Consider the following 131,443-nt stretch of genomic DNA (forward strand, 5'->3'; position numbering starts at 1 on the left):
GTCGCTACCCAATGCGGAGTTTGCAACCCACGTCAAAATTTTCATGAAATTTTTGTTCGCGACCCGATTTGGTCGTGAACCAAGGTGTTTGTGAGCCAAGGTACCACTGTACATTCTTTTAAACATGAACAATGCAAACAGTGAACTTGGTCCACCAAAGGGCATTGGGGAACAGTTTCTTCCTCACAGTTTCTTTCTATCATTTCCACAAATATATTCCACTTTGGAATAGAAATCAAACTACTCTGTAGAACAGCCTTCCCCAACTTGTGCTTTCCAGCTGTTTCAGACTTTGGTACCCATCAACCCCAGTCAGTGTAGACAATAGTCAAGACACCTAGGAATTGTAGTCCAAAACTTCTGGAGGAAATCAGACTGTCTGAGTGAATATCAGCGCTGCATTGCGAAAAAGTGGCCATAGAAAAGGATCTCTATGAAATCAGCAGTTCAGTACCATTCAGGAAATCATTTTCAAAAGCTTGACTCTAGTCCATTTTAGCTATATTAATACATACTGTTGATCTAACTCCAACAGCCTGGGGAAATCAGCACCTCTGGAAAGAATGTCACATTATTAAAACTGCATGCTGGTACAGAACCTCTTAAAACCTAGCAGGCCTGAAGTGGTAATAGATTTTCCTTTTATAAAGCTCCTAAATAATGGAGACACCTTAGTTTCATTTTTCAATAGGTAATGAAGCACCATCACAAACATAATGGACCTGTGTCACTACTGCATCTGGTCAATCAGGCATGGTCAGAAGGTAGGCTGGGACCTACTGACAGACCTCCGGGTGATTTCTAGTGGAACTCCAGCTCCCAGTGCTTAACCAAAGCAGATCCACAGGTATCTACTGAAGCTTTTTTAAACTCAAACACACAAATGGGGCTGACCCTCCTGTTCAGCAGGATAAAGTCCCTTGGCTGAGCAGGAAGGAGGTGTGGGATTCATGATGCAGCCATGGGTGCTGCATGATGAAGACTTTACTCATTTTAGAAACAGAAACAGAGTGAGTCAGGAGGGGCTTCCTGGCCCATTTAGTCTGACCCCTGGCTCCATTCGGCTCTGCTCATGACATGCCTTCCACTTTGCTCTGCTTCAGACAGTCGAACATCTTGGTTTGGTACTGTGAAAATAGGAAACTGCCCGTGGTACATCTATGGTACATCTGCTTATGGGGGCTCCTCTTTCTTTCTTTCTTTCTTTCTTTCTTTCTTTCTTTCTTTCTTTCTTATTTACTATCCTATTTTGTTCTTTCTATCCTATTTCCACATATATTCCAATGAAATTCCAATTAAATAACAATAAAACAATAATATACATAATATAACAATAAAAGAATAATATAACAGACACAATCTACAATAATATACAGTTCACAACAATATACAGCTGAAAGTTAGATGGTAACATGAGAAGTTAAAACAATATAAGTTAAAATTCTGTGACTCAATAAAATTTAATTCCATTAAAATTTATAAAAAGCTAAATCATTAAAATGTCTGAAGAATAATGTTGTTTTTGCCTGGCACCAAAAAGATTCTAAATCAGGTGCCAGGCAAACAGCTCTTGGGAGGCTGTTCCATGTTTACTTGGATACATCTGCATGAATGCAGCTCATGCAATTGTCACTGAGCTATCAGTTGAGCCATATTATCGAAACATTGAACCCATCAGAATCCAAGCAATATTTTTCATTAATAGGTCAGACTGAGAGTCAGTGTTACTGGCCTGAAGTCATTATGGGAGCTGCAGGGTTGACTGGAGCATGGAACCAGCATTTCCTGAATGCCATACAATCACAATACCACACTGGCTTTAATATTTACTGGTCATGAAACAATTCCTTCACCACCCTTTTGGACTCTCACCCAGCTATAACAACAGCAGCAGCATAAGTCACATCATGGGGTCATTTCTGACCCCAGAAAAAAGTGCCTCATGCCAGAAAAACGTTGAATCCGAAAAACCTTTGTTCTGGATGAAATTATTTCCCCCCAGGTGTTGCAATCAACTTAAGCGGCTTTCAGCTATCAGCAAGTACAGGCAATTTAAGATTTAATCTTTCCTGAGGATATGCGAAATGAGAAAATCTGCATAACAATGTCTGGTGCATTTACTTTTTCTCTGCACACCAGTGGTTTGGCCTAATGACTAAAATAAATAGCACAGTTTTCCCTGAAATATTGTTATTACTGCTTGCTAGAGATCTTAGCTAAGAAACTTAGCTTTAAAGTGAGACCAAGATGAAGTGTACTGAACCTTGCTTTTGTTTCAGATATAAAAGTACCCTGCGCAGCCATTTCTTGAGATTCTGATATGTTTTTGCACCCCAAGCATGCTTGCTTTATTAAAAACAAAGCATAAAATGGAGGAAGCTGAAATTAGGAGATATTTTAGAGTAGGTTCTTTGTGACAATGTCCTACAAGAGCAACCCAGTGGAACTACTTATGTGTACATTACCGTATAGAATATAATCAAAGGGGATTCCATTTATCCCATGTCATGGGCTATTAGGGCTAAATACAGTACATGTTTAGAAAATTCAATGTCTTGTTAATATCTTTTTTACCGCTGACTTTGCCACTTTTACTTAGCATTTTTCTTTTTCAGATCCCACTCGCTGAGTTTCTCAACTGACTCTAATGCCACCTTTCTTTCCATTCTAGCCCATTGTAATTATTTCTCCACTCATCCTCCTGATTTACAGGGTAGGAATTGCCCATTTGTATACCTGACTGCAGGGTGGGGTCTAAACCTAGAATCCCCCAAACTGGAACACATTTATGTACTAAAGTCTAAAAGTGTAATTATTGATGGAAAATAAAAGAATGATAAATAATCTATTATCCTAACCCTCTTTATCACCTGCCCTGATCATGATCGTTTTACTTTATCCTTCCCCTTACAAAATTCTCTAATTCCTCTAGGTTTCTCAGTTGATCTCCCCACCTGTTACTCTTTGTCCTGCATTCTCCCTTCTGTCTTCCGTAGGAGATGACTTCAAATGTTTGGATGAAATCTAACCAGCTTCCATGCTGACAGCAATATCAGAGAATATATATTCTCCCAGACTAGCCCCTTAATTTATAACAAAGCAGAAGGTGATTCTTACTGACTTCACCATAGTATGGAAGGGAATGGGCAAAGTCCAGTCCACACCTTCCTTAGTTACTCAAAGCTATTTCCAAAATTACACTTCACCACACCTTAGTATCAGTTATTTAGTTAATCCCCTCCCACAAACATTTGTATGCCAGTTTTGAATTCTAGAGTTCCCAAAGTGGCATATAACAAAATTAAACTGATAAATAGTGATCAGTTATATTATAAATAGAAGCAACATTAATGCATATGGGACTGTAATCGATTGGCTAAAAGGCTAAAGATTAAGCAGGCAGCATATCACCAGACAGAATATTTTAAAATATATCTTAATATAGGGCAGAAGAAGAAAAGGAAGACCAAATAAGAGACAGAATGACTCCATAAATAAAGTCACAGTCTGGAATTTAGATCAGCCAAGCAGGGATGTTCTGAACAGGGCATTCTGGATGGCTTTCATTCATAGATTCACCATAAATTGGAGTTGCCTTGATGACACACAAGAATAAATACATTTAAAACTGTAGAGAACAAACAGCATCTTAAAGGACTCATTCTGCCTTATTATTCATGCAGGAAAAATACCTGCTCCAAGCTGATGTCTGTCCAGTGCATGTGTATCCAGCATCTTAAAAAGTACACCTTTTCCTTCAGAACTTTTGCTTTAACAAGATACATGCTGGTAAAACAGAAAACCATGTGGGGAGGGTGAAAACCCACAGAGAAAGAACCCAACAGGGTGAGTGTTGAGAATGTCCTTCCCTTCCCTTTCATTGCTGCAAAGCTCTCTCTCCCAAATGTACATTCAAATGGAGAGGCTGCTGTTGGTAGATGACCATAGCATCTACTTTACAAAAAACAGTTCTGTGTTCCAAGGCATCTTCTATTGAAAGGGCTGTCTGCTCCAATCCTTTTTAAAAGTAAAGGACCATAAGCAGGAGGGGCCTTGAAGTTCCCCATCAACTTCAAAAAGAAACTGGACAGCCATCTGAGTGGGATGGTGCAAATGGGTGCCCTGCAATAGCAGAGGTTGGACTCGTTGGCCTTCATGGCTCCTTCCAACTCTACTATTCTATGATTCTGTGATTTAGATCCAGACAGCAAAATGAACAGACTCATAGATCACCAGGTCACAGCCTTGCCTTCTATGATGAAATGTATTTCTATTAAACTTACAATAATTTATTATAAATGTGCATTTCTACATATACTTCAATACATGCGTGTGTTATGCAAATCTGTGTCTTCTTTATTTTTGTGATGCATTTCTTCCTTTTTGGTGATGTCTGAGTGGCCATCCTAACACTGGATGAATTGCTATTACTGGATGTACACTTGAGAGTCTAGGGTCTGTCACAAAAAAGCAGGCAGTAGAAATGAGCAGCTGAAAATGTATACTCACCTCCAAGAACAGACATGCCCAGTGTTCTAAAAAGTACCTACAGCAGCCATAAAAAAATGTATCCCTGATATGAAAACAGCAATTACATCTTTCCCAGCCACATTAGAAAAAATAATGAAATTCAAGGGATGTTTTATAATTATATTGATTATTATCGTCTTAACATACTACCTTTCATGTAAGGATCATGAAGAATCTTGCAAGGCAGGGAAGTATTATCAGAACAATAATAAGAAATAGACAAGAATTAGAAGGGGGAAATCAGAAAACAAAGACCCCTTTGACTTGCTACAAGTTGGGGGGAAAAGAGTGGTTACATACCATGACTTGCGGAAGTTCTATATTCTTTCTCCTTTGGAATGATATACACTGAATCCTGTTTAAGTAAAATTCAGTATCATTGCATTGCACTAAAAGTTTAGTGCGATCCAAACAACAAACCAATATCAGAAAAGAAAAATGCAAAATTGTTACTTTTTATTATTAAAATATGAGCTTGTTTAATGGCATAGATCCAACTGTGTAGTTGCAGGAGGGCTATTGACATTCTGAAAGCAGAATCATAGAATAGTAGAGTTGGAAGGGGCCAAGAAGGCCATCAGGTCCAACCTGCTGCTGTTGCAGGACATTAATTTACACCATCCCACTCAGATGGCTGTCAAGTTTCTTTTTGAACGTCTCTAGTGTGGAGGAAGAAGAACCCATAGCCTCTCTAGGCAACTGGTCCACTGTTGTATTGCTCTAACAGTGAGGAAATGTTTCCTGATATCCAGTCTGAATCTGGGTTGTTGCAGCTTGACTTGATCATTCCATGTCCTGCACTCTGGTATCAGGGAAAAGAGATCTTAACCTTCTTGTGTGACATCCTTTGAGGTATCATGTCCTCCCTCAGTCTTCTCTTTTAAGGCCAAACATACCCAATTCTCTCAGTCTCTCCTCATAGGGCAGTTTTTCCAAACCTTGGATCATTTCTGTTGCTCTCTTGTAGACCCTTTCTAAATTTCCTGCATCTTTCTTAAATCTTGCTGCCCAGAACTGGACACAATATTCCAGATGATGACTAGTGAAGAGTATAGGGCAACTTTAGTCTGCATTCAAAGCATTCAGCTTCAATAATGCTACTGCATGGAGACGGTGTATCCTTCCCCTAACCCTTTATATATTTTATTTAAGAATGTCACATTTTTATGGAATACATATAACTAGAGGCCATAGCATTGCTCCATACTGCATGACTGGCTGGGCCTTGCTGGGAATTCTGAGCGTTTCTTCACTTAAACATTCATACGACTGCATCATTAGTGGAGTTGCTTCAATGATGGGAATGGAAGAAAAGTATTGTGGAGAAAGGTTGTTGAAGAAATGGCAGTTCAGATCCAGTTGTATTCAGAAAAAAAAATATTTTGGACTCATGCATTTTCAATTTTAGACTAGGCTGACAGAATGGATAATTTTAATAAGTTTGGTCACCCACATTTTATTTTTTCTACCTTAATGGAATTTTATGTATGCCCATTTTATGTATGCCCATTCATTACCACCTTCAAACTTTTGAGGTTGGGCAGGCTGTATGGTTAAATAATTTATAAACTGGTAATAATGAAAAGATCAGTTGAAACGAACACTGACTAATAGATACCTGTGTTGTGAATTTACTGTGTAAGGATGGGAGTCACAGAACTTTCATTACAAAGTGACTGGCTCTCCATAAAACTCATGGAAAATGTCCAACAGTTGTTTTGATTTCAGGCCAAAATTACTCTGAGAAAACTTGAAGAATAAGTTAACCTAGATCCATGTTGACACAGGATTTGAGGGCATGTTACTATCCATTCTGGTTATACATGGAACTCAGCATGAGGCAAATGTGAAAAAGTTGCTCTTGATGAGCAGGTCATGCCAGTATTTCATTTTGCTCTTTCCCCCCTGAAAACCACTTATTTTGTGGGTGAATTTTCTACTTCACACTAATGGCCACTTAATGCTTTCTTTCCACAGATTCTATCAAACAGGTTTAACAGTTACCTCTGCTAGTTCTTTTCCTGGGTTACCCTGTAAAGAATTTCCTCTTGCGGAGGTGGTGTCTTCCATCACCAGAACAGCACTATAACACTCACTGAACTATAGCTCTTGGATCGGGTCTTGCAGTTATCTACTCAGAAGATTTTCAAGAGATGCTACAGTGATGGGATAACCCCAGTATAACTTATTAAAAAGACACCTTTCATCAAAATGCCAAGAGCCAGTACTTCAAAGTGATCTGGAAAGATCAAACATACTCTAGTGTGAAATAATTATAATTAACTATGCGCTTGAGAGGAGTGTTTGAAAAATACAGGTTTGGATTCAGTATTCATGAAAGAAAGAGATTAATAGAGTTCTAACTTTTGCCAGCAGTAGCTGTACCGGGCTTCCCCACCCAGGTTGCCCAGAGTTCTTAAGTTTCAGTCTGCTCCAGTTACAGAACCCCAGAGCACTCTTCTGCCTTTGTTTTGTCAAGCTCTTTGCCTCAAATATTTCAAAGGTTCCTGCGGAGTATGGATGTTTCATGGAACCTTTCTCATTTTGGCTCAAAGGTAAATGCTGAGCAGTCATCACACAAGTATGAACAACACAGAGGTGCTTCTGATACATCCAAGCAGATGCAATTAAGGTTGAAAATGTCAGCCCTCAAAGGAGAAGGGGTATAGACATTCAACCCCACTCAGAAAACTGGAGTCTGACTGGAGGTGTGATTGTTATGTCTTTACAAGCTTTCTGAGACTACAAAGTGTTGGGCAGAATGTAGGCTGCCAGGTGTTTTGAACTTGAACTCCCATTATTTTTGACCATTGGCCATGCTGACAGGGACTTCTAAGAATCCAAAACATCTGGAGCTTTACCTCTTCTCCACTTCTGGACGACAGACATTCTATTCAAGTGGGATGACAGTGGGGCACCATAGAGCATGACAGAGGTTCCTATGGCACAGAAAGAATTTCATGGAGGTAGAATATTTGAAAACAATATACTAGCCTGAAAGCCAGGGGAGGAAATCTGTCCAACACTAGGCACAAATAGGAGGAACAGAGGTTGAGGCTATAATAGTGCCATTTTTTTGTGTTCCAAACATTTTGAAAGAGTAAAAGGCACCTAATAGAAACTGTTTATTTTCTTAGTGTGGTCACCTGTTTAGAGCCCTTGAAATAGGGCAGATTAGAAACCTAAACTCAATGCAATGTACAACCAGTCTTATGCAATGCCCTCTACTGTTAGCTCTTTCTATACATTGAAAGTTGATGTGAGGACCATGCAATGGTTCTACAAGATCTATGACTGCAGGGAACGTGTAAGTTTTCCAGGGGGGCAAGTAGCACTTGGAGAAGTGGGTGCAGGGAATCCAATTTAGCAAAGTGGCCTAAAACCATTAACCCTCTCACTCCCCCAGCACTTCAGTCTTCATCCAATTTGAGGAGAGATGTTCTTCCTATTTTTATTTTTTTTTAACTGCTCCACAAGGTTTATGAATCCTGATTCAGTGATACTATCTTCACCATGTACTGTTATAATGCAAAATTGAGAGATTTGACTATTGGGTAGAATAAAATCAAAACTAAGCATCATCATAGTGTACTGAATATTTTGGGAAATGCTACATTATTTTGGTGTGTGCACTGAGTAAATCACTCCTTTTTTGTCCAAAGGTAAAATTGCAGGTCATGTAATTAATAATAAAAATAATAATAATTTTAAAAGACACACACCAGTAAATCTGCTTGGAATAATATTACTAAAAGAAGGCAGTCACCTATTGCTCTCTAAGGTCTACCTTCTAGATAATCGATGCAAATCCCACAGTAAATGAATTCTTTTATCATAGTGCTCAAGGTTGCCAAGACCTAGTTTGCTTGAAAGCATTTCTCTGTGAAGGCTGCTCCATCTGCTGGCCAAAGAGAATTGCCAAGAATAAATATCCTTTCTAAGAACACGGACATCATGCTCTCATATAAGGCTAGTCAAATCTCTTTCTCCAAAACTATACCTCAACTTTCCATAGCATCCATTAGGAGGCAAAGTCCTTTGAGTATCACTATGATAATCCTAGTAGTCCAAATAGAATTTCAGGGATGAGTAGGATGGCACAGATTAAACAGCAACTGTGATACAACCTCCAGTGTGTTCTACTCACTTCCAGTTTGATAGTGCAGTTCTTAACTCTGCTGTGGGGAAGCTGCTGTCTGGAGCAGGCATGGACCATTTGTGATCCTCTAGATGTTCAGGCCAACAACTCCCACCATCCCTCACCATTGGCTGCCGAGGCTCATGGGAGTAGTAGGTCAAAACATCTGGAAGGCCACACATTGGCCACACCTGATCTAGGGAAATCCTTACTTGAGTTTCCTTAATTGTTTTACTATGAGCTAAGCAAGAAGGGATGAAGGCAGCTGTATTTATTTCCTTAGATTTATACCCCACCTTTTCTTTTAAATAACTTAAGGTAGCTTACATCATTCTTCCCCTCCTGCTCACAATCTTATCCCCACAACAACAACCCTGTGCGGAAGGTTGGTCTGTGACTGACCCAAAGTCACCCCTTTGGCTCCATAGCTGTGTGGGGACCACAACTGAGATCACCCACATCCCAATTCTGCACTCTTAACCACTACACCACACTTTTTTTAATTCATAAGAATGCCTTCTTCATGCCCGAAACAGGGATGGGGGTCTAATTTTTATTTGAAAAGGGTCTGCTGGTGAGGACCAACCAACTTCCGATGGTCCAATATTGCAGTTCCATTGGAAGGTAGTGATCAGAAAAACGACCTTGCATGGAGTAAATGCAACTTCCCTCTGCATTTAGGTTTATTCTGGAAAATAGGTAAATGAAGCATGCACACCTGCAGTTGCAGGAGAGAGGATTGCCTGACCGAATGTCCCGGCCATACAAAGTCCCTTGCTTATACAACATCCCTTGGCCATACGGAGAGAAATCAAAGCCTATCTCATTATCATTACAACACTTGCAGATGCCCTCATTTGCACACACTTACCTCATCTGCTTGCTTTGCTGTTGATTTACACCACGCACACACTCCATTGTGGAAACAGACTGTGAGATACAGCTGACACAGACAACATCCTGGGTTATCACAGAGAGGTGTGATTTACTATATCCTGAGCCTTCTCAAGAGTGAGCACTAGTTGCCTTCTCAGCACATGCGCGTGATCTGCTTTCCGAGCAGGCTTAGTGGACCAGGAAAATATTCAGGGCCTGAACACCCTCATTTTGACACAGATTTGATTGGAACAGCACAACTAGTGGGAAATGACAGTTTTCCCATCTCGGTAGTGAATCTAGAGGGGGAATGTGAAATAGCAAGCTTTGTCTTAATAGATGGTTGATGATAGGGATGAAAGGGTGATTTGAAACAAGGAAACAGGAAGAGTAAAAAGGTAACAAAGAAAATTCCTTAGCCAAAAGGAGGATGGGGCTGAGATCAGATAGCAGGAGGGAATTATCAAGTAGACAAGATAGCAGGAAACTTGCTCAATGAACTCATGACTATTAACAAACACCTCCTGCATAGGAAATAAGCTCTTTATAATTCACCTGTGAGGGACAAAGTGGGAGGGAAGAAAAGGTATTAGAGTGGCACAGGATAGGCGGACAGAAAAGGATTGTAACCTCCCAGTACCCCGGCCAATGAGGGAAAAGAGAGGGAAGAAGGGGAAAGGGCATAAAAATGGGACGTGAACATGTGCTTGGTGAGCTGGCAAGGGGAAGGAAACTCTCCCACTCCCTTTATTGCAATTAAGTTTCAAAAAGAACTCTCTGCTGCTTGGAATATTTTTCTCTTCCTAAGGAAAGGAAAGAGTGTTTATAACAGTTGAGAAGTGGAAGCTTTGTCTTCAGGGATAGTCAAGAAGCATATGCTCCCAATATGCTTATTTTAAGACAAACTTTACTGTATGTGACAGCTGAAGTAGTGTTTGCAGTGTGCAGATTAAGAGCATTGGACTGGGACTCGGGACATCTGGGTTCTAGTCCCCACTCAGCCATGGAGCTCACCGGGTGACTTTGGGCCAATCATAGACTCTCAGCTCAACCCACCTCACAGGGCTGTTGTTGATTGAGAGGAGACTTACGTAAGCCACCTTGAGTACCTTGAAAGGAAAAACGTCACAATATAAATATAATAAAGAAACGGATATGGCTTCATCCTCTCTGGCCAGAAGTTAGGTAAAAGTGTTAGCCTGTCAATTTCAGCAGCTCCAATTTCTACAAGCTTCCCTCCTGGTTTTTGTAAATTTTTATTACTTTTTTTCAAGAGTTGTAGAAAATGGCTTGGCACTGATCAGGACTGGAGAGGTACAAATACTCATAATCCCTATTAATGCCTTCCACCTTCAGTGAGTTATGATCAGATCATGCTTGAAAAGATTGCACTGCATCGTGGTGGAAGGAGCTTAAAAATAGTGATAATTTATTATGCTTTAAAAATGGACTGGCAATGTGGAGAATAAAGGCATGCAGCAGCAGGAAACTGCACTGAATTGTGCAAGGAAGGGGTTAATCCAGGTAAGACAGCACCTGTGCAGAACTGGAATTGTTTAGATGCTGACTGTGTGTACACAGAAGATCACAATTTGTTCTGAACTTAATATCAAATTCAAAAATGGATGGGCTGAGCTACTTAAAAAGTGAGCATTATGAATTGGCAATGTTCAACTGGTGAGCAGACTAATTATGAAATTTGGCAGCATCGTTAGACAAAACATTGCCACATAATGGCTGCTACACTCGGCCATAATGATTCCTTGGGGACTATTCTTAGCCGTGGAATGATAACACCAATGCAAAAGAACCTTAATTTTCATATGAACAGACAGCACAATCTGAATGTATTCTTTGCCTGTACAAATGTTCAAACAACCACATTGCTGCAAAAGGACAGATAGAGAAATAAGAATTTAGAACATTTAGCAACATCATAACTGCTGCACATTATGCTTGGGACCGAAGGAAGAAAAGTGCACTTTTCTGAATGGTTATGCAGAAAGAACTTCTCTGTAATGTACTTGTCCAAAGTCATGTAGAGAATTTCCAGTACTGCTTTGAAGTCTTCCTGATGAAAAGAATGAGAAGAAGTAGAAGTAAACAATGCTGGTCAGGAGAAAGTAGTTCAGAAATGATGAGATAACTGGAAACTGCTTATGTTTGTCTGATCTAGGAGGCGATGAAACCTCTCGCTTTTATGAGCCTGTCTTCACATAACTGAAAACCACAGGAACCGATAAAGTCTGGAGAGATGTTATTGATTTATAATACCTTGTTGTGTGTTCTGGCTAGGGGCAATTTCCCCTTCTCTCTTTTCCTTTGTCTGGAACTAGGCTTCTCCCTATCCAAACAGCAGGCCATTTTTGGCAAAAGCTCTTTATTCTCCAGTGTACATTCAGTAAAGAATAATCAGCAAAGAAAGTGTCTCTGCACATGCACAGAATGGTATGTTGAAGTCACACTAGAAACGACTTCGGAGAACCCTCCTTCTGAGTAATCCTGGGTCCCACCCCCTGGGAGGGCCCTTCTGGAGGTGGGGGCAGCCTCTCGTATGCCAGCCCTCTTGTTGGCTAGGCCTTCTCTCCTGATGCCACATCACGGGTTCAAGGATTGTACCATGCCCCTCCAGGCATTGCAGACTGGCTCTTTTCAGGGTCCACCTGAACCCCTGGAGGGGGTGGCCTTGAGACAACTCTCCCTCCTCTCCATCCCAGTACTGGGAGGTCCCATTTCCCAGAGCTGCTCCCCTTCCCATTCTGAAGAGTCGGAGGCTCCCTTGCCTGGCTGCACCCAAAGCACAGCTGCCTCTCTCACTCCCAACAGCCTCTCTGGTTTGCACAAAAGCAAACACACTGGCTGTGTGTACATGACAGCAGTGTTGAGCAATGCACAGCACAGCTGGGGTCGAAGGGGTGTGTGTGAGTGTTAGCCAAGTCCTAAGTGCTGTTGCTTAATGTATTTACAAGGGTGGAAATAGTACCATGATGGAACTCAATTCCTTCTGGATTGGAAGGATCACCCTCTGTTTTGAAGCATTCCCCTTGTCCCTATTGTGCGTGAGCTTCCTGTGTGACTCAGTCATAAGGGAAGTGCATTTTGCACATGCTCTGGAAACTAAATCCATGATAAGTGAAGTTCTGCTCAGCATATCTTCTTATACCCACCAGTGGCAGTAGCCCTAAATAAATGTGCGAGGAAAGGGACCTTTAGGTTTTATCATTCTGTTCCACAACTTTGTACTACTTAAACTGTGAAAAGCACATTTGTATACTTTGTTTTCAAGGTCTTCATGGATTCAGCGAAAAGCTGCCATTGACACTCTGCTTCAAAACTGTATGGAAGTATTTTGGTTCAGATTTTAAAATAACAACCGATTGAATTTGTCAATAGCTTAATTACTAAAGCAACCCATTTGTTGTACTTCTGGTTGTAATAAAACATCTGCAGTTGAACAGACATTATTAATTAGTCAATGAATTATAGCTGGAGTCAGATGATAATTTCCCTGACTTCAGGATGAGCTGAACCTGATCCAATTTTGCAAATTAAAAACTGGTGTCCAGATGTTTGGAAATTACCAAATAAAGTAGATATGTGTATACTCTTTGGCCTTCCCCCAGCATTAACGTCTCTTGCCAGAATTCGTTATTGACATGAAAGATGTAAAGTCAAAAATTTGGCTCATGTTAAATTGCATTACAATTAAGACTAAATTTGTTCAGGATTACATTTCATTGGTTAAAATTAAAACAGGCTTTTAGCAATTAATAAATCTTCCACTTTAAGGAGTGTACATTCACATGGAATAATTACTTCTGTTTTGATGGAGCTGCTTTTTCTAAAGTGGCAATTAACCAGCAACCATTGCACTTATTTTTTAAAATTACACAGAGTCCTGGTTATAGGTTAACAGATATAAGGCACAATCCTGAGACTCCTCTTTTCCCACTATCCCTGTTGAATTGACTGCTGTAGCAAATTCCATACCAATAGCATCAGCAAGCCACAGTGACTTTGCATGGAAATGTGGCCTGCAGGGACTTCACAAGTGGAATCACACTCCAAGGAGCCTTAGTGTGCAAACAGGGCACATGCTCCCTGTGCAACTCACCTACTTGTGCTTTTTGCTGCCACTGCAGTGACGAATTCAGCAGCAATTGCAGTGAAGGCAATTTCAACAGCTGTAATTAGTCCTCAAGCAACTTGGAGAACTTCAGAGGGACAATGGTTCAAGTCATTTAAGGCATCAGCCCAGGTATGATTAGATGACCTCCCACAGCTCCTGCCACTCCCCAGCCAAGCCTAGTTGTGAGACTTCTGGTATCTAAACAGGTGTAGAATTTTTCTGTAAGAGCATCTCTCCAATTGGAATGACAGTTGTAGGGCAAAGGGTTCCAATTGCAGAGCGCTCCATCCATCCAAGGCCTGCTAGAGAGGCCTGCTGGAGAGAGGCATTTCTGCCTCCCATTACTCCTAAACTTCATTTAATATTGGAGTTCCAGAGCTCCACAAACCTTGCTGGAGGTGGGGCCAAGCATGGGGACAGAGCAAGTTCAAGGCCTGTCCTCTCCCCACAAACTGGCTTATCACAACACACCCAGGATCTCTCCTCCTGAGTCCAGCTTCCATGGAGGGAGCTATCACAGAGGCTTCCACTGGGGCTGGGAGGTGTGGCACCAACTTGAACTGCAAGGTCTTTGGAAGGGAACATCTCCAGCATCCCATAAAAGTCCCTTCTGGCCATGTCTAGGAGCCACAGGTCTGCTCTTTTTCCAGCCTAGCTTGCTGAAGACTGCACATTCAGCAGAACTCAGCTGGGCTCCCCTTCAGCTTGGCACCATGGGCAAATTTATTTAAATACCTTGTTCGCCCACCCCAGCCCTGCTGCCACGCACTTACCTGTGAATGAGTCCTTTTGAGCTCACGGTGGCTTGCCTCTGAGGAGACTTGTACAGAACTGTATTGTTATTACTGCATACGTGTTTGTGGACTAGAGCCCATTTCATCCTTTGCATGAGACACATACTTCGTTAGCCAATATACAGATTGGTATGGATTCCAAAATTGCACAGACTGGGTAGACAAAGGACCATGAAATGCAAGAGGTACAGTGCGAGGCATTTTTACATATAGCTGAAAGGTATAGGTAATGTAAACATTTACAACAGCGCAATAGCAGAATCTTTTCAGATTTTCTATGCTACTTTTCTAAGTATAACTGAAATCTCTGTGTGAGATTTCAAGTGATTTGACTCCCTTATCTTGCAAAACATTTTATAGGAAGCCTGAAATATGTTGAAAAAATTCTTAAGCCATTTATGGGGCTGGCTCTCTGCTATGCCTTCAAAGGGATAGAATTACAGCTTTCCCATCAATGGAAATTTGGATTCCTGCCAGTGCAATAGAAATCAAAGAGTTCTGTATTGCAGCATATGTTATAGCTTGTTCATTCAATCCCTGTCAGGTCACAGGGTACGTGGTCACTCCAGAGCGGCACTCTTCAAAGTGGTGCCCTTTACATGTTTCGGACCACGACTCCCATCAGCCATAGACAGCATGTGAAATGGTCAGGGATCCAACTCTCTGGAAGGCACCATATTGAGTATGGCTGCTCTCAAGGTTATTTCAGTATAAATTATTAATTGATTAATTAAATAATTTTCATTTCTATACCAGCCGAACAGCCAATGCTCTCTGGGAAGTTTACAACAGTTCATAAAACAATACAATAAAATGTCATAAAATGTTTCCAGTGGGGACCAACATGGTAAATTAGTAAATTCCATCTAAAGCTAAATACTGCCACAAGACAACAAATACTGCAAGGGAAAACTGAAAGGAACTTTGGAGAGGATTTATGTGTCTACCCCGATAACCAAAAGAAAGAGGAAAGGTGAGATGTAGAGTATAGGCCGGTACATATTTCTCGTCTGATATTAGTGATCTCTTCCTTGCTGCTGGACCTGTGTTGGCAACAATCACTATTGCCAGATGTGGAGCCAACTGGATGACTTTGGGCCAGTCTCAGACTCTTAGCCCAACCTACCTCACAGGGTTGATTTTGTGGGGTTAAGATTGAGAGCAGTTTGATGTTGTGGGATAAGAAAAGAAAAGGTGGGATATAAATCTATTAAATAAATTGAGAGATGCTCCTTGTGTGGCGCTAAAGGAATTGTCTTATTGGATCAGATCAGCCAGCCAAGCCAACACAGCCACTTTCAAACAGTGGCTAGCTTGATGGCCACTGGGAAACACACTAGCGAGCTCTTGAGTGCCATTTTGGACAGAAAGGTGTAATACGAATTCATGCAAAATGTAGATATCCAACCAGTGGTCCCTGGCATCTGGAAATCAGATCCATCATCTCTTAAAATGATGCATATAGAAAGAGGGCCTGGTAAACATGATATACTTGGTCTTTCAAGGAGCTTTAGACAGAGTCCCTGAATAGATATGGCGGTCAAAGGATACAGGGCTGGTTGTACCATTAAGCCAAGTGAGGTAGCTGCTTCAGGCAGCAAGCGCTGGGAGGTATTGGAGGAGAATGTAATAGATGTGGGTCAGTTTTCCCTGTGCCTCCTAAACTATTTTGCTCTCCTCCAGTGTTGTGTTGGAAGATATTGTCCCATTGCCAGTAACGGGGCAAGAGGCAGCTATCACTGGGGTTTATCCCATATGTGAAATGGGAGGGCTGCCATTTTCTCCTTTGTCTCGTGGGCCAGGGTGCAAATTCTCATAATGGAGGATAGTATGCAGGAAGTCTTCTCATCATGTATTGGTCCCAGTGTTGCTTAATTAATTAACAAATTCCCAAGAGAAGCTGGTGTCTTCTTTGTAAAGGGGCTCTTCACCCATTGCAGCTTCCCTTTCCATTTTTACATGGGGCAGCACGGATAGCTCCTATAAAAGCTCAAAAGAAAACCTGCAATATCTGAGGGGCCCCACTAAAGTTGAAAGTTCAGAGTTAAGAACTTTAACAACTAGCTTGATTTTTCAGAGGCACTTTCATTGAATTAGCTGAAAAGTGATTGCTTTCAAGTACATTTGAAATTTAGGCCTATGTCTAAATAGGAATGGTGGAACTTGTCTTTATTGCCAGTTTTTATAATTATTCTTAAATTTATACTTAAGAATAATTTTTGGCAGCCATACTGAGAAATAATTAATTGACAAATACTGCAGGATCTTTCCAGACCGGAAATTATTTCTATATATGAGCCTGCCACAAAAGCTGTCAGCCTATTTAAGCTGGCCATTCTACCTGAGGATCATGGGAGCTGCAGACCCACATATCTGGTGAGCACCGGGCTAGGGGTGGCTGATTTAAAGGTTTACATATAGCTGCTGAAGCTTTTGGATTTATTTGGCATTATGAGTTCTCCAATGAAGACTTTTATGTTGAATTGAATTTGGCTTAATTTTTTATGATTTTGAACTCTAAAATTTAGAGAAACTGGGTTGTTATCATTTGTATATGATTTACATTATCGTTAGATTTTGTAATTAAAGACCTTGCAAAGCTCCCTTTCTTAACTTTGGATGCAGAAAGAAGGGCTCCTCTCTGCTTGTGAGTTTCCCATAAGCAGATAGTTGCCTACTGCAGCCAATCACAGGCCTTGCATGATCCAGCACGGCTTTTCTTATGTAACCTGTTTATTTCTGCAAGGTATATCCAATGCTGCTCCCAGGCTGAATAGCCAAAATAATTTTGATCTTCCTTTAATCATTACAAACTTGTTTTCATGTGTTCTTTCTCCACAGGAAAGCCTTTTCTGCTTGCCTGTGAAGTTACTTTTACTTCTAGTTTTAAAATAATAGGGTTGCATTTCTTGCTTGCTTGCTTGCTTGCTTGCTTGCTTGCTTGCTTGCTTGCTTTCATGGCTGATCTGTGCAGGACAAAGGTATTCTTAAGAAGAAATGTTAGTCAAAATATTATATTACCATTGCAGTATGTGGAGCAGTTTTCCAAAACAGCAGTGTGCTGGCACTCAGAAACATTTATAGCTGAAATAACATCTTGCCCTCTTCATTCTGGACTTTATGATTTCCTCTAGAGTTATGCTTTCCTGTTCAACAAGTAATAGGTTTAGAGTAATGGCTACAAGCCTGTAATTTACATGCTTTGTTTTAGTTTGCATCTTCAGTCTGCAAAATGCATTTCTTCATTCTGTAATGATAGGTTAACATTTTCTTCTTCTCATCAGCAGCCAAAAAAGTGACTCCTTATTTTCCCTGAGGCTACCACATTGGCTTGTCAAAGTCACTTTGTGCTGCAAGCCAATCCTGCACTGTGCATTATACTTTGCATATTACAGTATATTACCAAAGTGTATTAGCTCATTCAGCAATTTGATTTGATGAAAATCCTTCTGTTGGAGGAGCCCAGAGCTCAAACTTCTCCTCTATCACAACAATAATTATTTCAATGATCAAAGTCAAAAGCAGTAGGATCTAAATTCCACAGTGCCAGGCTTGGAGTTCAGTCCATCCATCCGATACCACCCAATAGCTTTGGATATTTTACAGAACAAGACTTCAAACCATAAAATACATTAACACAATAAAACATAACATATAAATAAAATGTTTCAAACAGAATCAAACAAGAGTAAAAATGGAAATAAGCATCACCAATAGTGGAAAGTTCTTAAAATAACACAAGAAGGCAGTCCTATTCACATGGATGGTAGGCATGTCATGAGCGGAGCTGGTTGGAGTTGGGGTCAGACTAGATGGCCCTTCGGACATGCTCAGTTTCTATGTTCCTATTCTTCATTAATTCCTCTGTCTGTGCAGGACAGGGCAGCAGAAGTGACAGAAGCACTACAGTAATCTCATCCAGAGCTGAATGAGTAAACTCATTCTTCCTGGGCTGATAGAAGTGTTGCTTTGGGGATGGATGAAAGTCAAGAGGTTTGTAGATTCAGCAGATCCAGGCCCTCTCAGTCCCAGTCCCAAATACCCATTCCTCCCTTCCCAGATCACATTGATTCCAGATTTATTTATTGATTTATGGCTGTGGCACTTTCTGCAGCGATGGGGTGGTAGGTGCTTTTCCATCCATGCCAAGAGCCAAGGAGACAACTGGAGCTTAATGTGGAACATTTTTACTCTGACTGTCAAAAAAGTTTAACAGCATCGATAGGGAATCAAAACTTTTGCTGTGCTGTTATGAGAACCATTGCTTTTGGCAGAATCCAGTGGGCACTTGCCCCCGTACCGATGAGTCCTGTCTGAAAATGGCAGGTCCCACCCACCAGTTGCATTGTGCAATCGAGGGGAAGTGCTGAAATAAGTGAATGCGCTTATTTCTGGAAGGAGGCGGGTCGCTGCAGTTCCCTTATGTGTTCCTGCTTGCTTTTGGTTGCCTCAGAAATGCTAAATTGCATTGTGCTAACAGCAGGGGCTGTTGTGCAATGCAATCAGTGGGGTGGAAAAGCATCTGCAGGGGCATAAGCACTTCACTGAATCCTGTCATTGATGTACTTTCTCCCTCAGCGGTCTATGCTACAAGCTCAGTATGACTCTTGGTTCACACATTCCCCACAAAAAGAGACAAACTAGCTTTACACATAGAATGTAGCCTCAAGAACCTAAGAGCCCTCCAGAATCCAATCCCACATCTGTCTAGTGTAACACTTGGTCCCCACAGAAGCCCCAAACCATCACAGATGAGTATTTGCCATCACGATTAGCCACCTTGGGCCCCTTGAAAAAGGAAGAAAGGCTGGGAATAAATGGAGTAGTCGTCGTCGTCATTGTCATCATCATCAGCAGCAGCATCTATTGTTTACACCTTGCTAAACAAGGAAAGAAGGTATGTTGACTTATGTTGACACTACCAACAGGCAAATTTACAGAAAATATAATCTGTATTATGATGGTGACTTGAGGCAGTCTGTTTCTGCTTTGGTAGTGTTAATTAAACTCTGGTTTAAATGTTTGTGTCAGGATTGTCCAGAGCCTTGAATAAGGTTATATACATGACTGCAACATTCAGAATTCCCAGTCAATGGCCCTGCTGGATAGGAATTCTGGGAGTTGCAGTCCAAATGCCTTCAAAGGCCACCAGGTTGAGGAAGGCTGGTATAACATAATCTTTACATTCTTTGCTGTCCTGAGCCTTTGAGAGTAAGGTGCATAAATTTCAAAGATACATATGTTAGTATTCTACCTTACTTTGAAAACACACATAGAATACAAATATGTCGATTGCAATGTTCATTTCTTAGATGCTCAATGATAAGCTCAAAATAAATGCAAAATTGGAGGGGGAAAGGATTACCCTTGGCAGAACACGATCATCTCAGGGCCAAACTACATAGAAACAGTTTTTCATGCATTGGGTTCTGGACTCATACTTGGAAGATATACTGGTTTGGGGTGCTGGGGAGAAGAAAACCACACTGGGAGGGGAAAAGTTTCCTAGGAAAAGCAGCCTGTAGCCAGTACGAAGCAAGAAGTGTTCCATTCACCTCTCTGTCTCTACTACAAAGGTTACGTGGAAATGGAGAAGCAGGAGCCATATATCCTACTTAGACAGAGGACTGTCCTCTATCTAAGGAGCTGTCCAGTCCAAGGTAATCAAGGGAGAGCAAAGGTGTCCATGTTTCCCATCCATACTTAGTACTTGGATGGCCGACTGAGCAGGCACAAGGGTTATGGTGAGTTATTCTAACTGTGCTCCTGCACATAAAAATTACCACATGCACATTTTAGCAAATCTGTGTCCTCTTTTGCCTTCTTTGGGAGGAAGCACTTTCTTCTTCTTGGCAATGTGCAAGTGGTCACCCTAGCTATTGAGCTAATGGTACATGTGGCTTCAGTGTAACAGGTAGTCTGGCCATCAGGCCGTCAGGCTTTATTGGCTCCCCAGCACTGTGGAACAGCTGTTGACAAACACCTCTTTATGTCCCTTTGTTATTTCAACAGGGAAACATGGTAGGTACCATCAAGCCAAGTAAGACTCACCACTCACAATGGGGCAATGAAAAATAACCTGGTTTTATGATAAGTTTGTATGCATAGCCATGGTGATGTGCAGGTAAAGAAAGGTAAAGGTAAAGGTTTCCCCTTGATGTTAAGTCCAGTCATGCCTGACTCTAGGAGGCGGTACTCATCTCTGTTTCCTAGCAAAGGGACCAAGCGTTTGTGTACAGACAGTCTCCGTGGTCATGTGGCCGGCATGACTAAACACCAAAGTGCACAGAACGCTGTTACCTGCCCAACAAAGTGGTACCTTTTTATCTACTTGCATTTGCATGCTTTCAAACTGCAAGGTTGGCAGGAGCTGGGGCGGAGCAATGGGAACTCACCCCGTTGTGCAGATTCGAACCAGTGACCATTCCATGATTTAGCATATATAACCGTGTAAAACAAGCTGGGATTACGGTGCTTAGTAGAGATGAACAATCCAGTGCAACTCCAATTCAGTCTCCCAAATAGCTGATTGGTACAGTTCACAATCAGCAAGGTAGTGGCAAATTTTGAAGGGCTGGTACTTGTCATGGAAGGCCTTCTACTGCAGGCCAAGGAGAGACCAAAATTGTGGGCATCTGTGTCCATCAGTCTCTGTGTGTAAAATATAGGGGTGTATGGACCAGCTCACCACACAGAACTGCATTGTTGGTGAAGAAATTGAACCCGTTCTCTGTTACTATAAGCGTTACTGGTGAGTCTGTGAGGGTGGCAGATTATGTCATTGTTCCTGCTAATCAAAGTGTCCTGGTGCTTCGACCCCAGTCATGGCGTCACAGGGCTATGTGGCTGTGCAGACATATCTAATGGATCTGACTGGGGAATTGAAGACGAGGCGGCTCGCTTAATGTGCATCTAAAGATACGGTGCAGAATCCAGTCCTCAGTATCTTCTAAGTTTACTTCTAATTCAGCGCAGACATAAGCATATATTTCCCTCATGGTCACTATTGTTTTATATAGCATGTAACATTTTGTGTAACATCTAAACAATCGAAAATGCATTTCTCAATGACTGTGTTGGAAACCTGATGGCATAATATTGACAGGTTGCTCAGTACAGATTTGCTTTTTTGTTTGTTTGTTTGGCATGTGGCCAGAATGCAATCAAATGTCTGACAGAGGGCAGAATCCAATGTCATATGAGCAGAAAGAAGCCTGATTACACAGGGGGACATTCTTTTCTGCCTCATGCAGCCCCCCTCGTACCCCCTCGTACTCTGGAGGTCTCCCAGACCTCCAGAGCAGATTTTGAGGGCATGCAGAGGGCTGAAGGAGGCAGCTGGGATTCTTTTGTCCCAATTACTCTGCCCAAAGGAGTTCCATCAGCAGAAAAACTGGACTGGACTTCACCCTTACATTTGTAGCATGGTCAGTCACTATCTAGAAATGAAAATGCATCACTGTCAATTTGCCTGTGAAGATTCTTTGAGGTAAAAATGTTTTAAAAGGAATAATGAAGTTTATTTTCTGGTGAAAACCACAGTGATTTAGAATTGGAAAAGATTAATATTCAAAATTATGCTGATCATGGAAGAATATTTACAGAATAAAAATATGATGCATTCTGTTTATGCATTTTTGGCAAATATGTCTTAGTCTTATTTTAATAAAATAACATCCTGCAGGGTTTCTCATGATTTTGCTATAACCCAGTCCAGCAAATGCAGATTATTTTTTGTAATCTTACAATGCCCTCTTGTGCCCAAAATCTATATAGCAGGTGCATTTGTTTTTTGATATCTGCTGCAGCAAGGTTAGTATTACAAGGGCATTTGTGTAATAAAATGTACAAGATAAAAAGAATGGTATTTTTCCATTATGTTGCAGATAATAGAAAATAAAAGGACAACTACATTAGTGGTAAAGATGAATCTCTTTCCTAAAAATTGCAGAACACGTGCTTTTTAAAGTAACTGTTCAGGAGAACTGAAGATCATGCATCATTTTAATGGCTAAAACAAGCATGAGATGCCTTTCTATTGTTATATCTTGGCCCCAAAGCATTAAAAAAGATCATGCTTTTTGTCTGGATGATTAGGATATTGGCTTTAAATCATAGATTTATAGCAACTTTAACTTCAGTGTATGTGAATTCAGGTTTCCAAGATGTTACTGTTGCTGCTATAAAAACAACAAAGACATCTTTTAGATGTCAGAAATCTTGGACACCTAAAAGAGTAACTGATTTATTATTAGCTAAGTCAAACATGGAAACAGGGGAAACACATGCCTTGTCTGGAAACAGAATTGGACCCCTAGAGTCCTTCTAGGATAATGAGTTTTCTCCTGAGGAAAGTGTGAACCTTGATTTAAAAGAAAATTGCTGTCTTTTTTCCTGCCAGCAGGCCACTGAATTTTGGCAGCAAATTTGGCAGGATGGGAGCATCGTGTGGAGGGGAGGCAGTGTGGCTCCCTAAACCCCACAAGTTTCCAACCTAGGTATAAACTTTGGTAAGGGCTGGGAACCACAATGCTTATTCAAGGTTTCTCCCAAGCACAATCTCCATATGCCAACTGTGACAAAGACCTGGAGGGTGACAACCAGGGGGAGGTTGTTGGGGCCCATCTATGGACAACCTCTCCATTGCAGGCTGGCCTGGTGCCAACCTTGTCATCTTTTCAGCACCAGGTTAAGACAGCCCTTCATGCCAAGGCTTTAAAAGAAATACTTGGCTACCAGGGGCTTGGAGGGGCTGCCCATACTGTATGGTCAATCATTTCTTGGCCTCTGGAGGCAAGCTATGAACAAATCTTGTGTTCTTGCATGCAGCCCTTTGCCCTTCTCTTCTTAGTATGCCACAGTTAACCTTGTAAGTATTCAGTTAACTGCAATGGTGTTTCCTATTGCATTAAAATCATAGGAATCTCTGGTTACCAGGTTCAGAACATGCCGGGATCTTAAAGCAATTCTGGACTGTAGTTTAAGATTTTGGCTTTTTTCAAAGCTGGAAAGCACATTTTCTCCATTTGGGGATAACAGGAAGCTATGATTACTTGGAAACTTCATGACTTTCTCATGCTGAGAAAGTTGAGACATTGCCAGGGTATATCAAATCATAGTCAGGTGCTCATCATCCAGAAAGGAGGGCAGCTGAAAGATGCAGGGAGGAGGGCAGCCCAACTTAAGAGCTTTCCATTCTGTGAGCGTTATCTTTCAGGAGAGTTTCCTAACATCCTGGATTGCCTGGCCTTCCAATAATGGGAGATCCATAGAGAATGTGGTTTGGGTTTTCCTAAACACAGGCCTATGAGAGCAATCCAGTTACAGTGGTCATAAGCCCTGAATGCAAAGACTTATGGCCATCCTATGCAAAAGAGGAGAAGCAGTGGAGGTGATCTTCACCAGTTCACCCTCCCCACATGCATTCTCAGCTAGATGGACTTTTTTGCCTGCCTGGCATTTTGGAGCATGGGAAAGGAGTCCAGAGAAGCATCAGGATGGCTCCTTTCCTCCCTGTCCCACCAGAATGCTCCCTTTTCTCCCTCTCCAAGGTTGATTTCCTGATCTTGGAGAGCAGCCATCATGGTTCTTTCCAAGTTAGCTGTGAAAGGAGGGGGCTGGAACAGAGCTGCAGTTCCGATCTCTTGGAGCACAGCCTGTTTCCAGGGAACATACTTCTTGTTTGTTTTACCTCTGCCTCCTCTGCATACAAGGAGGCAACTCGGTGCAAGACCTTTGCCATGCTGTTAAAACTCAACCGTGTATTTAGGGTTAAATTTTTATGTGTTGATTTTGTTTTGTTATATCACTTGGGTGCCCAACTCATCCCCCACAAATCCTTGTTTTGAGTTCCATCTTCTGGAGCTGAGGCAGGCGAAGTGGTGTTCACCAGTTGTTTTGGACTTCAGTTCCCAGCATCCCTGACTGTTGGCCAGGTTGACTGTGGCTTATGCAAACTGCAGTTCAGAACATCTGCACGACAACTGGTTGCCTTCTCTGATCTGAAGTCTCTGGATCCCAAAACTGTATATCTCTAATAGCCGAAACCTATAAATATCTGTTTGGAAGTAAGGCCAATGAGTTGAATGGGATATAGGATTGTGCATATAGGATTGTGGCCATGTTCAATGGGCTTATACTGCTCATAAGTAAGCCCCATTGTGTTTAATAGGACTGGCTCCTCGGGTGGTGCATACTGCAGGACTTCCACCTAAAGAAAGCTAAACAGTCCCTGTTGTTTGCTCATCCATGTTGACAGAGATGACACCAAAGAAGACAAATAAAAAAGCACAACTGTTGCAAACTAGTTTTCACTTGCCATTTTCTCCCTTTCAGTTCAAATAATCCATTAATAAATTTATTAATACATACATTATGGTTATTAATACATTTGTTTTCATTCTTTAAAGCTGTCATTTTGATAAGCTGTTGCCCTTGCATGTTTTCAAGGAATCCAACTTCCAGTTGATCGTGGTCTGTATGGATGCACGATCAGTGATACTGTAGCCCTTTCAGAGACAAAGGAGAGGAGGAAGGAAGCAAGGAAGGGAGGAACGAAGGGGGAGCTGTCGTCTTTGCAGCCCGGCTTGGCTTGAGATAGGCTGGGGCTGCAGCGGCTCTCCACAACTGCTGAGCTTGCAAAAGGCAGACACGCCTGTGAAGTCGCAGGGGTGGTCAAGCAGAAACCACCAATGGACAGAACGGTATGACATTTCGGCCAGTCCGCAGAGGCTGCTGGTGGAGAAACAGTCAGCGCGCCCGGGCTGTGTTCATCTGCTGATGTAAGTACCGGCTGGGTAGAAAACTGCTCAGTCACTGCAGCTCCTTGCGTGAGCTTTTGTAGGATGCACCACGCTGTCAGCCTTCATTGTCTGTCCTTAAGGCCCTGCTGCTCGCTTTGTCGTTCAGGCAAGCTGCCTGCAAAGCCCCCGAGGCTTAAAAAAATCAAATGCGACTGGTAAGGGGAGCAGGTTGGGTTCAGGGGTGGATGAAATGCAGGGTTTGTTGGCTGGCTTCTGTCTTTACTGCATTCTGAAATGGAAAATGTTACTGCAGGCTTACATACAGGTTTGGTGTGTAGCTATGGGGTGCAACCCATTGGGCGCTGCTAAGCGCTACTAATTTTAGTGGGATTTAAATGGGAAAACAGCAAGAGTGTCTGAAGGATTGTGTCCTTGAATGCTGATTTCATGATGTAGCCTTTGTTTGAAATTACAGCTGCTGACTTCATTGGAGACTAAAAATACTCCTTATGCAGCTGGTTCTAATTATGGACATTTCTTCCCTTGCTTTTGGTAACAAGTATTTTCTCGTTATGCAGTGATGCTATGAACTATTTTATTCTTCCCTCTGCCCCCTTCTGGGCAGATTTTCTCCAAGTCTTCACAAAGTAAGGCAGATGTGAAATATGACTGGTGTGATAAGAGATCCCAAGTCTTGAGGGCTTTGAAAAATACCATTTGAAAGCTTGGCATTATGTTTTTGGAAACCTCATGCCAGGTATTTTTCAGGTGCTTTTCAGCCAACATGTTAATTCTATCTGGATAAAGGCATGGAATTATGCACTCTAGGAACAGGTGAAAAAAGATACGTTTTCTGTTGCATATGGAGACAATTGGTCAGTTACAAATATTTCAATTTCAGCTGTCCTATTTATTTCCATACTGTCAGACTGATTGCTAAGGGATATCAGTGGGTCAGTAGAAAAGTTATTTCATAAGCAATGAAACCATGAGTAGCATCTTTTGTTTCTGTGTAAGAATTTTTAAAGCCTTATTAAATATCAGGAGCCCTGTCTGGTCCTTGCTGAAAATCACTGCTAGTTCAAGAGGAAGCCAGAGGGGGATGGAATCGATATTGCTATGTGCTCTGTTAATAGATGCTCTAAGTCTTTATGCAGATTCCTGTGATGCTCTCATGCCCACTAGCCGGTCTAACATATTCACGTATCTCCAGGACACCACAGCCCCAGAAACCTGACTTAAAAGGCTGCATCCCCAAGAATTCTGTGGAGCATCAAACCCTTGTGATTTTATTTTGATGATAATTTGGCTGCTGGTCATGGCTCTGCATTCTTTTTCAAGAAAAATGAGTGAATATTCAGAGGAAACTGGATTCCAGAACAGGGTGCAGGGCTACAGATTGAGGTGTCTTTGTGTTTTCTGGAAGGCTTTGAACAAGCATCTGGTCAAAGAAGCTGTATGGGCAAAAGCAGAAGCCTGGATTCCTGTCCTGTAAAGATGCCCTGGGAAGGGCTCCACTATGGTTACCGAACTGGCCTGAGATTAGATCAGCTAATCTAATCTACCAAATCTACTAATCTCCCAAACTGTGTCTGCCACTGTATCTCAGCCTACCTTACCTCACCTGGTTGGTATGAAGAGATGCAATTTATTTATTTTCTTACATTTTAATTCTTGGAGCTCCCAAGTAGCCTAGGGTTTAAAAACAGAAATAGCATCAAGTATAATTTAAAGGCTGCATCAGCACCACATCGGGGGATAAAATGCATACTAAAATAGAATGATAAACTGCCTTTTAAAAGCTTTTTGTTTTACTTGTGCTCTTCCCATGAAAAATAGCTGAAATGGCCATTTTAAAAAAGGATGCAATTAGTATGAAAGTATGATCAATATTTCTTAAAATATTTATAACAAAAACAGCTGTGTTTTTTAATAAATGAAAATAGAAATAAAATTTGAAATATGATATTTAGAGGGATGTGGGATGATGCTTGGGTGAATAGGAAAGTCTTTACATGATGCATGAATACAACAAAGTTTGCATCAGAGGAGCTATCTTGGAAGATCATTCTGTAAGTGGGACATCACAACAGTAAAGGTGAGTTTTCCAGTTATCACCCAGGCAGATCCATGTGGGAGAAGATGCTATGTTAACTACTAGTGACCTAAGTCGTTTAGGGATAGCAATCATGTGCATTGCCCTGAGAACCTCAGAGGAAGGATGCATACTTAACATGTAAAAATAATTGAATTGTTTGTTGATGTGTCTTGTGTTTTGCTCTCAGGAGCACTTCAGTTCCCAGCATCCCTGTTTGCATGATGCCCATTTTCAAAGCTTCCAGTCAAAAACTATAGACAAATATTGAACACAAAACTCTAGAACTCTACAGCTGGAGGAGATGGATAGTCGCTCAACAAGTCTCTGTACTGAAGCTTGGCCACACTTAAACTCTCCTTGCTGGGGCTGCTAGTAGCATAATCCATGCCGTATTGCCAAGCAAGGCTTTATTCCTTTTAATGCAAAAATCTGTTCTAGATCTTCTGGCCCATCTTGGATTGGATCCATATTTAAGCTGGAGCAACTGGGCTGGTGGAAATTGACTTCTCCACCTCTTTATCCTCTGTAAGCTGTTCTGTCCTCTGTAAGCTGTCCAGAAACTTTTAGCAATGGAATGGCATAGAAAATCTTTAAATAAAATAAATAAAATTCTTTGGTAAAGCAGCCCTTAGGAATGTTATACTGAGATTTAGGAGACCCTGTTGCATTGGAAGATGCCCCCGGAGAGTCCCTATTTTAAGTGAAGCCCTTCCTCTGGCAGAAGGCAAGACATGGATCCAAGCCCATTCCACATATGGCAGTGCTATCTTTTACACTGCAGTTTTCCTTCCACCGATCCTTCTTCTATCCCTGCCACTGAAATGCTGAAGTCCTGGCAGCTGTCCAGCCCCTAACTGTTTAGCTCTCACTGTTCTGAATTGTTATACAAAAAAGAGCCCTGCGGCATCTTAAAGACTTAACAGATTTATTGTGGAACAATAAATAAATCTGTTGCTCTTCAAAATTCAGTGGAATGCTTCTTAGTGTTTCCTGTAGCAAATGAACATGGTTTTGCCTCTGAACCATTCAGAAGTGCCAGAGGGCTGTCCAAGGTCAGGTAAGGAATAAATCTAGTTGTTTGTATGAGTGGCAGTCCCTGGAAATCATGCAGAAAGCCAAGAAAGCTGTGTTTTGGCCCTAAGGAAAACTCCAAAATCATTGTGGCACAGAGTATTGGAAAATGTTGGGAGATCCAGGTTCTATTCCCTACTCTGCTGTGATGATGCCTGAGTGGCTTTGGGTGACTCACTTATTTTCAGGCAAAACTACACACAGGGCTGTTTTGAGGATAAAATCGAGAGGGGGACCATTGAGCTGCCTTTGGTTCCTTGCAAAGGAAGGCAAGCTGTAAATGTGAGACAATTTTATTCAGCTAACCAAAAGGCCAGCAAATAGCCTGCAAGCTTTCAATTTCCTCTGAACTTTATTTGGCTAGATGGCAACCAAAGCAAAAGAGGGAGAATTGAAAAAAGTTGATGGTGTCCAAGTTATGAAGTCTGCATTCAGTCACAGTCTGAAGATGGAGTGTGAGAAGAGGTTCCAGATGTTCAAAGGAGGCTCTGCTAGATGCATCTGGTTGTGGTTAGGCCCAGTGTGTATGTGTGGCAAGCAGTGGTTGATCCCTTCTCCTCACCTTCCAGGGCTTGTTCATCTTTGCTATCACTGCATCACTGTTAGATTTTGGGAGCCATCCAACAAGGTCAGCATTTATCCACCTCTTAGTTCCCAGCTTCCAAAATGTGTGTTCACAGAGTTCCATGACTTCAATGTGGAGTGTTTGATTGGATCACATGGGTGGTTTCCATTGGAGTTTTCCTACTGTTGCTACTCAGAAGTCTTTGCACAGCAAGTTCTCCTTTTCTTTCTTAACAGCTTGACTATTTATTTATTTATTTATTAAAACATTTCTATGCCGCCCCTTGCCGAGGCCTCGGGGCGGCTTACAACATCAAATAAAATACAAAATACATTAAAACAATAACAATTAAAATATATACAGTAAAATAAAATAAGCCACCCTGGCCAAATAAAATTCAATGATATTAACATTTAAAATGCTGCTTAAATAAAAAGGTCTTCGCCTGGCGCCGAAAAACAAATAACGACGGCGCCAGGCGGACCTCTCTGGGGAGCACATTCCATAACTTAGGCGCCACCACTGAGAAAGCCCTCCTCCGAGTAACCACCCTCCTAATTTCCTTCACTGAGGGCTCCCGGAGGAGGGCCTCTCCCGCTGATCTCAAGGGGCGGCCGGGCATATATGGACGTAAGCGCTCCTTCAGGTAACCAGGACCCAAGCCGTTTAGGGCTTTATAGGTCATCACCAACACCTTGAATTGGGCCCGGACTTCAATGGGAAGCCAATGAAGCTGCCGGAGAACTGGAGTCATGTGAGTATAACGTCCAGTTCCCGTCAGCAGCCTGGCAGCTCTATTTTGAACCAATTGAAGTATCCGGACCGTCTTCAAGGGTAGCTCCACGTAGAGCGCGTTACAGAAGTCAAGACGGGAAGTCACCAGTGCATGAGTCACTGTTGCGAGGCTGTCGTACTCCAGATAGGGGCGCAGCTGATGAATCAGCCGAAGCTGGAGGAAAGCGCTCCTCGCCGCTGCTGTTACCTGAGCTTCGAGTGAAAGCTCCAGGTCGAGGAGCACTCCCAAGCTGCGGACCTTGTCCCTAAGAGGGAATGCAACCCCGTTCAGGACAAGGTTCAATTCACCTTCTCCGAAGCCGGAACTGCCTACCAACAGGACCTCCGTCTTGTCTGGATTGAGCTTCAGTTTATTGGCCCTCATCCAGCCCATTACCTCGGCCAGGCACCGGTTCAGTACAGCCACTGCCTCACCTGGATTGGTGGAAAACGAGAGGTAGAGCTGGGTATCATCAGCGTACTATGGGAGGAAAAAGAGCAAAAGAAGCATCAGGAAAACATGGGAGGGTTAGGAGTTGGACTTGCCACCACCAACCCCCCTCCTGCCCCTGGGTAAAATCCTGGGAGTGAGGCAGCATCATCTAGAAAGACTTTGTGCAAGAAGAGCAAGCCCAGCAGTGTGTTTATCTCAGAGGACCACACTTGTACACAGGCCTTATCATGTACGCCCAGGTCTGAATTCTGTTAAGCAGTCAAATAGTTACACACAGCATTTTCAATCTCTACCATGCATGACTAAAGTTCTTTACAGGGATGAAATATAGAAACATAGAAACAGAGCAAGTCAGAAGGGGTCTCCTGGGTCATCTAGTCTGACCCCCCGGCTCCAGCCAGCTCTGCTCACGACATGCCCACCATGTGCATGTCCAGCCTGCCTTTGAACACCCTCACCGATGGAGCCCCAACGACCTCCCATGGAAGCCCATTCCATACCCTCGGGGTCCTAACTGTCAGGAAGTGCTTCCTGGTATCTAAATGGAACCTTGGCTCCCTGAGCTTTGCTTTGTTGGAGTGCATCCTGCCTTCCTCTGCAGGGGAGAACAGGTCTCTACCCATCTCCATGTGACATCCCCTCACATACTATGTCGCCAACATATCCCCTCTGAGTCCCCTCTTCTCCAGGCTGAAGAGACCCAGTTCCCTCAGTCTCGCCTCATACGGCATCCCATGCAAACCGGCCACCAACCTTGTGGCCCTACGCTGCACTGACTCTAACCTGGCTTCATGTAATGAGGGGCCCAAAACTGAGCATAATACTCTAATTGCAGGCGCATCAGAGTCGTATAGAGTGGTAGTAATACCTCTCTTGATCTAGAAGCCACACTTCTGGCTATGCAACCAAGGGTGGCGTTCGCCCTCTTGACCACCGCATCACACTGCTGACTCATGTTTAGCCTGCAGTCAACCAGCACCCCGAGGTCCCTTTAGCAATATGATTTTGCCTTTCCTTCCAGTTGCAGACTATGTCCACCCCAATGGTGTCCTTTCATTCTTTGGAATTGTTGTTGGGTTTGTAATCATTTGCTCCTGTTTAGCTGCAAGCATCGGACACTGATTCTGTGCACCTGTTGCTCACAAAAGGGATTGTGCTCCCTCCCCTCCCCTCCCCTCCCAGAAACTTTTAAGGATTATTCTTAATCCTTAAAAATAAATGCATATATATTTAATGCAAGCATTCATGAAAAGTGCAGATGACAAGGGCCATGTTTGATGAGCTCTTCTCTCCCATGTGTGGAAGAAGGGAGAGAATGGGGGGCTTATAGAACCCAAACCAGAATTATGCTAATTCATGGCGCAGAGGCAGTATTAGGGTGTGTGTGTGGGGGGGAGAATATGGCCACTTTCACTGCTCTCTGCCCCAGGCAAGGTCAAGCATAAAATGGCGGAGCAGAGCAAAGAGAAATGCTGCTGTTGACAATAGTCACTCTGTCCCCTACTAAGAACAAAGAAGGAAAGAAAGAAGCTGGAGATGGCAACAAAGACAGTGAAATTGCTCCCCCTGAACAATGTCTGAAATGGTTCTGTAATTTTTGTCACCAGTGACCGAGTGCAAAGCACTAGCTGTGCCAAGGTCCCTCACCCTCTTTTGTGGGAAAGGGGGCACTTGAGCCATCTAACGTGTGATTCCCATGCCCAGTTAGAACATTTCCCACACAAGAGACTGCACTGCACAGATACGAAGCGCTCTGGGTTGCGGCCAACGTGTTCCAGCACCAAAACAGTGGATTCACAATCGCACACGCTTTGTGGTTACATGTGCAGGTATGCTCCAAGTTTGTTAGCTATGAGGAAATTAAATGCCCGATACAGAGATAAGGGTCAAATTCTGGGCCTTGTTTTATTTAAACAGACCCTTTTTTAGAACTCTGAGGTAATGACTTGGAAGAATGTGAACATATTCATAGACACAATTATCAGTCAATTATTCGTTAGCTGAGGAACAAAAGGACATATGCACACTAATTTGTTCAGTGGCCATTCTCTGCTAGAGATTTGTCTACAGATTCTTCCCACCAGTTTATTTTTAGTGCTCCAATAACACTGGTGCCCGGCTGGCCTTCCCAAAGGGAGAAGAATGGAGTTTAGTTCCTTTGCTTTTAAGCACGAAAGGTTGACTCGCAATGTTGTAAATCATGGCCAGAAAACCAGTGTTCTATAGCTGTGTTAAAGTTATAACCACATTCTCAAAGTCTGGCCATGCTTGGAATGTGGGTTTGGATAGACAGGTGGTGGGAACATCAGAGAAATAATGCAGAGGTAACCTGGGGGTCTCATTCTCCTTTACTGAGGTGACCTGTTGGAAGGTTGGGTCTGTATTGTCCATCAGATAAGGTCCTGTGCATCATGAAACAGATGGCTAACTTTTTTTCTAACTTGCATGTTTGTAACAGCTCGGATGATTGGGGTATTTCTTAAATGGAATAAATTGGATTTTTGTTATTCTACATGTTAGCCAAAATAGCTCATGTGACTTTAATAAAGACTGATTAATTCATGCTTCTCTGTGCCCTAAAGATGCTAGTTTATGATGAGTCTATTCAGCATGTGAACACCTGAAGCTGAAGTACCTAATAAACCTACAGTCAATGACTCACACATTGACGATCTTTCCCAACCTGGTGCATTTCAGATGAGTTGGACTACAATTCCCAGCATTCCTGACCCATTGTCCCTGTTGACTGGGTTACAGTCCAACACATCTGGTTAACACCAGGTTGGGGAAGTCTGATATAGATTTCTTATTCATTGTCTCTTAGCACCACTGGCTTCTGGACTAAAGGTAAAATACTATAATGAAATAGAAAAAGCTAGAGACACTTGAACAGCTTAAATTAAGAACCTGGGAAACAGTGATGCTTCTGGTTATCAGACTGTATCATTGTGTAAATCAGCACTCCCCAACCAGGTGCCCTCGAGCTGTTTGGGGTTAAAATAGGCAAAACTAGGAAAGAAGAAATGTTTAATTAACTTGGAAAGGGCCTTTGCTGAATGCAGCTTTTTTTGTGAGTAGCATTAGAGAATGAAGTTGGCCACAGGGAAAGGCATTACAGGATAACGTAGCACTTAGCAAATATGAATTGTGGTGTGGAATCTCTGATTTATAGGTGTTGCTGTTGCCCCCCCCCCCCCCCCGGATAAAGCCCTTATGTGCACCTGTCATTCTTCACTCATGCTTCTTTATGGGTACTTCAGATGATGGTGTCACTATCCAATGTCACTTCTAGTTTTTAACAGCAATTTCTTAGGGTAAATTGGAGTGGGAAAATGCAGTATTTTTTGCCAAGGCAAAACAAAGAGCTAGTCCCCACCAGTGTTGTGTTGTTCTGCAATGGCACACCATCCCAAGGTTATATAGGGAAAAGTGCAGAAAGAATGCAAATGTAGAATGCCAATCTTAAATTTGCATCAAAACTAGAAGTAGAAACAGCAGATTAAACAGTCCTGTCTAGAACATCTCTTAATTCCTTTCCTAGACAATTAGGAAAAATCAGTGCCTCAGCAGCATTCCAGAGCTTTAATGTTCAGACAACCCAGAAAAAAATCTGTTTATTACAGCCTTAACTTTTGAAAACCATTTCAGTTGCTGCCAGCAAACCCAAATTTTGCTGCATTTAACTCTACATGCAAAATTAATGTTCACCATTTTGAACTTCATTTTACCATGATTTATTCATATTTGCATCATCAAAGTATGGATACATGGAACCAGTCCAGTGAACTACAAATATATATGATGTAACCAGGTTCCTCTTTCTTATATCCAGAAATCTTCTAGGTTATTTCCTATCTTGTTCGGAATGTCCAGTCAGCTATCTTCTGATTATTTTGTCTGAGGTAGGTTTGCACCTTTGCAAACATCTAGTGTGTCCAATAAAAGGTGTATAACTTGTTCGCCACCACTACCTCCAAATATAGTTTGAATGGTAAGCTGGAGTTCATGGAAAGGTGAGGGAAGAAGCAGTGAACTAGAAACCTTGGGAGGGAACAGCTGGCGGAAGCAACCCCAGTGAGACGCCAGATACCTCCTCTGCCAACTCTGACAGTCGGAGGGTCTGGAAGCAGAGCAGACCACAGGGCCAGATTTTAAGCAGGTTGATTTTCTCTGGTTCAGCCTTTCCCAACCTTGTGCTATTCATATGAATTCCCATAATCCAAATTTCCCTGGTGAAGAGCAGGACTAGGGTATAATAAGGATTTTGATGGTCTTATTAGTTAAATATTCTTGAATATGTCCATATGCTAGAATGGGAGACATCTCAGGTTTTGGAGTGAAAGGCCCATGTTTGCTGGCATCTTTGAGTATCCACAATATTTTCCAAGATATTTTAAAATGGTGAAGACCAATGGGGAGTATTGCTCTTGCGATGGAGAGTGCCAAATTTTGTATATTTTTTGTAAGATGGTTTTGTATATGTTATTTGTAAGCTGTGTGTTTGGATGGTAACTTACATGGCTAGGTGAACAATGGGTGTATTTCTCTCTTGCCCTCAAATGAAAAGGGTATAAAGGAAGTGATCTCTGAATTCACTGATTTGTTTTTAATACAGTGAAAAATGTACGTGGTGTATGTACTAGTGGTCAGTTTGCAGTTTGGGGGAGGGAGAAATACTCCCTATTTAAATTCAAAACAGTGCTTTTCCCAACACTTAAAAAATACACAAATGTTTACTTGTATTTTACAGAAAATCCTTTCTTGTACACACTACTGCTTCTAATAAAAATAGTTATCTGAACACCCCTCAGTGCATGGGTTCAATACCCCATACAGTTACTCATGCATGCCCACGGTCCCAAATGCTTGCTTTTATTGATAATTTCCACCAAAAAAGGTCTACTTATCTATGGGCCTGCTAAGTCATTATGCTCTCTAATTATCAATTGTGCATTGAAAGTTTGGAGAAATCCTCACAGTACTTTTGCTGGAACTGGTCTATAGCAAGGCCTTTCTGGATGGAGGGATAGGTGCCATTAAAAACACACATTTGTGTGCTGAACTTTGCCAATATATATCCCACCCAAAAAAAGGAACGGGAGTCAATCCCATGCAAACCTATTGGTTTGGAATATGAAAATTCCTGGTGAAAAAAATTGGTAACATCTGAAAGGACATTGTAAGGGGGAAATATAGTACCCATTGTAATTCAGGTTATCATGCATCTTAACTTCAGTGTTACCTAGTAAGAATAATTTCTGTTGGGAAGTAGACAAAAAGATGTGTTTTCTTGGAAGCAAGAAAATTAAACATGGCTGTGTTTAATTCTGTCCTTCTAGCAGTTTCTTCAATCTTACAGTAGAATGGCTGTGTGTCCTCTGTGAAAAATTGTCTGATTGATGAGCTGTTGAAGGATTGTCAATTTTTGCCTTGTAAAAGAAAAGCCACACTTTACCATAAGGTTGCTGCAGATATGGGACACAAGGAGGTCTTCTACGGATTTATTTATTTTAATTTATTAATGATATTTATACCCCGTCCTTTACAAAACATCCCAGGATGGCTACCAAAAGTAAGAATTAGATTCTTCTTCCAATGTAGTCTTTGGGAGGAGTAAGGTAGCCATGTGTCCTATTTTACAGAGAACATACCTCTTTCTGAAATGTTGTCAGAAGATGGCCCTTCATTTGAAGAGCTTCCCAGTCCATGTCTGATTTAAGGACAATGAACTGTGAGTGGGGAGAGACCTTGGCATTGCCCAGCAGCTGTGAGTGACAGAGCAACGGTCCGAGTGGGCACACAGCTTGATTGCTCATAAACTTTCCCATCATAGTGAGATGTGTTATATTATATTTTTATCTGATTCATAGCCATGGTTTCTAAATGAAACCCCATGTGGCGTAATGGTGAGAGAGTTGGACCAGGACTTGGAGGTCTAGTTCCCACTTGGCCATGAAGCTCACTGGGCTAGTTGCTGACTCTCCGAGTGGTTGTTGTGAGGAAGAAATGGAGAGGGGGAGTAGTGCTGATTAAGCTGCCTTGGGTTCCTTGCAAGAGGAAGAAAGGAAGGTGTAAATGCAAGAATAATGGACATGCAACTCTCTGTACGTGAGAGATGTGAACATTGTGCTTAACTTCGTTTGGTCCTCTCTTTTGGCCCTGCATTAGGTAACCATCTTGATGAGAAGCTGAACTTGAGGCTGTTTATGAATGCTCTAATAGTAGAATCTTGGAAACACCTAACAACTGGACAAGCCTCATGACTTTACTTCTGTGACACCAGCATATGGACAAATAAAAGCATTTTAGGAAAAACAAAGAAAGCAAAACTCTGAATGAGGCCCTGTTGCACAGTTCAAGTTCCTTTAAGACTTCTTAAAGGATTCAGTTGTGGTCATTCATGCCATCTGTTACATGCTGATATTCTTGGGATACTTGGGATGAGGCTTAATAATACAAAGAAATAAATTTAACAGTCTTATCTTTTAGGGGGCATCACTCTTTCAGAGGAATGATTCTCAGGCATAAAGCAAAATCATCATTCCAATCTTCATTCTTCTGTAATATTACTAGGGATACATTTTCAGCCTTGTGTGTGTTGCAGATGGTGTATGGGATTCAGACATCAAAAGGAGACAGCCACTCAGCTAAATTGCCTGGCTAAATATGTGCAGCCTGTGGTCACATCATGTTTCTTGCATGCCATACTTCTGATGTCGGCAAGTGGAGTACAGCTGGGAATCTCTATGGCCCCACATGGCTTATGGAGAGCGCATAGCTGAGCTACTTTATAGCGTATGTTCCTGAGTCCTCCTTAGATATTTGCAGGCTTGGGGTGATTCTTATGAAATATTTGTTCCTTCTATTTTGCAACATGGCTGGGTTGCTCTTTCCTGAACAATCTCCAATTCCAGGTTCGGACATCACACGAAACAACCCTAAAGAACCTCTCTGGATTGTTTAACACAGCAGAAGCAGCTGGGAGCCAGCACCATTGTTTACTCCCACTACGCCACCAACAGCCTGCTGTTAACAAGCCACGGGTTGTTTTCAATATGGGAACCAGGTTTATTTCCTCACACCAGTTAAGAGCTGATCGTTCAATATACCCCTTTGCAAAGGGGCGCCAAAGTTGTAAATAGGATACATCCGGGCAGACAACTTTGCCTGCCATGGAAAATGTACAAGAGCAGTTGGTCCAGACGGCACAATTTACCCTAACCTGGCACCCACTGAGCTTGCTTCGTTTCCTACTTCCTAGACTTCTACAGTAAAAACTGAGTTCATGACTCAGTAGTCGTGAACATAGCTTTTCAAAAGAGATGGTTCATAATCCTGGCTGTTGTCCCATATCTTTTCCTTTAAGCCTTTCAAAAAATATTTTTAATAGTGCAGGTGTGTCATTGCCACACAGCCACCAACACTGTCCTCTGCAAACATATTTTATAGCAGAAGATAAAGTCAGCCATGTTTTATGGCCCTGGCTCAATTCCCTTCTCAGGCTTTCCTACCGCACTGAACAAAATCATTGATCTGTGCATAACTGCAGCTGCAGACTTATATATAGGCTATAAATTTATTGTGTAGGAGGGACCCCTACTTTGCCTGCACAAGGTCCCAGACTCTGTCCTTGGCAGCATCTTTAATTTAAAGGAGCAGGAAGCCAGCAATGTGAAAGAGCCTGGAGAGACTCTGCTAGCCCCCTGGGCCTAAGTGTGCTGCCTCTTTCAGCCCAAACGTTCAATTCAATTTCAGAGTAGCTTTGGAGGCTGCAGTCCAGGGATGGGTAGAGCTGAAGGCACAATGGGCAAGGCAGATTGCCCCCAGTGCCAGCATATTTCAGCTTAATGCCCTTGTTGCTGGTGACTAAGCCTTGGGAGAAGCATTTTGATTTTATACAGTTGGGGGTGGAAGTGCAAAAGCAAGGGGACTGCAGAGTGGTTGACAGGGGAGATGGAAGGAGGGAGTGTGGAGATCTGGGGACTGCTGGGGGTTTGGCCCGAGGACACCACCAGCATCATCGATCACATTTATGTCCCACCCTTTTTCCTCTGGGAAGACCCCAAGGGAGCTTGCATAGCTTCTCACAACCAGGGTTGGGAGGAACTCTTCTGGAACCCAAACACAGCAGATGGGCCCTGCCTGCACAGTGCCTGCGCACGATCACCAGGACCTCAGGCTCTGGGCCACTACAAATCAGACTGGAATCCAGGGAGCCGAGCCCGGGAAGCGGATGGATCCCTACCCCCACACATCCCTCCTCACAACAACAGCCCTGTGAGGTAGCCCTATGAGAATCTGTAACTGACCCAAAGTCACCCGGTAACCTTCAATGAGGACTAGAACTGGGATTTCCCAGCTCCCCAGCCTAACCCCTCCCCGCGCTGGCCCTCACCCTGCATGGTATAATGCACATTGCGATGTGTGATCATTTACAGTTCTTGGAAAGTGACAAACTTTGTTATTTTTAGGAGTGAATGCTCCATGGAACCATCCAACTTCTGAGTCTCATACAGTCTTCGTACTGAACTGAATTCTGTAGAACAATGGCTGGTCTTTGTCTTCTGTGGACAGGAAGACAATTTGATCCCTTGGCCAGACTTCTCCAGCCTTGTTTGTCTTCAGCATGGCTCATTCTTGATTACTTGAATTTTAAATAGAGGGCTCCAGAGAAAAATTATGACGAAACAAATACATTTCCTACCCGTTACAGAAACCTCACCTTTGCCTTGTCATTACTGGGTCAGCTCCCTTACGTGCATGCAGTGATACGGAACAGGGTTTCAGTTGCTAAAGGCTTCTTGGTTGGTGGCCAGATCATTATGAGGGAGAGAAGCATGGAGAGGTGACTCACCAGGCCATGAATGGATGGTATACTCATTACTGCTGGCAACTCTGAGAGTCCCTCATTTCTTTGGTCAGACCCAGGGGTTCTGGCACAAGTTTTAATGAGCAGTGTAGTTTCATCCAAAGTTTCAGATAAAGTACAAATTCTTAGAATAATGATAAAGATAATTCTCTTCGAAGATAAAAACACCTTTCAAAGACCCACAATTATCTCCTTTCAGAATAATCCAGTAGACTCTGAGTTTTGTGAAGGCAGTATGGCCTATCAAGGCTTTGGCCAAAGCTTTCTCCAGGCAGCTGACCTCTCCTCGGTCTATCTAGGCTTGGGCAAATGCATATTAGAACACTGTCAACCAGTGTTTTCTCTGATCTATAGTGCGTACTTTCTTTTCAGCTAGCACTCTTTCTTTCTCCAAGGAAATTGGAGTGGCGCATACGGTCCAGCATTTTCTCCACAGAGCAGCCATGCACGGCACGTTAAACTGGGAGGCAGACTTCCTTATGTGAAATACTAGATTGCAATTCAGACAAAAGGCAAGGGGGGATGAAGGCCCACCCAGAATTAGCTCTTTTCCAGGCCTTTCTTTTTTATTCATCTATTTATTATTAAACTTTTAAGGGCTCTCTAAGCAGATTGCAATAAACTAAAAACACAAGATATCAATAAAAATCAAATAAAACACAAAACAATATCCAGGAGGAAAGAACAATGTACAGCTGATGGATAATATTTTAAAACAGTGTAGATTAAAACAGCAATACTATAGAACTACCAGTATATTTATTTTTATTAGATTTATACCCCACCTTTTTCTTTTAAAGAATTCAGAGCAGCTTACATCATTCTCCTCCTCCTGCTCCTAATCTTACCTCCACAACAACCCTGTGGGGTAGGTTGGGCTGAGAGTCTGAAACTGTCATCTAGTTGGTTCCATGGCTGAGTGGGGACTAGAACCCAGATCGCCTGAGTCCCAGTTCCACACTCTTAACCACTGCACCACTACAAACTTTTTAAGGAAAGAGATTGCAAACTTTAATACACACCTTCTCCCAGCCACACACAGAGATGCGATGGGAGAGTTGGAAGTCTGTGTCCTACCAGCCTTTCTTTGAGTGGACTTCATTATTACAATATTTTCTGATAGTGATATTTAGGTTTTTACCTGGGGCAAACTTGTCCTGTCCAGCAAACAAAATGCCATAATGGGAAGCCTTAAGGCTGAAGTAGATATAATTATTCCCCAGTGCTTTAAAAAGGTGTTAATTGTTCCTACATTCCTAATAACATTGTATTATTCTAATACAATGACCTCCTTATTAGGGATGTGTGAGAGATCCATTCTGGGTGTGAAAATCCATTGGATTCCCTGGGCTTGGCTCCCTGGACTCCGACCTGCTCTGCTGTGGTCCTGTGCCGGAGATCCTGGTGAGGGTGCCCAGTGTTCCCATAGTGATTGCCAGGAACTGCACCCCACATGCTGCACGAGAAGCTTCTTTCTTCTGCAGCACATGCAGCAGCCTTCGCTTGCGCTGCTGCAGATGATGCAGAGGTAGGTGAGCAGCTGTGCGACCTTCATTCTGCAGGCCTTTGTGGACTGCCTCTGGGCTCGGCTCTGCTCACTTCCTAAGACTGGGTCAAGCATGAGAGGAAGTCCACAGATGCTAGAGGAATGGATTGCACAGAGTTTCATCCTGAGCCTACTCCAGGAAAGGAAGAGCGGATAGCTGCAGAAATTGGCTTGTGCATTTAGAAGCAAAAACAAACTAAGAATGGTGTTCTAGATGACAGCATCCACTGATTTGTGTAGCGATATTTCACAGAGATACAGAAATAAGGCCTGGTTCACTGTGGGGATTGGGGTTGTTCTTCCTATAAAAGCCTCCAAGGTGGTGGCTATGGAATGTGACTCTGATGAAGAGTTAGATTCTGCAGCTGAAGAGCCAAGGCCAGTGTGGTGTAGTGGTTAGGAGCATGGGACTGGGACTCAGAGGATCTGGGTTCTAGTCCCTGCTCAGCCATGGAGCCCACTGGGTGACTTTGGGCCAGTCACAGACTCTCAGCCCAACCTACCTCACAGGGTTGTTGTTGTGGGGATAAGATGGAGGAGGAGATGTAAGCTGCCTCGAGCCTTTGTACGAAAAGGCAGGATATAAATTGATAAATAAATAAATGAATGGCTGGTGGGCCCAGAGATAAGTCAGGCCTTTGCTGAGAATCCATTTCAAATACTGTGGGAAAGTTTAACAAGCAGGCAAGTGTGGTGCAGGGGTAGGTCAACATAATTAATCCCAGGTTATGACATTGGGTAAAAAGGGCAGACCAGCTGAGAAGAGACAATTGCTCCAAGCAAGTGGCCCTTAAGCAATTTAAATCCACCTTGGATGTGTGATTTGCTCTTTTCAGTCTAGAAAGGAGGAGAGGTATTCAGTTTGGCATCAACTTCTTATCAGTTTGCCTCCAAACAAGAAAGGATGGAATTGCCACACCTAAGGGAAACAGGGACGGGAAAGATGTGGGTCAGCTGTGTGTGTGTATATTATACCAGACTATGGAGAACCAGTTATCAAACCCTTGGCTGTTCTGATGATATTGAACTGCCTACAAGTGACAGCACTGAATAACAGAATCGAAATGTTTTGAGGTAGAATGCACTGAAAAAGTAACTGGGAAGGTAAAAGTACATGGTTTGCCTGTATGGTTGTGTAGCACCTCTCAGCCCTAGCTCACAGCGTTTATGCTGCTTTTTATCTTGTCCTCTGCTATTGCACTTGCAGAAAACCCCATGTTTGTCCAGTCCTGTGTAATCTTGTCAAAAAGACTGTCTGCACGCTTGTGTTTGTAGATGTGGGTTGGTGGCTGGCTGGCTGGCTGGCTGGATATGGGGGCAATGAGTTTTTACCCCTAAAGGTATAATGCACAACATTATCTTATGAGGTGCTGATTGTCAGAGAGCTACCCAAATAAAAATGTTCTGAATTCACACTTAGCAAACATTTAGAAGTTGTGTATGGCTCTGTTTCATTCCTTTAAAGCAAATGTGTTAAACAAATTGCATTTTTCTTGTTTAAGACTATAGTTCTAAGGCCACTTACTTTGAGCTTACTTATGAGTGAGTCTACAATCAGTTTTCCATTCGGTAAGTAAAAAAATATTCCTGCCCAAGAGCTATGCTACTCAACACATCTTTTATCCAGATAGCAGAACTTTAGCAAGAGTCTAAGAGCTGATCATCTCTGGCTTTTAACTAGTACAGATAAATCACTACAGAAAGCAGGTGCTTATTTTGTCTTGTAATTACCCCACAGAAGGAAAAGAAAAGTTCTTAACCCTTTCCTTGCTCTCCCTGTGCTCAAAGCCACAGCAACACACAGAGGAATTTATAATTAGAAACATGAGTCATAATAGCCAGCAAACAGCGATGTCTTCAGAGGAAATTACTTTTCCATACCCTTCCGTGCCGTTTGTTGCTAGCCAGATCCAAGGAAATTCATGTCTGATCTTCTGGCTTACTCATTTTCTTTTCTACCCTGTAGGTGCACAGATGTGATGAAATGGCGCGGCTATTCAGTTTAAGGGAAGAAAACTAGTTGAACTGGAGCTTGAGCATCACCTTTTGTATCCCAGGAAACAAGAAAATAACAACTTCTGCATCCGCAGTTACACTCAGCAAGGGACAGCCTACATCTACATGACAGAGAAACCGATGCCACTTCGTTGAAGCTATGATGCTAATCCCTGTAATGCTGCTCTCACGGTATGACTCTATTAATTGGTAGCTGGAGCCAAGAAAATCCGACCCCTCTGAAGAGCTCCTTACAGTTACAGAGAAAAACGTGAAAAACGTGGATAAAGAACCAGCAGTGAGGAATACGGCATTCTTTTGAGAAACTGGTGAGGTGTTCCATGTGATCGATTAGAGCTGGATTTTTAAGATGACATGCTGATGCACAACTGTGGAAGTTTTTAAACGTTGCTGCTTCTATGCCTGCTTTGTGTTCCTAGCAAGAAGAAATCATCACTACAAAAAGGATGGAGACCAAAGAGGAACCCAGGTAAATGAGTTAAGCAGCGGAAACATCAAGATAAAAGCTATTTTAGGAGAATTATCTCATTTCTAGTGCTCCCCTGATTTTGTTCGGAAAGATGTCAAGAAGCCTCAAAAATATTGGTTTGCGCATGTTGGGGGTAGTGGTAACTTTTGAAGTGTAAGTGGCTATCATGACTAGTTATGTGTGAGGAATCTGGTTTGGGGCTGGAGATCCATTGGATTTCCTTGGCTTGGCGCCTCCGACTCTGGCCCACCTTCTCTCTGCCTGAAGTCTGCATTGCACAGAGAGTTCGCATGGGCATCTGGTAGGAAGCTGGTCCAATGAGTCCACAAGGCTGTGCAAGTGGAATTCTGCTTCCACACACGTGACTTGAAGTCTTCAAGTACTTTGCATATTTTGTGCAAAGACGGTTGATGTTCCAGAGTGTGCACAGACTTGATCTCAGCTTGGCTCATTTCCTGCCCAGGTCTGAGCAGGGAAGGAAGCCCATTGAGGGTAAGAGTGCTGGATTTGGGCCATATTTATGCATCTCTAAGATCAGGCCCCATAGCAACATCCCCAAGGAGACCCACAAGTTCAGCCACCAACTGGATCCATATCTACCAACCTACTCTAGTGATTTTCATTTCCTTCATAAAGCTAACAGGTCATTATTGCCTATCAAAGACCAAACTTACCCCTAATACTTTCCAGGATAACATGGACTATATAGTGTTGCTGGAAAATCAATTTCCCCCCAGTTACTGTCAGCGCTGCACTCGGGATCCAAAGCAGCAGTCTGTATGTGGCAGATAAGACCAGAGTCCCTCTTGAAAGAAAAGTGCTGGTGCTGTGTCCTTGTGAACCTTGGCTCGGCTGTTTGCACACACAGTGAACATGGTTTTGTGCAGTGAGAACAAGCCCTGAGCGTGTGTGCTCACTCTTTGCTTCCACTTGATCATGCACTTCCCCTCTTACAGCCCACATAATGAGTTACTGCCTTGGTTGTGGTGATCTGAACTGACAAGTGATGGTTTGCACTTTGGTAGCATCCCATAGTTTAGCATTGCACATGAACCAACCCAGTGAACAACACATAAGCCCTCAATTCTCCAGAAATGTCTAGAATGCAGACCTAAATTGGTTTATTTTATTTGTTTTTTTTTATTTTTGGATTTATATCCTGCCTTTTTCCTACAAAGGGCTCAAGGCAGCTTACATCTCCTCCTCCATCATATCCCCACAACAACAACCCTGTGAGGTAGGTTTTGCTGAGAGTCTGTGACTGGCCCAAAGTCACCCAGTTGGCTCCATGGCTGAGCGGGGACTAGAACCCAGGTTGTCTGAGTCCCAGTCCCATGCTCTTAACCACTACGCCACACTGGTTTAGTCATCCATCTGCCTTTCCTAGATATCTAAGGAATGTAGTTCTGTGAGGGGAGCTAGAGATCCCTAAGAAAGTCTCAGCACCTTTCCCCCCAGTTGTTTGGTCTATGATAATGGATGCATGAGAACTGCATAGCTTGGGTAGCAGAACTTTACTTCCACCTTGCTGAACCGTGACAATTAAATATGTAAAACCAGCATACAGTTCTCATTTAGGGTGGAATCCAAAGGGATGTTTATGCCTGTGCCAATTCCCTTATGCTTGGCCAGTTCCTGTCTTCCAAAGGAACGTTCAGTGCTTCCAGACCAAACAGAAATGAGTGCAGAAGCTCATTTCTGGAATGGGGCAGGTTGGGGTGCTTACTTAAGGGAGCTCTGTTGAGCTGTCCAAATCAAAAAGCAAGCATTTCTTGTTTCAGGACTTCTTCCAGGAACTGCTAAATCTCTGCTGTGCAAGTGGTGCTCACAGAATGGAACTGGAATATTGCAAAATATTATATTTATATTGTATATTTTACAGTACAAAATATTAGACTACAATATAAATATGCAATAGAGTAAACATTTAAAGCAATTGTAATTATTAGCACAAATACCATGTTCTTAGAGGTAGTGTGTTATTTTTTGCTTGCTAAAATTATTTAAAAAGTATTTTTAGAGAAAAATTGGCTGGATCATATCCCAGCTGTTGAAGCGATTTAGGGGAAATGTGAGCTGTGAGCTGACCTCGACCAAGGCTCTTTGTGCACAGGATTCTCCTGTTCTTTTCTCTGAGCTTCAGTGACAAATATTCACACCTACGCAGAATGATTCTTTCATAGAAGAAATCCCAAAGCAGGCATCTGTGTAAAGCGCTGGGAAATCACACATGTGGCCATCCTGGATGACCAGCTGTATCGTGCTGCCCAGTGGCCCACATATCCGCATCACTGTATTACACTGTGTGAGTGTCAGATTCTGGTGTCTTTCCAGGTCATGGCTGCATTAGGAAGTCTTCCTTCTCAATGCTCTCAGATTTCCAGCTCTAGCTTTCCTATCCTACTTGGCTCCTGTGTAACCCGAAGTGATTCCATAACGCTAATGGTATGACAATGAGTTTGTTACGACTGGCAGAGAAATCTTTGTAGGACTGTGGTGTTAGAAATTTAACAAATGGCAAAACATTGATCATATACATCATGTATGTACATATTATGCCTTATCTCATGCTATCGTTTCCCTGTCCCTTTCCTTCCACTTTCCTCTCATCCTTGCTTTCTGTTTCTTCCCCCTTGTTGAACTTTAGATTATATCCAAACTTCTGATGGATTGACTCCATAAAGGAAGCCACAGCCTTGCATTTACAGGAGCTGAGCAGGGTTGTCAAGATTTGGAGGGCTCTCCTTCACAGGGTTGCCACAAGTCAGAGATAACTTGATAGCACAGAACAACAGTAAGCTACCTGAGACAGGGAAGTTTCAGCTTATGATGGTCTGCCTCGAGACGTGCTGATCAGTGCTCCTATATGTTGGGGGTCAGGGTTCCTCCTCCATGCATTCAAAAGCCACAAACCTTTTCCTAGAAAGTCTTCTTTATTGACCAGAAAACACAAAACACCCAGAATGAATTGCTGAGCATCCACAGAGCAGTTTGTTGAACCCAGCCCATTCACCTCCGTTTACTCTCCCTGTGAACAAGCCTGGGCCCCGTTCCTTTGAGAAGGGCTTTCTGAAAGTGAGCACAACTCCTCTCTACACACGGATCCTCTTTCTGGGTTGCCTTCCTCTGCTGGTGATGCACCACGGGACCAAGAGCCATGCTCACCTTGCCTGACTCTGAGAAACTCCCCTGCTGCAGGTCCCCTCCCAGCAACTGTTGTGCCCAGAGACTGCCTGCCCACCTGTGGAGTGTGGCCTTGAGATAAGCATCTCCACTTCTCTCATCTCAGTGTCTTGGCTTGGCCCACATTCACCGGCTCAGCCCAGTTCTCTTTCACATTCTGATTTCTTTGAAGTCCAGCCAGATGTTCTTGAGAATGAGTGCCCAAAGCAGCTATCTTTCTCATTCCCAACACTATATCAGTACTAGCTAATACCATCAGTTTAGCGTTTTCCATAAAAATGTAGGATGTAAGGCAAATCTGGTATTCTGTCCATAGAGTTCTTTGCAAGATCTCTGGTCCTAGGACAATCTTCAGGTTGTATCCCGCTAGCACCCCTCTGCCCACAGAAGTCATGTGTCAGTGAAACACAGGAGCCTCTGTGCCGCATTCCTCCAATCTGTTCTGGAGAGTCCTCTGGAGCAGATGAGAGGGAAACTAAGGATTTCTGGAGACTTTGGAGTGCAAGCAGAGGGACAGTAGTTAGATTCCTCCTGTAGTTACTTAAACTCATTAAAGACACAGTCTTCTGCTTTTTTAGAATGAGAAAAGTGGTACAAAGTTCAGCATACCCCAGGTAGCCATGCTGAGAATTGTAGGGTTTTGTCTAAACCTGTACAGAATTGCACCCTCATGTTATCTGGGAATAAATTCAACTTTGTAAGCACCTTTCTTCTCTCCACATTATACAAAGCTGCAAACATCACACTGCACAGCATTCCTTGTAAATTTCAGTCATTGCAGCTTTACTGCAATGACTGAAGCTTTATACTGGATTTGAGAGTATCATTGTTTGAATCACTTTTTTGTTTTCTGTGAACAGGAATGATGGATAATCTTATGATAATTAGTTCATTCTGCTAAACTGTGCTCCTAAGGCAGTGACAAGCTGTGACAATATTTGTAATACTTATCCCAGACATCTGTGGAGCTGTGCAAAGGTGTTTAGTGAGATCAGTGTAATTGCAAATATAATGTCCATGTGATATAGGAAACCCCTATTTCCTCACTTTTAGAATATATATTATTTTTGGAGCCTAAAATGTCTGGTTGGAACGTTTGTTTGAGTTTTTTTTACTACTGTCAGTCATTGACAAGGGCACCCTTCTGGCTCTTTGAGATGGGTCATCATTCCAAGCCAGAGGCCTTGTTGTTTCAGCTGTCAAAGGGAGTAGCAAAGTGAAGAACTCACTGCTGGGGATGCTGCCATTCCAGACAGTTTTCCTTTCAAAAACCTCCAAGAAGGCAGCTGCAGGGGACTGAATGAATGGGGCCCCATGGGAGTGTGAAGTACTGCTGCTATTGGCGCTCCATTTGCTCTGTCCTCTTGTGTAACCTCCAAAAAAGTTTTTTAATGGTCTGGAGAAGGTTTTTGCTTTTTCTGGGCTTGGGAAATATATGCAAATTTAATGAGTAGGAAGTAAATGGACAGGAAATCTGCACACCTGCAGAAACTGAGCAGTTAATGCAAGTGCTCGAATTTCCCCTCCATTTGCTTCCAGGCCCTTAAATTTTCGCAAATTTTGCCTCCAGGTACTGAGAGCATCCAGGGGAGATGTTGATTTGGGTCATGGTACAAATCAGTGAGGAGAAAGGGTTAAATGCCTCCCCCAGTAGGGTGCTCTGATTAAACTGGAAGTGCCCCATGACTACATGTGATTATAAATAAATAAATAATCTAATCACAAATCTCCCACATAATGTATAATTTAGCCCTCAGTCACAGATAAAAGTAGAAGCTGGGTATGGAAACTGAAATCTACAATGTGGGATCAAAGGACAGGAACTGAAAGCTATGGAAATGCCAGTGAAAGTCCATTCCCCTGTTTCTAAGTATGGTCACACACTGAGACATTTGTTTTCAAATGTTTCCTCTATGCCACCAGGACCAGAATTTGTGGTTCTGCCCCTTGCTTCCTGCTGTTCCTCCACCTTCTGGAGGAAATGAAAGACGAGATTTTTAGGAGTCTGTTGGAACTTTCAAATGTGTTAACCACAGTCATATAGATTTCTCATGCTAGACATGGATGACCTGTATAGACATGGCATTTGTGGAGTCAGTAAAAATTTAACAACATGTACCCATTCCCTGCCATGGACTGAATACTCAAAATTTGAGGCAACATTTTAAAAAGGGATTATCCTGACTACTGGCTGTATCCAATGCTGGTACTACTTACTTGTTTTGGACTGTTTAGGATTTAGTATAATTTAGTTTGTGTTCTAGTAGCATGTTCCTTTGTGTACATATTTAAAAATAGGTTATTTTCAGCAATTTGACATCTATTAGGAATTGGTGGTCACCATATGACAATTATAATTAAAATTTGCCTCACCTCCTGGGAATTTCACATATACAGTGTAATACCAATTTTCTCCAACCTTCTTGAAAATCTAGAGCATAATGTACCTTCCCTTTTTGGAATACCTAATTTAAATCAGGAGTGGACAACTTCTGTATTCTTGAGGAAGTTTTTATTTTTCAGTAAGTGGTTTGTGCTATATTGCTGCACAAACCCTCATGAGTACTGATGCTCCATAATAAAGTTGAAATTATCTAGCAGGAAAGTGTAACTGTAAGAAGCATGTGATTTTTACTCTGCTGTTCAGCCAGAAAGACTCCCAGAGTGGTTTACATCAGATCAATAACAAACAAAAATTCCCTGCCTACAGGCTTACAACTTAAAAGGTGGAACACAAACAGTAAAGGCTTCAGTTCTTAAAGCAACAAAGAACAAGCCAGAAAGGAAACAACCCAGAGAGAAAAAGGTTCTGGTAGAGCTGGTCTCCTAGCAAAGTGGATGGGAAGGCCCCACTTCCCATTTCTTGGCTGTGGCAACATGATGAAATGGCTCCTGCTAGGTGACAGTGAAAGGACGTGGCTTATTATTTATTTCTTACATCCCACCTTTTTCCCTTTCAAGGAACTCAAGGTGGCTTACATCCCCTTCTCAATCTTATTCTCACAGCAACAACCCTGTGAAGTAGGTTGAGCTGAGAATATGTGACTGGCCCAAAGTTAGCTCCATGGCTAAGTGGGGACTAGAACCCAGATCTCCCGAGTCCCAGTCCTGAACTTGTTAACGACTATAGCACACAGGCTGTCTTACAACTTGACATACTGGAGCCATAAAATAAAATATGTTGATGGCATTTTGATTACAGATAAAATTACCAAAAATAGGATTATTAATTAGGCCACCTTAATGTAATTATGCAACAATACTGGGGAGAGACAAACATGTACTTAAGCTCATTTTATTCAGACAAAAAGTGTTTTGCAAGTCTTTTGGAACCTCTGCATGCTACTCATTCACTGATATAAAACACATGTTGGGCTGCCCATGTCTGTACATATGATATACACATGACCTATATACACATTTTATTATTTATCTCATGAGAATACTATTCTGAACTGGTTTCCTGGTAGAAAAAATGAAGCACATGAAGCCAGAACCTGGATCTATGTGATTCAATGAGATCTACAGGAAATTATTATAGGAAAACTTGGCACATGAAGTGGTTTGAGTTGGCTCTGGGTCTTCAAAGTGAACTGGTTGAATCTGATTTTGTCCCACACCACTTGACTGAAAATATCACACTGAAAAATGTACTGTGCACAAGGTACCTGGTAAGTGTAAGAACATGACAAGAGCTGCCTGAATCAGACCAATTGTCCCTGCAGTCCAGCATCTTGTTTTCCACAGTCACCAATCAGATGCCTACGGGGAGCAATATTTAGTAGCATAATACTTCTTAAACCTGAAAGTCATGTATAGCCATTTCTGTCTCCTACTGACCAGTAGGTATGTGCTTTGTTATTTAAACAGTGACTGAAGTCATCCTAAAAGTCTTCCACACCTACAAACAGGAAATCTTAAAAATAGTGATATTAAAATTCCATTAGAGTACATAAAGCACTTGGTTTAGATATAAAAGTCTGAAATATATGCATTGCTTTCTGTAGTTCAAAAAGTTCCATAATAGCAGTGTATTGTTTCACATTTAAATGCGGTTGCTGAGTCACTGGCACTTTCCTGCCAGCACTGCAGAATCTTAGCAGCTGCAGTTGTAGGTCTCTTACTGCAGTAGATGTTCTGTTGCATTAGTAAGCTCCAATTATTTGTTCATAATACTCCCCTTTATGCAACCCTTCCCCTGGTTCTTTCTAATCTGTTTATTTGTAGGCATGTCCAGCAACACTTAAGATACAGCCACTGATTACTTCTGTGGGTGGTTGTCCAGAAAAATACAACCCCCACACCCCCTGCCAGTCATTCTGAATCAGAGTTATTACTAACACCAACAAAAGGCCATTGGAGTCTCTGGGTTTTATGATAAAGGGCACAAAATTGCAGAATATTCAATCCCTGCAGTTCTTGGTTGTGGTTCAAGATACTAATTCAAGTATTTTCCCTGAAAATACTTGCCAAACAGAATTTAATTCAAATCATGCCAGTCTCAAAAGAGAAATTCATCAAATGAATGTTAGCTTGATATGTAGGGTTTTGAAAAAGTACTTAGTAAAAATGGCATGAAATGTTGGGGGAAAGGGAAAACTTGTTGCAAGAGTATTTTTGTGGAGTTACATTTCTCCCCTTAAATCCTAAAGTTCTGCAAAATTACAATTGCAGAGTGTTAATCCATCATTCTTTTACACTTTTGAGTGTTAAAACCCCTGAACCTTTTAGCAGTAAATGAGGGCATTTTGGTACATGCTTTTCCCCACATCATGCAGCATCTGCTGAAAGGCTGCTACTTAGCTGTTCAAGAAACAGGAACCTTAAAAGGTGGTTGGCCAACCTTCAACATTGTTTCCATAGTTTTCCACTCACTGGCTGAATTCACACAAAACAATAAGCCATTATGCAGGTAGGGCTGCTTGTTACCTGTGCATTTAACATCCATGGTAAAGCATGGGATGTTTGGTTTTCATGACTCTGTGGAGAATCAATGATCTGTTGTAAGGTTTCCATGCTTCACCATTGTTGTCGTTATGTGTGACCCCAGTTGCAATGCTTTTGCACGATTTCCATATATCCACCAGAGAGTTGAGGGCAAGATCACCTGCAGCAGACATCCCAGGCTCCATGTTTCACAGTCCTGTTCTGCCTAGCAACCACTGAGGCAACTACAGCTATGCTCTGATTGGCCGCCTCATGCTCCCAGTCTTCCCTGTGGATGCATGGCTTTCTAAAGCTCAGCCACAGTGAAGGGATCTTGCCTGGTTGCTGCCCTCAGCTGGAGTGGTGCTTTGAAGTGGCACCGCAGGGCCCAGTGGTCTCTTTAGCCAGAGGCTGCCTAGCCTGCAAGGAACGCACAGGCAGCGTATGGGGCTTTGCCAACAGGGCAAATGTCCCACAGATTCTGTGTCTCCTGCTCTGTCTCCAGCCTTCTGCCCCTCTCCCATCTTGTCCCTGACAATCCCCATGACTCTCCACAAGCCCTGCTGACTGCACTCCACTGTTCTCACAGACTGCTGATAAACTTCCCTGGGAAGATACTCAGAAGGGTGCGTTTGGGCAGTTCTGCCCAGCAGGACGTTCTCCTTCCACCCCTGCATGGGTGCTGTTGCTGATGCCCTCCATGGGGCTGGCTGGGGTGGGGGGAGGGAGGCCATGGCAGCCAGCACACATGGGGGAGGGACAGTGTGGACACATGTGTACGGAGGGGTGTTGAGGTAGGTTTGGGGGTGGGTATGTGGCCGTGGCAGGGAGCCCTGCTGCAGTGCTACTCTAGCAAGCATGTAGTTGTGTTGCTGGGCAGCCAACACACAACAGACAACGTAGAAGGAGCTGCCTGTGGCCATGCCCGGGGGAACACGTAGGACCGTGTGGGAGAGCCAGGCAAAGTAAGCAGGAATGGTGCATGCTGGGACTGATTTTCAGCTGCTGAGGCTGCTGAGGTTCATGCCTCCATTTGGAGGGAAACCATGCGTGCATAGAAACTGCACAAATGTGCAAATGGTCCAGAGAACTTCAGCTGTGGGGCAGTACAGAAAGTTTTTTAAAAATGTGTAAACACTGGGCACAAAGTAAGATACAATGATGCAGAGCAATTGCCCAGCTTTGTTCAGTGTGATGTGTGAGTCCAGCCACTTAGAAGAATGTAGAACACAATCTGTAGAAACTATGTGGACATGCAGGTGCCTGAACAGCTGAAGATTTCCTTGCAGCCGTTCCTACTTCTGAAGTGCAAATTCCTAGGCTAGGCCTAGAGATTAATCAATTTGTTGTGGTCTAAGATTTCGCAGGCAACAACTGATTTCTTGAAAGTTCTTGCCATACTCCATTTAATCTCTAAATAGTATTTTGGAGCTTGCATGTGAAATAATGGAATTTTTAATGCATCTTTTCATATAAGTTGCAGTGGTATAGATCATTATATTTAGTGTGGAGCAGAAGGTTATTATGGTATATGGGAAATAAATTTTCTCCATAGCTAAAACAAACATTTATATGTTCATTTTGTATTGCTCTTTCTAACTCTTTAAGGATGCCAGCATTTGTGAACACAAGCTGCTATTCCATATAGTCTATGTGATGGGCTGTCATATCTTGTAACTTATAAAGTATACTTAAATTTAAATATAAGTTTTTCTCAGTTGCTGGTAACTGCCACATTCTAGCAATAGCGATTTATGTGTGAATACAGGTTGCCTTTTCTGCCTGTATAAAAGCAATGCAGAAGAGTACCACTCCAAATGTAGGTACAGTAGACTCTCAATTAACCGCCACCTATGGGGATTGGCAGAGCTGGATAAATGTGGTTTCTGGTTGCTTGAGAGTTACTATTAAAAAAGGCCTAATACTATGCCCCATACTATACCAAACCATACCATAAACTCTGTATTGACTTAATATTAATATTGAAATACAGTAATTAAAAGCAAATTAAGTCAAATAAAGACAAACTTCTACCTTCTGAGACTGAGCCTTAGTGTCATAGATCACTGATGAACCGACATGACATTCCTCCATGAGCACTGCACAGCTCTCACCTTTCTCAAGCCTCTTGCATATTTCCATCTTTTGTTTGAGGGTAAGCACTATGTGTTCAGGCTTACTTGGGGCCTGTTTTACCATACTTGAGGTTGAGTGAGAACACAAAATTGGAATGATAGATCCCAATGACAGATATGTTTACACACGGTGAATTGGCGGGAATGAGAGACCAACGTGGGCTTACTCATGGTGCAGTGCGCTAAGTTTAAACTTATATTTCCACTGGAAGTTGATTTTATTTTAATTTTTATTTAAAGTATTATTTCTTTGATTTTTGAGTAGGTTGCTTGAGTTTCGGTTAACTGAGAGTCTACTATATTTTACTGATTCATTGTCTGGAGACAACGTGTGCTATCAGCTCTGACAGGCTAATCTGCTAGTTGGTGTGTGTGGAGGGAGGAGATGCCCATGTCAATTCGGATGTCCCTCTCCTACCTCTCCCTTGAATGCCTTGAATCAGCCCCATCGAAGCGGATAAGATCTTGGGTAAGAGGAGGAAGTGGGGCTCTGTAAGACCTGTGCCAGGCAGGCTTACAGTGTGTGGCTATGCCCTCATTCCTACCCTGATCAGGGACTTTGCGCAGGAAGTGATAGTATTTTCATGATGGCACAGGGCATTAGTGGTTACGCTAAGAAGAGAACTTGTCATCACCAACTAATAAATCCCTGAGTGGGTGGATCAGCCTGTGCGGTTTATCCAAATGAGCTTCATGGCTGAGCAAATTTGAAGTTTCATAGGTTGTTCACTACATGAACCTGAACATACAAGATTGTATCCAATGTTATTTTAAGTCCCATTTTGATGGGTCAACTTTAAATTGAAGTAGCACTGGATGTAAGTCACAGAATGAAACATAGAATTCAGCACTGAGCAGTTGTCTCGCTCCACTTTATTTCCTGCCACCCTCGGAGTTTGGAAGCATCAAAATGCCCTCCCCACCACCACCAAATGGCGTTCTAGCTTCTTCCCTTGCTGGCCACCACCCATCCCTGCTGTTTAGGGAACCCACATGCCACCCTAATTGTTACATTGTGATGTGCCACCATGCATTGCCAACCTTCAGCAGAGAGAGCAGACTCTGGGTATCAATTGACAGCTCACTTTTTCTGCCTCATTTGAGCTTCTTCCAGGTCTTTATATCCCTCTCAGTTTCCCACTCTGAGGCTCTCTCTCAGAGCAACAGAATGGCCAGGTGGCTAAGCTCCCTGGATTGCTGGCCAGGCCCATTCTGTGTGACTTGGCAAAGAAGAGTGCCTGGCCTTCCGAAGCACAGGCGATTTCCAGGGCCGCCTTTGACTTTCAGGAAGAACCTCTTGAAGTGCAGGTGGCAGGGAATGAAAGAGGAGGAGTGGGATGGTGGTAGCTGGAGAGGAAGAGGGAGTTGGAGCAGGGGCAGAGGGTGAGGGCAAAAGGGGCCAGCAGTGTTGGCATGTCCACGGGAGTGTCAAAAACCTAGAGACAGGCCTACTTTCAACAACTGCTTATGAATTTATTTTTTACAGCTGTTAATCTTTTTATAGAGAGTTTTGCTTTTATTCAAGGCCACACTGAGATGCCTTATTATTTTTGTTTATGGTAAATTCCATGGCAACCTGTTTCTATTTTAGTCAGTGATCTGGAAGAATTTCAGCTAAGAAAATCATGCTGTTTACTTAAATTCCCTTGAAGGTCCAAAGTAATTTCAATATTATTTATAGTGCAAAGCCACAGATTGTAAATATATACTTTTAATTCTGAAAGCTTTTACATTAATGCACTACTCAGAAAAGAACAGTTTAAGCCTAATTTAAGGAATAACTATGAACATATAAAGTTTTCTTTTCAGAGAACTTACATTTGGAATCCGCAGTGCTTATTAGAGATGTATTTTAATTAAAGAGGCCTAAAGTTTCTCAGATACAACTTTGAATGGATCATGCATTTAACTTTTGCAGTGGCAGTAATGGAATAAATTTGTACATGCTCACCGGTTATGAGTTACGAAATCAAGGGGTATTAATTCAGTGATTAACCACCAAGGGAGCTTTGACTGTGCAGTGGTATAAAAATAAGATAGATCGATAGATAAAAGAACAGCATAATCTTTGGCATGATAGTCTACAGCAGACAGTCTGCCCAACAATGCAATTTTTGTATAGACTGCAATTACTATATTAAGTTATAAGTACTACCAAATAACTTTAGGAATCAATATCTGCATTTGTTACCCCCCCCCCCTTTTCTCTTTTTTGTTTTTACTTGGGGAGTGCAAGACTGCAGACAGAATTTATTCTTATGTAAGCTACTTTTTGAGCTTTTCAGCATGCAGTAAATGCATATAATTAGTAACTTGCTCTATTAAGGATCATTCTTCTCCTTGACATGTTTTGGCATGGAAAACACAAATACATAAGAAAATTTCTCCTTGGAAATAATTTTCAAGGTGCGAAAGACAAGGAAGTGGTTTATAAAGTTCCTGCAGTAGTCATGTCACTGTCCCTTGTGTGAAGATGTATGATTTCTCAGAACTGTGCTGTCTCTAGGGTTGAAGACGTGCAAGTCGACTCGACTATGTGGTACGCATCGCAATACCTGAAGTCAATTGAGGCAGAATTTAGGTCGCAAACCTACTTATTAGGGGAGTAAGCCTAATAAGATAATGCAACACTTAACTGTGTGTTTATGGTTGCTCTGTGACCACACTTAAAATACTAAAGAACAAAGGCATTCTACGTTTACGTGCTCCATTGATACATCACTCCTTTTCACTTTGATGGAAGCTTGCTCCCAAGCAGAAAAAGCGGTATCCCTTAAGAGATGCTGGCAGGCTTGTCTATTTCCATGTGGTCCATGAAACGGAGATTGTGTTAGGGTGCAAGCCCAATTTATGCTTAGGATTTTTATAGGCGAAAAGGCCTACATCTCTCTGGCTGTTTTTCCTTTCTAAACATACGTAAGACGGTGCATTTATTTTCTGTTATTCAGGAGTTCCGGGGGGTGTGCTAGTTTAACGAGTGATAGGCTCGTTTCCTTGGCAGGACCGAGCCGGAATGCACGAGGGGAGCAGCTCTTGGTCGACCGCATCTGGAGAAATGTTCTCGTGTCCATGTGACGCTGAAGCTCGCCGTTCCTGAGCGATGAGTCTATAACGCCAGCAAGCGGTATAACGCCAGAAGACGATCTTACACAGCGTCGGGGCGGCGCTGCAGCGCGCCCGCGCGCAACCAGCGAGGCGAGAGGGACGCGGCGAGGATCCTGCGGCGCCCGCACAGCCCGAGGCGCGCGGCGTCCGCGCTGCAGTCGGTGCTGCAGTCTGGAAGGGGCGAGAGGAGCGCGGCCGCCGCTCGCCCGCCTCGCCGGCCACGCTCCGGCCCCTTGACGCTTGGCGGCGGGAGCCCGGCGGCCGCCAGCTCGCCTCCTTCGTCCCGCCCACCCGCGCTGCGGAGAATCGCCTCGCGCCTGCCTTCCTGCTCCCTCCCTCGCTGCCGGCGCTGCCCGTCCGCTCAAAGCAGCCCCACCCCTTCCCCATGTGCGGAGCCGGCGCCGCGCCGGGAGCTGCTGGGCGGGCGGAGGCGGTGGCGGTGGCGAGGAGGAGAGGCCTGGCGGGCGCTACAGCTAACGGTCTCTTGCGCTCGCCGTGTCTGTGCTTGGGCGAGCGCGCGGCGTCTGCGGCTCGAAGTGCCTGTCACTGAGAAGGGGCTTGGCCTGCGGAGGAGGCCGGCGGGGCTTCGGCAAGGGCATGTGAGTACGACCGGGCGGCGCGGCGGCGGCGGCCGGCATCGGGTGGGAGGGAAAGGGCGGGCTGTCCGCCTCCATGCAAAGGAACGGGGGGAGGGGCGCCGTCCGAGCGCTCTTGATCACGGCTGGCTCCGCTTCCCCTCGGCACCCTCCTCTCCCCTCATTCAGACGAGCCGCGTTGACGTGTCTTGTTAAGCTGTAATTCTCTTGTTCGTAATGACTCGGGAGTAACCGCGCTCTGGATTACGTTACACGCGTCTCTTCCATGTCCTCCCTTCCCTCCCCCCTCCAAGAAAAAGGGGGGGTCTTTCAGGCTGTATCGTCGAGTGAGTTTTCATGGGGGCCAGGTCTGGCTTTTTTGGGGGGGTATAGATGTAATCAAACAGCAGAAGCTGTGTGGAGTGGACAATGAAGATACTGCATCTCCCCCACCCCCTAAATGTGTATTTATCGTGATTGCTGCCTCCTTTCTATATCTGAAGGGTATTGGTTTATTTAAAATATTTTCAACACAGGTTGCACTGCTGTCATATATAATCTAGCCCAAGAACCCTTATCTCACCATACAGGGGACAAACTTGAGGGCACAGAAGGACTTTCTCCTTCTCAGTATGCTGTCTAGCAGTTGTCTGGGGAATGCAGCGTGCTGGTGAGCTTAAGGAAGATGTGTATGTGTCCAAGCACGTACACACGACCATCTGTCATGCACTTTTCCTTGTTCCTTACCTCTGATACTGTTAGGCATCAGCACAGATTGGAACAAATAGTAAGGGAATACTACAGCAGTGATGCCTGAAGCTGCTGTGGAGCTGAAGGTTTGAAAGCAATCAAGGGGCATAAAAGAAACATCTCTACTTTTCAAAGAAGCTGAGATAATTCCTATTGGGATGGAGCAGAAATGCTTTCAGGGCCAGAGTTAGGGAATACATACACCTGATAAATTAAGTTGCTCTGCATGCACCAAGCTGGGATTTACTATGATAACCTGCAGTTGGATTTCCCATGAAAATGAATTACTTCCCTCTGCCCCCCAAATGTATATTTTTTGCTTACAACAGAGCTGCATTAAAATTTTGGTTGATGTCGCTAACATTCCAGTTTGACTAGTTTAGGCACGGTTTGGTGCCCTGCTACAAGTTTTGGGTGAATTCAAACTTGAGGAGGTAGATGCATTCTTAACCTTTGATGGGCAAATGTAATCTCTAAAAGCCCACAATGGTGAATGCTGGTATGATATGATTTGCATTTTCTGCACAATTTACATGCAAATTTTTTCATATTTTTGCTTGATTCATCAGGCGATGCCTGATTGACAAACTAGGGAATCCCACTAGATTGAATCCCAGTAGATTCTGCGTTGCTAGTATTGTACAGATGCAGATGTGCTGTGGTGCAAATTACAGACTTCTATCTCTTAGAGACCACAATTTGCACATTTTAACTGCCAGTGAAATTTGCGCAAATAAGCACCTGTAAACCATGCAACTCTAGCACAATTTGTGTAGAATCGACTGATTTGCACATGTTGTGCTAGAGTCACCTGTTTTTCCCCCTGCTGAAGTCTGTCAGGAATCCTCCTACAATTCGGCCTTTCAGTTACTGGTTTGGAAGCAGTCAGGAAATCTGTCAAGTTTGAATGAACTGGATTACCCAGTTCCGCCAAAGTCCTAGAATTAATAGTACCAGGAAGTGTGAATGAATTCTTGATCATGGCAAATCCACTTGTCCTAACTACAGTCTAAATTTATTTTCAATGTTTGCTTCTACCTCCCACTGTATTATGTTGCTTTCTTCTCAGGACAATGCCCTCTGTCATTTCCATTATCTTGAGGGTTTCTTGCATTTCAGACATTCTGAGATTGGATTGTGGGGTCTGGTGTATGATGGCAAAGGAAGGACAGATAACATTGCTGTGCTGGGTGAGGAAGAGGGAGCTCCCTTCTTTTGGCAGCCCACTTGGTTTCTATGCCCTGTGAGGAGGGATGAATTTTTGTTTCTCCGCTGCCAACCTGCTCCTTTGCTTCCATGGAATTTCTTGTCAGCTGTGGCTTCCAGACTACTTAAATATAAGACTGGCCTGTTCACACATACTACAACAGGACCCCCATATCTGCTGGCTTGGTTGCCCCATTTTCAGTAACCACGATTGACCTCAGCCCAAAAGAGAAGCTGAAAAGTGCCACAAAGTGCCAAAGGACGTTGTAAAGTGCTTCCTATAAGGGACGTTTCTTGTTTGAATAGGGAAATAAAAATCACATGCTGAGGCAAAATGAACAAAATTATGAAAAAATACATGTGTATAGGTTATATAATATATTGTTCACTATTATCTGTGGTTTCAGGCATCTGCTGGGGCGCTTGGAACCGATCCGCCTGGATGCAGGGTCCTGCTGTGTATATTTTTAAGTAGCTAGGAGAGATGTCTTGGGGCTGTAAATGAAATGAGAATGTCAGCATCATGTAGTGCAGCATTGAAATGGCAAAATACAGTGCTGTGCATTACTAAGCAAGAGGCTTAAAATAAAACAAGTGTAATTATATTGTATGGCATGGCAGGTGCACTACAATTATAATACTAGGTAGAGTTCTTGTCATGTTTCAAAAAGGATTTTGGAGAGCATATGAAAAGGGCACCTAAAATGATCAAAGTATTACAGTATCTTTCAACAAATGAAAGCATTTTTTGTTTAGTAGATGAGTCTAAGATTGGATGATTCCGCTTAATTCAATTAAATTGATTTATTTTTTTTCAGGTAAGGTAAAAAGAGCTATGAGAGCTAGTACAATGTAATAGAGCGCTGAACTAGGATTCAGAAGATCTGGGTTCTAGGCCTCACTCATCGGGCCAGTCACTGACTCACAGCCTAACTAATCTTCTCACAGGTTGTTGTAACAATAAAATGGAAAGGACTATGTAAGTTGCTGTGGATTCCTTGTAAGAGGAAAAAAGGTGTGATATAAATGTAATAAATAACACTCTTTACAGTGCATAGTTAATATAAATCTATTGTCACAAAATGTGGTGTATGCAACTTCTAAGAAAGTTTTTAAAAATCATAGGGGATGAATGTATCTATGGTTATTAGCATGAAATGCAGTACACTCTGAGATCCAGGGACTAGGGGCAACAAGGGAAAGCTTTCACAATCCATTTGTGGACATTCCAGAAGTAACTGGTAGCCTAAGTAGTTATAAAGAACTGGACTTTGATCTGATTAAGAAAACAGTTCTTATGTTCTACAAAACCTTTCTGTATTTGAATAACTGTGAGATGTGTAAGGTAATTAGCAAAACTTGGTAGAATAAAAAGGATATCTGCTTGCATACAGTTGTTTATTTTTGTTATTCATTCAAATAATGCTCTATTATTATGTTGTTGGTTTAGGTCAGCCACAGTGACTGTGCTTCATGATTATGTGGGCTGCAGGACGTACGAGGTACCTTCTTTGCTGTCTGTGGGAGCTATAAAAGAGTTAATTTATCCAGATACAGGTTTTCCTGTAGCTGAGCAATGTCTGTACCACCAGGGAAGACAGGTAATCCTTTTCAATCACTTGGAAATTTTCTTTCTGGCCTCCTTAAAAATATGATTATCCTTAAGAATGGTACAGAATTCATATAGATACTGTGGTAGAAAGAAGGACCTTTTCCCTGTGCTTGACATTGTAAGGACAGATCAATACATTTATAGGTTTGTTATGCAATGATAAAGATTGTCCTTCTAAAATGATGCAGAGTGTTGTTTTTGGGATACAGCACCTGAAAAGCACAATCCAGTGGAAGCCAGTCACCATCTAAATGTTGAAGTCCCTGCTGTGACCTCAGGAAAACACTCTGAGGTCAGAGCTGAGGCTCTGACTTTGCAATTCCCTTCCTTCTCTCATAGTTTTCATGGTTCTTTCTCTCCTGGCTGAGGCTTCAGAGTTGGAAAACAGACTTTGGAGCTAGCGCTGGGGACAAGCAGGGAAGGGAGAGGAAAAGTGAAGCACCACAGTCCTATCAGGAATGTTGCTGTTACCTTTGTTTCCTCTCTTAGAAAATGGGTGTAAAACCGTTGGATGACTGATTGGCCATCCAGGTGTTTTGGAGGGTGAGAAGGTGTGGAGGCAACCTATCCATAGGATACCCATAATCCTTTGAGTTTAGAGAGTTGCAAGGAGCCACACTTGGTTACATTGTAAATAACTTGAGTTCATTGTGCTGCTGCTCTTGCTCATTCTGTGTGCTTAGCATACATGCTCCTGGTCAGCAAGACTTTAATCAAGGCTGGTGTGTGCTGCAGCACCCTTGTCTGCTTGGGTTTGGTTTTTTGTCCTTCAGTTGTAATTGACAGGATTTTACATTCAGCAGCAGAGAAATTAGCAGGAAAATCTTAAGGACAGTGGGAAGGTTTTTCAAATCCCAAGCTGTAGTGGATCTGTAAGTGGACTTTTAGAACTGGTGGTTGGGAACTGAGGCCTCTTATAGCAGGAAAATCTAGAATTAATTTAAACAAAGGATAGGTTACTGACATTCTGCCAGAGTCTCCTATATTTAAAATGTACTCCATTCCTTATTAAGAGTTATAAATAGAAAAATTCCTCATTTTATTGAAGCAGTTTATACTGATGTATGAGGAAGTTTTTCTGCAACACACAGCCTTTTTTCAAAGAGACCTGAAATGCTGCGCATTCTTAGCTATGTATTAAAAATTGATTGTATGTACAAATTGGTTTATCACTTTATACAGATAGTTATTTTAAAAATGTTTGTGTCAGACACGCAGAATGCATTGCCATGGTTCATGCATAACATTAAGCCAGGATTTAGTGCTATGTAGTTGAATCTCCTGGGAAGAGCAGTGCTGCTGAATTTAGTTGGACTTTTCCTGCTATCATTTAAAATGAACTCGAACCAGTTGTTAAACACTCCAGCTACATATTTTGGATTGATTAACTGATTTATTTAACAAGCTAGATTTTGTTTTAAACCACAATTACTGGATAATGTGTAGCAGTAAGCCAGGAATTAGGAAAAGTGAAACAAGATAGGAATCCTTTTCTTGGTCATGTAGGAGGAGGAGAGGGAAGGCTTATTGAGTGTAGTGTTGAATCATGGTTTAATGTTATATGTGCATATGGTCATTGCGATTTTCAGCATGCTGGCATAACTTGGTGTTGTATAGCTTTTCAACATATAAAGCAAAGGTCATATTTATGTTTGCTTTGCTACTATTACTTGTCTGTTTCTTCTTGTCAAAACATACATCTTGATGATTTTTTAGCAGCATTTTTTAAGTGTGGAGATTTGTTGACTGGTGTAGTAAAATGTTAACTTTTGACATGTAGCATATTCAGGAATGCACAATATTAAAATAATTTTTCCTTTCAGTTACTAGATGATGTCAAAGTTGGAGATCTTCAGACTTCTCAGAATCATGTATTTCTAAACCTTTTGTCGAGAGGCTTAAAAGGAGGAGGTATTGTAAATGAATCGAATTCTTTCAGCCCTTTATCATTGCATTTCAGTTTCTTACTTTTTCTATTGTATTCAACTTTAAATTAAACAGATTACAGAAGCAAGTTTCTAATGAAGATAAATTTCCATATATGTCTGCACATACTGTAGATGAAGTTACTGTATTTTTCTGTCTATAAGACGCCTCCACATATAGGCCGCCCCCCACTTTTCCTACCCAACTCCAGTGAGCAAGGTGCACCGCGCACACCGCTTCGCCTCCCCCCTGTGTGCCTTGCCACCCACTGCCCCCACACTCCGCTTCGCCCTCCCCGTGTGCACCAGTTCCCTCCCCAGCGTGCCCATGATCCCCTGTAAATAAGACGCACCTTCATTTTTAAGTAAATGTTTTTAAGAAAAAGTAGCATCTTATACATGGAAAAATACAGTAATTTATTTAATACATATGCTAATGTAATAAATCTATTTTTATTTAAAATTCTGTAGGTAAAGTTATCCATTTCATTAATTCCTAGAGCTTCAGTCACCCTTTAAAAAAAAAAAAAAAGTAATGGTGGTTTTGCCCATTTCTAGCCAGAACAGTCTTTAAAGCAACTAGTGTGGCAGTGTTGGGCACACTTTGTAAAGGAGTAAATCAGTGAACCTATTCAAACACAAGCCACCTTGAATTAATTTGTGAGGTTTCACATTGGCAACCTTTCTGAATTTGCAGGCTGCAGCAAATACGCTCCGCGGCTTGTGATGTTATGTGAATTTGGGCAGTGCAACTTATTTGAGGTTTAAATGACATAGTGGTGAAGTCTCAAAATATTGTGACTTGCTTGCTTTGCTTGCTTATTTATTTATTTATTTATTTATTTAGAGTATTTGTATGCCGTCCCATCATATAGCCGTGGGACGCCTTTCAAGAAATACCCTATACATTTTGGTCTTGAGTATGGACTTAGTTTGCAAAGTGGCCTATAACATGAGTCACATGTGTATCATATTGCATGCTCCAGGGACTCTGGATTTAGGAAATCCACATGTGCCACATGTTAAATTACTCTTTGACAGGTATTTTGTGACTCTCCAAGTCTGACACACTGGATGGATTCAGATGACATGACAGGCCACAGTGATTTCTTGTGAATGTTGGTCTGTTGTGTCATCCAAACCCTGTCATAGCCTTTTAGCATGACACATTTAGCTCTAAGAAACCATGGTAAGGCACAATGGATTGTTCTCTGGTTCCGTGTTTCACCATGGTTTCTCTGGAGGTCTGAATCCAAGATCATGGTTTTCACAGTCCAGCTATGTAGCCAACACAGAAAAAAGTGGCAGTTGGAGGAGTTGCTCCAGCTATATTGTGTAAGTTCGAATTTTAGGGTGGTGGCTGATGGGATGTGTGCCAACAGCAGGTGAGCAAAGAAGATGGAAACCATGCTAGTGTAAAAACCACTTGGATATTTCTCAGGCACATTCAGGCAAAATATCAGGTACCATGAATATTTGATGGCAGGGATGTTTGTCATGACATGTGAATCTATCCAAATTGTTGACTGAATCAGGAGAGGGCGTGCAACTTACAGATCAGTGCCTAGACTCAGCGATGGGGCCGGATAAAGAGCAATAAGCTGACGTTGAATCCTGGAGAGAAGGAAATTCTGTGTGTGAGTTGTTTCCAAATCCAAAGATAAACCCATTGTCTCCTCTGCATTGTATTGCACTTCTTTCAGCTTTCTAGTTGGAGTAGAAATACTCCTAGATCCAACATTACCTCTGTAGTCCCCAGCGAGCATGTTGGCTTGAGCCAGTTTGGCAGCTAGGATTGCCACAATATGGCAGTCTCTACGTGTGACTGCCCTTAAGGTTGTTCTAGAAGCTTAGGGGATTGCGCTGGCTTCCTGTTCACTGATGGGGGAAGTTTAAGGCTTTTGTGTTGATGTATGAAGCCCTAAACTACTTGCAGCCAATGTAGTGTAGTGGTTGAGTGTGAGACCAGGGCTCCGGAGATCTCCATCCCCACTCAGTCATGGAATTTACTGGGTGACTTCAGGCCAGTCACAGACTCTGCCCAGCTTATTTCACAGCATTGTTGTTGTGAGGATAAAATCAGGAGGAGAATTATGCAAGTCACCTTGAGTTCTTTGCAAAAGAAAAAAGGCAGGATATAAATATACATAAAAATAATAACCAGGACAGTTGAGAGAGTGCCTTCTCTTTATCAATCTGCCTGGTTACTGAGGTCATCATGCTTCTGGTGGTCCTCCAGGAACATATGGCCTGGAGGACCACCAGAAGGGATTTGATTCAACAGGGAATGGAGCCTTCAGTGCAGTGGCTCAGTTTCTGTGGAATTCCCTGCCTCTGGAAGTCAGGCAAGCACAACATCCTGCTATTTTCAGCACTTCCTGTGAAAGCATTTTTATTCCAAAAGAAATGGTCACCTTTGACCAGCCATGAGTTTTTATTGATACTCTCTTTAATTTAGTGTCTTGTTCTTTTGATTTTTTTTTTTTTTTGGTTAACTGAACCAAAATCTGTTTAGATGTGGGATGGTATATACATCTTACAAACAAAAATTAAAAAGTGTACTAAAGGAAGGTAATTGCATGTGCTTCTTTTGAAGATAAGAGAAAATAAAATGTTGCATCTCTCACATTTCTAGGTCGTTTTGGTCAAACAACTCCTCCACTTGTTGATTTTCTTAAAGATATTCTAAGAAGATACCCCGAAGGAGGACAAATTCTTAAGGTAAAACATAAGATATTGTAAGTATATAGTTTTAATGATTATTACTGAATTGAATGTTAGTTTCCTGTATTGGGTTTGCATGATCTTTCTTCAGGTTGCTGTGAGCTATAGGTTGGAAGTTTTTGCTTCTGTTTTTGTTCCGTATAAACCCAGAAAACTGTGCTTCATCTTAACTAGTTTCTGTAAGTTGACTAAAATCATATCATGGGTTATAAAACTGTCTTTTTTTCACAAGATTCAACATTGCTTACAGTTTAAACATAAAGCTAAATGGTTAATCGGAACAGAAGATGTGCATAAACTGGGGACTCTCTGCAGCTAGTTTTTGCTACAATAAAACATAGTGTGTCATGTCAGAATTGGTTAAGTGCATGAAAAAGAGAACCTGGCAGCAATAAGACTGGAGAAAACCCATTAATGCTTATAAAGGGTTTCCTCCACTACAGAACTAGTAATAAGTTGTCATAACAGTTTTACAATGCACAGCCCATTGGGATACACCTATGTAACATACAAAGGATGTTGCTATTTTATTAATTCATATATACAAACAGAATTATGAATAAAAATAGAGCAGATGTTGAGGCATCACCAGAATCGCTTGGATTATGGCAGTGCTTTACTTCTCACCTTCCCCAGCTGACTTCCCTTGCTCTCTCTGAAGACATATTTCCATGTTGAGAGCACAGCCAGTGTGGAAAGAAGTGCCAGTTGCATTTCCACAATTTACAGATGCAACTGGGATTCCAAACTATCCCATGCCCCACCCCTGCACACCAGGAGACCATAGAATGGCATCCTTAAATTACTAATTATATAACATGTTTGTTCTGTTTCCAGGAATTGATTCAAAATGCAGAAGATGCTGGTGCCACAGAAGTTAGGTTTCTGTATGATGAGACTCAGTATGGGACAGAGTCTCTCTGGTCTAAAGACATGGCTCAATACCAGGGTAAGTTATTGTTATCCTACCTAATTTTTCACCACAATTATTTGTAGGTGGGGGGATACATTGATGGACTGAGGATCACAAAGAGCAATAACATTACACAGTTACATAGCTAGTATTTATCTTATAGGAAAAGTTCTTTGAAGTGTAATCTGGTTATCAAGATGATGTGCTTCAGGCTTGCACTATCAGCTAATCAATCTGTGTTCTTGCTGGCCTAGTTTTACAGTGAAAATGAGTCAGAAAAATATTTGGATCATTCTAACTTCAGATTTAGAAGACCTGAATAGAACTATACAATTAGGGTCAATTTATGTTTATCTGTTTGTTCATTCGTTCAATATTTAGTAATTTCTTCTTACATAAATTAAAACATCTATGTTAGCCATATTAAGTTTGGTTTCTGTGTTTTAATTTCTGTAGGTCCTGCACTTTATGTATACAACAATGCAGTTTTTACCCCTGAGGACTGGAATGGTATTCAGGAGATAGCTAGAAGCAGAAAGAAAGATGACCCTCTTAAAGTTGGAAGATTTGGAATAGGTTTTAATTCAGTTTATCATATTACAGGTATTTGCATTGTGCTTTTTAAAGGATTGAGTAGTGATATTGTTTTCCAAAGGTTCCCATGCAGCATCTGTGCATGAAATTTGCTCTGAGTTTTTAAATAAATAGCTTGCTTTAGATATGAGCAGTTTAATAGGGAAGAAGTTGTCCACCTGTAGTAGCTTCCCTCTGAAACCTCTTTGGGCACTAAGCAGAATTTGATTCTGCAAGACATTGTAGCGGGGATGTGCTTTCTATAATGTTGAATCCTACAGGTTTTATAGTGTTTTAATACCATTTATTTTAGTGTGTATGTTAGTAATGATATAAGTAATGTTGAAGGGCTTTTAAGAACTTTCTTTGACTGCAGACTTCTGTTGTAAACTCAGTTCTAGACCTCTACATATTTTTGCTTTTATTTTACAGATGTTCCTAGTATATTTAGTGGTGACCAAATTGGAATGCTGGACCCTCATCAAACACTTTTTGGACCCCATGAATCAGGTCAGTGTTGGAATCTAAAAGATGACATCAAAGAAATTAATGAGCTGACAGACCAGTTTACACCTTTCATTGGTGTGTTTGGAAGCACTAAGGAAACCTTCAAGAATGGACACTTCCCAGGAACATTCTTTCGTTTTCCTCTTCGCCAACAACCTTCCCAGCTAAGCAGCAATCTGTACAATAAGGAAAAGGTTCTGGAATTATTTGACTCATTCAGAACAGATGCAGACACTGTTCTTCTATTCCTTAAAAGTGTGCAGGATGTCTCCTTACATGTTAGAGAAGCTGATGGGACTGAGCGATTAATTTTTAGAGTTACTGCCAGTGAGAACAAGGCTTCGAAGCATGAAAGACCCAACTCCATCAAGATTCTAGGAAATTCAATTAGTCAGTACTGTAAAGGCATTCCAAGTAATAGCATAACATGTGTGGCATATCATGTCAACATAGTTTTAGAAGATGAAAGTATTAAAGATGCACAGAAGACTTCTTGGTTGGTATGCAACAGTATTGGAGGACGAGGAATATGTAATGAATTGGATTGTTTAGCTGATGACTTGAAATATATCCCAACTATTGGCATAGCTATGTCTTTATCAAGCAATGGAGAAGAAAAAGGAGCAGTGGCACAGTTTTCAGGAAGAGCATTTTGTTTTCTTCCACTACCTCCTGGTGAGGAAAGTAAGACAGGGCTCCCAGTTCATGTTAGTGGGTTCTTTGGACTTACAGATAACAGAAGAAGTATCAAATGGCGGGAACTTGATCAGTGGCGAGATCCAGCAGCCTTGTGGAATGAACTTCTTGTGGCCAACATGGTCCCCAAAGTATATGCAACCCTCATTTTAGAAGCAATTAAACGAATGGAAAAAGAAAAAGATTCAGATTTCCCTTTGTCTGCTGACAGAATTTATGGGCTATGGCCACAAAAGAACAACATAAAAATTCAATGGCAGCCAATTATAGAACCGCTTCTGAAAGAGTTGTTTCAAAATGAAGTTATTTATTCCATGAGTGATAACTGGATAAAGGTGGAGGATGTGTATTTCTCAGAAATGGATGACAGTTTGGAGTATACTCGAGCTGTGGTAAACTACCTCCAGGACTCAGGGAAAGAGGTTGCTAAAGTACCAGACAATATTGCTAATGCAGTTGAACTTATTGTTTCTAGTATGAAACCTGTAAAAAAAGTAACTCCGGGTGCAGTGCGGCAAGTGCTAAGAAAAACTGGGCATAAGGGACCAGTTGATGACAAACTTCATATTTTAGACTTTGTGCTCAGTGATGGAAATTATAACGAGCTTATTGGACTGGAGCTTTTGCCCTTACAAAATGGGAGTTTTATTCCTTTCTCATCATCTGCCTCAGATCAAGATGCAATTTATATAACTTCAGAAAGCTATCCAAGGTATGGCTTGCATTTATAGTATACTTTATAGTGATGATACTTTAAAAAAATTAAATACTGAACTGTAAAGTTTAATTCATTAACGATTAAAGAAAGAGGCCACACTCTAGACCTGGTTTTCTCATCAGGGCAGGATGATGGTGATGGTTCCCCCCCTCCTGCCCATTAAAACAGTCCCCCTTTTAAAATTGATTCATATGGGTTCCTGAGGACTCCGGGGGATTTACCAGTTGATAAGGCTGGTGCTCCTGTCAATGCCTTGCTTGATTTGTGGAACAGGGAAATGGCCAGGGCAATTGACATGATCTCCCATCATGCAGCGCCCGCTTGATGCCATGGTATATGCCTGAGCTGCAGGTGATAAAGCAGGCTGGGAGACGATTAGAGCATAGGTGGGGGAAATCCAGGGATGAATCTGACCAAACACATCTTAGAGCTCATTATCAAGCCTATGCTGTGGCGGTGAGGGCAGCAAAGAAGGAATTATTCTTTGCTTCCATTGCATCCTCACAGTGCCATCCAGCTGAGCTTTTCCAGATGGTGCATGGCCTATTTCGTTCTGGCCCTAAAAAGGATCCTTTTGCACCATCCATAGCTCACTGTGATGACTTATCCCAGTGAGTATCCCAGTACTCCTGGGATAAAATCACTCAGATTCGCCATGAGGTGGTTCTGGAGTAGGTAGCGTCCAGAGTACTGTCTGGTCCACCTTTGTTTCAATTGTTGCAGCCTGAGGATGTGGACACGGTCCTTGGATTGGTCCACCACATGTCTACTTGACCCTTGCACTTCATGGCTGCTCATCAAAGCCAAAAATGGCATAAGCTCCTGGGTCTGGGTGGTCAACAATGCCTCTCTCAGGGAGGGCTGGGTCCCTGCCCCTTTAATGGAGACCACAATAAAAAAATAAGGACTAAAAATACATAAATAACAAACAAATCCAATACACATAGATCGGTCACACTTCAGTGAAAGTATTTATTATGCATGAGCCATTGTAGTGTGGTGTTGGCTGAAGAATTTCTTGATCACTTGCTTAATGGAGAAGGTGGCAGGTGTTAGCATGAAGAGAAAAAGACAGCTTTTTATTGGTTCAAAATAATGAAATAAAATCCTGTTTTACTACACTTAACAGCTCTTGTGCCTTTGAAAAATGACACATTATATAGATGATCGATACTCTGTTTTTAATGACATACTAGGTCCCTCTTCCCAGGTCTTGAAGGAAGATTACTTGCTGATGACTTGAACCCTCAGGTGCTGGCTGCTTTGAAAGAAGCCGCCAAAAGCAGAGGTAAAATATCTGTATATGTCTTTGTATGAGAACAGGAGAATGATTCAATCTGAAGTGCATATTGTATGAACTGAGCAGTACACCAAAAATTATCCTTAGGCATGGGTCTAAATAAAAGAAAAAGGCATAGAATTATTCCAAAGAAATTATTCATCCATGGGACCAGTGAATCCTGGCAATCATGCAGTTTTATCAAGTGTTTCTGTACATATATACCTGCATATTTCATATGTAGAAAATGACAAATGCTCTTTTCTAAAAATGCTAAGAACTTTTTTTAGTTTTTTTTTTTTCCAAATGTCTTGACACACAAATCTTTCCAAATTAAATGTGAATATATACCGAGAACAGGATGGACTAAGTGAAATCTAAACTATTGTTAGAGTAATTTAATTTGTTAATTTGACTTCTTTCTACTTCTGATGCTTCCTTGGCAAAAGTGCTTACTGATTGGTTAAGATCACAATTGACAAACCAGTTTGGACATTCCCTAAGAAAATATTAGGAACAGTCATGGTATCAGTTTCCTGTTCTGTTAGAAGTCTCACATTCCTATCTCCCCTACTTCTGTTGTATGGAAACAAAAATGATTGAGCTGGAAGATCCTTTGCATATTTTAACATGGGAGCTTCTTTGTGGTGGGACTTTAAGCTGTCTATGCCTCTTATGGTGGAGGGAAATCTTGGGCTCAAATAATAGCTCACTATATCCCTATTTGCTTTTTGTTTTTTGTGACTGTCAAAGTGAGACAAAAAGAGGAGGAGATGGGGAGAAAAGAGAAAGGGTGGAAGAGAGAGCACACAGCTTTGAGATTTGCACCTGAATTCCTTCAGGAAAAATTAAATCAAAAAGGAAACAGGATTTTCCTGACTGTGAAGTTAAGAAGGTTGAGTTGTCTGTCAGGATCCATCATGCAAGAAATATGATGCATGTTTATGGGATTGTGTGGTGAAGTATGGTACTTCCTTACAGCATCAACCTTCCTGGAGAGATTGTTTCCACTACCATTTTTTCCACTTCATATGGTTATTTCCAGAATTAAACATAATGGAGAAAAATGAAACTACCCAGTTTTCCTAAATACCTATAATATCACCTTTTATCTTTGCCCACAGTATAGGTCAGATAAACACCAGGTATTTAAAAAATTATAGGCCAACATGTTGGATCAGAGAAGAAACAATGCCACCAGTTTCCCTAGGAAATAAAAAGGCAATCTCAGGTAGTTCTGTTTATTTATTCAAGGCATTTGTGTAATACCCTTCATAGAGCAGTTACGGGATGATTTAAATCTGGGATGATTTATAATTTTGTTTCTGTTTATGCATTGCTTGAAAACGACATAATTCGGAATGCAAATGGAAGTGCGTTCTGTCCAAAAATGTTTGCATAATCCTGAATTTACATTGGTGCTTACAGAATGTGTTTCTGAAAAATGCACAACTTTCTCCAAATGCACTTTGAAATCTCCCATGCTTTAGTTTATTGGGGAAATCTGTACAAATTTGGGATATTTTTGTGCTGCTTCCATGTTCAGTAACTGTTCATTTCACACAATATTCCCATTTGTGGAAAATGAACAGCAATTGCAAGTGCAAGATGAAATCAAGGAAATATAAGCAGCAAGTTGATTGTTGGATAGTCTTGGTGAGCTCCATTACTGGTCATTTGCCCACCCCTAGTTTAAAACAGAATAATAACTAATAATGTACATAGTAAATAAACAATAACATTGGAAAAGAACAATATAGCAGAATGGTGGGACGACAGTTTCCATAGGCAGGAACAAATTTTATTGGACTTTTATCAGTTATGTGTCACACACGATGCTTCAGGTTTTGCCTTTCTTAAAGCAAGATATTTACTATAATTGTGTTTGACAGGAAGATTTTGTCACTGTGTATGTCACCCCTGGTGCTTGAATATCAGGCCAAAGATACGGCAGTAGTGTGAACAAAGAAGGGCTTATCAGAAGCAACATCTTGATGCTTCCTTAAGACATTTCCAGAGATTTGGGTATAGTCATCATTATACCGTGTCCTGGCTATCAGCTTCACCTGCAGGGTGATGACTATGGGGTAGTATGAGCACTTCATGTACTATTCCACCTGTCTTTCCTTGGGTAGGCAACAGAGGGGTTGCATAGTATTCATTGTTCAGCTGCCAGAATATCATGTCTTCACCCCACTTTACTACAAAATATATTGGATGCTGCCTTGATTACAGTAAAGTTGTGACTTTTTTGTATCCTGTTTAGTGTGTATAAGTGAATGTTATTGCATATTTTCTAATACCAGAAGCATTATATGCGCCTTTTAACTAATTTAAATGGCAGTAAACTACATGGACCTTATTAGGAAGAATGATGTATGGAGAAGAGCATTTATAGTTAAAATTTGTTGTTCATAACTCTTACTGAAAAAGTGTTTCAAAACCAGATAAAAGTATTCTAAATCCCTAGCTAATCTTCAGACTTTGCAATCATACATAAATGCCACTTAGAGTTGCTAACCTGTAAACATGGGTGTTGGAAATGGAGCATGGAGAAGCAGACTTCATGCAAGGCAACTCCCCTTGGTTGTAGTTCCATGGCTTCTCAAAGTTTACTTCTCCAAGGCCCTCTTTTCTACCCTGTTTATATGTGCCTCAAGGTAGCCACCAGAAATGCTGATTCCTTTGTGCGGTTTTATATCAGTTGACCTCCTTAGGGGCTCTTCTGCGTTGGTCCATCAACTTGCAACCTTATCAGCTGGATTCATCCTAATCCAGGTATTGCTCAAAAAGTTTTCATCCTATCATTATATAATTTCAGTTATTTGTTCCTACTTTATTAGGGCTTCAGGAATGCATTGTTGTTCCTTAGTGTTTAGTATAGGTGGAGATGGCAGAAAAACCTCGGAGCATTCATGTTGTCCGTGCTTGTAGACCTTGCATCAGTATTTTCTTGTTTACCAGCTTATCTTCTGTCTTCCATCCTTCATGTTTGTCTTTAGCCATTTCACCCTAATCGATCTCATTTGTTCCCTGAAAATAGGAAGCTATGCTGTTTAACTTAATCCAAGCTGCAGCCTTCAGGCCTAACAGGAAGTAGGTTATAAATTAGCTGAGTATCATCAAGCCCAAACCTAGAGATGATGTTTCTCAAATGCTGCATTTAAAAGGCATGTTGAAGAACCTGTAGGCTAAGGCCATGTCATGGAATGGGAATTCCTCCTAAGTTTCCTTTCCAAAACCACTCATCCTGGAAAGACAGAATCACTGTAAAACCATGTGTTTTAAGCCAAATCCAGATAAATGAACCAGATGGGCTGTTGTGGGGGCCAACTGGTCAGTTCATGTGATACCTGTATGGTCCCAGCTAGACTGGTTGCCAGTGTGTTTCTGAGCTTAAATTAAAGTGGTGGTTTAAACCTTTAAAGATGGTAGAACCACTCAAATTACTAGAGGAATTTTTTTTAGCTGATATAGCTTCAATGGAGGTGCTTTTCTCTAAGCTGTATTATCTAAATCCTCCTTAAGAGGATTTTTTCCATAAAGGCACCCTAAAAGTATTTGAAAATAAATAATATTTTACCTATTTCACTAACCCAATCTTGTGTGTTTAACAGTCGTATTATGCGTTATTCATAAAGTAGAATTTAGACACCAGTGATCAGTTAGTCCAAATAAAAATGCTTTTGACAATTGTTACTATACACCAAAGGATTCACTATTCTCTGTAAATAATATATCTTCATATAAGAAGTATCCATTCTGTTTAAACAGACACGTTTAAGGTGTATCTCTGCCATGAGCTGGGTTTCCACCCTTTGCCACAGACCTTTCTTTTCAATAGGTTGTCTATTCACCAAAACATAATCACCCATAATGAATCTCTGAGCAAGCGCAGAGTGGTTTGTTGAACCGATCTAATATTTACTCTGTGCCAGTCTCTCTTGCTCGCTCTCTCTCGCTCGCTTGCTCTCTCTCAGCCTAGCCTACTTCACAAGGTGGTTGTTGTGAGTATACAATGTAGCTATGAAATCTGCCTTGGATTCCTCACAGGAGGAAAAAGATGGAATATAAATGCAAAACAATACTTACTGACATATAAGAGAATAGTCAAAACATTCCATTACAGAAGAAAATGGGGACATTTGAGCTTCACAGCCATTATGTGTTATCCTTACTAAGTAGTAAATGTAGGTTTTCCTCCCCCACTTAAAATATATTTCATTATATTTTAGCCCAACAGCTTCTTTGGGGATTTTCAGGTAGGAGTATTGTCTGCATAATTGCTGAATTGAAGCATTTGTTTGTGTTTGATGATTGATTGTTCTGATTGTCTCATATTTCAGACTGGTAATGCTCTCTGCCCTGGTCTGTTTGTACTTTGTCAATTTTAATTTACTAATACTACTTAAAGCATATTTGGAAAAAAAAACCCACTGTTGACTTCCATACAGGAATCAATGTAAATGTACAGGAATCAAACTAGTGTTACAAAATATGTGGTTTTATTAATAAAATTTGAAATAATTCAAATTATTTAATGAAGAAGCACAACATTCATTATTTAGCTGAGCACAGGAAGTTGCAACCATCGGTAGCATGAAAAGATTGTAAGGCAGATGAGTAGAAATTGAGCTAATGGACTGAAGAACCCTGTCTTAATTTAAAAATTAGATAGCCAATACAGGTTAGATACCACTAAATGGGAAATGTAAATAAAAAGCAAAACACTGCATATCTAGCTTCTGATTCATTTCTATAGAGAACTTAGCTAGCTTAACATGTCAAGAGGAGCAGACTTATTGCTGAAACATGATATTATACAAACTGGTTAGAACTGAAGGCACTGTTTAAACCTCACATAGTTAAGATCTTTGAGAGCCAGTGTGGTGTAGTGGTTAAGAGCATGGGACTGGGACTCAGATGACCTGGGTTCTAGTCCCCGCTTGGCCATGGAGCCAACTGGGTGACTTTGGGCCAGTCACAGACTCTTAGCCCAACCTACCTCACAGGGTTGTTGTTGTTGTGGGGATATGATGGAGGAGGAGAATGATGTAAGCTGCCTTGAGCCCTATGTAGGAAAAAGGCAGGATATAAATCGAAAAATAAATAAAAAAATACAATAAAGATGACATCTAGGATACTTTTATCATAGCCTCTAAGTATCTCTTATAATAACTGTCAGTAATTTTACATGTAAACTTTTCCTAATGGTAGAGCATAGGTGGTTGTGTCAAAATCAATTATTAAAACATCAGTTTACTTTCCTTGTACCTTTTACCCATGTATCAGCATGGAGAAACTAACAAAAATAATGATTGGGAGCAAAGGGAGTGGGAAAAAATGTACCTTGAAAAGGTGATTCATTTCCATTGTTAAAGATTTAGAAGAAATACATCTCCTGTAGAAATATCTTACTTCTGTTCAAGTCTTCCTCTTAAATTTCACAAGGAATGTCAAATGGCATGCAGGTATGTCGTGGTATATTAAGTCCAAGGATCTGTTGAAAAGACGGTGTGTATGTATATATACAAGTGCATGATTGGAGTGGTAGTTGCATGATTGCAGTGGTAGCTTTGTGCTGGCTATTAAAAATGAAAAAAGTCATTAATTTATTAGATGAAAATAGGAAAAGAGATTGCATAGGTCCATGCAGTAGGAATTGTATTCATTGAATGGCCTTTACTAATCGTGACTCATATTATTAATTTCAATCATATACAAGTAGAAATAACTTACTTTGATTCTTATTGTGCTGCCTGCATTTTGCTTGTGGTTTTAATATTGTTCTTGACCATTGGCTTGAATCTCAAGCATCGATTACCCAAGAGAAGTATTTGGAAACTGACTGGATTATAACTTAGATATATATATATTTGCTAGATGAGTGCCAGCCTAGATGTAGTGATGGAGATCCAAGATCAGATTGCCTGTCTCTTTAAATTTTTGGCAGATACCAGTGGGGAACCTAACCCAGACTGAGTCACTAGGTTAGGAAACAGTGATCAAACTAGTTTCCTCTGTACAATTTTTCCATAGAAAATGTCACCTGTAGCAGAGCTGCTAGTTTATTCTGTTGGGGAAAGCATATATGTATAGGCTAAATGCAAATAGCAGTAGTAGTTTAAAAAAAGTCATTAGGAAAAAGTAATGACCGCACTCCTCCAGCAATACACTTCTGATAAAGATTCCTTGCCCCACCCTGCCCACAGCTGTTCCTAACCAAAAGTGAAAGAGACAGACCTTTGCTGTCCACGTGGTATTGCCCCGATACTGTGCTTTTTGTTTGACTGTATTTGTTCAGTGTATTACTAAATTATTATAAGGTACATCTAGTCCTTGATTACTTTGATTCCGGAAAATACAATAATACGCATACATTTTGTTACCAGTTTTAAATGTATGAATTGGCTTTTGTCTTAGATTAAACTTGTATATATTAGGAACTTGTATTCCATGGTGGGAGGAGTAAGTTCATAGGCAAATACTAAGGATGCTTGATGGCATTTCCTGAATCTTGACCAGGAAAATCTAAACTTAATTCTTTTGTTTGCGTACTAGGTCCTGATAGCTTTGTATATTGCTTTGGTAGAGTACATTGTAGATAATAGTTCAACACTGTCACCTGTTTCAGAGTGGCAGGTTTTGTATCAGGTTTAGTTTTGTATTTTTTTTCCCCTGCCAGCTGTACTCACCACTTATTCTAAGGGATTCTCATTCAGATCACACATGTGTGTTTGTATCTGGATGGATGCAGGCATGTTTATGTGTGCATCTATGTGTATATGTGTGCAGACCAGGGTCAGAAAGGTTATGCAGTTCTGGTTTGGTGCCTAGTTTCTTTTAGGCATTTAATGACTAAGAATTGTCATTATTACAATAGCAGACCAAAGTTACTTGAATGATTGTAAGTAATACTCATCATCTCACTCTGTCATTCTAACAAATGATTTAATTTTTCCATCTTACTCATTAGTCTAATGGAATAGTCAAAATCCTATATGTGCCTACTCAGAAGTAAGGCCCATTTATTTCGGTATAACTTATTGTCAGGTAAGTGGATATGGGATTGAACATAACATTAATTTGTTAAATACAATTTAAATTTTCTTAAATTACAGAACTACTCATAAAATACTGTTACAGAACTTCTGTCTAAGGTGATATTCAAATCTCAGGAATTCAATTTCACTTATGAGATTCTCTTGCCTTACAAAAGGAGGGAAAGTGAAATGTAGTTATTCCTACTGTGCCACCTGGGGGTTGGGTTGACAATTTGCAACCAGGAACAAGTTGGCAGAAAATATTTTCCTTCTGCCTGCATGATTGATTGCTGGATTTCAATTCTATTGGTATATACAGGGACCCATCTATTTGACGTTACTTCTGAGCATACATTTATAGTGTTCTAGTGTCTATTCCAAATATTTTCTTCTTAGTTTCACTGTGAGCACAAAGTATCAAATGCAGACTAGTGAAACATTCTGCAAACGGAGAGGAGAGGAGGTTCTCCTATGGCAGGGATGGGGAAATCCTGGATTGTGGAGCCTTCGGTGAGGTCCTAACCCCTGAAGAGCAGGGAAGAGGAAGCTCTTTGTTATCTCATTCTTCTGCACGCAACACCTTCTGCTGGTTGGAATGCAGAGTGGTACTCAGAGTGCTTTGCTTGCTCTGTTTCCTCCCCAGTAAGGGAAGGTGCAGGGGAGGCTGTCCCTCCCTTCAGCTGGGACTAACTTTGATGAGCCCTGGGAATGATGAGATTTCTCCAGCCCTGGAAGTCTGGTCTGCAGAGGGCATGCTTGGGGATCATCCAGACCTCTTGCCCTCACCAACAAACAGTATCCCTACCTTTTGTATTGGTTCCCTTGTTGTGTGCCATGATGGGGATAATAAAATTAATTGAAAATGGCATCTGGGATTTATACATGTCAGCAGCTGCATTCTTCCCTTGCTCCAATAAATGTGTGGCACATAAGGGCCATTAACTTTCTGATCAAAAAGGGTAATAGATTTTTCTTTAGAACCTGTACACTGTCCCATGGCTCTTTATGGATCATATAATCACTAGCCTCTAGTAAGGCAAAAGATTGGGTGGGATTAAAAATGGATCTGCTGTAATACGCAAGAATTAAATTGAAATTCAGCCTAAATGCTGTTTCTGACACTGCAGTGAAAGATGATGCAAAGTGATCAGGCCACCCAAATGCATTTCATCCCTTGCTAGTAAGATGATCCTCTTAATTGACAATCCTAAGACACAAAACAAACCGAGTTCTATTTTTCTTTTGATTTACTATTGTGCAAAGCTCTTTAAAAATTTCTTCAGTTTTCATTACCTTTATTTCAGGAAGACCATGCACTCAGCTTCAGCTTCTGAACCCTGAACGATTTGCACGGCTCATCAAGGAAGTTATGAATAATGTATGGCCTAATAAAGAGATTGTGGTGCAGTGGTTTCCATTATCTGAAGAGAAAAACCAGCCCCCTGTTTCGTGGCTTAAAATGGTATGGAAGAATCTGTATATACATTTTTCTGAAGACTTGTCCATGTTTGATGACATGCCACTTACTCCAAAAACATTATTAGATGGAAATGAAGAAATAGTGGAACTTGTTAGATTAAGAACTCCTTCGCCGATTATTCTAGATGATGGATCTGAAACTCAGCTTCCAGAATTTTTACCTGAGATCATTGAGAAACTTGGTGGAATTGTGCTTAAGAAACTAGATCCTTCTATACAACATCCACTTTTAAAAAAATACATACACGCCCCACTGCCAAGTGTAGTTTTGCAGATAGTGGAAAAACTTCCTGTTCAGAAATTGAAAAGTGTGGTCATGGCATTCCCCACATCATACAAAAATGCCTTTAGAAGCTTCCTTGCTAGTTTTACTGATGTTAATGAAAAAGAAAAAAGAGTAATTAATGAGCTAATAATATTTAAGAGAATTAGACAATCATGTGAGGAAGACATTGCTTTTACTGCATTGAAGGGCTGTAAAGTGCTGCATCACACTGCCAAACTTCCACCTGATATAAAACTCTCTGTTTCCCTAGTTGACAGCAGTGATGAAACTACCATTCGTTTAGTAAATATAATGAAGGCAGAACAGCTAAAGAGCACAGATTGCATGAAGTTTATTCTGAAAGATATTCAGAGTAACTTTTATTGTAATGATGAAGCAACAAAAATTATGCTGTGGATTCTGGAAAATCTGACTTTTCTCAAAAATGAAAATGCAGAAGTGCTGGATTGGCTGACACCATTACAATTTATTGAGATTTCAGAAGGAAAAATGGTGTCAGCCAGTGAACTTTTTGATCCTGAAGTGGAAGTATTACAAAATCTGTTCTATGGAGAAGAACACTGCTTTCCACCTACTATTTTTAGAACTTCTCCAGATATTCTTCATTCTTTGAGATTAATAGGCCTAAAAGGTGAGAGCAACTTGGAAGAGAGAGATATTTTAAGTGTAGCTCATAAAATAGAAAACTTGAAGGACTCTGCTAGCACAAATCATGATGCACTTACAAGAAAAGCCAGAACTTTATTAATGATTTTAAACAAAAATTGTTCATTACTGCATTCATCTGAAACAAAAGCAATGTTGAAAAAAATTAAATGGATTCCAGCATGCAAAGAAAGACCTCCAAACTATCCAAGTTCATTAATCTGGAAAGGTGATAATTGCAATCTGTGTTCACCACCTGAGATGTGTGATGTCTCTCAAGCTACCTTAGTAGGTTCCTCTGTTCCCCTTGTGGAAAGTGTCGATCCAGGTGTTGAAAAAGCATTAGGGATCTCTATCAAACCTAACATAAAATCAGTGTTAAAACACTTTAAAGTAGTAGTAGACTGGCACAGCTCCAAAAAATTTAGTGATGAAGATTACTATCAGTTTCAGCACATCTTGCTTGAAATTTATGGCTTCATGCATGATCATTTAGAGGAAGGAAAAGAAGCTTTTAAAGCCTTGAAATTTCCTTGGGTCTGGACAGGTAAAACATTTTGTTCACTTTCTCAAGCAGTGATAAAACCAGCACATGATCTTGATCTCCAGCCATATCTGCATTTTGTGCCAAAAACCATGGCTAAATTCCACCAGTTGTTTAAATGTTGTGGGTCAATTGAGCAGCTGACTCCAGACCATGTTTCTATGGTAATTCAGAAAATATACCTCAAAAGTGAACAATCACTTACTGAAGAAGAGAGTAAGCAAAATCTTCACATTATGCTAAATATTATAAGGTGGCTATACAGCTGTCAGATCCCAGCCAGTTTAAATACACCTGTTCCGGTATATTGCAGCAAAAAACCTTACAGACTTACAATGAAACCAATCCATGAGTGCTGCTACTGTGATATCAAGGTTGATGACTTAAATGATTTGCTTGAGGATGCTGTGGAGCCAATAATTCTAGTTCATGAAGACATACCTATGAAAACAGCAGAATGGTTGAATGTGCCATGTCTCAGCACTAGGTTAATTAATCCAGAAAATATGGGATTTGAGCAATCAGGTCAAAGAGAACCTCTCACAGTAAGAATTAAAAACATCTTGGAGGAATACCCATCTGTATCTGATATCTTCAAAGAGCTGCTTCAAAATGCTGATGATGCTAATGCAACAGAATGTAATTTTTTGATTGATATGAGGAGAAATAATGACATAAGGGAAAATCTTCTGGATCCAGGAATGGCAGCTTGTCATGGACCAGCTCTGTGGTCTTTCAATAATTCTGAATTTTCTGACTCTGACTTCCTAAATATAACTCGTTTGGGTGAGTCTCTAAAAAGAGCAGAAGTTGACAAAGTTGGAAAATTTGGTTTGGGGTTTAACTCTGTTTACCACATCACTGATATCCCCATCATTATGAGCAGAGAATTTATGATCATGTTTGATCCAAACATCAACCATCTCAGTAAACATATAAGAGATAAATCTAATCCTGGGATCAAGATTAATTGGAGTAAGCAGCAGAAAAGACTTAGGAAGTTTCCTAATCAGTTCAAGCCATTCATTGGTGTGTTTGGTTGTCAGCTTCCCTTGACTGTGGAGACACCTTACAGCTACAAAGGGACATTGTTCAGACTTTCTTTTAGAACTCAGCAGGAGTCTAAAGTTAGTGAAGTAAGCAGTACTTGCTACAATACTGCAGACATTTATTCACTTGTGGATGAGTTTAGCATTTGTGGGCACAGATTGATAATGTTTACTCAGTGTGTAAACTCTATGGCTTTGAAATATTTGAAAACTGAAGAATCAAATCCTGCTACCGCTCAAGATACTGTAACTATTAAAAAAAATCTGTGCTTGTCCAAAGCAATAACTACACCTGTTACCAGTATTCTAAAGGAAGCTGCTAAACTCATGAAGGCCTGTAATACTAGCACAAAAAAACTTAGTATTGAATTACCAAAGTCCTCATGTATATTGCAAATAACAGTGGAAGAATTCCATCATGTATTCAGGCGAATTGCTGATTTGCATTCTCCAGTGTTTAGGGGGCCAGAAGATGACACAGTTTCTTTTTTTGAAATGGCTAAAGCTGGACAGACAAAAAGACCTGCCGATGAACTTCCACAAAAAACAGTAGACTCTACAACGTGGCTTATATGTTCTTGCATGGACACTGGAGAAGCCTTAAAATTCTCATTACATGAAAGTGGACGAAGACTAGGACTTGTCCCATGTGGTTCGGTAGGTGTTATGTTATCTGAAACACAAGAGCAAAAATGGACAGTGAAACCCAATTGCAGCAACTTAGGAGAGGTATTCTGTTACTTGCCTCTTCGAATAAAAACAGGTCTGCCTGTTCATATCAATGGCTCTTTTGCTGTTACATCAAATCGAAAAGAAATATGGAAAACAGACACAAAAGGAAGATGGAACACAGTCTTCATGCGGCATGTTATAGTAAAAGCGTATTTGGAAGCTCTTGTGGTTTTGCGCAACATGGCAGTTTGTGGCGAGCTAGAGAATTACAATTATTGTGCAGTCTGGCCTGATCCTGACTTAGTGCATGATGATTTTTCAGTGATATGTCAAGGATTTTATGAAGAAATAGCTCATGCAAAAGGTAAAGAAGGGATCCAAGTGTTTTCTGATGGTTCTTCCTGGGTTTCTATGAAGAATGTGAGATTCTTAGATGATTCACTGTTAAAACGTCCAGACATAGGAAGTGCAGCCTTTAAAATTTTTCTCAAATACCTTAAAAAAACTGGCTCGAAAAACCTCTGTGCTGTAGACCTCCCTTCTTGGGTCAAAGTAGGCTTTGAAGAAGCAGGGTGTAAACAAGTGTTAATAGAGAATACTTTTTCAGAGAGACAGTTCTTTTCTGAAGTATTTTTTCCAAATATTCAGGAGATTGAGGCAGAACTCCGTGATCCTTTAATGTATTATGTTCTAAATGAAAAAGTTAGTGAGTTCTCAGAAATTCTTTGTGCTACTCCATGTATTCCTTGTTCTTTGAGTGAACATTCTCTGGTGAAGCCTTCCAGATTGATCCATCCTGAAGGTCGAGTTGCAAAGTTGTATGATAAGGAAGATGGAAGATTTCCTCATGGCACCACTCAAGATTATCTTAATCCAGTAATTTTGGTCAAATTAGTTCAGTTAGGTATGGCTAAAGATGACATTTTATGGGAAGACTTGATTGAACGTGCAGAATCTGTGGCTGAAATCAACAAAAGTGATCATGCTTCAGCTTGTCTCAGAAGCAGTATATTATTAAGTCTCATAGATGAAAAACTTAAATGCAAAGATCCCAGAGCTAAAGAATTTGCTGAAAATTTTCAAACCATACCCTTCCTTCCATTTCTCACAAAACCAGCAGGCTTCTCTTTGCACTGGAAGGGTACTGATTTTGATCCTGAAACAATGTTTTCAGCAATGGAACTTTTCACTGCTGATTACCAAGATATAGTTTGTCTGTTAAAGCCAATTCTTAATGAAAATTCCCATTCCTTTAAAGGTTGTGGGAACATTTCACTGGCTGTCAAAGAATTTTTAGGCTTGCTTAAAAAACCAACTGTCGCTATGGTGATAAGCCAGTTGAAAGAAGTTGCAAAGTCTTTTGATGGAATTACTTTGTATCAGGAAAATATCACCAATGCTTGCTATAAATATCTCCATGAAGCATTGCAACAAAATGGAGCTACAAAAGCAGTCATCATAGAGGATTTGAAAACCTGCAGTTTCATTCTTGTTGAAAGTGGCTATGTTGATCCCTCAAAGGTGTCATTTCATCTGAACTTTGAGGCAGCTCCATATCTCCATCAGCTGTCTAATAAATACAGAAATAGTTTTCGTGACCTGTTTGAAAGTGTGGGAGTACGTCATGCTTTTACAGTGGAAGATTTTGCTCTAGTTCTTGAGTCAATCAATCAGGAAAAAGGAAGTAAACCATTGACGGAGGAAAACTTTCAGCTTTGTAGGAGAATCATTAGTGAAGGAATATGGAGTCTCATTAGAGAAAAGAAGCAAGAACTTTGTGAAAAAAGGTATGGTGAAATTTTGTTACCAGATACTCACCTTGTCCTTCTGCCTGCTAATTCTTTGTGCTATAATGACTGTCCCTGGATAAAAGTGAAAGATACAACTGTAAAATACTGCCATGCTGACATCCCCAGAGAAGTAGCAGTGAAACTTGGGGCTATACCTAAGCGACATAAAGCCTTAGAACGATATGCATCAAACATCTGTTTTACTACCCTTGGGACTGAGTTTGGGCAGAAGGAAAAATTGACAAGCAGAATTAAAAGTATTCTTAATGCATATCCATCAGAAAAAGAAATGCTGAAGGAGCTCCTTCAGAATGCTGATGATGCAAAAGCTACAGAAGTCTGCTTTGTGTTTGATCCTCGACAACATCCCGTTGATAGAATATTTGATGAAAAGTGGTCGCCACTTCAGGGGCCTGCTCTGTGTGTCTTCAACAATCAACCATTTACTGAAGATGACATTAGAGGAATTCAGAACCTTGGAAAAGGCACTAAAGAAGGCAATCCATGTAAAACTGGTCAGTATGGCATAGGATTCAATTCCGTGTATCACATAACTGACTGTCCTTCTTTCATTTCTGGTAATGATATACTTTGTATTTTTGACCCTCATGCTAGATATGCACCAGGTTCAACATCAATTAGTCCTGGGCGCATGTTTAGGGACTTGGATTCTGATTTCAGAACACAGTTCTCTGATGTTTTAGATCTCTATTTAGGAGATCATTTTAAACTGGAAAATTGCACTATGTTTAGGTTTCCACTTCGTAATGCAGAAATGGCAAAAGTTTCTGAAATCTCCCCAGTGCCGTGCTCTGACCGAATGGTACAAAACCTTCTAGATAAGCTGCGTACAGATGGAGCAGAACTCTTGATGTTTCTGAACCACATGGAGAAAATTTCCATTTGTGAAATAGAGAAAACAACAGGAGCACTTAATGTATTGTATTCTGTAACTGGCAAAGTAACTGATGGAGATAGGCTGAAACGAAAGCAATTCCACGCTTCTGTAATTGACAGTGTAACTAAGAAAAAACAGCTTAATGAGATACCTGTGCAACAAATCACTTATACTATGGATACTGAAGATTCTGAAGGTAACCTTACAACGTGGCTAATTTGTAATAGGTCAGGATTTTCAGCCATTGAAAAGGTATCTAAGAGTGTTGTATCTGCACATAAGAATGAAGACATTACCCTTTTTCCCCGAGGAGGAGTTGCTGCATGCATTACTCACAACTACAAAAAGCCACATAGAGCATTTTGTTTCTTACCATTGTCTTTAGAGACTGGATTACCATTTCATGTGAATGGGCACTTTGCTCTGGATTCTGCCAGACGAAATCTGTGGCGTGATGATAATGGAGTTGGAGTACGAAGTGACTGGAATAATAGTTTAATGACAGCATTGATCGCACCGGCCTATGTTGAACTTCTGATTCAGCTGAAGAAACGTTACTTTCAAGGAAGTGACCCAACAGTGTCAGTGCTACAAAACACATCCATGCATTCTGTGAAAGACACTTTGAAAAAATTTCTATCATTTTTCCCAGTTAACAGACTTGATCTGCAGCCAGATTGGTATTGCTTAGTGAAAGCAGTGTACAGCTGCATTCACGAGGACTCAAAACGTCTCCTTCCTGTTGTGAGAGCTCCAAACATTGATGGCTCTGATTTGCATTCTGCGGTTATCATTACTTGGATTAATATGTCTACCTCAAGCAAAGCGAGGCCATTCTTTGATAATTTGTTACAAGATGAGTTACAACACCTCAAAAATGTAGAGTACAACATTACAACACGCAAAACAGTAGCAGAAAATGTGTATAGACTCAAACATCTCCTTTTAGAAATTGGCTTTAACTTAATCTATAGCTGTGATGAAACTGCAAATCTTTTTCACTGTCTTGTGGATGCAGACATTCCTGTGAGCTATGTGACTCCTGCTGACGTCCGATCATTTTTAATGACATTTTCCTCTCCAGATTCTAATTGCCACATTGGGAAGCTACCTTGTCGTCTTCAACAAACCAATTTAAAACTTTTCCACAGTCTAAAACTTCTTGTTGACTATTGTTTTAAAGATGCAGAAGAAGACGAAATCAACATTGAAGGCTTACCTTTGCTCATTACACTTGATAGTGTGTTACAGATTTTTGATTCAAAACGTCCTAAGTTCTTAACAACCTATCATGAACTCATTCCATCCCGTAAAGATTTGTTTATGAACACACTGTTTTTGCGGTACAGCAATATATTACTTAAATGCAATGTAGCAAAAATATTTGATATCACCAGCTTTGCTGAACTGTTGTCATCTGTGTTGCCACGAGAATACAAAGCCAGAGGTTGCATGAGATGGAAGGAGAATTTTGCTAGTGAATCCTGGCTTAAGAATGCATGGCATTTTATCAGTGAATCTGTAAATGCCAAGGATGACCAGGAAGAGGGCAAACCATCATTTGATGATGTGATAGATACTTTGAAGGACTGGGCATTGCTTCCAGGTACAAAATTCACTGTCTCTTCCAATCAGCTTGTTGTACCAGACTGTGATGTCTTGCTTCCTCTCAGTCTTATGCACATAGCTCTCTTCCCAAATTCTCAGACTGATAAAGTGTTTCATGCTTTAATGAAAACAGGTTGCATTCAGCTTGCTTTGAACAAAATTTGCTCCAAGGACAATGCTCTAGTGCCACTGCTGTCAGGTCATACAGCAAATATAGATAATCCTCCAAGCATTTTAAAAGCCATACATTACATGGTTCAAACATCAACATTTAAGACAGAAAAACTAGCTGAGAGTGACTTTGAGGCACTTTTGATGTACTTCAGCTGCAACCTAAATCACTTAACATCTGAGGATGACATTAAAATACTGAGGTCCCTTCCATGCTATAAATCTATCAGTGGACGATACATAAGTATTTCAAAATGTGGAGCGTGTTATGTACTCACAAGGAGTATTCCTTCAGTTGAAGTGGATAGGTGGACACAATCAACTTCAACAGCCTTTCTTGAGGAGAAAATCCATTTAAAAGACTTGTATACTGTTTTAGGATGTGTCCCTGTAGATGACCTTGAAGTTTATTTGAAGCACCTCTTACCAAAGATTGAAAGTCTGTCTTATGATGCCAAACTAGAACATCTGATTTACTTAAAGAACAGACTCTCCAGCATAGAAGAATCATCAGAAATAAAGGACCAGTTGTTTGAGAAGCTAGAGAGCTTTTTGATAATCCATGATACATGCAATAGATTAAAACCTGCAAAACATTTTTATGATAGGACCATAAGAGTCTTTGAAGTTATGCTTCCTGAAAAACTATTCATACCTCAAGATTTTTTTAAGAAACTGGAGCAGCTCACAAAACCCAAAAATCGTGCTGCATTTCTTACATCATGGGTAGCATTTCTTCGAAATATGGGACTAAAATACGTGATTTCTCAGCAGCAGTTATTGCAGTTTGCTAAAGAGATCAGCATGAGAGCTAACACTGAAAACTGGACTAAGGATACCCTGCAGAATACAGTGGATGTCCTCCTCCATCATATATTTCAAGAACGAACAGATTTGCTCTCTGGAAACTTCCTGAAAGAGTTGTCTTTAATTGCATTTTTGTGTCCAGAACGTGCTCCTGCGGAAATTGTAAGATTCCATCCACAATATCAAGAGGTTAATGGAACTCTCCCTCTAATAAAGTTCAGTGGAGCTCAGGTAAACCCTAAATTCAAACAGACAGATGTTTTGCAGCTTCTCTGGACATCATGCCCTATCCTTCCAGAGAAAGCAACACCGTTAAGTATTAAAGAACAAGAAGGAAGCACGCTTGGTCCACAAGAGCAACTTGAGCAGGTTTTGACCATGCTTAATGTTAACTTAGATCCTCCTCTAGAAAAAGTTATAAACAATTGCAGAAATATATGCAATATAACAACTCTAGATGAGGATATGGTAAAAACAAGGGCTAAGGTCTTAAGGAGCATCTATGAATTTCTTAGTGCAGAGAAAAAAGAATTTCGGTTTCAGCTTCGAGGAGTTGCTTTTGTGATGGTTGAAGAAGGCTGGAAGCTGTTGAAGCCTGAGGAAGTGGTAATAAATCTTGAATATGAATCTGACTTTAAACCTTACTTGTACAAGCTTCCATTAGAACTCGGTACCTTCCACCAATTATTTAAACACTTGGGCACTGAAGATGTTATTTCAACAAAGCAGTATGTTGAAGTTTTGAATCGTATATTCAAAAACTCTGAAGGAAAACAGCTTGATCCTAATGAAATGCGTACAGTTAAACGAGTTGTTTCTGGACTGTTCAAAAGTCTTCAAAATGATTCCGTCAAAGTGAGAAATGACCTTGATAATGTGCGAGATTTGGCTCTTTATCTTCCAAGTCAAGATGGTAGATTGGTAAAATCAAGCATCTTAGTTTTTGATGATGCACCTCATTACAAAAGTAGAATACAAGGAAACATTGGTGTGCAAATGCTTGTTGATCTTAGCCAGTGTTACTTAGGAAAAGACCATGGTTTTCACACAAAATTGATAATGCTGTTTCCTCAGAAACTGCGACCTCGTCTTCTCAGCAGTATTCTTGAGGAGCAGTTGGATGAAGAGTCACCCAAAATGTGTCAGTTTGGAGCACTTTGTTCTCTTCAGGGAAGGCTTCAGTTACTACTGTCTTCAGAACAGTTTATTACAGGACTAATTAGAATTATGAAACATGAAAATGACAATGCATTTTTAGCTAATGAAGAGAAAGCCATAAAACTTTGCAAGACCTTGAGAGAAGGCTTGAAAGTTTCTTGTTTTGAGAAGTTACAAACAACATTGAGGGTTAAAGGTTTTGCTCCAATTCCTCACAGTAAAAGTGAGACATTTGCTTTTTTAAAGAGATATGGAAATGCAGTAATATTGCTCTATATACAACACTCAGATAGCAAAGACATAAATTTCCTTCTAGCATTAGCCATGACCCTGAAATCTGCAACTGATAATCTGATTTCTGATACATCCTATTTGATTGCTATGTTGGGGTGCAATGATATATACCGAATTAGTGAAAAGCTTGATAGTTTAGGGGTGAAGTATGACTCTTCAGAACCATCAAAGCTTGAACTGCCTATGCCTGGCACTCCTATACCATCTGAAATTCACTATACTCTTCTTATGGATCCAATGAATGTTTTTTATCCAGGTGAATATGTTGGTTACCTTGTTGATGCTGAAGGGGGAGATATCTATGGATCTTACCACCCAACCTATACATATGCTATCATAGTGCAAGAAGTAGAAAGAGAAGATGATGAAAATTCTAGCTTTCTAGGCAAGATTTATCAAATTGACATTGGGTACAGTGAGTACAAAATAGTAAGTTCCCTTGATTTATACAAATTCTCAAGACCTGATGAGAGTTCGCAGAGCAGGGACAGTGCACCATCTACTCCGACTAGTCCTACAGAATTTCCAGCACATGGGCCAAGGACAATTCCTCCTCTTTTTCCCGGACGAGAGAGTCACAAAACATCATCATCATCTAAACATCATTCTCCCAAAAAGGCTAAAGCAAATTCTCTATCAGAAATTTTAAGGGAAGTTACATCAGTGGTGGAACAAGCTTGGAAGCTTCCAGAATCTGAAAGGAAAAAAATTATAAGAAGGCTTTATCTGAAGTGGCATCCAGACAAAAATGCAGAGAACCTTGATATAGCCAATGAGGTTTTTAAGCATTTACAAAATGAGATCAACAGGTTAGAAAAGCAGGCTTTTATAGACCAAAATGCAGATAGGGCATCCAGAAGAACATTTACATCTTCAGCTTCTCGATTTCAGTCAGACAAATTTTCATTTCAAAGATTTTACACTTCATGGAATCAGGAAGCAACAAGCCATAAATCTGAAAGACAACAGTCTAAAGAGAAATGCCCATCCTCTACTGGTCCCTCGTACTCCCAGCGATTTTTTGTGCCACCTACATTCAAATCTGTTGGGAATCCAGTTGAGGCACGTAGGTGGTTGAGACAAGCCAGAGCAAACTTTTCAGCTGCAAGAAATGACCTTCATAAAAATGCCAATGAGTGGGTGTGTTTTAAATGTTATTTGTCTACCAAGTTAGCTTTGATTGCTGCTGATTATGCAGCGAGGGGTAAGTCAGATAAAGATGTGAAACCAGCTGCACTAGCGCAGAAAATTGAGGAATACAGTCAGCAACTTGAAGGCCTTACAAATGATGTCCATACATTGGAAGCCTATGGAGTAGATAGCTTGAAAACTCGCTACCCAGACCTCCTTCCTTTTCCACAGATTCCAAATGACAGATTCACTTCTGAAGTTGCTATGAGAGTGATGGAGTGTACAGCATGTATTATAATAAAACTTGAAAATTTTATTCAGCAAAAGATATGAGAGAGATTCAAAACATGGTGAATGCATATATACCATGCCTCCAACTGCAATTTTTCTCTAAGCTACCTTTTGGTGGCATGTTCCAGTTGATGAGTCATGCACTCAGCCATTCGCTTTTGTGTGATTAGAGTGGGAGTTGTCCTCTTAGCAAAGGGGATCACAGCCACAAATGCGATAAGAGCATGTCTGAGTTCATCTTTGCTAGCAAGAGCTATATATTAAATGTGATGGAATAAAATGTGATTTACTTGTGCAGTTACTGTACTTCAGAGGCTATAGTTTCTAGCAGCTTACAAATACAGTGCGCATATTTCAATGGTGACTGGGGCCAAACTTGATGTTCCATGATGGGCTTGGATATGAGAATCTGGATCATCACTGAATATGCTTTGCTGAACGACTGTGAAACAGCAGGGAGATAGCATGGTTTCATGTTGGGCAGCAGATGAGCATCGAACCCTTTCATGATCATCACATTTTCTTTGCAACCTCTGTCTCCTCCACTTCTCCCTGTTGTCACAGCAAATGAATGGCTGATGTTTGACTACAAGAAAGTGTCTTGCAGAAGCGGAGTACTGCAAGGATAAAGTGGCAAACCAGGGCTTGGAAGCTCCCTACAATCCAACATTTTCCCACTGCAAATAGTGCCCTCCTCCTGCTGTTTTGCAGCAGTTTGATGACAACCTGCTGTTAGTGAAATACTGTTCAGGCCTCAGGTATGCAGGATTTAAATTTAATTTACACATTTTTTAACTGAGCCTTTTAGCAAAATCTTAGAACATGTATTTAATAATTTGCAGGATGAGCTGTAAAATATGGTTATGTACACAAAACAGTGATAAAATTCACAGGGTTGAACTGCACTTTATGTAACCAAAGCTTAGGACTGTGATAGATGAAATCTGTTTGCAATGTATGTGTATATAACCTTGGATTGCATCCGTTCAATTCTATGTTTCCAAGAGGTGTCATTTTTCAGTGTACTAATATAAGATGGGCATATTACTCTCTTAAGTAGTTCAAAAATCTTAGGAGAAAAGTCACTCTGGATTATTCTGTATACATGTATTTTTCATGGAGATTAATTTCACTTCGAATAGTACTGTCTGTAATGTTTCATCAGAAGCTACATTAGAGGTTACTGAATGACTTTTGACACAGCACATAATCTTAAATGTTTATTGACTTCAACAAAAGATTTATTTTTCTTATAACTAACTTTGGTTTTATCTTTTGTTGAATGAAAATTGCATGTGCATTACCTGGCAAAGTACTTCAGTTTCTGTAGGGTTTTTGAAACTGCACAGCAAAACTAATCTTTTACAGAAATTGCCTTGCTTCATTTTTGTTTTGTTTTGTTTTGTTTTTTTTCATGAGCTACCCTTGGGAATAGTGTATCTTGGTAAAGTATTTTGGTATACAGTGGGATAATTTTTATTACATATTAAATGGTGCTGCAATATTACGCTTTTTTATTTTGTCTCGCACTGTCTGTTTTTTAGTTCATACTCTTTCATTTATAAATTGTAATACTTTTGATAATGTCATGTAAATTATTCAATATTTGTAAAAAGATCACAAAAACTTGTACAATAAATCTGCTGCAGTTAGTATTATGTTGCATTATTATCTGATGATCATAATTACTTGATTAGTACACTGAAACTGTAATTTTACTCATGTAAAATAAAAACGGATTAAGATAAGTGTGGAAGATATTACAACCAAAATTATTGCAATATAAAAGGGAAAAAAAGTTGAAAAAAGCTCTTCAGTCAATGGGCTTTCAGTTTGGAAGGCTTCTAAACAAATTCAAGGCTTTGAAATCTTTGATTACTTTTGATTGCAAGGCCATTGTAACTATTCTTGCTGTTAAGTGCCATAAAATAATTTTAATAATAAACTTGAAAAGTCTCCAGACTGGTGTGTTGATTTTTAAATGAGATGCTTCACCAGTAATTATCAGCGCAGGTAAAGGAAAATATTTTTCAGTTCATTGGTTACATTGATGAGATAGCAACACCTAAAATCTGTTTCATCGCAGTTTCTTTTGGGGAAGATTCAAATTGTACCACCACAAATTTTTTGTTTTCCATGTGGAAACCATTTCAGAATAGGATGACACTGGAAGCCAACTAATACTTCCAGCATACATTGCTCTCCTGTTTCTTTTTCAAATATAAAATCATTTCCATTTTAGGACATTTCTTTGATCTCTATTCTGCCTGCTCACCAAAAACAGGGCACTCAATGTAGCTAACAATAAAATCTAGACAGACAAAATCTTAACTAAAACATATAATAAAAATTAATTAAAAGCACAATTAAAATAATAGAATAAAAAGCAGTAACCAGTTAAACCCTTCATCACAAATGGTTTGTGTGCCAAAAGCCTGCCTGGAAGTGGGGGAACCGACCAAGCTTCCCATAGCAAGGAGTTCCAGAGTCATTGTGGACACTAAAAAGGGGGTATTTCCATTCCCACCAAAAGCACCACTGATGGCAGTAGTTCTGAGTGAAAGGCCTCCTCATAAATCCAAACTCAAGCATTTGAGTACAGGAGAAGGCAATCTTTCAGGTAGCCTGGTCCCAAGCTATCCAAAAGTTTTATGATCAGCTTTCCTTAGGATTTTCTTCATCTATATTAGCTGCCCTGTACAGCTATATCTGTTATAATCTGCACCTTAGGTGCCAGGAAACAGACCGATAGCCAGCAAGTCGTGCTCCTTATAACTGGTTCTGGTTAGCAGTCTGGTTGTAACATTCCAGGGACAGTTTACAGTTTTCAAAGGCAGCTCCTCATAGAGCATATTACAGTAGTCCAAACAACAGAACTAAGACATGCATGATGGTCACTAGATGAGACATCTCTGGGAACAGGCACAATTGTACACTAGCCTCATCTGTGCAAATAGCACTCCTGGAGATTGCTAAAACCTGGGACTTGGGTTGATGCACCATTACCATGTGTATTTGGCCATCGCAGAGTAGCAAAGGAAGTTGTAGGGAAGAACAGGGTAATTCAGCTGTTATTTTTTCTTTCTTTCTACTGTCCTCTTTGTCCTTAGTTGCTACATCTTGAGCAGGGCTAAATGATTTGGAATATTGGTGGAATGCAATAAAAGAGCATACTATTTTCATACTTGTGTAAAATTGAGATGAATTATATAGGAGAACAGTGTACCTTTTTTTCAGGTATTTCAGCAATAAAGCAAATCAGCCAAATTGTGTATTGTTTGCTAGTCCTCACAAAATGCTTCGCTCACTTAAAAGTATGTACAAGAATATACATAATATACATAAGAACTCATACATGTATGTTCAGCCATTTTTAAGCTTTAAGTGTAGCTACTTATGTATTTTAATGAAATATACATATGTGGTACAAGGATTTTGAATATGAATTTTAAGTTGCATTTCTCTGGTCAGCAATCACAGCTGGTACATTGATTTCCCTGATTTCCTTGCTATCGATACACTTTTAATATTAATAAAATAAGGTAAAATGGCCAGTGAAGCTGTATGTTTAGGGTGCTTTATTGACAATCATGACTATATGTTACGCAAGTAGAGTCCTTAGCAGCCTCTGCTAAGTAGAGCTTTCCATCTGAGCAAACACAGATTTCATAGAGTCCTTGAGATCCATCAGATTCTCCACTTGTTCCTTGAAGCAATTTGGGCAGTCGTAAAGTCTCGGCATCAAGTGTAAGCTGAATAGAATAAAGACACCAATCAATTTGTGTAACAATAACCTACCACAAAAATGTGTAGCTGGTGAATGTTTGCAAAATATATACACCATATTCTATTCAAGCATTTCTCCTGAAACAATTCTATTTGGTGCAGGAGGGGGTTCCAATCACGGAAAATATTTTAGAAAATTTAAAAATTTCAGGTAGAAATTGCAGACAGTGTTAATTTGGCTTTAACTAGAATAGTTTAATTAATGTCTGAAATCCAAGAAGTTTTGCTGTCTGAATTCCAATGAAAATGAATTTCAAAAATTAAAACAACAGTCTTCTGCTACCATCAATCATTTACCTTCTGCAAGAATTTCAAGGTGGTGTACTGATCTTTCCCTTGTTACCTCCACAACAAGCCTATGAGATTAATCTGCCTGAAAGGAGTAACATACCCAAGACTGTCCTCTCAACTTTATGGCTGTGGAGATTTTTGCCTAGAGTTCCTTAGCCTTGTTTGACTGTGGGTAAATTGTGTGGATTGTGTGATGTAACTATGCTGTAATCCACTGAGGCTTGTTCCTGATCATGAAGCATATGTGTGTGCCTGCAGTGCTCACCCAGGTCTCACTGAACCAGGACTCAGGTCTGTAGCCATGACTTCTAATTTGCCACAATGTCACCAACTTAACACTGCTTTGTGGCCTCATGGAGAATTTCTCAGGTGCCCAATGAAATTTTCTTTTTGCATTTTGTCTGGACAAGATACCCAACTATACATCGATACAATAAACCACAGAAACTGCCAATGAACCATTAGATCTGGCTGTGACTAAAATCAACAGGAACACAACCCAGGCCAGCAACCTTGTCACTTCAATACCAACTGTAAATATCTCTTGAAGTTAACTAATAAATTCTTACCACACCATTGCTACTGGAAAGTATGATGTCCAAACGAGACAGGGCTTTAATACCTCCACCTGGAGCTTTAATATGAATCCCTTGTGGAGCATCCATGCTGAGAGACCGTGTGGGAGATTCAAGTCTGAAAGCAATGAGGAGAAGGGAGATATTTCAATAAGATATCTTTTAACTGCTCTTTCAGTGCAAGTGAGAGAGATTTTAATGGTAATTACTGCCAAGCAAGTATTTACTGTCATAGTATGTTAGAAGGTACAAGCGAGCTAATCTTCCTCTGATCTGTGATGGCCTGGGTCAGATGAATCAATAGAGTCATCGGGTCTGATTTGATAAGCCCAGGAATGAAAATAAAACATCCCTTTTTAGAAGCAAGGGTCAATGGACCTGACCAGAAGAATACGTAAGAACAGACACAGTAGAATAGCTGTTTGTTCCTGGTCCCAACAGGACTGCATTCCACACAGAAGCTCACTGCATTGGCAGCTGAATCTTCACAGAAGCATGAAGAACACTATCCAGCACCACACTTTGTCTCAGCCTAGTTGAGGAAGGGCAGGAGAGGCTGATGGCACAAATGGTTCTGTCCCCCATAGTTGAGGTGCACAGGACACTGCCCCTGCTTCTGCCCTGGCTGCTTCTGCCACCTGAGCTGGTTGCTTCACTCAGTCTAGTGATGAGTTTGGTACCTCAATTACCAGAAGTGGCATGCCTGCATACTCCTGTTGCTGAGGAGCTTGGATAGGAGGACACCTTGCACCCATCCTGCTTGAAGGATCCAGTGAGCATCAGGTTTGCCACTATGTTTACAGAGTGCTGGGCTTATGAGTGGTTCTGACAAACTGGGAAATACAAATGTGAGGTCCTTGAAGCTAAATGTGGCTTGTCAGAGACAATGCTGAAGACCCAACACTTCTAAAAGCATATTTTCAGAAATGCTACCAGTTCCATGTCCACAGCTAATAACCCAACAGAACTGGAGGTAGGGTCATAATATAATGGGAACCTACTGAACCTTCCTGTATAAAATGGGATCCAAATAAAATGGGATCCAAATAAAATGGAACCAGTTGGAATTTAATATTGGAAAGGTTGTAGAGTAACTTCTAAACTGACTTCGAGAGGAAAGACAACAGGAGCTATGAAACATCTGCTTTAGAATAACTTAGGAAAAACAGGTACCAAATAAATTTGTTATATTCTAATCTTCAGTTCTCATACTATGTCTCAAGAAGGAAGATGTGATCTTAGAAATCCTGCCAACGCTTATCATCAAAACTTGACTAAATATAAAACTGCTTGAAGTACATTAAATATAACAAATATTTATAAACTAATAATTGACAAACTGCAAATAAGACCTAATTCAAGCAAAACTACTTGCCCTCAGAAACAAATTATTAATGCAAGTTCCTTGAAAATCCAGTGCCACAAGGGGGCAGAAAAGGCTTACAGACTTCTCACTTGAGAGTAACATAGGAAGTTCACAATCCTAAATGCAAACAGCCAAAGTTAAGAACCTCTGTCACAAAGATTCTTAGGTGAGAGTAAAGCGCATGCTTACATTTTAATAGAAATGATACAACATAGGAACTTGAAAAAGTTAATTTCTAAAACTAGAATTACCTTTTTACAAATTCAAAAAGATGTGCTTGATGTGCTCTTTAATATGGCTATTCTTCAGGAACTTAACCATCACATTATTTCTGTTCCTTATATTCTTTCTTTCATTGTACTGCTAATTTAGGTATTCTTTGTCTATACAGGCGCCCCAGTGTTTACATTCATTTCTTAGGTTCGCAATGGTTCCCCTGAAAGTGATTGCACTGTATAGCCCTATCTGCTATGGAGTATCACTGAGCAGGTAGAATTGACTTTCTGTTGGATCCCAGAGGATGGTTTGAGAAAGCAAACAGCTGAGATGTGCATACAGAAACCTGATGCTTCAAGCTGTCTCATTATGGAAGCTTCAGTTCAGATCAGGTACTGGCCACTTTAACTCTTTCCCCATGAAATTGTGTGAACCACATACTGCTCTGGGACACACTGAAGTATTCCTGCCTAGCATGTGTTGTTGGGTATGTGTGTCTATCTGAGAAACTAGTCCGCATTCCAGATTACTCCAAACTGATCTTACTTTAGTTTCATGCTTGGAATTTGACTGTTCATTTTAATTTTTAAGTCTCTAGATTATCTAAAAAAAGCATTGAAGTATTTTACATACCTTTTGAATATGCCTGCCATCAGGTGACAGTGATATAAAGAAGCAAAAGAGCAAAAAGGCAGTATGAGCAGCAAAAGAATGTTTCAAAACAACATGTGGAAACAACTTAAGTTGAAACTGAGCAACAGTGTTTGCAGCAGGGCTAATGAACCTCTTGCAAACTGACGGCCAAAACTGATTTTCAGAGAAGTTCTTGGGGCCACATTCCAGTGGTGGCTGAAGCCAAAGCCAAAGGAGCTTCAGCAAGAGGGATGGGCCAAGACTACCAACCTATTTTAGCTCAAAATTTGCTAATACAATGATTTGATTTTTTTCTCCTCATCTTCTTGTTCACTGTTCGCATATGGAGCGATATATAAATCTTGTAGAGAGCTAGATTAATAAATTTCATTTATTGCTTGCTTGCTTTTGTATGCCGTCCTATTATACAAGGTCTCAGGATATGAGGTCTTAGGCATTTTGACAATCTTGAATGAGGGGGAAAATTGCAAACCATCAAAACTCAGCAGAGGAATGAGGTGAAGCCAGGAATGGAGAGTGGCCATCTGGGGAAACTTGGAAAGCTGCACTGGGACATCAACAGGCCTGATTTGGTCTGAGGTTTGACATTCCTGATTTACAGTCTTCCCCTCTTTTTCACTACTGAAAGCAAAGGTCCAGCACAATTGCAATGATTTCACATTCAATCTTGTTTATTGCAATGTCTTACCAGGAGCCTAGGAACAGAACCCTTTGTAAAAGGTGGGGCATAAATCCATTGCTTGCTGTCCAGTTGTGTTCCTGTGCTGCTTCAGGGCTCTTGAAGCATGAAGCTTCCATGGACAAAAAGGAGGGGAAGTGATTTTCACTCACATTTCCCCTTCCCTTGGCAGTTCTTTACTGCCTCTCCCACCTCATCTGGAATACTGTGTCCAGTTCTGGGCACCAAGATTGAAGAACAATGCAGAGAAATTAGAAAGCGCCCAGAGAGGAAGGCAATAAAAATGATCCAGGGCTTGGAAACATTGCCCTTTGAGAGAACCAGGTATGTTCAGCCTTGAGAAGACTGAGAGGGGGCATGATATCACTTTATAAGTACCTGAAAGGCTGTCACAAAGAGGAAGGACAAGATCTCTTCTCACCGATACCAGAGTGTAGGACACCAAATAAACAAGTTGCAACAACCCAGATTCAGGCTAGTTATCAGGAAAAGTTTCCTCACTATCACAACAATACAACAGTGAAACCAGTTGCCTAGAGAGGCTGTGGGCTCTCCCACACTAGAGACATTCAAAAAGAAACTGGATGGCCATCTGAGTGGGATGGTGCAAACTGTTGTCCCGCAACAGCAGGGAGTTGAACCTGATGGCCTTCATGGCCACCTCCTACTCTACTATTCTATGATTCTACTTGAGATGGCTGAGGGAAATTTTGAATTGTATGAGAGGTGCTGATGATGGCAGCTGCAGGAGAAAGGGGGAATTTGCAAAAAACAAAGCAAACAGCCCCCCCGCCCCCGCAAGCTGGATCCTATTGTGCTGATGGAAACCTTCACCAGATCAAAGAGCCATATGTCATTCGAAGAACACAACTGGATACAAACCATAAAGCCATAACCATGACAGCAGAAAGACAGACCTTTTCAATAATAGGAGATGCATCCACAGTGAAACCTCTTTTTAGCTTAAGCAGCCAGAAAATATCTCTGTGTTGCAAAACTAGACAATAATTGGTGCTTCGGATTCCAGCATACTCAGAGCTGTTTGTGTCAAGAATGAAGTCCTACACATTTAGAAAGGCAATTAACATCTTGAACATTTGCAGAATTCAGTATGGGGAGCACTGTACATTGTGGCACAATTAATGCATTAATGAAACCACTTAGCTGAAAATAAAATATATGAACTGACCCAATCCAATGACAAGGGATTCAGTGAATACTTTTATTCCCAGTAAGAAGTGCTAATGCAGAGTGTGTAGGCGTAATCTACCTCCTCCTATTTCTGGAGTATTTGCACAACAGATTCCTTCCTAATAAATCAGTCTCTCATGAAATTCAACACCAGGCTCAAAACCAAGAGACCATGCAATAGAAAGGGCCTTTATATCAGCCTTCTGATGTTACGTTCTCAGTTAGAATAACTAACACATGTTCAGAAATTAATATCACAGTACAGTGCCTTGCAGAAGTATTCACCACCCCCCTCTTTCACTTCTCCACGTATTGCTGCACTACAACCTGGAACGAAAATCAGTTGTTACCACTTGATGTAACACAGGATATTCAACACTGTGAAGGTGCAAAATATTTTAGTGTGGCACAAAAGTTTAGCAAACAAAAAGACAGACAAAAGTGTGTGTGTGTGTGTGTGTGTGAGAGAGAGAGAGGGAGGGAGGGAGGGAGGGAGGGAGAACTTCTGCAGGGCACTGTGGATAAAATCATATAGTTGTATAGTTACTTTTCCTAGACACAAATAGCCCTAGAAACTGTGGATCTTGAGGCACCAGTCAGATTAGCTTTCAAGACATGGTGACAGTTTTGAGACGAGAGAAAAAATAGATCTAACTTTGGAAGAGTAGTTTAATTTTTGCGGTACCTTCACTGCTTTAGAATACCAGGTAACCCAGGTTTTGCTCCAAAACTCCACTCAACAGGAACAACAAAACTTAGTGACAAGGTCTGTCACTGAAAACAGCAACTGCACATCACATTTTTCTTCCATAACATGAGCTATATAATGTTCCAATATTATGGAGCTGGGTAGGCACGGTGATATGCCGCACATTCCCATCATTAATATTATGGACCAAAGAAAAGAACTCAGTCTGGGTTTGCCATATGTTAGTCAACCTTCCTCCATGTCCCAGCAAAAGTTTGCTTTAAAGCACCTTGATTTGAAGGCAGTGCACCAAAGAGCTTTTAAATGACAGGCCTTGCAGATTCTGAGAGTAACTAGTTAACAGGACCTTAAATATTAAGCACAGGACCATGACTTTTGGTACCCTGCTAGGCTTAGAAGTGCTTTAGTAATGAGTCCTCTCCACTTCTTTTTCCTTAGCTAGAGCTGTCCCAGTATATCATCTAGTTAAATGGCTGTTGGTTCATGGCCCAACTGGAGCATCACGAATGTTTAAGTGTAGAGAGCACACTCCCAAAATTAAAATTTAAACAATGAATATGTACTTTCCATGATTTGTCATTGTGACAAACTGTATACGGCCACATGTGACCTGCTTGTGAACCAGAAAATATTTTGAGAGATAAAGCATCACCATGCTCTGCATTTTCCTACCCCATTATTAACACATTAAACACCACACCCAATTATATATGATACAAGAAGTTAAGAAATCAACCCTATTCATGTTGAAAATAAAACATGAACTTAAAAAATATCAAGTTCATACTCCTCTTATACATATCTTTGGTGTGGTCTCACTTATGTAACATTTCTCAGTTCTTGTTTCCACACCTAAGAAAGGACATTATAGAATTGGAAAAAGTGCAGAGAAGGTTAAATAAAATGGTCAAGCAGTTGGAGCAACTCCCCTATGAGCTACGGCTACAATAACTGGAATTGTTTAGCTTAGGAAAAAGACAAGTTAGGGGAGATGTGCTAGAGGTCTACAGAATTATGCATGGTGTGGAGAAAGTGGAAGAGATGTCATCCCATGAAGCTGACTGGTGTTTGATGCAGGACAGATAAAAGTATTTCTCCACACAGTGCATATTTAAAATATGGAATTCACTGCCACGGGGAGTAGTGATGGCCACCGGTTTCGATGCTTTTAAAAGGGGACTGAATAAATTCATGGAGGAGAAGGTTATCAATGACTACTGGCCTTGTTGGCTATATGCCGCTTCTGTTATTAAAGAGGGTATTCCTGCGTACACCAATTGCTGAGGAGCTTGGACAGGTGGAACTCTTGTACCTATCCTGATTTTGGGATCTTGTGGACAGCTGGCTTGCCACCATATGAATTGAGTGCTGGACTGGCTGGACCATTGGAAGACACTTTGGCTCTTCCCTCCCAGTCTGCTTTCCTTTTGTGCTGTGTGTTTTAGATAAATCTGAGGCTGGGACATCTTTGTAAGCCATTCTGGTAACTCTTTTTCCAGCTGAGGTGCAGGGTAAACTGCTTTAAATAAGCTTCCATCTTCGAGCCATGTTCTTACCTAAGCTCTTTAGCATTGCTCACACCTTTAACACCTTTGATAAGGGGTGTTTCTATAGAATGTTCACAAAGAGCTCCTTCTGGCCCTGAAACACAGGAAAGAGAAACTGGTTGAGGCCATTAGGTGTCACAGGAAGCAGAAAACCCACCCTTCTGTTATTAGGAGACAACAATCCTAATTACAAAGTGGAAAATTCCAGTAATGGTCATGCAAAACCAGGAAGTTAATCTAAGAGTGGATTTTTTCCAGATATTTCTTCTAAACCTCTATCTTGGGAGTGAGAAAGATGGCAGTCTTGGGCAATTGCTCTCACAGACCTCTGGCTGCATCCCAGTGGATTCAGAATTGGAATGTGAAACAATAAGATTGCAGAGGACAAGCTATGTCAAGATTATGAAATGGAGGAGGAGGAGGTTATTTCAACTGTGCTTCCCCAAACTGGGCAGTTTCTGGGAATGCTCCATAATTGAGAGGGGTCTCTGAGGATGAAAAATTCTCAGATGCAGATCAGGCCCCCTGCTCCTGCCCCCACCGTGAGGCATCAGTAAAGGGAGGGGGGTTTGCATGAGCAGCACATGGAAAGGAGGCATGCTTGCCTACAGAAGTCCCCTTCCAGGGCACGTTCAGTGAAACATTCTTGGAGGTAAACACTAGACTGGGTTCAACAAACTGCTCTGTGCATGCTCAGAGATCCATTCTGGGTGATTTGTACTTGGTAGCAATCAAGTTAGTTTGCAAGAAAAACAGTCTTTGGCTGGTGATTGTTCCAAGGAGTAGCCTTGGCTCATGATACTCTAAGAGTTTCCATGAGACTTTTGGCATGTGCATGTTTTTAACATGTGACGATCATGCACATGGGTTTCATGCTCAATGCATACTTCTTATCCATGTGTTGGGAGCCTTTGCCCAATTGTAGCATTCCAGTACGTGTACTCAGATTGGCTGGTATCCTAATTTGTTCTATTTTTAGTGCAAGGGTAGAGTAAATTAGGATTCAAGCCAATCTTTGCCAACTCCTCTATTTTATTTGAAGCACCTGCATTGCCTATGCCATTCTCAAAAGTTCATTAGTCCTCAGAAGAAGGTGTGAGGGGGCCTTCAGGTGGAAGTACAATCTGTGAGATTTGTTCTGCTCACAGAAGGGAAATCCAGTTACAGGTCAGTGTAACTCCCATGTAGGATTAGTGGATCTTTTGATCTTACACAGCTTTTATGTTCACTTGAAGTTGATGCGGCCAAAGGCAAGTTCCTGACACAAAACATGATGCTGAGTTGGTATCACAGGAATAAAAGCTGCTGCAAATTCTTGGAAGAACTCCAAGAATACTATTATTAATGTCAGCTTATAACACAATTCAGTATGACTGCTCCTGTCCCTTGAGACTTGCTACGGGCATCCTATGGAGGGCAGGAGGAACCTCAGTGTTTTGAGCTTGCTTGTGAGGAAGACAAGCTGAAGCTCCACCAGACTATATGGCATCTCAGCAGAGCATCACTCCTTCCCTCCCTGCCCCTCAGAATGTGCTGTTCTTCCAAATTCAGAACTTCACCTTCATCCTCAGAAAAAACTGCTGGCTGCAAAGGTAGAGAAAGAGTCAGTGTGCTTTTCTGAGGTCAGAATGGGACTCAACTTTTCCTGTGGCCTTAATCAGCACTGAGAGGACCACTTGATTACACCCTTCTTGAAGTTGAATTGAATGACTGTCTTGACTTTATTTTATGAACTAATTATTAATATTATAATAAGTATGCCCATGTATGAATATGGGTATAATTTTGAAGATATTTAATGGATGACACTTTAACTAAAACACACTTTAACTACTCTCGTATTAAACTTATGATCAATGAATTAATTCATCAATAATAATTGTTTTCTGAGGTATTTGATTGTACTTTCAAATGAAAACTTATTTCCTAAAGAGTATTTTGTGCTATTTTAGACTCAAATGCAAACCTGTGACTCGAAGTTTATCTGTACCAATCATAATTTCATCTTCAGTTGCTGTAAAAAGGTGCTTTCCATCCTGGTTCACAGAATTGATCTGAAATTCCTGACCATCGAACAGTACCATGTCAGGACCTAAAAAGTACATAAGCATTAACATTATTAAGAGAATTTGTATTAGTCATCTCTTCTAAAGTTACATATATAAACTGTGAATGATACAGCATATGCTTAAACAGTTTAAGACTCCCAATTGCCCATTGAACACAATGTGATTCTGTTAGATTGGCATCTGCTTTCGGCTTCAGGTTTCTTGCTTTCATTAGTGAAAAGGCAGGCTTTTCCAAACAAAATTGTTCAGGAAAATACTTTGGATGAAATTTGAAGAATGTGTACAGTTCTGTTGTGAAAATTACTAATCATAATAAATAAAAATTTGGGAATGTATGGAGCGAGAAAGAAAAGGATGTAGCAGGAAAGTGAATCAACTCAACAATGTTATGTTAGAATTCCAGATTTCATATAAATAAATTAAAAACCCTCTTATAGCACAACCCCTTCATATTTTTACAGAGGGAAATCCCACTGTGTTCAATTAATCTTGCTGCCAAGTAAAGATGCATAGCAGTGTATTCTTAATCTGCTACCTAATCCATATCTAAAACTATTATCTTGTTTTACTGATTGCATGAAAGGGACTCTAGGTGCCTTTTTGGCTGGCAAGTGAGATAAAAACATTTCAAGAACACAGTGCAACAGGTATGCCTCTAATGCTCCAAACCTGAAGGATTATGGGCATCCTAAGCAGAGTCGAAGGAGTGCAGAAACAAAGGTTACCCCCACGGTCTTGCCACTCTCAAATAGCTACGTTGGCCATCTATTTTGGTGCTTCAAAGGAGGATCCAGGGAGAGTGAGGTGCTGCCAGGACACAGTGTCGTAGAGGTGCCCATCTCCTTCCCTCCCTGCCCTCCGAAATGACCACAACTTCCTTCCCTACACCAGCTCCAAGAAGAAGAGGGAGATTTGAGTGTGGATCCCCAGCTCCAAGTTCACAGCTCCTTTTCAGTCTCATTGCTGGTAATCCAAACAATCCAACCTCCACCAACTGGGAACCAGAGGATTGCTTTGTAATTCACTAACTAAATAAAATCTCAATGTAACTTACCACTGGCATGTCATATAAAAATTGTTGTGTAAATTGGACCCTGATATATTTCTGTGAATAGCATAACAAATTTGATCAGGAACACAAAGATAAAAAGCAAATGGTCCAAATTTGGATTTTCCAGTAAAAGCATACCATGCACATTGCCTTCTCTAGTTAGGTGACCTGTCCAGGGCTATTGGTATGGGATCTGGATTCCAGCCATGGATGCATGCAACTCATCATGCAGTCAACATGTTCAAAAGGCAAATTAAACATACATTAAACCTACCTACACTTAACCTGCCAGTGACCTTCCCATCCTCATTGCGTGCATTTAAGGTCACATTATCAGTAGATTGTAAAAGTAGCAATGAGTCCTAGAGTTCAGAAAAAGAAATGCAAATTTAGAAAGTTTTCAGATGTTCTTTGCAGCAGCAGCTAGATATAATGGCTTCTTACATGTTCGCAATATCCTACAATAACCTTGGCAATGTGGTGGGCACACTGAGCTGCATGACTGGGATTCCTGACCACGCCTGGCTTTGTTTTCACCCACTACCTTCTCCCTCTCTTTGAGTTCTTGAGTTTTTTTCCATCCTTAGCAGTTGAATCTGTTTCATCTCCCACTCCAAGGATGCTGTGACCATTTGAACAGGAGAAGGGCACTTGCAAAAGCAAGCACCTCTTGTTTCAGTACTTGCAGAAACTCCTCTACTTCCCCCTGTCTGGTAAGGTATGTACCCCTGGAGATCTTATGTCTGGAAAAAATTACACATGTAGTAGTAGCACCCCCTTGAAGATTCTGGGACTCTCAGGCTCTGGGAGGGCCTGAGAAAAGCCTCCCACTACCTTATTTCTTTGTCCTATTTTTTTGTGCATGAGTTACTGGTCTTTGGGACCTTTATGAGGGTCATCAAGCTTCTCACTTGGAACATAATTACCCAGCTTTTTAATTATGACATCCCTGCCTGGTTCAGGCAACATGATAACCCACACTAAAGTTGAGTATGGGCTGGGTGTGAGTTGATATTGAACACAGGATTGTTGAAATGTGTGTTAGTGTGATGTCAGAAGCTAGCCCTCTAACCAATACTGCTTTATCAGCCGTTTTATGAAGAGAACTCGTAGTTCATTGCTGGACTGTGAGCTGTGGGTTGTTCGGGGTTAAGAAAGTATATTTTATTAATGCAGCTGGAGTTAGACTCAGACAGCACAATATGACCAGCCAGCCAACCTTTGAATGTGTTTTAGTGCTGCTTATGCCCAGCCATTGTGTTCTGTAGTTTGAATGGTCACTTCCTTCACATACTTCAACGAACACAGTAGACCCGCTCATAGTTCTGGTTCTGGTCTAAGTTTCATCCCTTGTGGCTGGATGTGTAGAAACACAAATCCACATTGCAGTCACATTTATTCCAGCTCTTCCTCACGTGCTGCTGAGTTTAACCTATGTAATATTGTTCATGATCATTTGTATACACCTGTTTTCAAACTTAAGGCTCAGTTCTGTGCAGGCATACTTAGCAGGGAGTCACACTCAATTAATTCAATTATGACATGACTGAATATTTGTGTATAATGTTGCAGCCTTACCTTTCTAGAGTGAACTTCTTTGGCATATAAAGGATATAAAAATTCTGACTCCCCTTCTAGACGAAGTCCCTCACTTTGAACTTCTAGGTATCCCATTCCAGTCTGTAATGATACAAACCCAAAGCAGTGGCAGCACTTGTATCTCTTTACTGATTTTAAAATGCTCTATAGGGAATTGCATCCATTTTTTCACACTTCTTCCTCGTGCAGAACATCTTCAGTTAACATGACGATGATGTTTCAAACTATACCACATGATGAAGATGTTACAGGCATCTTCAGGTGATGGAGTTTGGAACAAAATGGCATACCTAATCTGGCTAGGGATTGCAGATGTGCAGACGTGTTTCTGGCTGGATGAGGCACTGCAAGCACAATAGGTGCCTGCCGGGGAGACCCCTTCTGCAATCCACTGCAATGTCAGCACTGCAGACAAAAGCAGCAGTTGCAGATATCAGCATATGGCGGGCGGGTGGGGGGGAGCTTGGAGGGCAGGAGGAAGCCCTCCTCCCTTCTGAATTTGCTATCCAGGCATTAATGCTGATTGAAGAGGGCTACAGCTATCCCCAGCTACTTTACATGAACATGAATCTCCTTTGTCCCTCTTCAATGAATGGATTTAGATGTTTCACCAACACAGCAACACTTTGCTGAATAAGGCCCCTCAACAATTTAACCTACTGTGACATGGTGAAGACCATGCAAGGATTATAGAACAAATTTAAAGGAATGCAAGCAAATTCATGTTTTCACAGAAATACACACCACTGAATTCATTGAGGCTTACTTGCAGCTTTAAAGTAAGATAGAAGTGCTTAGGCTAGAGCAAAGAAAATAATAAAATGCAAAGCACAATACACAATAAAGGAAAAGCAAACAAAAATATAGTACTCCAAAGCAGCATAAAACATCAGGAGAAATGAAAGGTCTGGTACAGAGCAAAATCTTATCATGATGCTTAAAGACATCTGAGTAAGTACTAGAAGATTACACAACAAGAGTCAGGATAATTCCATTCCTGAGCATTGCCTGGAAAGACCATTCTGCAAGCAAAGGTCAAAACTGAGAAGACCCCAGAAAAGAGAGTACAAGTACATGCAGCATGAAAAAGGAAATTGACCAAGAGAAGAAGACACTTACTGAAGAAAACCACATCACTTTCATTATCCAAATTGTCAAAGCGAGATTCACAACTAGGATGATGATCAGGAGGAGGACAAGCAGATAAAGACAACGCTTTCGCCAGCCGTATATGCCAATGCTGTAGACATACTGAGGTTCTGGTCTTTGTAAGTTACAGCCTGGTGTTGTTGCAGTATATTCTTCACGTACCATCTGCTAAAGAAGAAACAGTTTTAGAGAATCATGACAAATATTACAGCTGAAATATTTAAGTAATCAAATTACTAGGATGCTATCCAGAGTAGCTGCCCATAACTCCCCACATTTGAAGCATTAAGGGGACCCAGTGGAAGGGGAGAGGAACACAAAGATTGGGATTGCTTCTGTGTTCCCCTCACTCTCCAGAACATTTAGAAAACTGAATGGGCATCTAAATGCTTTCCCCCTCCTTGCCAGGAGAAGAGGTTGAGGCACTCTCAGATTACTTCAGAGCTTTGCTCCTTTCCTCCAAAGATGGTTGTACATCTTCTGAGCCCAGCTAGTGTAGAAAGAACCACACCAAAGATGGAAGGGTGGGTCCTCCTAGGTTGGGGCCTAGCTCTGATCTGGATGGCATTTCCAAGGTTGGCACAGGACTATGACCTACCGTAGGGTTCCTGGAAAATGTCCATAGCATTGTGCCCTTAAATTTTAAAAAAGTAATAATATAATCAATCATTTATTTTATTTTTATTTATTTATCACATTTGTATGCTACCCCATAGTCAAAGGCAATGGATAGCAGCTAAGAAACAAAACAAAACCAGGTCGTTATAAAAACTGCCTATGGTAAGTGTTTCCCTTTTGGTTGGAAATGGTTCTCCTAAGAGGTTCTCTGCCATGACAGTGCCTGTATCATCTAAAGATAAAGATATAATCAATCAACATTAATTAATGCACTTTTAATCAGATGTTTGCACTAATGCATGAGCTATGTTACCAGAGTATCAGCAAATTATTCGTGCATAAATAGGATATTAATGCATTATCCCACTCATGTTCTCCATCAATTAGCCATAGCCATAGATAGCCTTTTCCTCAATGAATTTGTGTACTGCAGTTTTAAAACTGTCCAAGTTATTGGCCATCACAGTATCTTGTAGCAGCAAATTCCATAGTTTAACTGTGATGTTGGATGAAGAAGTCTTTACTTTTATCTATTCAGCTTCATTGGATGACCTGGAGTTTTAGTATTGAGAAAGTGGGGAAAGTGGGGCTTATCCCCAAGACACACAGCTTTGCAACCTCAGACAGATAGATGTGTATTTATATTAGCCAATTGCCATGGCAGCTGATATACACAGAATTATAAAATATAATTAATTTAGTGTTGCATCTCATTTTAGGAAAATGGGCTGCTGAAGTAGACATCCTCTCCTCATCCTCCAGAAAACAGCCTTTCCAGTCTACCACAAATGATGCACAAAGAGTTGTAGAGCTGCTGAATATTGTGAATCTTGTTTCTGGGCAGGGGAAGGAAACAGAATCTCTGGGAATTTGGAAGAGGCACTTCCATATGCACATCCCTCATGTCTGCGGAAGACAGATGAAGAATCTGACCATAACATTCAGCCATCATAGGTGGCCTTATTTTAATTGCAGCTGATTAAAATTTATGATTTGGGAGCATCCAGCACTGCTGTGCCAGTGATGCAGTCCAAGAACAAGCCACCTCCAACACAATGCCTGCAGCGCATGTGAGCGACCCAGATTTCCCCAGAAAATCCACTGCACCCACGTATGTACTAAAGGTTGCTTGCTCTAGGGCATAAACAGACTGTAACCAGATTGGTCTTGGGATAAGAAAAGGCACACAGAAATTTGAGGAGTGCCCAGGAGAGATAATAAAAGTCCAGTAATTAACCTTTTCTACAAAGCTCTGCAGAGCAAACCAAACAGCATCAGTGAGCTAGCGTGTTTCAATCCTGCCATCCTCACTTGGCCATACAGATTTTGAACTATGCTTCCTACTCTGAACAGTGCTGCCAAGGGCCAAATTTCAACAATGTTTTGAAATTAAAACTCATTTGTATTGCTTATCATAAAGAACTGTTAATTTTTAATTTTCCAGTATTCTATAGAACATACATGGATATTTATTGTTATACAGGTGGCGTCATCTCTTTAAACTTTTAGATGCCAACTGAAGACATTCCTGTTTGCAGGTATTTTGATGGGTGAATTGGTTGGATTTGAAGGGTTTTGAATGGTCTTTTGCTGCCACATTGTAATTTTAATGCCAGATATTCTATTTCATTAAGTATGCACATTTTTATTTTACTTTATCCAGGTTGTTTTAATTAGCTTAACATATGTTCCTATACATTATGTCCCCTCTCATCCTGATTATTTTACCTTATTCAATTTTATTATTTATTTTATTGGTTATTATATTTATTCGTTTTATTACTATCACTGGTTTTACTGGGAATTATGGATTTTATTGTACTATTGAATTGATTGCATATGTTGTAAGCCATTTTATGGCTAATGGGGCAGCATACAAATTGAATAAATAAATAATACACATAAAAATATACATTGCAACTATGTCTGTTCACTCTTTCTAGACAGAGAGCAAAGCCAGAGCAGAATTGGGCCAGCCTGGTCAGCTGAACATCGTCCCGAGTGGACAATGTGGGCTTCTCTCGAAGATCAACAGAGCTGAACCCACTCCAGAATGGGGCTTTGTTAACACCTCATGCTTCAGAGCTGTAGGAGAGACAGAAACCTTTTTGTTCTTTTTGTCTCCTGCAGATTTTTTTCTTTCTTTTATGCTGCTTTAACTTCTGTTTCTACACAAGTACTGAGCTGGGGGAAGGAAGGAATGTAACTGAGTACTGAGAAATTTACCTTCTATTCCTAAATCATCTTTTACAAGTTTTAACTTCTGTGCTTTCGGGAAGGATGAGGATGGACCTGGGAAATGGATATCCTTCTGATGCCGCCAGGCCCGGTTATGAATGAACCCTTAAGCTTTTTTTTTCTTAGACCCTGCATCTATACCTTTTACAAGGGTGTGCTCTTTCAATACAAATTGGGAAAAATCAAAACCCACCTTCAGGGGAGGGAGAACACAGCATATCAATTTCTTCCCCCCACCTGAGGACTCTTCTTGCAAATAAATCACACCCTTTGCACTAGGGACACACTGTTGTTTTCTGAGCAATGGCTCACAAAGAACTGGAGCCAACAAACACATTTCTTCTGGAGTCCTTGAAAATGTCAAGGCTGCTTCGGAACAAAGAAATATTGCAACTGCCATTCTGAACTTCTTAGGCTTGATCCCCACAGAAGGGAATTCCTACAATTTTCCTCCTGTTCTACCCAGAGATTTAAAGAATCATTGAGGTTTCCTTTAGCAACGTTCCAAACTATAAAGCTGCATAGCACGAAAAACATTGCATCTATTTTTCTGACATTTGACAAGTGTAATTTTCACCTAAGGGACTACTAGGTTTGCAAATATCACCCAATTCTGAAGATGAAGAAGGGAAAAAACCTTATAGCACAAAGCCTGCTATTTTGAACTTCAGCTCATGTTTGGAATGAGGTCAAAGCAGATGGACCCTTAATTGGTACAAGTAAAATTGGACCATTGTGCACTCGGCTGAATATGAGTACAAGTCCAAGTTGGGGGTAGGCAGGCTTCCCCAATTTATTTTCCCTCAGAATCACTATTTTTGGCAGTTTTCAACACAAAATACCCAAATAAGGTTCCAAGTATCTTTTTGTATAAACAGGCAAGATTTTAAAAACAACAAGCCTTTGTCTTTTCTCTAACCATGAATAACAATAATAATAGCACTTGGGGCATATTTAAGAAATGCTCAATCATGTATCCCTTAATTCTAAAATGTTAAGATAAGACCTACAGTATTCAAGGGAATGTACCTTGCCCAAGTCCCATGTGGTGGGCATTGTACAAGGTCTCTGTAGTACGGCAGTTCCACTGTCATATGAACAGTAAAGGGAATAGCAATCCTATGGCTCCTGGCATTGTCCAGACAGATTAAAGTATCTGCAAAACCAGTGTAAAATAATGTGTGACACTGTGTTGGAACACCTTTTGTTAGCTCATTGATTCAACACTCCTGTGACTGAAAGTTATTTTACAACCCCGCCTGTATTAAAACAGGACTGAAATGTAATCCTATGGAACATGTATCTTTAGACACTGACATTCCATCATGAATTCTGCCTTACTCCATATAATTTAAAAGTGTGACCTTTACTTGATTATATTCAACATGAATAAAACAATATTAGTTATATTTATTTTCATTTTGACCTTGGAAATGAAACAAATAATAATGAAAAGTTCCTAGCTGCTAAGAGGTCAGTAGACAGCGATCTGTTTCTTTGATGACGCTTCGAGAAAGCAGCCAGGCAGCATTGCTGGTTAATAATAGTTGCAGCAGCTGTGATACACTTCGAAATAACAAGAGTAGACCTCCTCTTTACTATTTAAAGTGTGTTCTGATAAGCTATCAGCAACAGAACACAAGGAACAGGGTTTTAAAGCACATGTTCAAAGGCTGGGGGAGAAAAGAGAGAGAAACAATTCCATTTGGTGGCTAGTAATGAAAAAAGCCATACAAAGTTCTTTGCATTTGCTCATTAAGAGGATTCTCTCTTGCATTGTTTTTTACTATGCTCTCTTTACAAGTCACCTGTCACTTCCACTGCAGCTTCCCACACCAGCTCCGCCTGATGCCCAGCTTTTTCGGGAACATTCTTTTTTAACTTGACCCTTTACCATACAACCCAAGAAGAGCCTTACTTTGTAGAAACTACAGCTAAAAGTAGCAATGCATTTCTGCACAGCCTCTATTGTTACTACAGTATAAAAGGATAAAAGCATAAAGAAGATGGGAAAACAGCTGCTATCAGAATGCTGCCACATTAACTGCCTATAAAATATTTATACACAACCTTACTTGTGAGCATGACTATGGGAGGTGATATCCCTTTCCAGAATCTAAAAAAAAGTCAGGCTTCAGGAAACAGACCCCTCTGGCTTCCAAGTCCCCTGCCACATTGGGGCAACTTGCACGCTTTGGCCCAACCAGTACCTGATTGTGTTTCTGTAGCTCTCTCAGCACTAATAGATTGTCCCCATCTGTAGTTGTACGGTTAGATGTCTGATTTCCATCTATGTACACATGCAAATGGTATGAATCACGTGAACAGGATTCTTGTAGACTTAACTAGATGATCTGTGCCATGCCTACATTTGGGACGAGCACAGCAGGTTGCTGAAAAGAGGTTCTGTTTTTGCACCAGCTATCTGGGAGGAGGCGAGGAGTGGTGCAGTGACCTTGCAGACGCCCAGACACAAAAGCATTACTCTTGGCACTGCTTCTTGCGAGCCAAACAAGATGCATGTGCTAGCAAAAGGGTCCCATGATACCTGAAAGTGTTTTGGATGGGACTACTCTATTACTGACCATCCCGGCTGCACCCCAGCAAAAGCATTACGTCTTGATTCTACTAAACAAGGTTCCTTTCCCCAGAGATGTGATGCTTGACTTATTTTATACAAACTTCCATTCTCTGTTAAAATCAACTGTGCTCTTAGATCTGTGCCTAGAAATCCATGGCATAAGGTACTCTTCACCAAATCAAGCCGTTACGTTATCTGTGGCCACTGCTGGATGGAGATAGCTTGGTCCTGGTAACATCCTGATTAGACTACTGGATGAACTTGCTGCTGCCCTTAAGTACTTCTTGGAAACCTCAGTCCATCTGCAATACGGCAGCCGGGAACTGCAGCATTCCAATTTTACTAGTTTTAAAATATCCAATGTCCTACTTGCATGCTAACTGCAACTCTGGAGGGGTGGAGAGATCATCTGCATTGGGAGTCATTGTGGGGAGGGGACAGTTAAGCCCCACTGTTTTGCAGACCCAATCCACTTGCCCCCCACCCCACCCCATGCATGCATTTGTGACAAAACACCAAGCCTGGTCCTCTGAAACTCATCTCTCTAATAAGCAGGGTGTGTAGAGTTTTGTCTGCTCTCAGGGCAGATAAACGCCCTTTGAGGACTGAAGCCAGAAGAAGGGGCTGCTTGGGGCAAGAGCTAAATGCTGATTTGACATTGTTCTCAGTGCTGACTGGGAATCCAAGAAGTAGTGCTGAGTGTGGGGAGAAATACTTTCAACCAGTTACTAGGCAGAACTTCTCTGCAGCTGCTCAGGATGAAGGATTCAACATTCATCTCCAATGCACGACTTTGTACCTATTGAATAGCACGGTGGTATGAATTCCTTGCACTTGTAGCTGAATGAAACTTTGTATTTTAATACCATTGCAGACTTCTTAAGTCATGCATGCTAGTATTTTGATTCATAGCTAAAACAGGAACAAAGGAATAGCCACAACATCAGGAGAGTTTCTCCCACAGAGCAAGTGGTCTTACAGGGCATCCAAAGGACCGTCTTCTAGTCCCTCTCAGTAGTTAGGGTCAGAAAATCTCACTTCATCCTTACCTCTGCTTCTGTTGAGCTTATAGGAAGTTTCTGTAGGGGAGAACTATCACATGTGATGCTCCTGCGACTTTGGAGACTGGCCCCAACCCTTGCAAAGTTACAGTATTTCCACCACACTCTTGCTCCTCTGTATGTTAAAGAATCCATTCAAGCCCATATATAACTAATGTAAGTAAAAATCATTATTAAATAGCATGATCATATTTTGGGAGAAAACAACAAAACAGGAAAACTGAGCAGAGAAAGAATCCACAGGTACCATTTAAATTAAACCATCACAAAGAGAATCCACTAGAATGACTGATCTTGATATTACCAATCTAATATGCAACAACTTGCAATGACATGAAATTAGTTTACTAAACTAAAACTTTCACCTTGTTTAAATAGTTTAAATAATTTATAATAATAAAAGCATTTTATTTAATGCTTGCTTACAGTAACAGTCCAGTGGCAGAAAAAGGGCAGATTAACAGAACTGAAAGCAGTGCCTTAACTTTTTTTAAAAAACCTAACTTCTTCTTATTGTCCATGCCACAATTCATAACATTTATACAGCCAAAACATACCGAAAAGACTTACCTTAGAAGATTTAATAATCAGTACAAATGGTTGAATTAATTAGGAACAGACACTTTCTGTGTTATAGAATGATTTTCTCCACTTGTACCCAGAGTGGAAGATATTTCAGGCGTGGCTGAACTTGTTTACATGCTTGGCAACATCTCACATTCCACTGCCTTTCACTGGCAGCACAGACTGGGCTAATTTTAATCTATGGCAATCTAAGTAGTGCTTTACTAATGCTTTAAGGGATGGAAAGCTTAACGCAATACTTATTTTCAGGGAAATTTGCACTTATTTACTTGATTTTTTTTCTCACCATACCCAGAGAGACAAAATATTAATTAAAAAGTGGAATCATTAACTATTCCCTCCAAAAAACCTCCTTATAGACTATCTGCTTAGATAAAAGTATGCTTAGATAAAAATGTTGCATGGTTTGTCATACAGATTTCAATGTCTGTATTATGTTTTTAATGTATGTATTATTTTATGCTGTTCTCACATTTTTACATTATATTTTACATATTTTGCTACGTAAGCTGCTTAGGTTCTCAAGAAGTATACAACTAACTTAAAGGAAACTCATCCATTGAATAGATAAATTCCAGTGGAGAAGTCAAACACAGATGCCAAGCATATCCTAAGTCCCTCCCTGAGAATGTGCCAGCACATGCGCTTCTGGGTCAGTTTATGCTAGCATTTTGCCTATTACTGTATCTGGGCCACACAATGCACTCCCCAACCTAAATGGCTACCCTAGTGGAGAGAGAGATCTACCTTACCAACCTCTGATCTGTGGCTGTGGAAAGGCCTCCAGCTGGTATAAGGTGAGATCTGCAGAACCTAAAGCACTACTCTTTCCCCTCACCAGAACGATGGTATTTGGGGAACAATGCCAGTCCTAGAGTTGTTAATTTTCTTCTTACTGATAACAATGGAAGGGATTTGCTTTTATTCTTTAAAAAACCAAAGCCCGTAAAAAGCAAAATACAATAAGGAAAAATAGCTTTACTCCCAATTTCTGCCTTACCAGCATGAACATAGAAAAGGTGGTTTCCTCCTCTATCTCCTCCACTGGATGGTTCCGTCAACTAACAAAACCAGATCCAAAGTCATGTCTCGGAGAGTTTGAACAACATTACTCCTGCCTCACCATTACATAAAGGCTTCATCCAGGCAAGTCTTGACATGGTTGCTTAGCTTAACTTCATTTTGTTTCTACATTCAAATTTGATCCAGCTCAGTTATTAGGGTCACCAAACCACAATCTGAAACTGTGGTTTGAAATTGGCTTGTGAATCTGAGCTCTTGTACTAACTGTGGCTATTGTTACATTCAAGCTTTACATCCTGCCTTAATCTTAGTTCATTGTGTAACTCCATTCTCACTGCCTGATTATTGAGATTCTAAGAGATTATTATTGGTACTTCCACATGCTTCTCAAGGCCTTTCACAGGCCTTTTCAAGTTACCTGGTAACAAGTTCTTTCTGGCTCACTTTTTAGCTTGACTATTTCATTCTGAAGAAGGCTTGTGAAATTTTAGCAAGGGATATATGCTGACTTGGTGCTGGGCAAAATCTTTGCTGGACAGACAGAAAGATAAACAGATGGGTCCTAGATCAAACCAAGTCAGAACTTTCTCTGGAAGCAAAAATGATGAATTGAAGCTGTCATAGTTCAGGCACATCATGAAAAGGTCAGATTCATGGGAGAAGACAATCATGCAGAGAAAAAAGAGAAAACGAACTATGAGATGGATTGATTCCATAAAAGAAGCCATGGCCTTGAGTTTACAAGAACTGAGCTGGACTGTCAAGGACATTTTGGAGAGCATATAGTGTTACCATAGTCAAAGACCACTTGATGGCATGTAACAACAATATTTTAAAAGCATACTCTTGCTCTTAGCAAGCTATGACAACAATTCAACAAATGAAATCCCAATCAAATGAATTTGATTGAAAAGCCTCCCCCAACTTCCACAAGTGCTACCCTGGACTGGGTGTATGGAAAGTCTGTAGGGAGACTTACAGTAGTTCTTGGCAGGGCTTGGAGAATTCCACACTCTCCTTTACATTTTAACTATGATATACTTCCCAAGGTTCATGTCCAGCAATATACTGGCTGGGAATGTAGATTGGAAGAATAGATATAAGTAACAAAGCTTGTAAAGGGTATTCAGTGCAAAAGACCTGCAGCTGAATATACCTAGTTCATCTAAGACAATGGGTGGGTTTGCACAACATGACAAGCCACAGTGGGGGTTTTGTTTTATTTTTGCTTAGGATGGTCTGTTGTCTGAATTCTGTCTTGGTATTTCAGCATGGCATGTTTGGTTTTTGGAAACCACGATAAGACCTACGGTTTCCATGCTTCACCATGGTTTCTCCAGTTATCTGAATCCAGAATTGTGCTTTCCATGGTCCTGCTATGCATCTCTCACAGACTACCCTGGACAGAATGGCAGCTGCTGGAGGAGCCGCTCCACCCATCCAGTGTGGGATTCAATTAAGGATGCAGTGGCCAGTGGTATACATGTCAACAGAAGGAAGACTGAAGATGGAAACCATGCTAGCAACTGACACTGAACAACTGTCAGGTATATCCAGGCAAACACACACACACTGTGGAAACCACACAGGGTTACTTGTTGTGATGTATTATCCCAGGCAATGTAAGAGCTACAACTGAATGACAATCTTTGTGTATAGGACAACTGAACAGCATTTTGAAGCAGCCAAAACTCTGACTGAGGGCTGAACTCGGACATTGTAGAGGAGATGCTTGTTAAGAGATGCAATTCGTTAACCCAGAATATAGCATCATTTAGTGGTTATTTCTAGCATACATGATAGGTACACATCTGTATAACATGCTTGCAAATTGGCAGATTTTAAATGTCAAATATATCAGAGCTTGGTGAATATGGCTATACAGTAGTTTTTTGCACTAGTAGAAGTACATGTAGAAAGCTCTTAGAAAAGCAAAACATGGTCACAGAAGAGCTCTCTTCACTGCAGACAAAGCAAAGCTGATGTCACCTTTTGCCCCAGAGAGGGGCATGTGATTTTCCTTTGCTCTGGCACTATGGCTGTATTCACACATGCACTTTCCTCACATCACAAAGTCAATGGATGACTTACATGTACAAAACCATGTTCCTAATTTAAATACCACAGACACAGCTTTCCACTATCCTCACACTGCTGTCTTGACCAGGTGAAATGCCGTGCCTTCTTCAAGGAAAGAAAATCGATACATCAGTAAAAGGCAACGCTTTGAGTTTCACAGTTTAGTGCATTCAATTATTTGGGAACATGGGATGCTGACACACTGAGTCAAACTGCTGGTCCACTGAGCTCAGGACTGTCAGTGGCACTCCAGTGTTTCAGGCACAAGCCTTCTCCATCCTCACCTGAGATGTCAGAGCCCAAACCTTTTCACACATTGCACACGCTCCACCACTGAGCGCCAACTCTAGTTAATGAGACAGCAAAGGGCGCGGATGCAACAAATGAGAGATTCTCTGCATGAATCAGCATTACGAGCTCAGGGCATGCGCAGTGGCCAGATAAAGCCAATTACTGGATGGGATAAGACAATCCCCGGAGAGGAGTCAGCTAGAGTTGCCACATTATTTGCAGTCGATGGAGCGTAGCAGTCATAAGCTGGTAAGAACAGCACACTGGATCAGGCCAAGGGTCCATCTCGTGGCCAATGAGCAGCCCACAAGCAGAACATGAGCACTCTCCAACCCAAGTTCCCCAGCTACAGGTGTATACAGGTATACTGCCCCTGATCCTGGATGTTAGATGAAAGCATCAGGACTAACAGCTATTGATAGTCTTCCCCTCCATGAATGTATTCAACACCCTTTTAAAGCCATCCAACTGGAGGCTAATCACTGCATCCTATAGGAGAGAATTCCATAGTTTAATTCTTCCTTTTACCTGCCCTGAATCTCACAAGAATCAGCTTTATGCATTCCTCTCAGATTCTGCCATTATGAGAGAGCCCCTTTTCTAACCCAAACAATCCCTGATGTTGTAAATATGCAAAGGAGAATTGCTTTTGTTCCTTGATTATTTTTGTTTCCTTTCCCTGAACTTTCTCCAACTCTTGGAGTCCTAGCTCTGTACCATAACCAAATAAGTTGAAAAGCACGGTTCCCAATACAAATTCCTATGGGACCCTACTGTCTACATCCCTCCATCCCTACTCTCTGTTTTCTGTCATTTAAGCAGTCACTGATCTATGAGATGACCTCTCCTTTTATTCCATGACCACAAAGTTTCCTCAGGAGTCTTTGGTGAGGGACTTTGCCAAAAGCTTTCTGGAAGTCTAGGTGGGCAATGCATATGAGGTAACCCCATACACATGTTCACTGACACTCTCAAAGAATTTTAATGAAATTTCATTTTCCATCTCAAGATCAGTCAGAGCTGGTCTGGGGGACAAAAGCATGTTCCCAGGACTAAATTAGTGCAGGAGCCGAGAACTGTAACCCACATCACTGGCGCACTCCTTTGAGTGTGTTCTAGTCTGCCCAATGCTGCCCTCTTTGATATACAGAGAATGAATGCAAGGAGCCAAGAATCCACCATTCTCAAGAGTGTGGTGAAAGTGCAGTGATTTTGGGGGGACTGGGTGGCCAAAGACCCAAGGGACCTCACATGTGGCAATTCTCTTTAACTAAGAGAACTAGAACAGAACAGTGCTCATTCTGGGAGCGCTACCTATAAGCTTCCATCAGCTTGACTCCATGACGCAATGTAAAGGAGATTCCACAACATTTTTAATTTTTAGTTCCAGCAGTCTGGTTCCACTTTGTTTCATCTTTTGCATATTCTTATATTTATAACAGAGGAGGGCAACATGTGACCTGCATGTAGCCCTCTTAAAATGCTATTGTGCTCTGTTGCCACAATAGGTGCCTTTTTGGGTGGGTATATGGCTTGCTGGGAGGGACATGCTGGGGGCCCACCCTCTTATCCCACTCTTTACAAAATGAGTCATTGCCATCTCTTCACTCAACTGTTCGTCATCATTGTTAATGCACTGTGATTTATATATTTATTATATTTATTTGGAAACCACATTTATTGTGGAAAGGTGAGGTATAATTACTGAAATAACAACATCGATCAGCCGGATCCAGGCTTACAAACAGTAGATCCATTGAAGGACATTGTAATTATGTTAGCCATGACTACCTTAATTCCCACTGGTTCCACTGGATTTGTTCTAACTATGACTATGTCTGGAGACAAGCTAGCATTAGAAATCCTAAACTTCCTTGGATCTTCATTCTCCTCAATGCATTCTCCTTAATACATTTTCTCTGTTGCCTTCAAACTGATGCACACTGAACTCTAGCAAAACTATTCCAGCATCTACAGATTTATTCTTAGTGAAAGCAACACATAAAATAAATATTGATGAGTAGAAATGTATAGGATTGTACTGTAAATCAGACAGTTGAAAGGTACTTGCAGAAAAAAGGGTGAATTTAGGCAAACACAGAGCATGACCCTAAAATATCTACATGAATATTATATGGATGAACACAGCAGCAGTTCATAAGAGGAGGCTCTGATGGTAGGTGACAGCAGCGGCGAGGAGCGCTTTCCTTCAGCTTCGGCTGATCCATCAGCTGTGCCCCTACCTGGAGTACGACTGCCTGGCGACGGTGACACACGCACTGGTGACTTCCCGCCTTGACTTCTGTAACGCGCTTTACGTGGGGCTTCCCTTGAAGACAGTCCGGATACTTCAGTTGGTTCAAAATAGAGCTGCCAGGCTGCTGACGGGCACGGGGCGTTATGTTCACATGACTCCAGTCCTCCATCAGCTTCACTGGCTTCCCATTGAAGTCCGGGCCCGATTCAAGGTGTTGGTGATGACCTATAAAGCCCTAAACGGCTTGGGTCCTGGCTACCTGAAGGAATGCTTACGTCCGTATACACCCGCCCGCCCACCCACCCCCTGAGATCTGTCGGAGAGGCCCTTCTCCGGGAACCCTCCGTGAAGGAAATTAGGAGGGTAGGTACTCGGAGGAGGGCTTTCTCAGCGGTGGTGCCCAATCTATGGAATGCGCTCCCCAGAGAGGTCCACCTGGCGCCATCGTTATTTGTTTTTCGGCACCAGGCGAAGACCTTTTTATTCAAACGTCATTTTAATTGCTAATATTATTTGCTTAATTCTTTGGCCAGGGCGACTTATTTTATAATGTTAATGTGTTTTATATTTTTAGTGTTTTATATTTTAATTGTTGTTTTGTAAGCTGCCCTGAGGCTTCAGCGAATGGGGCAGCACAGAAATTTTTAAATAAATAAATAAAAATAAAAATAGTTAGGAGGGGACTTGCTATAGTAAAAGAAGATGCCTTGTAGCTAAAGAAAACACACCAAGATTTCAACTTGACAGAGAACATGCTGAGTTTTCCTATTAATCAGCTATTAATCTGCCATGTCTCCTTTCAGAATTGAGATCCAAGCATACACAAAAAGAATGTCCTTTCCTACTTACCCCATATATAAACAGCAAAGTGACATACTGAAGAGTGCAAATACGCACGTTAAAAAGCAGTTTCTGTTGCATTTATAATTGAAAGCATGCATTTGCTGCTCTGTAAAGATTTTGCTAATGTGTTCTTTAGGCACAAAGGCAAAACTGGAGGATCAAGTTGTTGTCTAAAGAATCCATAAACAAGTGTTGAGTAGGAAATGATGAGAGCAATGTTATATTCCTTGTATATAAACTCCACAGAAAGGGTGCGTGTGTCTTGGTGGAAATACATAAACAGAAAGGCATACATCTAGGATGCGCTGTGCATATATAGACTGAGTAGGCAATCGGCAGATGATCAACTTGGAAAGGGTGCCGAGCAGCTTCATGCATGGTGTTAGTGGACGGGGATACATGGTAGAAGTGGAATATGTTTGTACATATTACAAGGTAGCAAGGTATGCTTGTACTCACAGGTGTGTACCTGTGAGATAGCTGGACTGGAAAAGAAAAAGTTAGGTAGCATTGTGTATATCTTGGAAACGCTGCCTAATTAAAGGACAATGCTTTTTGTAAAACACTTAGCGAGTCCTTGGGACTAATTTAATTGTAGAATATAAGTTGAATAAGTAAATAAATAAATGGGAAGAGGAATACTTAGACCAGGGCTGTGCAGGAAGTTGCTCTGCCTCTACCAGTAGAACTCAGCATGATTTCCAGCAGACTGGCAAAGATTTCTCACCTCCAGTTCTCTAGCAAAAGCCACAAAACGCTCCCTCTCCCTAGTTATTTTGCTGAAATGAAGGGAGCTTGCTTCACAGGGACTGCAAGTTCAATTCACTCCTGGAACTCAAAAGGAATTCCCACGTTCAGAATCCTTCAATTCTAAGCGGGTCTCTTTTTTACCTGTCTCTGCTTGTTGGATGTCAGGGCTGGGGTCAAAAGCAGCCCGATGTCTGCTCACCCTACTTTAGGGAATGAGAACTGTTTTTGCAAGTGGCCAGAGCCCAGGCCAGATGGGAGAGCTCGGCATACAGGTATCGCTGGGCACGTCAACAGAATTGGGGTGAACATAAAATGGGGGCGTGGCTTTGGTCGGGCCAAGACTCACAGGCACGGTCCCGAGTTCCTCAGAACAAGGGTGGAATAGCAATCCAATATAAAATAAAACAACTTGGGGTTTGCAGGATACGGAGGGCTAAGTTGCAAGACAGGAGTTGTGGGAACGAGTCTATCTGTCTAGAATCGTCTGAAGGGCTGGGTAGGATCCTCACACTGATAAGGGGGCGACCGCATGCCCGTACCGTCAGGATGCAGGAGTGTGCAACGCAATCCCGTGCAGGCTTAGTCGGAAGAAGGCTGCCATGAGCCCGGCACGTCTCCCCGCTCCCTAGGAAGGGGGCTTGTTCAGGCTGCGCTGCAAACCGAAGCGTCCGGGGGCGCGCGGAGGAAGCACCCGGGCCCCATGCGCTGCGCCTGCCTTAACGGGCCGGGGACTCCGCGCGCCCCCGTCAAGGGCCAGGCAGGCTGCGCAGCGCGCCCAGCGCCCCGGTCCTCCCACACCGCTGCGTTCGGCTTCCCGCGCCGCCGCCGCGCCCTACCTTGCCCCGCGCCCTGCCCTCCGCGCCGCCGCGCAGGGAAGAAGGGGCCGCGTGCTTCGCTCAGCCCGGGCTGGAGGCTCCCGGCGCGGCTGCGGCGGACCTCGCTCGCTCGCTCGCTCGCTCGGGCATCCGCACGCGCGCGCGGAGCAACCGGCGCGGCGCAGCAGGCGCGCTTGCGAGGCGCGCCGGGGCTGAGCCTCCTTGCGCGCCCTGGGAAAAGACCTACCTGGGGCGCAGGGCGCGATCCTATGCATGCAGAGGCAGACGCAGGAGCCGCGCAACGCCCAGCGCACCCAGGCATTGGAGTTTTCATTCGTCTTTTCAGGCGTAATGGTCTCGTTTTCACTTGGATGTTTGCTCCCACTCAGTGTTGTGTGCTGCACTTTTGCGAATGAAGGCCGCTTTATCCCTTTTGGGAGGATAGAAGGAAAATCAGGGCTCAATTCTATAGGAAAATGCGTGGCTGAGGAGTGCTGGGAATTGTATAATTTGTTCTTGTCGTCTGAACGTGTATAGGATTGGATGCTTAATAAGTAACAGAAGCCCCATTCATTTCCAGGGCGTTACTAATGGGTAGTATTAAAATTAGAGGCTCACCCTTTTCTGTTACTTACCTGTAAAGATTACAAAGCAGGGTTCATCCACAAGAGATGCCAGTGCAGTGTTTACAACATTTAGAGCAAGCAATAAATAAACCCAGGATAAACCCTTGCCATTACACATAGCAAAGCCTCATTCACCAAGGCAAATGCATTGTAACAATTCCAGTGGCATTTAAAAAATGGGGCAAGCAGATCCGTTTTCCTGCATTTCTTTCTTTCTGTATTTCTTCTTGCATTATATTCATGCCCTTTCTTTCATCATGAATAGGCAGCTTACACAAGTTTCCCATTCAGGCAAAACACACACACACACACACACACACACACACACACACACACACACACACACATATATATATATATTTTAATCATGTGTCTTCAGACCATTGCCTTCTAGGCAATGTAGGTGATAAATCGTCACCATCTATACAATGCACTTTTAAAGATAAGTCATGGGGAAATAAGGTTGGAAAGCAAGGGTACATTTCTTTAAATCAAGGATGGGCAACTTGTGGCTATCCAGATCTTGTGGCCTATGACTCAGTCATCCCTCACCATTGGCTGTTGGCTAGTGATGATGGGACTTGTAGGCCAAAACATCTGGAAGGCCATAAGTAGGCCATCCCTACTAGGGGACTAAGAGTATCACTTGACCAGAATAGCTGGCAGACATAGCCTGCTTGAAATGCCACACATCCTTCCCATAGCTTCCTGATCCTTCCAGCCAGAAGCCTTTTGATGTTTCAAGGTTGCCAGAGACAGCCAGCACTTTTTAACTACACCTTTCTGGCTGCATCTTCTAGTGCAAAGTGTGTATGATGATTTTTCTTACGGACATTTTTCTTTCAGAATTCTGAGAATAACATCTTCCTGATTATCTCCCACTCATCTGGTTGGTGAAATAGGTTTGAGAATGATCCCCTTCCACCCTGGCCAAACATGATAAAAAGTAGTGAGGGCTTTTTAATTCCCTTGTCACCTTGGTGATGCTGATTACCTCCTCTGACTATATGAAGATGCTGCGTGTGCTGAAACTTCTCAGGTGACCTTTTGCTGTGAGTATTTACCTCCAGAAGTTCAGAGCAGGTTGGCAAGATTTTATATGTGCTTCCTTTCAAGTGTCTATCTGCATTCCCTTCTTGTCCCTTAGTATATTACCTTGATAAACATGTTCTTTCAATTTGAATAAAGGCTACAACATGAGTTTCTGACACTACTTGAATTCATTGATTTGTGCATAGTTGCTCATGACAAAGGAGAAGAAGAGAAAAGCAAAAAGAAAATAGGAGAAAAGATGGCAGTATGATTTGTGTTGCCGTCTGAATGTGTGACTGCAGATGCAAGGTCACTAACACTGCCAGGTAGACAATTATCTCAGAACTGTGGACTCCTTTTGCTGGCTGGACTTGGAGGAAAAGGATTGGTGACTGGCAGAAACCTACCAAATAGATAAAAAAGATTCAGACTGGGAGAGCCTGTGGTTAGAGGAAATGGAGTTTCTAGTCCCTCTTGGCCATGAAGCTCACTAGGTGACTTTGACTAGGCACTGACTCTCAGCTGGACTTGCCTTGCCAGGTTGTTGCACAGATAACACAGAGAGGGGGAGGAAGATTATCTTTTCATAGGAAAAAGGAGGCATACAAATAGCTGCCTAGAGAATCCATCTGGATTAGTGGGTGGCATACCCATTCAAAAATGAATAAATAAAATGTAATAAGTTTAAATAAACAAAAACATGCCTATCTAGACTACCTCGCAATGCAGTTTCAGCACAGCAACCGTTAGAAGAAGTGCAGGTTCCAGGTTTGCAGGAAGGGTAGGCTTTGGGTAAGATACACTCTACCAGACTTCCTTCCTCAGCAAGTCTATCTTCTCTCTGCTCTTGTCACCAGCTGCTACTGCTACTGCTACTGCTTCCTTGACTGACAGCTAGCCAGCAAGAGGGCAGTGGCATCTGCTGATCCTTCTTACCTGCACTGTTCCCCAGGTCAGAGTGAGAGGCAGGTGGAGAAACAGGTTGCAAGATTGGTGGTTCTTGCTGGTGGACTCTTGCTGTGGGAGTGGGCCTTCAGCAGGAGCCCAATAATGCCCAGCCTTGACAGCATCCTTGGACAGAAGTTGCAGTCCGCTTCATCAGATGAAGAAAGGGCACGCACGCAGTGCTGTGCTTCAAGAGAAGGAATGCATTCAAGCCAGCAAGGTCAGTCTTTCCCGAGGAAATGAAAAGCTGGTGGCGCTAAACTTAGCACTGGTAGCTGGCTTACTGGAAAACACAGGTGCTGCTGTTATGCCCTTAGGAGGTGAGGGAATGCACAGAAGGCAAGATTTGAGGTGCCCAGGGACACATCTGCGTGCACGCTGGGTTTTGTAAGGAGTATTTCCCTCCCATGCTTGCTTCCCCCACTACTCCCCCTAAGTGGTATTGCAACCTTCCAGGGGTTCTGGTTGCTAACCATTTGAGTTCTTTTCTTTGTCCTTTCCAATAGTTCCAACTATTTTCCTGATATGGATTTTTGCACACTTAATTCTAGATGAGAAAAAGAAAACAAGTCTGTTCGTTCTTTCTTCCTCATTAGGGATTTACAGGGGCCCTCCACAGATTTTCAGCCACAGTTGCTAACAGTTCTGTTGCTTTCACTGCTAGTTGCTTCAGCACCCTGTGGTGTGAGTCATCAGAGTCTGCTGCCTTAAAATCTCTCAAATTGCCTGCAGGGTTTTTGTTCTGCTTTGTATCTGTCATAACCTGAATCCCATTCTCCCCAACTGTTGCCTGTAACATTTTCCTGAAGCTAGAAGTTAGTCTCTACTGTAGCATCCTGAAAACCAGCATTGTCCAGTTGTGATGGACTACATCTCCCATCATACCAATGCTGGCTGGGGATGATGGGGTTGTGGTCCCACACATCAGAGGGTGCTAAGTTGGGGAAAGCATGAATTGAAGATTACTGTATATGTTGTTCAGCAACATGTCTTTGAGTCTGATTTCGTTTTCCACAAAATGGAATTAGTATTTCTTGGTAGAAAGGGACAGTAACATGAAAAAAAGCAGATTGATTTTTACTTTGATAGAAAAGTCCCATGATTGGAAACAATAGTTTCAATTTTATTTCAGGAAGGATTACAATTTCCCTTCAGTGCCTTTTTTGACAGGTTTTCTGTTTCATTCAGTCATAATACATGGAAACAAAATAGTTTTACTTACGACCTTTTCTCAAAGAACCAGCCAATAAGAATACAAAATTCATTAATACCTAAATATTCATGGTCCCTTTTTTGCAGACTTTAGGTGCAATCCTATGTATACATGGATGAAAAAAGAGTTCTTTTTGGTATTATCAGAAAGAAAAACATTTCCCTGTCACATTTCCCACACCATGAATAATTCTGCATATTTTCATATAAGCATGACTTGTTCCTCATCTGAATATGCATAGGATTGCAGCTTTTGCGGTTCAGAGAAGTTGGGCAGTTCTGTCCCTGGCTATTTTATGACCAACTTTGTAATGCTATGCATATATACTCAGAAATAAATTCCACTGTGTGCACTGGGAAGCAACTTTTTTCTGGACCCAAGTCAAAAGGAGTCTGATAAGCAGTTGAACCGTTATACTGAAATCTGGATTCCTTGTCCAGCTGGTCACTCACTTCATCCTAGTCCTAACCTGCTGTCCCCATTTCTTACCTGACTGCATACCACTGAAGGCTTTAACTGAGCCTCTGCATAGTCAAGCTATTTGCTGTGGGTTCTCTCAGTGTTTTCAGGAAGCATGAGAGAAACGGCATTCCAAAATGCAGGTGCAAAGTCTGCAAACATGTAAGCGTATGGATAGGATCTCTCAGCCATAATTTTCCTATCCCTACAATGCCCTCCACCTGCATCAACTTGACCTCAAGTAAGCATGAATGGTATTAGCTATTCCTTATAATTAAGAGAAGTATGACAAAGGTGCTTAGCCATTTCCCTTTGAGATACTCTCATGTGTGCATAAAGTAATAATGTGAAATTAGGGTGATTAATTCCATAGTTAATGTACAAGTAGTTCACTTCATTAATATATATTTGCACCAAGAGGAAAATATAATAGACCCAGGACACTTAAATCTGCACTGTGGTCTTTAAAGGATGCAATGTTTTCCCAGATAGTGGCATTGTTTATTCTATTTTATTTTTTAATAATACTGCAAGCGTGGTGCACATAAAATGGATTAATTAAAGATTAATTAATGTCTTTAAAACTCTGGTTGGCTAATCCAAATTAAAATACTCCCAGAATTATTGGAAGAAACCAGCTTGATTTGCCTCCTCAGACTAGGCCTGGCTCTCTCTCTTCCCTAGAACTTGGCCACTCTGAATGGCTGGGGAACAGGCAGCTTCCCTCATTACTTGTAGCACAGTGGTGGTGGTGGGGAAACAGTGACCTTTACGCCAAGGTTGGGAAACCTGTGGCCCTCAATATGTTTTGGTCTACAGCTCCCATCAGCCCTATCCAGCAAAGCCAGTGATGAGAGATGATGGGAGCTGAGTGCCAAAACATCTGGTGAACTGCACGTTGCCCACCTCTGACAGATGTTCAGGAAGAGGGGTTCTAACTATGTGGCGATACAAGCTTAGAAGGGCAAGGAGACCAAGCTCTCACATAGGAGGGGCCAAGGAAGTGGGATCGGTCCTACTGTTAGGTAACTTGAGGCAGTCACCTCACACACCAGATGCTGAAGGTGACAGCAAAGGGCTGGATGATACAGCTGTGTAACATGCTGGTTGCTGGTTGCTGCCTAAGTCAGCCTGCTGCCTTTGATTGCAGTGAAGATGCACTTCCATTGCCAGTGTCGAAGCGAGATTAGTCTTCCAGCTCTGTTGGCTTTTGTGCATGGAATGGAAGGAAGCCCAATCTAGTTCTTTACACTGGCCAGCAAGTACCTTGGCCTTGCCCTGGGAGGAAGGCAAACCCCGGGGTTGCATTGCTGCAGATTGTGAAGGGGCAAGCAGTGGTCCAGGCCTTGCCCTGCTCCTTCCGGACAAGGCCCGGGGCTCCGATTGTCTCATTTGGAGGCAGGATTCAGGAGCAGCAGCAGGTGAGGCAAAGTGAGGCGAGGTGAGCTGAAGTGAGGTGACAAGGTAGTATACAGCAAGGCAAGGCAGGAACTGCATCCACCAAGGACCAGGAAATGAAACCCACTACAGGTAGCAGGAAGTCCACTGCTGCTGAGACAGCCACCAGTGGCAAGAGCCTGCCCTTATATAGTCCTTCCCCAGGTCTCCCAGCTGTCCCTCATCAGGCGGTGGAGAGCTCCAGCAGGGCCCGGGTCCACTCCTGCAATTACTACAATGGCTGTTCCAGTTCTGAGCACCAGATGGAGCCCTAGAGCTGCCCAGATCCTGGCAACACCACCTGTCATCATATCCCTGTGCTCCAAATCATCCCTGTCACCTAAAGAAGATGAGTTAGATGGGTTGCAGCTCACCTCACTTCAGGGAAAGCCTTCAGCACCGCTCTTCTATACCTTTCTGAGCTGAGGAAGTAGCCCTTCAATATCTGACTTGTGTAAGTCCAGGTTTCTCTTGTTACAAGAGAACCACATAGGCACAGGTGGTTACACAACTCCTTTAAGAACTTCATTCAGGATCCAGCAGAGAACCACTGGAAACCAATCCCATGACAGCCTTTTAAGACTTCTGTTGAGTTGGTCATAGATTGTGGTCTTTTGCTGGGGCAACAACTCTCTTTGTGGGGAAATGTGCTTGTCCGTGCCTCTTGCAGTGTACTGTCCAAGGTCCTGATTAGGTTTGCTTTACCTGAAGTGTCACAGAACAACCAGCGAATGTCTCTGTCGCAATCTCTTTTCCCTGAGGCTCAAGCCAAGGTAGGACACGCTCATCCCGTAGTGTCCTTCTTCCCAGTAAACGAAGAAAGGCAAAAGTACTAGCTTCATTGCTTGTGATTCTGGCTACTACATCACACAGTTCAACAGAATCCTGGACTGAACCCTCGGAACCCTACCTGTTGCCTCTCCCCAGTTTGAGAAGGTGCCATTGATAAGCACTCTTCGGGTCCCTATTTTGTAGCTAACTGTGTTGTTCCATCTGCTCCCCTTTTAGTTAGCTTGTTAATCAGGATATCATGGAGTACTTTGTGAAAGCTTTGCTGAAGTCAAGATTTACTAGGTGCACAGCATTCCCACAGTCCATCTGGAAGATTATGTAATCAAAAACTGAGATCAGATTAGTCTGGCAGGATTTGTTCTTGACAAATCCATATTGACTTGTAATCAGTCAACCAGCACCAGTTCCTGGTTGGAGAGGGCCCCAGATATTGGAGGGTCCACTCCAACCACTCCAACTGCTGCTAGAGTGCTTGTTATCTTGCAGGGGGCAGCAGCAAAAGCGCTGCAATCTGCCCATTTTATTTAGCTACAGTGCTCACATGTGCTGTCACTCTAGGGTGCAGTGGGAAATTTGAAATGGCAAGGATCTTGCCATTAGCTTCAGCAGGCGTTAGTTGAACCCAACCTGGGAAGGGGAGGTGAGCCTTGAGGAGGCAAAGCCAGGATGCTTTCCAGGCACTAGAAGACCCAGTAGCTGCCTACGGCCTGGCATCATATATCTAAATTATCTGAGCTGGTGGTTCTCCTGCCTCTTGTTAATGCTGATTCTCCTTCTCCCTCACTGGTGAAAATGGGTGACTGATATGGCTCAGCAACCTGCATGCATGTTTTAGGAACCCACGTGTCTTTTGTCACTTTTGAAAGGAGGCATGATCCATTCACTGTATCAACTGGAATTTGTGGAGAATTACAAGGAAAATAAATGGTGCACCTTCCATAACAAAGGAGAAGATGAAGGACATCTGAGAAGATAATAGCATACATTTCTTTGGATCCTAGTTTAACATCTTCTTGGTCAACCTACCTATACCTAGAAGAAGATTTCTCTGTGTGGGCCAGCTACTTTCCACCTTCAAGCAGCTTGCAAAGCAGGCTCGTGTGAAGAGTCTGGAGAAATATATCAATTATGCCGAGCACGTGATTTGCTTAGCTAATTGTACCCACAGCTTTTACATCTTTCAATGGCATTTCATGACCAGTATCCCTTTTTCCTTTTCCTCTCAGGCACTTCAAATTATGGCCAGTTACTGAGAAGCATTTGCAAGTCTTGGAGCTCAGTGCAACATTAATGTATTGCTTCTGTGTCATTTCACTCATCAATTATATAGCAGAACTATTTGCCATATAAAGGGCCTGCTTACTACAAAGCCCAACTTATATTGGCTACCAAGAATGTGGTTGCTCATTTATTTCTGCACATTTTGTTCCATACATACATGCACTCAAGAGTGAAGTCAATAATGTTCCAGCAGCTTTACAAAAATAGGTCACCTTCCATCACCTCTTACATTTTTCTTTTTCTATTGTGCTATACTTAATGCACCCATTAATATTTTCTTTTACTTAACTTCAGAACGTATTTGAAATTGAATGTAGAAATATATGGGATGCCTACCAGTTAACATAACAGATATCGAAAACAAACTGTTGTAGAGATGAAACAAAGAACATTATGTAGATCGATCTCTACCTTTATAGGTCCATAAAATAAACTGACAGAAGCCCTTTTGCTGGGAAACTGTAAATGTTTCTAGATGGAAAAGCGCGCAATTTGCTTTTCTAACTGTATAAAACATAGAAAGAGAGCAAAATTTATTGCTTCATTTAGCAAAGTGAAAAACAAGGAACAATCTATCGTTCTTTATGACACAGGACTTGTTGAATAAATTTTAAACACAAAGGGAAACATATAAAAGACTCAGAAAATTAGTGTTCAGATTCTTGAAAGTATAGAAATTAAAAAATACTAGGGCAAGATTAGTAGGATATATCTGAAAGGAAGAAAAATAATGGAAGCCTGTGAAAAATTACTGGGTGAAATGAAAGAAAAACTAAACCTTTCCAGGGATTTGAGTGAACAGAATGCAATTACACGGGTGGGCTGTTCGTGCCGCAGAACCAGGATCTGCTCCTTGGTTTTCTGGACATCTTGTTTCCAGTCCCTGCTCAGCCTTACTGATGACGACTAGTTGCTGCCTAGCTCCAGAATAAAATACTGGGTTGAGTGGGACAAGCATGGGAGACAGCAAAGTAAGCGGGGGCAGGTTTTGTCCCACAAGTTAGCTTCCGAAAGGAAAATAACCATGTTTGCACTTTAGAGCTCCCATATATTCCTATTGAACAAATCACAGTTTTGAAAATGCACAAATTTACTAAACAAACAAACAAACAAACAAACATCTCTGGTTGATTTGCTTTAGTCCTTTCCTCTATAATAGCCCAAATGATCAAAACAGGATTAATTGAAAATGTTGCAAAATGTCCTGCCCGGATCCTTTATATGTGTTGCTTTTGAGATGACAGTTTTAATGAATAGTGTTTTTTTTAGTCCCTGGATCCCTTTTTGACATAGGAAAGGGTAGTGGTGCAGCTAGGTGTGAACAGAAATGTGTGCACTAATTTTTCACTTTTGAACCAATGCATGAAATGAACTAGAGCTATCCTTTCAAATTTACTTTTCTGACATTTGTAATGGAATCATTGAGCTCAGGGAATGCATACAAAGTATTTTAGGAAAAGAGCACAGGAAAAGCAGAGACATCACCCTGCCAACAACAGAGTGTTTAGTCAAGGCTATGGTTTTCCCAGTTGCAATGTATGGCTGTGAAAGTTGGACCAGAAGGAAGGCTGAGTGCCAAAGAATTGAGGCCTTTGAATTGTGGTGCTGGAGGAGACTCCTGCGAGTCCCTTGGACCGCAAGGCGATCAAGCCGGTCAATCCTAGAGGAGATCAACCCTGACTGCTTTTTAGAAGGCCAGATCCTGAAGATGAAACTCAAGTACTTTGGCCACCTAATGAGAAGGAAGGACTCCCTCGAGAAGAGCCTAATGCTGGGAACAATAGATGGCAAAAGAAGAAGGGGACGGCAGAGGATGAGGTGGCTGGATGGAGTCACTGAAGCAGTTGGTGTGAGCTTGAGTGGACTCCAGG

At 41.4% G+C, this 131,443-nt stretch overlaps 2 protein-coding genes across 9 annotated transcripts; one reads left to right on the forward strand and one right to left on the reverse strand.

Annotated features, from left to right (window-relative positions):
- The first annotated feature begins 25,149 nt into the window (after positions 1–25,149).
- Positions 25,150–91,726, forward strand: SACS (sacsin molecular chaperone). 7 transcript variants are annotated; one of them, XM_044442058.1, is made up of 11 exons: positions 31,935–32,000; positions 42,089–42,155; positions 42,553–43,071; positions 60,402–60,552; positions 62,387–62,474; positions 65,124–65,209; positions 66,050–66,161; positions 66,582–66,728; positions 67,131–68,613; positions 69,816–69,907; positions 78,246–91,726. In XM_044442058.1, exons 3-11 carry the CDS (start codon positions 43,049–43,051, stop codon positions 89,804–89,806), a joined length of 13,743 nt encoding a protein of 4,580 aa, XP_044297993.1. In that variant the 5' UTR covers positions 31,935–32,000; positions 42,089–42,155; positions 42,553–43,048; the 3' UTR covers positions 89,807–91,726. The 7 variants fall into 7 exon arrangements, with proteins under 7 accessions (XP_044297994.1, XP_044297995.1, XP_044297993.1 ...); XM_044442059.1 differs by lacking the exons at positions 31,935–32,000; positions 42,089–42,155 and adding an exon at positions 25,150–25,248; XM_044442060.1 differs by lacking the exons at positions 31,935–32,000; positions 42,089–42,155 and adding an exon at positions 25,370–25,424.
- A 1,599-nt stretch (positions 91,727–93,325) lies between these two features.
- On the reverse strand, positions 93,326–113,850 carry SGCG (sarcoglycan gamma). 2 transcript variants are annotated; one of them, XM_044442074.1, is made up of 8 exons: positions 113,715–113,850; positions 106,617–106,811; positions 105,477–105,578; positions 104,173–104,260; positions 102,745–102,870; positions 100,788–100,872; positions 94,411–94,534; positions 93,326–93,516 (listed from the first exon to the last, which is right to left on the reverse strand). In XM_044442074.1, exons 2-8 carry the CDS (start codon positions 106,809–106,811, stop codon positions 93,343–93,345), a joined length of 894 nt encoding a protein of 297 aa, XP_044298009.1. In that variant the 5' UTR covers positions 113,715–113,850; the 3' UTR covers positions 93,326–93,342. The 2 variants fall into 2 exon arrangements, with proteins under 2 accessions (XP_044298009.1, XP_044298010.1); XM_044442075.1 differs by having other exon boundaries at positions 106,617–106,814; positions 113,715–113,834.
- Between the last annotated feature and the right edge of the window lie 17,593 nt (positions 113,851–131,443).

Source organism: Varanus komodoensis, unplaced genomic scaffold, assembly GCF_004798865.1.
Source record: "Varanus komodoensis strain SLA01 unplaced genomic scaffold, ASM479886v1 scaffold4, whole genome shotgun sequence".
In the NCBI taxonomy this organism is placed as follows: Eukaryota; Metazoa; Chordata; class Lepidosauria; order Squamata; family Varanidae; genus Varanus; species Varanus komodoensis.

What these genes read in the sequence shown, in the direction of transcription:
- SACS (XM_044442057.1), top strand. Translation starts at nt 57,628, where the DNA reads ATGCTGTCTAGCAGTTGTCTGGGGAATGCAGCGTGCTG. An exon ending in TTCAGTTTATCATATTACAG is followed by an intron (nt 66,729 to 67,130) that starts GTATTTGCATTG and finishes TTTATTTTACAG; the next exon opens with ATGTTCCTAGTATATTTAGT. An exon ending in ACTTCAGAAAGCTATCCAAG is followed by an intron (nt 68,614 to 69,815) that starts GTATGGCTTGCA and finishes ATGACATACTAG; the next exon opens with GTCCCTCTTCCCAGGTCTTG.
- SGCG (XM_044442074.1), bottom strand. Translation starts at nt 106,811, where the DNA reads ATGGTACGTGAAGAATATACTGCAACAACACCAGGCTGTAACTTACAA. An exon ending in AGATAAACTTCGAGTCACAG is followed by an intron (nt 100,873 to 102,744) that starts GTTTGCATTTGA and finishes CCTGTGTTTCAG; the next exon opens with GGCCAGAAGGAGCTCTTTGT. An exon ending in TTTCCAGTAGCAATGGTGTG is followed by an intron (nt 93,517 to 94,410) that starts GTAAGAATTTAT and finishes TATTCTATTCAG; the next exon opens with CTTACACTTGATGCCGAGAC.